Here is a 111,258-nt window from a genome sequence, read left to right on the forward strand (position 1 = left end):
GTTGAAGGAGTTTTCCGCGAGTTCTTCGGTTTCCCCATTCCATAAAAACTTGTTGAGGTTAACGGTAATAGTTCTTGTAGGGAGATGTTGGCTCACATGGCATGAAGGGCTTGCCACCACCCTCCTACGCACTGTAACCCGGCCACCTGTTTAAAGGCATTACAGGTCGCTCAATGACTTGACCCTAAGTTGGTTATTATTATTGTTATTATTTCCCAAATATTTCCGAAATTTCCTAAATATTTTAGGTTTTCCTAAGAAGAAATATTGAAAACATTTCCTATTTCTTAAAGATTTCCGATATTGCTAAGAAGAAATATTTAAAACATTTCTTTTCTGTGAAATATATTCCGATATTGCTAAGAAGAAATATTTAAAACATTTCTTATTTCTCAAATATTTCCGATACTTCTAAAAATAGAAATTTAAAAACGATTCTTATTTTTAAAAATTTTAAATATTTGTCCTTATTTCTAAAATATTTCCGAGATTTCTAAAAATAAATATTGAAAACGTTTCTCATTTTCCGAGATTTTCCATATTTATTCTTCTTTCTCAAATATCCCATATTTCTGGCCGATTTCTAGGTTACCGAAAATAATTACTCGGCGTTCTCGCTATACTTGTACGTCAGATTTGTTTTAAGTGGCAACCGCCCCTGGAAGTTAAGCCCGTCAAATACACACATGAATAAAAACGAAAGTGTAACGAATAATGCGCGTAGAAATTGAATAGGGTTTGGGTACGGGTAGCAAATCTCTTCTCCTCTCTTTTAATGTCTTTTTATATGATTCCCAGCGAGAGCCATTATTGCGAAGGCCGATATTTCTTCTTCAAAGGAGAGAGAGACTTCTTTCCAAAAGATCTGGAGCTCTCCTTTGGGGTTCTCGGTACAAGTATGTCCAGAAATGGGTATGGGAATTTTCGCTTTCCGAAGAGTCTGCTAGCTCGGACTCTCTCCCAGAAATATGCCCTTCTCCGTAGCGGCACAAAAATAATGTCTTTGATCTATTGTACACCGGATTATTATCTAGACCATTAACGCATGGGGACTGTGCGTATCTACAATTCTACAATTGTCCGAGTGTATAGGTAGGTATGGGTAGGCGTGGGAGGGGGAAACGACCTAGTGCCCAATTACAAAAAAAGCGAAGCGTATATAACCTTTCGTTAAAAGCGTACTCATCTATAAAAATCTATTTAAGCCCCTGTAAACCTTTAAAGACTTAAACTTTTCTCGGAGGTTTGCGTTAGAGAGTATACGTAATCCTATTAAAATTTGTCTCGAATTTTATAAGGTACTAGGTTTAATACCCGACTTCGCCCGGGGTCTTTATTTTAATGTATTAGATCTGATTTGTACGTAAGAAAGGTAAACGCTGAAATAAAAGTACGGCACCATAACAAAACCGTCTTCAGAAAACTTCGTATTTTTATTTTCTTCTGACGATTCTTCCTAATAACTTTTGGGAGAGCTAACTTTGAGTTTGTTCTTTAATTAGCCGACTGAAAAGCTAACTAAGATTTAAACCTATGATTACATTTAAAGAGATTTATTTTGTGCTCCATAACCAAATTTTATTTTATTTCTCCATTTGGGAGGGACCTAAATTTTTGAGCCTTTTCACTTGGCCTTTTACAAAAGAACTGCTTTACTTTCGTACCAAAGATGACCCGTGACGGGTTTTTCGGAGGGGTAAGTCACTCTCGGATGACCTGTACACCGACTTCGCGTATTTAGTACTGTTAAAGGTACGGATTTTAAAGAGTTCACGAACTCTTATTAACACAGTCAGAGGTACGACAGTGTACACCGAGTTCGCGGAGTGACCAACCCCTCAGGTTTTTCCCAATCGCCGGGCCTCTTATTTTGAAATGTCCAATACACTCTTTTTTGCGCCTTAATTTTACCCGTCTTACTTGCCTCCCGCTCATCAGCCATTTCCTCCGCCCTCAGCGGGGAGTTTAGCATCCACTCTTTGGGCTCCCGTAATGCCCTTCCCGTCAAAACCTCCGTTACCACTCCTAATTTCGACATGTGTCGGGGAAGCAAAGTGGTGGAAGTCCAAAGTCGAGTAAAATAAAATTGAATTAGATATTTTGGGGCAACACCGGGTAGCCCCATCAGTAGTAGCAATGTTAGCTCTGATCCAATGGTCTTATCTCCACCTCCGATTCGGTCAGGTTTGGGCTGGAAACTGAGCTTCGGTTCAGGCTAACGGAGAGGGTCCAGGCAAACTGGCCACGTCGGAGGATTGGGTTGCCGGCTGTGGGGCGGCGGGTCTTCGTATAAGTCGCAGTGGTCCCGTTTCCCGGCCTTTTGGAGTCCACCGGGATCTGTGCCGATTATGTGGGCCGCTGTGTGCCTGTCGTTTTCTCTTTAGACGCTCTTTCTGAAGGGTATGACTTTCTACCTGGAGTTGCTAGAGCATCCCCTCTTATTCCCACTGCTGTGTGCGAAGTGAGGGGTTGGTCGTCCCATTGTTGCATCTTCTGCTGGGTTGAGTGGCTTGCGTCTAAGGTGAGACCATCAGTAGTAGGGTTCTACTACACATGCTAAATTGGTCACCTGCCCGGGATTGTGGACGCTGGCGTAGGGCATTCTGATGGGACCACCCGCCCGGTGTAGTAGGCTGTTGATACGCTTGGAGCACCGGTATATAAATTTCTGACCACATGACTAACAAAACGAAAATACCACTTTCGATTTTTTTAAAATGGTGATACTAAAAGCTTATGTTAAAAATAACTGCTATAAACCAAACGTTCTCGACCTTCGAAATGTTGAAGTTTTAAAAATAATGTTTATCTCAATAATATACAAAATATTATAATAAAAAACAACTACTATAAACAGACTATTTCGACCTTTAAAATGGTGATCTCGACCTTCAAAATGGCGATCTTTTTAAATGGAAATTCGGTCACGTTTTTAGTAGACTTTAGTTCAGTAGACTTCATACTAAAAAGCGGGAGACATAGACCTAATAAATCGTACAACTGGTAGAACCGTAAGCCTACAAAATCTCCGAGGAGACTCTTTGAAAATCGCCTAGGGAAGAAATTCGATTTCTTGTCTAGATTCAATAAGCTTTCCAATGGACTAGATCGACCAGGTACCTACCCTTCTTAGAAACTTTTATTCTTCGCAACGTTTGCTTAAGCGGATGTAAAATTCTAGGTATTCCGTTTGTTTCGCATTCTGAAGGGCTTTAGATTGCTGACGTCAAGTTTGACAATATTGGCAATAAATCAAAAATAAATTCTTGTATTGTTAAATCGTTACTCAAATTCGGGACTTATTTCCGACACTCGAAATCCGTTGGGATCTCTTACGAGCAAAAGAATTAAATACTCGGACGGCCAATGTACGGTGCGCAATTTTTAATTTTAAATATTTTGTTTTATAATCGTATACATTTGATGTGAATGTCGTATCACAAGATACGAAAAATTTAAAAACAAAAGGTGATATTTTGTTTATTGTTTACAGCGTTTAATTTTTGTTTGTTTTTTTTGTTTGACTTATCACAGACTCGGGGGCTTGTATAACGAATAACAACAAAACGTTGCCTTGTTTTAGTTTTTTTTGACATTCAATAAATTCAGTTTTTTGAGAAGTGATTTACTTTTAAACATTTGTTTCATTTAGGCGTTTTATAATATTTTCTTTTAAATATTTTTAATACATTTATTAACAATTGTCGTGTTTTTGTTTTGTTTTTATAGTTAACACAGAACGAAGACGTTAGTATAAGAAGCTTTAAACGTAAAGAAAATTTTAAAAAATCCCAGGAATGTGAAAAATTTCAGAGTGAACAAAAATATGTATTATAAAATGTAAAAAGAAAAGAGGGGTGCAAATGAGCAAATTGAGAAAGAAATACAATGTGAATTATTATAAGAAATAAGAAAATAATAATAATACATAGAAATATATTATGGGGTATAGTTTTTGCGTAATCTCTCGTCAGATGTCAACACCAACTATCTAGCGTACTGTTGAATTGGAAAGAAATGTGGTTAACCAAGGGTTAAATTAAACCTAAAATGTATTCGGGTTACCAGAGAATGCCTTGATTCCGGCCGCGAAGAAAAGACACGCCCCTCGGCCGCCGGGAAATAATATTTCATATTCTCTGTTAACCCAAATGCAATCTTTATAAAACAAAGCTGAAGCACGTGAAGCAAAAATATAATTTTAAGAAGCGAATCGGATCTATAAAACGCCGATTTAATTATAAATTTGGGAAAATAATATGGGTATTAGGGGTAATATAGCGCGAAAAATTTCGGAGTGAAAATTATCCAACATAAAACTCCGATTATATTTTAATAAGTTTTTTGTATATCACTTCCAAGAATCTTTGGTACGCGGTAGAGCGAGCTAAATACTTTTTTCCGTTCGGTTAGTAAAACGGTATTATCGTCATAAAAAAATCTGAACTATTATAAGTCTGGAACATTTCCCCCAGATTTTATATAATATTTATATATGGTAGGAAAAGTTTCGTCTTCTTAAAAAACGCGTTAAAATTGTCCTTACTCATTTTGAAATTTTATTCTATTTTTTTTTGTTCCTTATATAATTTCTTTTATATTCCGCAAAAACCGATAAATATATCTTCGTCTAATTAAGCTAAAACGTCTTTCTTAGTCCGAATATTAAAAATGTATTTTTTTATCTTTTTCATAAAGCGGAAGCGGAGGCTGCGGCGCCTGGTTCGAGTTTGATATTGATGGGTGATTTCCTTCGTCTGGGGACGCTGCAATTTTCGTGCGTCTTGACGTGTTTGTCGCAGTGGTCCTTCCGGTAGAATTTCCTAGGACAGAAAGTGCACTTGTGTTTCATAATGCCCAAATGAAGTTTACGGTGCCTTTTCCAACTGCAGGGGTTAGTGAAGACCGACTGGCAATCTTCGCACTGCAGCAAGACCTTATTATTGACCTTTAGGTGGTCCTTCAAAGGCGACGGTGACTCACCGTCCGGAATCTCACCTTCTTCCAAATCTTCGTGGACCATACCGGGCGATAAGGCCATCACCATGGATTCCTCCGGCCCCGCGTCTTCGGTGGCGATATTCTCGACGTCTTCTTCTAGAACGCACTCCAGCAACGGCTCGACCGTGATCTCCTCGACGTCCGAGACTTTCGTAATGGTCAACTCCCCGTTCGAGGTGAGATTTTCCAAGGCGTTCGATTGGTAGATATCGATAAGGTTTTCGTCCCGTTTTCCCGCGCTGGTTTTGGCGGCCCTGGAGGCTTCGGGATCTTTGCCGGCGACGGCCATACTGAGCTGAACCAAAGACTGACTAAAAGGCCCGACACCACCCGCGACTAGTCCCTTCCAAGAGTTCCCGAGCAACCATCGATTCCTTTGGTTGTCTTGGTTGCCGTTGGCGTTTCGCGGCGAGGCGGCCGTAGGTTGAGCGACGGAGGATAAGGAAGGCGTCAGCGAGCCTTTATGGAGAGTTTGTAAGTGAGCAACGGCTTCGACTTTGAGCGCGAAACATTTGCCGCAGCCAGGCATGCAACATATATAAGGGTAGGAGACGTTGGGGTCTTGACTAGCGTGTCTATGGCGTTCCAAAGTCGCCAGTGAAGATATGACTTTCTTGCACAGCTGGCAGAACATGGACACGAATTGAGGCGGTTGATTATCTCGATTATTAGCTTGAGGCTGCGGAGGAACTCTGTTATTTCGGCCACCGTAGGTGCGCCGATTGCCGGACGTACGATCCGGAAAGGAAACTTTCCCCAAATCTAACGTATCACCGTCCGAATCTTGATCTTGGTCGCCGAGAGTGGTGACCACGCTGCCAATCTTCAGCATGTGACTGGCCATGTGTTTCAACATGGCCTTCTTGCCTCCCGTCTTCTCGCATAAGGCGCACTGGAACCAATCTACCATGACGTGGGCCTGCTGTTCGTGGGCTTCGGCCACTCTCGGGTCGTCGAAAGCTTTCAAGCAAAGGCTACACGTGAAGGAGCGACTTCTATTCTTGTTGGCGGCGCTTACTCCCGCGGATTTGTTCGCGTAGTTGGCCATCGAGGCTGGAGGACTAGATAGCAGTTGTTTCATAATGCTGGTTCCACTTTCCCCGTTCAATTCCCAATTCTTTCTCGGATCGTCGTCCTTGAGGCCGCCGTGTCCTTTCTGAATATGACTGACGACCGACTGAATGTCGTTGAAGGTATCGCTGCATTTCCCGCATTTGTATTTACCGCCGTTTTTATCGTCGGTTTCTACGAACTTCAACGTACTCTCAATCGGATCCTCTTCGTTCTTGTCCGAGTTCAGACTGTCGGTGCTGTTTCGACGAGCCAGTTCTTCCCTGTCGTTGGAATGAGCCGCTTTGACGTGTTCCCGAAGAGCGCTTCCGTTATCGAACTTAACGTCGCAATTGTAGCAATGGTGCAAACGATTTTCGACCGATCGGGTTTCGTAGCAAGCGCTTTCGTGAGAAGCGACTTCGTTTTTGTCCTTTTGAGGACGTCCGCAATAGCGACAATAACACGAATAAGGCGACTCGCCGCGTTTGTGAGACCTTTGATGCTGAAGAAAGGTTTTCCTATCGGTGAAAGCCAAAGGACAAAGTCTGCAACACATGACGCGCGGGTTGTTGTTGTTCAAGGAGCTGACCTGGCCGCCGAATTCTAAGTTTTCGGCATCGACGGGTTCTTCCTTAATCCGCGCTTCGTCGTCCAATCCGCTATTACCGTGTTTATCCACGAAGTTCCCGAAAAGCTTCAGAACTTCCAACGACGTTGGAATACCGTTTTCAGTGACTAAATTTTCGTCGGTATTGTCTTCCTTGGAATGCCCCAGGACGTGTCCGTCGTATTGCGCTCTGTTGGTGAAAATCTTCCCGCAGAAACTGCAGTTGTACGTTAACTCCATGGGAACGGTACTCGCCATGTTACTATGCAACTTGGCGTGTCGTTGGTAGTTAGTCAAATTGAAGAAAGCCCGGTTGCACAGAGAGCAATAGCCGGCGATATTTCTAGAGGTACCTTCCTCGTCTTTGTTGTCGCCTAGATCTTGTGGTTGGGCCGCCACCCAGTGCGCCTTTTTGGTATTATCCTCCGGTTTCTCCCGGGAGCAAACGCTGTGAAAGTGGTTTCTGAGAGAGGCGCAATTGGCCGCTTTGTAGCCGCAGAGGTAACAGCGGAACTCTTCGAAACTCTCCTTGGCGTGTTTCTTCTTGTGGTTCGTCAGCGACTCGGACCTGAAGAAGCTCATGCAACAGTACTCGCAGGTAAAAGGCTTGACCCCCGTGTGCATCTTCTTGTGGCGCATGTAACTGCTGCGGTTGATGAAGAAACGCCGGCATTTGTCGCAGAAGAAATTACCTCGATGGCTGACATTCTTAGGCATGGTGGCGTTGCTATTACTACTAGTAGCGGCGATATTGGCGTTGTTGTTATGGGGAAGGGCTTGTTGGAGCAATTTACTGAGCTCCGATTCGACCACCGGCCCCTCCTCCTGGCGCTGCTGGGAAGCCTCGCCTTCCTTTTCTACTTGGTTTTCGGTGGTCGATGATTCCGCCTTGGAGACGTCGTTATTATCGGTCAGACGGCGGTTCTCTTCACCATCCCCGATAAAACCGTTACTGTTCGAATTATCCATCGATTTTCTCCTGGCGGGACTAGATAGGGAGGCTCTCTTGAACCTCTTGAGACTAGTGGGATACATGTCCGTGTTGAACAGGACTCGTTGTTTTCGTTTGCGTCCGTATCTCGACGTATTTCGCGGAGACAAGGGATCGTCGCCCTTTTGACCTCCGCCACCGCTACCTTCGTCATCCATATCGACATTGGCAAAAGAATCGTCGTTCTCTTCCGCTTCCTTCAGGTCCGCGCTAAAATTCGATTCGGCCGCCGTTTGTTTATTGAACGCCTCTCGCCTCGTCTCGTCCGGAACAACGACCGGGGTATCTGATAACAGTTCCTCCTTAATTTCTATGGTCGGGGTCGATTTCTTCCGGCGTTTCTCTTTGTTGACCCCGGCGGCTTTGGGGGTTCTTTTCTTCCGCGGTTTCTTCACCGGCGCGGTAGCCACCGCGGGGCTCAACGGGCTTTTGCAAGGAGACCCCTGATCCTTGGTCCAATTCTCCTTGCAACCGTTAGTTCGCTTATGCTGCGTTCTCAAGTGTTCCCTGAGCGCGTCCGGGCTCTGACTCCAATCGCCGCAGTGAGGACATCGGCACGACGACGGGTCGTTGCCGTGAATCTTCTCCTGGTGTTTGACCCACAAGTAGCGCCGAAAAAACTGTCGGCCGCAAAGATGACACGTATACTTTTTCTCGCAATAATGCATTCTCAAGTGTCGCCGGTAACTCCCGTAATTGGTAAAGGTCTTGTTGCATAGATCGCAAAAATAGGGACCCTTCCCCTTTTCGGCTATCTTGGGGATGGTTGGCGAGGTCAAGGGGCTGGCTAAGGAGGTTTCTTCACGAACCGACTCTTCGGCCATGGCTTCGTAGTCAATCGGCGACGACCAATCCAGAACGGACACGTCGTAATTGGTTCCATCTCGCTGGCCATTGTCGCCCCGCTCGTAGTCGTATTCGTACTCGTCTACGGGACTTCCACTCGGCGACCTCTGGTCGAAACCATTCTCTGGTGAAGGATCTCTGATGTCCATGTCCAACCACGCTTTGACATCTGCAAAATTAGCAACAACAAAAAACACGCGTTTTATTAGTACGAAAAACGCAAATAGCTTATTTATAGACTCATTTTCGAGGTGCGAAATAAGGTAGCTCCGAAAGTGGTACGAGTAGAGCGTACCCAACTCGACGCAACACGTTGCGAGATACAGAACTGTACGTGTCGAATATCGACCATCTCGTTAAACATTTTTAAGCCTCGCTTAAATCGCGACAGCGGCTTGGTCAAATAGTTTACCTAATTAAATAGGGATTACGGTGGGACTTGCGAATTTCCTAATTTCGGACATAAATCACGGAATTTAAAAAAAAACTCTCGCAAAATCGAACTTCTTTTATATCGTAATTAAAAATTCGCTATGGTAGCTAAAACCCTACGTATAAGCACTAAAAACGGACAATTAGGGAAATTTTTAAATTAAGCCTTATAATGCGCAAATGTCAAAAAAAAAAGCTTCAATACAAATACACGATCACGACCTCGGTACATTATCAGAATGTCAAATATTTTGACGTACACGCGTGCACTTGAATTATATATTGAAATATGTCGCGCTGGCAATAACAGAGGGCAGCATGTGTTGGGCTCACTCTCTCCTCTCTCTCTCTCTTCGCCACTAAGGGGAAGGCAGTAAAAGGGGGTATCGATATAGGCGTCCTACTTTTGGCTATCATCGCCCGTAAAAACCCCTACGATTAATGCCTAGCGAGAATTTACGCGTTACTAAAAATTTAACAGTACATACGAAATCATACAATGCATTCTAATGTAACATAAGACACGTACGAGAAGGAGATAATTCCATTCGTATTTCTCGGAATATAAATTCTCAAGAAGAAAACATTTTTTGGGTCATCCGAGAGTACTTTGGCGTGGTAAACGTAGTCAACGACGAAATCGAACTTTGAACGCCACTGGCATTACCCAAAGAGATATAAATACAATACGCCATACATCTACACCCCACTCCCGAGTGCCCCTTCTACGTGATCTAAAATAAATACTCGAGTAAATTATACTCCACACTAAGTTAATTTACAACTTCAACCACTTTTCGGTGTAAAATTAACAATATAGTACAATTATCCATTGTTCCTGACAATGATTTATACACCTTTTTTTAACATTACAAAAAATAGCTAAAGTGGCGCTGTCAATACTAGTTGAGATAATTAGATTTAATTTTTTAATTTGAATAAAGCGAAAAGAAATTGCAAAGATGCTAATTAGATTACATAATTTTACATTAATTCGCCGAGAGGCCAAGGTATAACGGGGGGGGGGGGAGATTAATAAATAGGCGGAAATAAATGTTTTCAAGGTCGTATTTTCCTTCTGACGCTAGAAACCGCAAAACTTTCCCTTCCTGCCCAAATTTCACTCATGCGATACAAAATTTCGCCTAAAGCTTCGAAAATTTTATATTTCCAGAGGCCTGGTAGTTTGGGTCCTCCGTGGTTTAAAAAAGCTATATTTTGCCTGTAAATCACTAAATTTTTACAACGCCTGTTTTATTATTTTTAACTAACAACGCGGATACTGGGTTATCTTCTATACAAAACGTTTTCGAGATAGGTGTATATAGAAAGAGAGGGAATACGTGGTCGTGGTAGGCCTAAAAGTTATCTTTTCAAATTGGAGGGGAAAAAAATACCATTATCACATTGGCAACGTCCGCCGTTACATTATTGATAAAAATAAAAAGTAAACGCAGATATGGAGAGAAAGAGAGAGAGCGAGGCTCGCGTGAAAACACTGAAAACAGCCAAAACGATTGATGACCTAAAAACGAGGATAGAAGAGAGAGACGCCAGAGCCATTTTATACGTTTCGCAATTCGAAAAAGGTCACGGGTTTAAAGCTTTTATATTTGATACGTGTAAAACGGCCGTGATTAAGCGTTGTTTCCGACTTAGCTCATCTATAATTATAATCGGAATAACAAAATTTACATACTGTATATTAAGATTTAAGATATCTTACGAAGTATACGTTATATCCCGCCGCGTTCACGTTTATAGCGTTGTAAAGGGGCTATTGTTTTTAACCCTTTACGAGTGACAACTCTGTTATTGGTACGTGGGGGGTTTTAGATAATTTATTTGAAAGTAGTGTTCATGGCGGATATGGTCGCCGCCCTATGGTTCAGCGGGGAGAGAGAGCCAGCCAGCCAGGTCGATTGTCGGAGAGGCCACCATCGGCTTTCGGCGTAGTGGCGAGCCCCGTTTTTGCAGTCCCCCTGGCCGAGATACTCTCTCTTTCCGCGTGCAATTTTTACAACTACGCCAAACGCGCGACTCTCGGAGTGACTACTCACCTCTAGCAGCGTCTAACTTGCTCCTAAATAGATCCACCGTAGAAAATAATTAGCGTCGGATATAAACCGTTAGATTCGCGAGGAGTGAGCCGGAAAAGAATGAACTGGGGCCGCGGATTCGAAGCGACTTTTAAAGAGACCACGATTAGGAAAAACGGGGACTCCTCTCGCGCTAGAAAAATACTTTTCTTCGACGGGGTGTATATTTGCGCGCTATAGAAGGAGGAACTGGCGCTGTATGTTTTTACCGCGATAAGGGCCTTGGAAGGAAGGAGAGAGAGCGAGAGAGAGAGAAAGGGAAGGAGAACGTAGCGGTGAAATGGTCGATATGCCCCCTGCACCAGGCAGCCAGCACCACGGCAACCGGCGGGTACACGACTCGAGATAGCTGCGCCAAAACCGCCAATGGGTGTTCCGGGGGAGGGGATCGCCGCGACATCTGCTGGCCAAGTCCCAGAAACTGTGCGCCACATCGCTCTGGGGGTAAGATTACGGGGGTGGCGTACTGCGCTCGACGAGGCAACGCGGCGCGAGTTTTCGAGGTACGCGAAAATGTATACTACGCCTGTATGTTCGTCTGACTCGTCGATATACGAGCACCTGTCGCGAATACACATGACGCTGTTCCACATTATTACAACAATATTAAGCCGTCGACGACGAAGCCAGCCTTGAGGATCGTATTATAACAACTGCCATTCTACTCTTTCGCGCATCTACCTTTATAATTTAGGCAGAATCAGAACCCGGAAAATGGGATGATATCCAAGCTTTTACGCGCGTCATACGCTGAGCGGGGGAGGATAGTTTCCACGCGTTTATACCGTGGACAGTTGACTTTATCCCATACATCTCGTCGTATCATTAAAATTGCTTTAATTAGAAGTACCAATATATCCACGCTACGTCTACGTAGTTATCTAACGGTGGAAAGTTAGACGAATTACGAAATAAGTTGACTTAAAATACGTTTTGGAGTAGCACATTCGTATAAAATCATAGTACATATTCCTAAATAAACAAGTTACGATAAAAGACCCACGAACACATCCCCAAAACTACAACGAAAACCGCGCCCTTTTTCGAATATATTTCGTCGCGCTATTGGTCGGTTTTCGGCGGGAAATATCAATAAAAAAATGTTCTTACCACAACATTGAACGTCGATCAATCATGGGCTTAAATTATCTTTTTCTATTTGAATTATTAATATTTTATATTAAATGCTTTCAACATTTTATTTAAAATCTTAAATAAGCGACTAACTACAATGAGAACTGTGCACTATTTCAACGCCACCTATTGCAAATTTTAGGTGGCCTTTGAAAATTTCTAAAAAAAAGTAATGGGACGGCGTTGCGTTTAAAATACACGTATATACGTAGTGAGCGCTGCAGATCCTTCGCTAATTTATTTTTTTCAACATACGCGCCTGTATTGGGCCTTTTAATTCCACCATGCGCCAAAACCCAAATAAAGGCAAAGTTGACCAAAATATAAGTAAGGCTCTGGTCTACATGTATTATATTTTTAAGTACACATTTCGGTGCATTTGAAGGGCAAAAAAAAGTTTTAAAATGCTCTTAACAATCTCAAAAACAACAAATCAACATGATATAATTTTTTAAATATATAAAACACAAATATATAGTTATATACCTTATCACGTTTCATAAACAGCTTTGCCACTTAATGGGCTAAGACGAATAAAAAAGTTTAAAAGAAGGCATTGTACCAGGCATTTTATGTAACATTGTATATAAAATATGATAAAAGTTTTTTAAATTCTGGTTGCAAATTAGAATTGGTATTTTATAAATAAAGATGCCGCAGGGAAATTTTGAAGTATATTCACTTTTTTCAAGCAGCTCTGAGTAAATTAAATTAACTGGAATACACTTAAATTTAATTTTTTGTCTTAAAATTCTTAATTAAAAGAGCAATATGGCAAATAATTACTGATCACTACCCTCCAATGAATACCTATAAAATGTGGTTTTTCATTAGTTTAATTACAGAAAATGATTCCTATTTAACGAAAGATAATTACCATTCGGTAATAGCTTTACTGAGGTCCAGATTAGCCAAGGAAATTGTCACTTTGCCTAAAACTCTTCCACGTGCAAAGACAGTTGCTCCACTTTTTGAACCCACAATTACGTCCAGAGAATGACTGCCCATACTAGTTTTAGCTACGTCAAACTCAAATCTATTTGAGATCGATTAATTATTTTTGAAACAAAAAATAAGTCCCTTAAGTAGGGGTGTGCGAGTAATCTTTTTATAGTTTCGAGTCAAATCTCGGGTCCTGGAGAATTGTACTCACGAGTACTCGAGTCCTTAAGAATAAGTTTGAGTCGGTTCTAGTCTTAACCGTACGGAACAACTTCTAACTTCTAAGAGGCTCATAGTAGTTTAAGTAAACTAAAAGTCTTAAATTCTTAAGACAATTGTAAAAAACTAAAGCCAAGTCACCAGCACAAAGGAAAGTCCTCTCTTCACTGCAAAGTGCAATGATCAAAACTAAAATCGGAAAAGATGCCGGCTTGGTAAGTCACACGATCTCCATTAAACCAAAGGGCAAATCAACCATCAAAAATAAAAACAAGTACCACAGCGCGATAACAGGATTTCACCTGGTTGTGAGCCATTGAATGCAACTACACGTTAAAAAAATGAGAGAGAAAAAAAAACCAACTTGGAATCATACAAAAATTAGAGACTTTTAAAAATTGTCAAAAAATAAGGACTCAGTGGAAATTTATTCACTCGAGTCCACTTCAAGTAATTTTTAAGCCTTGGCAAAGGACTAGGGTACTCATACGAGTAATATATTAAGACGTAGCGAGTCACTCAGCCTCGAGATGAGTACTCGCACAGGTCTACTCCCAAGTTTAAAAAAAAAGGTCTTACTGTTCGTCAAAGACAGGGTTGCAACTATTTTTACATATTTGAGTTTTCTGTTTGCCATCTTTTGATTTGTCAGGCAAGAGGTAGAGTTTAACATACGGATCTGGTAAATCATTGTCTTCACGTGGTAAATTACTATACACGAAAGTTAAAAAAATAGGTGTCAACCTCGAAATAAGTTACTTGTAAGAATTTGGAAAATGACACGGTTTTAAATTTTGACAATCAGAACTTACACAGCTTTATGAACCACCACGATTAGCTTATTCCTTTGTGCGCTATGCCTGAGTGTTAGCTGAACTCTTCCAAAATCAGTCTCACCTTCATTCCTGATTAAAATGTATGTACAATTTATTATAAATCAACAGACTTTAGAGGACCAACCTACATTTCGTTTAGGATATTTGGATTTAAATCAGCAGTTTCCATAATAGGAGAGACAGTCCTGTGAACCATTTCCTCTAATGAAGGAATAGTGGGACTGGATGGAAGATCTTTCGGGCTGGATTTACCACTGTTCGTTGTGGAGGAATTGGTCGTTTTGGGTACCTCTTTCAGCTTTTCAGAAAGCTTCGGGCTCTGACTGGCTAAAAGTTTTGTGGTCTCTGAGATATTACTAATTCCACTATCAGGAGTAGGGGTGTGACTGGGTGTAGTGGTTTTAACTTTTTCAACTTCCGGACCATTTGGGATATCTATCGGTTCCGAAGCTACCCCATCAACTTCACTATCTATTAAGTTGGATTTTGATTGAGGAGCTTCAGATGGTTTAAGTATCTACATTGAAATTTTAAACATTAAAAGTCAGTTTTGTGATAAAATATTATTATCAGTGTGCATTGTTACTAGAGGTGTGCGAGTCCTCTTTTTATGGTATCGAGTCTAGTCCCGAGTCCTGGAGAATTGTACTCACGAGTCTCGAGTCCATTTCCTGAGTGCTTAAGAATTAGTTCGTATCTTCACTTTCTGGTCAAGCCCAGTTCGATTCTTAATTTTCTGTTCGAGTCTTAACCGTATGGAACAACTTCTAACTTCTAAGAGTCTCATAGTAGTTTGTAAACTAAAAGTCTCAACTTCTTAAGACTATTGTAAAAAAACTAAAGCTGCGTCACAAGCACAAAGAAAAGTCCTCTCTTAACTGCATAGTGCAGAAATCGAAACTAAAACTAAAATCGGAAAAGATGAGCCACGCAATCTCTGTTAAACCAAAGGGCAAACCAACCATAAAAATAAAAACAACTACCATAGCGCGATTACGGGATTTCACCTGGTGGTGAGTCATTAAAGGCAACTACGCGTTAAAAAAAGGCAACCTTCTTGGACCTGTCAAAAAATAAGGGATCCGGTGGAATATTTATTAACTTGAGTCCACTTCAGAGTAATTTTTAAGCCTTGGCCCAGGACTCGGGTTCTCGTACGAGTAATATACCAAGACGTCGCGAGTTCAAGAAGAGTACTCGCATAGACCTAATTGTTACCTTTAATTGCAAGCTTAGAGTGACTTTGCTCAAGTTACCCGAAGCGCGCAATGAGAATGGCTGCTCAAGACATAAATTGGCTTCCGAGAGAAGCTTAGAAATGGGAATTGTGGACTTTCCCAATGATTTTTCAGTTTTAGTATCCATAACCTAAATATAACTGAATTATAGTGTTGGAAATATGAAATATTGAGATAATAAATTTGGATGTTACATCAAATTGCAGTTCCTTATTCTCCGGGTGCCTCATGAAGAAGTGAAAACTCTCCTCCCATACTGGATTATTAGTATTTTTGCAAAGTTGAGTTTGATGTTTCTGATTTCCAATGTTAAGAACAAGGTATGGGCTAGGTTCCACTATTGATTTTGGCGCTTGCTAAAAAGCATTAGGAAAATGCTATACATTACCATTCTATGGGAAAATTGTTAAATAAAATCACAAGGATAAAAATTTGAAAGAGGGTGTTTTCTGAAAATACAACCTTCAACTATTTCCATGCCCAAAATTGTAAAAATAAAATGCCAATTTGCTATAAATGGTGCAAGAATGAGATTGGTAAAAAGTTCATGAGCAAAATTGTTTATAGAAAGGTTCTGTCAACTGTGCTAAGATTCTAAATATTTCCATAATAAAAAAATTATATTATCTGAAGTATATGATGTCTTTTAGAGAAAAGTATCCTTATCTCAGATGTTTTAAAATACATTTAGATGATAAAATAGTGTAGGGTTATAAAATTATATCTACTTTCTAGTCATATTCCTAGTCATAATTTTTTTTACATTTTAAGCAGTTAGATAGAGTAATATTATTGATAAATATTTGGTGTATGCTTCGATGGTTTTGTGAAAAATTTGAACCTATCTCGAATCTGCGAAAGTAAATGATTTTTAATATTTTTGGACTAGATGAAAATTTCTCTTGTAAGACGTATTATATACTTCTGATATTATACATTGTATATAGAAGTATCGTGAAACAGGCAGAACCCGTGCATTTTATAGTAAATACGCTTTTGGAGTTTTGCGTATTACTTACAAGCATGGAAAGATGTGGGTCTGCTGGTTTATGGCTCCCAGATATATGTAGAAATTTTTTGAAACGAGATGTAGCGGGGGAACCCTAGTTACAATTTCGATAAGCTAATTATGCATGGCGTTTTTGTTGCAACCCAAATAGGATCAAAACCTTGAACGTACGGTAGGGCCTATCGAGGGTGTGTAGAAAACTATTGCTCTTTTAAAAGAAAACAAAATTATAATTACGGGTAAATTTTGGGCTGAGTCAGCGTAAACCAATAGCAAGGCTGTTGACAGGTTAGCCTTCGTGGTGATTTTTTTCACAGCCTCTTCGGCTTCGGTCAAATCATCAGGGTCTTCGGACAAGGCCAGCCATTGTGTGTGGAGATTTAGTTGACCAGTTTCAACTTGTTCCAAAGTTATCCACTATAAATTAATCTCCATTTATTGAAAATCCTTTTAAATATTAAACTAATTAAAACTTGGTATATTACCGTATCAGCTGCGCCACGTACAGCCAATGGGTAGATTGGCACTGTAGCTCTAATAGAAATTGACTACGATTTAAAACCTAAAGCTACGTCTAATGCTTAAGCTAGCTTTCGTGACCTAATTAAATATTTAAAAGCAGCCCAAGCCAGTAGAAATTTAATATTTGCACTAAACAGCGAAAATCCCTATTTGGTAATTCATTAACCTGCCAAGAAAATCATCTTTATTCCCTTGATCATGGTCCATCACTTCTATGGTCATGGACTGACCCTCCAATTGGTCAACCAATGCCTAAATATAATTGTATATATTACAAATTTATTAATATTGATCTTGTAGATTCAAAAATATACCTCGCAATAGTAATGCCATTTTGGATTTACAGTGTTATTTATATATGGCGTTTTAAACTCTTGGGCTCCAACTGAAATTGTGGTAATCAATTGTTTAAAAATAATTTGGTAAAAGAGCTTAGTACTATGAACAAACCAGAAAGGATTGTATATGGATCCGATTTGCCCATTCCCAAAACACCAACATCAGCTTTCGTTAATGCTTTAGCTGCCACAATATCGACTCTCATTACCCCCTGTTACATTAGAAGTTAAATATATTGAAATTTCATCAGCAGTGGAGGGAATGTGGAAAAACTTACACTGGGCACCATAAATTTTAGGTTCTTATAAGAAACATCATCCGAAAGTACTATCGGGAATTTGTTTGGCAAAACAATCCAAGTGCATAGATTGTCAATAACAGCTTTGTGAAGCATATCACTAAAGTATATTAAAGAATATAGTGTTTGAGGTTAAATTATTTAAACGTGTATTTGTACCTGAGGCCAGGTATATCAAAGACATCAGCCATTTTGGTCAAGTTGAAATCAAGTTCCTGAATATATTTAAATAATGTCTAAAATTTCTTGTATGCGGAAATAGTTTGGTTTTATTACCGGGGGGTTTAGGAAAAAGAAGCTCATACCACCGAATAAAGGCATAGTTTTGCAAAGAGGTTTCAATATTACTCGTAGAATCCCATGAAGCTACATAAATATTTCCTTTTAAAAATTAATTCAATAAAAATAAATAATATAAAAATGTTGAACCTGGAGATCCTTAATGCCTGCTCTGACTTGTTTTACACATATTTCAAAATTGCAATCACCAGAATATCTAATTAAAATTTACAATTACACAAAATAAGTTAATTTCTAGCAGGTACAGGTAACCCCCCACATATTTGGATTATGAATCATGACGCAAGTAATAAGAAAAATTTGATGTAAAGGTACTAATTTGCGGAACACTTCAGACTACACCCTCAGAATGGTATGCCAAACACTTATAACCCAGTAGTACCGCTTCTTGCCTTGACAGCTAAGTCCACAATGCAGAATTTGGTGTGGATTTTTATAGATAAGATTACAAAGATACATTTGGATATTGCAGAAACTAATTTTGTATAAAACAAGGTGGAAATTAAGGGGATAGCTGGTACATTTAATACTTAAAGTTGGCTCTTATCTGGATGTGGCACTGGGTGAAAACTCCGAACAACTCCTTCTGCCTTGAGTTTGCAAGTTCTCTGCCTACTGGTTTCAGGGGTTTTCCCCCCGAGCTCTTTCCCCTTCCATAAAAACTTGTTGAGGTTAACGGTAAAAGTGAGTGTAGGGAGGGAACTGTTGGCTCGCGTGGCTTGAAGGGCTTGCCACCACCCTCCTAGGCATTGTAACCCGGCCACCTGAATTAATGGCTTTAAAAGTCTCTTGATGACTTAGGCCTAAGGTAATGCTTTGCGTATTAGCCTAGCTGATAATTATTATTATTATTATTATGTATAAATACTCTAGTAGACATATGGAATTGTTCCAAACATTCAGAAAACCAATAAAAAATAATCAGAACTCACAACAGCTCTAAATCCATCACAACTTCATCTCTGGAAATATTTTGGGTGTACACTTTCACCCCGCCAATCCTAGGAGGCTAATAGAAAGTGAATTAGTATTGTGCTTCAAAATCCTCCATGCATTTTTAATTTTGAAAAAACTTACAAGATCGCCAGTTACAATTTTTCCAAATCGGAAACTTTGCAAATAAGTTGGTAGTGATTCTCGAATTTTCGGTTCTACCACTTCTTTCAACAGATCATGAAGAAAGTCACCAAAATATGGCCAAAACTGTTTAATGGCCTAAAATTACAAATAACCATATATTGAAATAACTGAATGGTTTTAAGTAGACTTAGTTAAACAATCAACCTTATTTAGCCATTCAGCCCTTTCCATATCAGGGAAAAAGACCCAAGAAGGCAAGTCTTGCAGTCGTGCAAGTACAGCTGCTTTCTCATCTCTGGCTAAGGCTCTTCCAATCATTAGACGGTTGCGTCTTTCCTCTGCCCTGTACTGTTGAGCTGCCCAGCCTGAGATGCCCAACAGGAGCCAGGCATAGCTAAAGCCACAAGCCCCCCAAATGTAAGCAGTCCCCATCGCCATTGCTGCTCCAGCAACTTTCTTTATAAGGTTCAACATTGTGAAACGCAAAGTGGTTTTCGGTTGCTTAACAACAGGCTCGGTTTTGGACTTCTTAGTTGATTTCTTAATAGAGTCTATTTTAAAAAGCAAAACAATGAATTTCACATACTTCAGAAATAGATTTATATTAGTATACAAATATTTAATGCACAATACTGCATAAAATGATGTGCATCTAGTGCTACCTTAACATGCCAGTTATTAAAATTATGTGGTATTTTGAAGTGTAAAATGCTTAGTAGGTATTAGTAGCACTACCTGGTTAATTGGGGCAAAGCTTTAACAACTGTCATAAATGCTTAATGACACATTCTGAAATTTACCATAACCATACAGTGCACATTCTAAAAAAAATTATCAACCCAAAGATACTTAAGTTAGCATGTTAACCAAAAGTTACACACCATTAAAAAGTGAAAGTGAAAAATTTATAATATTGATAACAGAATAAAGAAACCCTATGGCAAAGCCTACCTGCCATGCTTATAGCAGTTTCTGATACACCAGAGAAGCCCAATACTATATTTAAGCAAGAGCAATGTAGAGCCAAGTCAATGGTTGGATTACAAACGGGTAATATAAGTCGTGGGGCTCATGGAATCTCTACACAAGATGACAAGCGTCGTACAGTATAGTGTCAAGCTAATCTTAAGTACACTGTCAGTGTATAAAAAACTTTTGGCCCGGTGCCCAATTATGTGAATAAAACCTATAGTAGACAGATTAGATAAATTACTCCCGCTTTATTCTTATATTGAAGTGACAACCCATGAAATATTGCTTGTTGCCTACAAGTCTGAACATTCAAAATACAGAAAATATATCGTAAATTGGTTATGTATGGGTAACCAGCATACCAGTATAACGGTAATCTAATAAGTCATAAACCCCAAAATAAAACTTCTTTCTTTTAGCTTACTGACTGTGAAGGTGTAAAATAATTTATTGGGTCAAAAAAAAACCACACCCCTGAATTTAAAAAAGGTATGTCACGTAAAAAAATGCTATTTTAAAAATAAATCAAAATATAAGTGATAAATTTTACATTATATTTTTATAATGAGCATTTAACGTCAAATTAAGAATAATGAGCTTATATTTTTAAATCTACGGCAATGAATGACCAAGGGATACGGTGATTCGAATATGCCTAAAACTAAGATAAACTATGTTTTCTAATGCTAAATATTTACCACAGTGTAGTTTTGGGCATTCAATCTGTGAATTTTACTCTTTTCGATTTGTAAAATGTAATGTCGTTTGCTTTCATGCTAAATTTCACCGTATTTTCTCATTCAAACTAAACTTTTCCCGGCTGGAATAGGATAATTCGGTCATTTCAAAATTTCATTATCATAAAATTTCATAGCGAGATATCGTCATCGTCTGCAAGGTATGTTAATTTATGTAAAAAGCGGAGGAAAGCAAGTTTGCCAGCTTATAATTTTATTACGAATATGGTGCGCCCAATAAATTAATTAAATTTCAAAATCCGAACATCATAGAACTTATTAATTAAAGACAAAAGTATATAAGATATGTGTAATTTAAAAACAAAGACCGAAGGCATCCGTTTTTCGTTAGTGACATTATTTTCCCATGCCAAAATGTAGAAATTTACGCACAATCTTTGGACCATTCCAATAGCCCCTAAAAATGAAATTTTCAATTATAACACATTAATCACTGATTAGCAAGAAAATTGTCAGAAATACTTAAGCAATGCATTCCAATAGAGGGGAGCCATTAAATCTGTCTTTAACCGGTATGATATCCACCTTTCTTTACTTTGATCCAAAGGAAGAGTCTCCAATGGTTGTAAATTATAATCAAATTCGGCGAGAATGCAACTTTTGAAACTCGTTACAAGTGGACAAGACGTGTAACCGTCGTACTGAAATAGCACAACTTGTTTCAATTGCACCAATAAAATCAATTCAAAAAGCTTTAAAATTTACCACGGCTGTTGGCGGTTTCCCTTTCATAACAGCCGATATATTTTGCTTCAGTATACCGTTTTGGGACGCTAAGGACAAATATTAAACTGTACAATGTACCTAACAGCAGGGTTGCAGTATTATGAACACCTAATTTAAATAGCCTACCTATGGCTGCTGCAGTCTTAGACGTGGGAAGATTGGTACAGTCACCAATTCCAAAAACATTTGGGTACTTTACGTGTTGAAGGGTATTTTTATCGATTGTTAGGAAACCCGATACTTTATCAGCCAGGGGACTTTCTCTGAGCTCCTTGGGAGGTCTCATGGGAGGCGTTATGTGGATGAAATCGTACTGAGGAAAAGGCAGGTAAAGGTCAGCACTAGAAGTAAGAGCTGTAGGCCCCTTTTAGACTTTTACATATTTTGCAGAAGGTAAGTGGCCTGGTTTGGGAGACCCCCTTAAAATCTGTTTTGTGGGCCCCCAAGTAAAATGGAAAGTATGCTATAGCCTATCCCGGGCACCCTGAACAATGATAATACGTTGGAAAAAAACTAACATGTTGGGTAATACGTCTCTTGGGGGTTTCGGTGGAGTTTACAATCTCGAAAACAGCTTCCCGGCTTTTAGAATTAATTTCTATTAAGTTAGTGTTGAGGTTCACTTCAATATCCTTCCGCTTCGTGACTTTGCTCAATTCGGCGGCGTACACGGGAACAGAAAAGATGGCACCCATTCCAGTATTAAATTTGATCTTTGCTTTGTCCCTAGTTCCAGTCTGAAAAACATGTGTTGCTGTAAATGTGATGGTTTGAACCGGACCCGAATCTCCTTAGTCATACATTTCTCATATAGGCATCCGAGAGATACATAACCTTCTGAGGTGCGCCAGCGCATTTGACTGGAGTGTTCGGTTGTGTAAAAATGGCAGTTCCTCCTTTGAAATCCTTTAATGCTTGGAACGTTTTTGGTACAGTTTCATAAGAATAATTGGAGCAAACACCAGGTGTTTGAAAAGCTTCGGGCAATCCCCTAATCTTAAAAACAACAGCCTGGATTTTTACACGTTCGTTGCTATATAGTTAGCTTGGCGGTGTCGCAGTGATTCTTAAATTTAAAGGGCCACACCGTTGTTTGAAATCATATGGGTCAAAATCATGTAGCTCCTCTCCAGTACCTCGTGATAGCGGATCTGCCCAATCGCGTTCTTGGATTTTCCAGTCCTAGTTCCGGACCTCGCGTGGAAACTAGTGAAATTCAAACGTCGGTATGACCCTTTAAATGTCCCTAAAGTTGTATTCCTTGGGGTCAAAGGATCACCGCGGTACCGTTACCAGCTTCGGACGGACTATTTTTCATGTAAAATATATACTTTTTCGAACTCCAGTACAAGCCCCATGGCGACAATAAGATAGTCGTAACTAATCTAAAAGAATATGGAAGTTTGAATGCGAAATAAGTGCGTAGCCGAGCCTTGGTATAGGCAAACCTCTTTTCCACCACTAGTTTCAACTACATTCTTTTCTGGCTTGAACGAAACCGCTGAGTCGCGTATCCACTGCGACCCGGAAGGGATCAAACTGGACATTGGCCTCTTACTATCCTCCAATCGTTTAATTCCTCCACCAACTAAGGTCCATAATGGTTGATAATAATGCACCTGTTATTTATTGATATCATAAGATAAAACACCTATTCAGGCAACCACCACGTAAAACACGACCCACTATTCTCGGTTCAATGATGGCGACATTCCCTCGTCCCAAAATACGTGAAAACTTGGCCGCCATGCTAATTCCGCCCGAGCCACCCCCGACAATCACCAATTTGAACTTCCGCCTGTCCTCCGAGGATGACTTGGTGGAAAAACGTTTGCATCCATTCTTTCCGCACAATAACAATTCAGTGGACGTCAATCGAACGTGAACGGCATTCATTGTCCTATAAATAAAAGACCACCAATATCAAAAAGGGTTGCTCGAGTCAGAGTGGTGAAAAAAGCGTTCTTACTTATAAACAACGTGAAGACAGACGAAGAGACCAACAGCGTGAGTCGAATGTCGAAAGAACAACACAACCGCGAATCTAAATCGCCTTCGCCGTCTTTCGCAGTTATTTTGACACTACCCTAAAATATTTATCGTGTCCTGGACCGTTAACGCTCAAAAAGAGGATTAACATCAATGTAAATATTAAAGTCAAAGTGCTATCGCGGAGATTAAAATATGAGAAGCGATAACTAACGCGTATTTTTTCAGTTAAAACTATTTCAGACGACAATTGTTTAACCTTGAGGCTTCCCTTCACATCCTCCACACCTACATTCGTTTATCACGAAGAAATGTTGTTATAATATGCTCGCTAGTTTTATTATATAGTGCTTATGCTTTTTTTAAACTGCCCGAGGGCTATACAATCTACCATGGCCCCCCATTGACTTAAAACGACTGGTAAAATGGTCTAAGGTCATGCATTCGATGTGCACTGTTTATCATTTATAGAATAAGGTATAAAAAATATCCTGACAATAAAATAATGACACTCGTGACAAGCCACGTGAATTTTTAAGTAGATTTTAGATAGCCCTGTTTTAAAGTACTTTGCAACTTAATCAAGGTCATAGAAACGATTATTTATTTATTAATATTCATGAACATAATTATTATATTAATGGTTTTGAACAACAAATTTACCTAGATATTAATGTTGCCAAGAATGTTAAAATACTATTAAATTGTAGATAATCACATTAATATACTATAAAATTTTATATAAAATGGATTAAATTTAAATAAACACCAACTTTCCGATATTCACATTATTCATTAACATTCCAATGCATTTATGGACACTACTTATACTAAACCAATCAAATTATAATGGAACAAAATTACTTATAATAATACAAAATTTTAAGTATAAGTATAAGCTAAAAAAATAAATATACGGAAATTTGGTATAAAAACTGACTGCTACGTGTTTTGATATTAAATTTCATATATTTCCTGGATCAAACTTTAAGGCTTCCATTCTTGAAAATTCCTCTTAAATCAATACCAATTCCAAACTTGCATCCCGCATATAAATTATCCCATATAATAATACATTTGAAAACAGATGGAGCCAGGGAGCAAAAAAAACAGCGTCTCACATACGTCTTAAAACCAGAATTCCCAGCCATAATAACTAACGAAGCTCCCCGCGAAGATAAATATTTGAATTTTTTGCGCTTAAAACATTAAGAAAAGAGTGGTAAAAACTGATTGAGTAAGAAACCGCGATTGTTTGAAATTGAGGTTTATACTATTCGAACCATAAATTAAAAGACTTAAACCCGTTCGTCTCAAAACTGATTTTCCCGAGAAGGCGTTAAAAATGTGTGTTCGCGATCGACAATCTCGTTCAGCGAGCTTCATTATTGAGGTCGTCCCTAAAGATGTAAATGAAAAAAAACCCTTCTTAAAATTCTTACGTACAGGAGCGAAATCTCAACAGCTAGGAGGTCGTTTAACCAGCAACGCGGTCATCGTCCAGCTAAAATATTTTTGTTCCACTTTCTACCTTTTACTCTTCGTTACCCTCCTTGATAGGATTCCCCCACGTACTACAAAACAAAAAAACGTCCAGTTATTAGCGGTTAAATTGACAACCCAAATTTCGCCAAATTATGCAACGCGCGATAATTCTAGGAACAGGTGAATATTTTCCTCTTACAAATATGATAAAGAAAATCAGACTGATCAATGTCAGTCAATTTCACTTGCCATTCGTTATTTCATAGTCATTAATACTATTCCTTAAAGGGGGTATGAATGTTCATATTGGATCTACAAAATTTAGCATTTCGGCCGCCAGGTTTATAAGAAGCTAGGGAGGATTGGCGCTAGTTAAGTTAAAAACAATGTTATAAGCCATAGGAGGGAGCGGACAAATTTCCAAACGTTTCGGTGCGCTACAGAAATAATAGTGGTTATATTCCCTTTAACTGGAAGTAGCCAACGATCCTCTATTTATATACTTCCTTATTACAATACATTATTTTCCTATTGACAAATTAATTTATTAGTAATAAATTTTAAAATATTTTTATATTTTTTCCAAGTATAACAAAACTACTTATTAAACACAAAGGAATAATTAGTTTACTTTGTTTAGACTTTTTATTAGCATTTCGCGAAATTCCTGTTTTGAATTGCATAATTTCTAATGATAAATTCAAGATTTTATCTAAGTTTCCTTCCTTTTGAACACACGCCAAGCGTGGTGTAACTGTTTATTCACTAACGGCAACAATTTCGACGCCCCTCGTTTTCAACAAGCGTCGAATAGTAGATGTAAATAATCATAATAATGTTATCTCTGATAGTTTATCAGGAAAGGTAAAAATATTTAAGTACTCGAAACCGTGACAAAGTAGGCAAAATATTACAGAATTACCAATGACACCAACGTTTTCGAGCACTTCCGGTTTCTGGTAGTCTTAAAGGCACTATAAACCTCATAAATATTACTGTGCTAATTACGTAGTTCATATATACGCCGCAAACGAACTTGGCGCTGTGTGTAACTTCCAAGTAACAATGGAGAGGAATCTCCATCGTTAGCTAACTTTAGCTTCAAGACAAAGACCTATTGTAAAACGCCACAAAAAGCCATGGTCACACTTTAGATTTAAAGTTTTTTAAACCAGTTTTCATGGCTAATTTATCTCAATTTCATTGATTAAAACTGGTATTCAAATCGACTTAAACTGGGTTTTAAGGTCTAGTGTGCTGGGGCCAAAGCTCTCGTGGGTAAAATACAGTTTTTAGTCTTTGGAGACGAAGTATTGCGGTGGAATCAAGCCTATTCAAGCCTATTTACCACATTATGATAATAATGATCCTACATTGTAAACAACATTACGTGACAAAAATACTACCAGTATTAAACAAGATATAATTAATACAACTGCCCATCCAAAACTTAATAAAACTGAAAGAATATACGTGGGGTTTCATTTAAACGTAATCAGTGTATCATCAAATAGGCTCTATAAATAAACTCATTTTAGTTTAATATTAGTCAGCGCAAAAATAAACGTTATAAACCTCGAGAGTAGTACAACAATCAGCACGCGGTCGCACGTTCCCGCGAATCGAATCGAAAATAAATTTCCTTTTTAGGCATTGTTCAACGAAGCAAGGAAACAAAAAAAAAGGTCTATTTTCATCGTTTTTTAACGTCCCAAAAGACGAGGGCGATGTTCGTACAACTTTCGATTTCCAAACGAATGCAACAGTTATTCTATGGGGGTTTTTTATTGATATTAATCTAAAAATAAAACTCTTATTGAACTATTCAAACGCGAATTCTATTTGAATAACTGGCTTCTCGTTGTTTGTAATATATAAATAGAACATTTCCATAGAGTGTTTTAATACACTAACGAATACTATATTTAAAATTAAATTTTACATACGGAAGAGAAATTGAAAAAACTTCGATTTATTTATTAGGTCGGTTTTGAAAACCTCTAAAAAAAATGTACCTGACAGCTAGGAGCAACAAACACAGCACCGCACACAAGAAGAACGCAACCCGTCAAAAGTCGTGCATTTTCTTGCGTACAGTTTTCATTGGTTAGACGCTTTAGCGCCTGCTGCCGTCGGAAGGGAAAAATTTAAGAATTTGTCTCCCCCTCGCCCGTAAAACGTACAGCGTAAAGGTTCGTCCAATGAAATTTGTACACAACACTGCGTTAGCGTGTTTAAAAGCTAGTTGCGTTCTCCTTGTGTTTGTTGCTCCTAGCTGACAGTAACGCTTTAGAATTTCATTATCGAAGTTTGTATAAATTTAAAGATAGCGTAATTGTTTAGTTCGTTGATGGATGTCATTTCGGACCTTAGGCACTGGTAACTCGTAGAATCAATTAGACTGCTTTATTAGATATTCAGAAATATCACAGCTAAGTCTGAAACGGGAACATTTCTTGAAACACAACCAGTTTTCTGACCCATTAAGTAGTATTAATAAAGCCTAATATTATTATTTCACAAAATACCTCAATTTTTCTAGAAAGAGGTCATTTTAAACCAACCATATATCTTATAAAGATTTTATTATTATTATTATGGGTTTATGGGTTAAGACCCTTTTCATATACGTTCTTAACCGTAGGGATTAGTACCGTATATAATCAAAGAATTTCTTTAAAAAACTCAACTACAAAGGAAACTAACTTAAAGCGGAAGTTTTGAACAAGTTTTACGTAAAATTGAATAATAAAGTTGGTTGGAACTTGCCATTGTACCTCTCCATAAATGGTTTCGTATTCGTATATTGAAACTGATTTAATTGAGCGTATCATTGTGGATTATTTCATTTTCCATAAAAAACTCCATTGGGTCATGGACCAAAACAATAACAAAATGTCTTGAGAATTGGATAATTGATAATTGCAAATTATGAAATTTTGGGAAATTTTCCAATCGAAAACAAAATATTAAGCGCAATTAGCCTTTTCAATTTAGCCAGAGTCACGTGGTGGTCAACGTGAAAACTTCATTAGATGCTTATGTTTCGTTTACTAAGCTGACAATTTGCTAAAACGCAGAGTCTGCTTAAAAGGTCCGAAATTCAAGTAGCTTTCCGACAAGTCAAATCACTTGATTCAGTAGCTACACCCTCAAAATTAAAACCACGTGATTCAGTAACTACATCATCAAAATCCAAATCACGTGATTGAGTAGCTACCCCCTCCAAATTTAAATCACGTGATTCAGTAGCTACACCCTCCAAATTAAAATCACGTGATTCAGTAGCTACACCCTCCAAATTAAAATCACGTGATTGAGTAGCTACCCCCTCCAAATTAAAATCACGTGATTCAGTAGCTACCCCCTCCAAATTAAAATCACGTGATTCAGTAGCTACACCCTCCAAATTAAAATCACGTGATTCAGTAGCTACACCCTCCAAATTAAAATCACGTGATTGAGTAGCTACCCCCTCCAAATTAAAATCACGTGATTCAGTAGCTACCCCCTCCAAATTAAAATCACGTGATTCAGTAGCTACCCCCTCCAAATTAAAATCACGTGATTCAGTAGCTACCCCCTCCAAATTAAAATCACGTGATTCAGTAGCTACACCCTCCAAATTAAAATCACGTGATTCAGTAGCTACACCCTCCAAATTAAAATCACGTGATTCAGTAGCTACATCCTCAAAATTCAAATCGCGTGATTCAGTAGCTACATCCTCAAAATTCAAACGATTCTGTAGCCCTATAAGTTTATAACAGACGAAAATCCAGTATTTTTTTAGCTTATAGCTTTGGCCATTACCTCTGACTGTGCTAATAAGAGTTCGTGAACTCTTTAAAATCCGTACCTTTAACAGTACTAAGTACGCTAACTCGGTGTACAGGTCATCCGAGAGTGACTTACCCATCGGCTACTATATAATTCGCAATATTTGGTAAGAAGGCCCGGTTGAAAGTGAGGGGGAGTCGAGGGGAGTTTACCTTTGTTTACGTAAAAAGTGGCCCACGCGTTGACAATGCTGCCAACGAAAATGACGAAACGGCTCCGAATGACCTCTATTTGCCAATACAAAGCAAGAACGTCTCAGTCCGGACCTGATTTCCCGTCCGGAAATAGGCTAAACAGAGCCGCCGCTTCATTCTAAGGCATCCGGTCTTTCGACAGCCATTTATCAAATATAATTTAGGCGGACCAAATCACCAACAGTCTAAATCGTTCCTAATGTTTATTTATTTTCAAATGAGTAGATGGAGGTCAAAGGAACTCGTGCATGCCAGATAAGAAATGGATATTGTAAGCCATTTAAATGGATTGAATCTCAAATTCCGTGGGAGGGTTAACAAGTACACTGAGTAGGCTTCAGCATAGGTTCCGGAACGTACCAAAAGGTAATGGGATCCGTTAGATTAGAGAAAGGTCAAGAGGGGCTTCTAACACTAAAGTCTAGGAGACCGGAACGTGTCGAAACGTAGTTGGGGCCCGAGGGCCCCCGTCTCATGGGGCCCCCAAATTGCTTATAATAAATTTTTCCTTAAGGGCCTTTAGACCCGTTTGACGTTTTAAATTAACGTTATTTGTTTACCTATAAACAAATAACCATTTAGATTTTTATTCCACCGGTAAGGCGGCCCCTCTTCAGTCTCTAGCCGAGCGCCCCAAAGGAGCCAATCCGGGCCTGGCCCGAGCTAGGCTAGGGTGAGGTCAGGGGGTTCTTATCAGTCCACGTTAGGGGCTCAGGTGGTATTTATTCACCCAATGCACAAACTCAACTCTGAAACTAAGAAATTCCCACCCAATTATGATTTATTCGTTTCTACTAATTTGTAATTTTATTTTTTACTACACCGCCTATGAGGCTTAGTAAACTTTGCGGCTGTTTCGTAGCAAAAGCTAGTTAGCACCGCTTTTTAGTAGTACATTAGTAGTGTACATATGCGAATTGTACACCTACTGGAATTTCTATAAAAAGTTTAATAAAAAAATTCTTAGAGGACTTGTAGCAGTAGATAAAATTATGTTAATCAAAATAATTGTTTCTCAATAATAGTTTAAATAAAAATTATTTCAAAATAAAGTAAAATATTTAAAAAAATAAACAAAATTATGTAATGAAATGCAATGCAATGTAAAGTAATAAAAAATAATAATAAATGCATTAAAAAAGTGTACGAAATTACTTGAGGGTAGATATTTTCGTCCTTAGACAAAGGTCGAAAAAAACGACCGGAATCAAACGGTGTTATAACTTAACTGTCTGGCTCGTCATCGGAAACAATGTTACGAAATACGGAACACACTGGTTACTAACCACAATGATACTGCTAATATCATAAACAACACAATAAACATAAGTATGACACTTCTTATCGAGGGGCTGATCACTCCGCGTAATCGGTGTACAGAGCCGTACCTTTGACTGTACTAATGGGACTACGCGTAATCTTTGAAGTCCCTGCCTTTGGCAGTGGTAATCTTAGCGTAGTCCGGTGTACAGACTTTCTAAGAGTGGTTAGCCCCTCGCTTCTTATTCATCCAATGCAATTTGTTTAATGATAGTCTGTTTCGCCAATGACAACGTAAGCCATTAAGTACCGACGGACTGACAACTCTCCGCGAACTGCTCCTAGTATTTGGAGGATGCCCAAAGCCTATTGAAAATTGAAATGCTTTCAAAAGTGTAAATAACGCTTACTTTTGGAAAATAATGATGAATTATTGAATCGGAAGATAAAAATAACTATTATAAACATTTCAGAAGTTAGTTATTTTCGAATTTCAAACCTAAACGCGTGTACGCTCGTATTTCTCTCCATCAAACTAACCAACTATTTTGCCAACGGAAAGAGTAGGAAGGGACGAGTTTCCGGTTCGGAAACTTCCTATTTCGCAACCGAATTCTATGCCATACTTATGTTTATTTTCTTACTTATGCTAATACATACGAGATTCGTAGCAGGATACTGTACAAGCCCTCGCGTTGAATAGGAGGGAAGGCGCTAGAAAAAGGTAAAACAACAACAATCAGAAAGAGCCAAACGTCCCCCGCACGTGCTGCTTCGATTCAGCTCAGAGAGACGGGGGAGGGGGGGGGGGCGAAGGAGGGGGGAGGGAATTAGTCCTAGTAGCATGCAGCGCGCGTCAATAGACAGAGAGAGACTTCGACAGAGGTGCTGGGTGGAATAGCGCTTTCGCGTAGTGTATCGTTCGTTTTTGGCTTTCGGGAAAACACGCGGATTCGTTATTATTTTTTCCTTTTAATTTTCACTTCAGATCGAGTTCGCGGTTTAGCGAGCGCGGACGGGGAACTGTGGGCTTTTGTCTGACTAATCGCGTCATTGTCATTTCCGCTCACCTCTCATGTATCTCCGCGCTTTGTGCGTGCTGACTTTGGGCGTCGTAGTGGTCAGCGGTCATCCGGGTCACGACCCCACCAAAGAAAAGATGTTGATATTACTAGTCGACGGGGTCAGGTACGATTACCTGAGCAGGGACCCCGAATTGAAGGGCTTCCCCCGTATCGCCCGACACGGATCCAGGGCCGAGTACGTCGAGCCCATCTTTCCGTCCAACTCCTATCCTAATTGGTACAGTATTGTCACAGGTTGGTCTCTATATTACATTTCTAAACATTTATCGTTACTGGTACTTATCCCTACCAGTGGGTGCAAGCTACAGTGGTCAGTTAACTGTATCAAATGATAAATACGTATAGGGAAACTCTTTCTGGCCATCTTGGTACTTATCCCAACCTGTAGGTACAATTATCTCTATATTGGCGGTTTTAGAATTTGTTTTACAAATTGTCAACTAATTTTTAGCAGTTGTTAATTATATTGCTTTAAAAAAATGAGCTTGGGCCTCGGCTTGGGCCCTCTAAATTAGTTCAGTGGGGCCTTGGATAAATAATAGTAGTTCCTACCTGGATATATCACTCTATAGTTCCGCGTGCATTTTCCAAGTGTTTGTTACGGGTTCTAGCTTGTAGAAGGTTAAGTGTTACGGGAGTTTCGGAAATTCACGGCTAACTTCGGCGAAGCGACGCTGCAGTCGCTAAAGCCATTTGCTAGTAAGTTTTTTTTCCAAGTGATATATCCAAGGTGGGACCGAGGGGTAAGACAGTCTCAGATAATCTGTACACCGAGTTCGTGCATTTAGCACTGTTAAAGGTACATAATTTCAAGAGTTCGCGAGTTCCATTTAGCACTGTCAAACCTACGGCAGTGTACACCGAGTTCGCAGAGAATACTACTGTTCTTTACGTAAAGGTTCTAAAAAGTAGTTAATTTTTATGGTATTTACCAAAAACAAAAAGTGACAAAAAGTAGTAAGTTTTGTAACGATAATATATATTTTAATTATTTGGTTACCGAAAACGATCTCGTACTGAGATAATTACAATTTCCAGACTTGTTAGACACCCAAAAGCCAAATATTTAACCTTTCTTAGAAGGGACAAAATATTTGAGGCTCAATTAGGAAAGGGATATTATTCGCCTCCAGGGAAAGTGAGAGATACGCGATTGTTAATTCTGAAGTATTTACGATCGCCTCGGGATTATTGATGTTCGTCCTTGATATATGATAATGAGGAAGATAGGACGCATTTCCACGAAATCCCGAAGGTCGCGCTCGATTGAAACCACTCGATTAAAATTTTCATAAAAACTAACGAAATTTAGATTAAATATTGATACAAATCCTAGTTGACGGCCATGAATTGGCTAAACTTGCTTAAACATTGTAAGACTACTTTCGTGCCGACGAAAAAGCTTGTCTCCTTTAAAATGTAAAGATATTTATAGACGTAACAACCCAAATAACGGAGGCCAGAAATTGCCAATCACATCTGTTAATAATAATGGGACATTCCGAAGTGTCATTCGCACCCTTGTTCGCTAACCTTTCGCGAAATTACGATTCTACAATGAGCCCGAAACTTGGAATAAGGTAAAAAACACTAGCGCTCTGTAAAGCTGGTCGGAGCCACTGTGAGAAAAATATCTCCACTAGCTTTTTAATTCACCGTGAAAGCATTTGGTGAAAGGATCAACAAACTTTTAACTAAATAATAGTCTTTAATTGGGCGTAATGAATCGGTTCGGGGTGGAGTGAATCCCGCACGTTTTTTTATTTCTGTAATTTTAAGATATTTTTCTCGAATATTTTCCCGTTAATTTCTGAAAGTACGAATCCGATACCGTTATGAACAGAGTGAAATGAAATGTTTTTCTGGTTCAATGAATTGCGAAAACTGAGCCAAAAAACAGCTGAAACATCCCATTCGAAGTGGCAGGTGCTATAGGTTTTTTTAGTGTGTATTGAATGTCAAAACCCCACCATCGCGGTATTTAATTTGGTCCTCCCCCCCCCCCCCCGAAAAACAAATCCGGCTTGTATTTTGATATTCATTGTAAAAAATAAAATAACGCGTAAATAAAGCTAGTTCTAAAATTTCGTTATATACAACTTGTCGAAACGTAATTCATTGAGGTTCGAAATCTTTGAGTATTAAAGTGTGCAGACAGGGCTGGCGTTAGGGGGGGAGTAAGCGGAGCAAAAGTACCCCGGGCCCGGGCCTCCTAAAGGGGCCCGCCGGCCCTGATGTGCTATAATTTTGACTATTTCCAAAAAAACAAATATTGGAATAAATCAATTTGGGGGGGGGGGGGGGGTACTGTGTGTAGGTGTAAGCGAATCGTAGATGAAATTTTGTTTAATCAGTGCTTGTCGGGACTAGGTGGGTGTATCTCCGCTTTCAAAAACACAAACGCTCTTAGCGCCATCTTTTTACGATTTAAACCACAAAAATGTTATTTCCACCGCTAAATGTGGTGCCAAAAGCTTTTGCACCCTTATTTCCAGCCGGGGTTGCCAGACGATTATGAAACCGAACTCCACACCAGCTCGCTAATTCCGTATGCTTTATTACTCCAAGTTGAGATTAACTGATTTTCTTGTTTGGAATTCATACATGAACATGGGTTCGTTTATAGACGCGATCCACGTTCGATCCAAAGTTTAAAGTTCAGAGGATAATTTGTTGCGTATACGTATCTAAGCGTGTACATTCGTGTGTTGTAACGAACGGTAGAATCAGATTTGCTTGGAATGCAAAAATAAAAATATTATAAAAAAAATTCTCCTTATCGCGGGAGATTGACTTACACCATTACTTGGCGAAACGCGAAACCGAATAGTTAAAATTGTGTAGAGTTTCGCTAACGAAAATAGATTTCACACATTGGAAGTTAATTTGTAAATTCCTGAATTTTAATTAATATTTACGTTCTTTAAAAATTCTAACATTTTAAGATTTTCCCACGAACATTTTACGCCATTTTGATATTTACAAATTTCATCAAAATAGGCGCTTAAATAAACCTATATCAGGCTGTCTTGCCCCCCTGTTGAAAAATGGTGCGTAGAAAATTCTTAGCTTTGGAAGTATAAAGATAAACCATAGACAAAACAGTTATTTGTCCAGTCGTAGCAGCACAAACTCTATAATAGGCTATGAATGATCTTTTTTTAAGGACTATTAAGAATGTAATATTTATGGTTGATCAACGAGTTTCGTATTTCCGCCACCAGGTTTAACGGTAGATAAAGGTGATTGGCGCTAATTATGTAAAAGACAAGTCGTAGGGCGTGATAGCAGACGATTAGAATGGAAAAACCTAATGATTTGTACTATCTCGTATAAATGCAATTTAATCTCGAATTTTAATGGACGAAATTGGCGGTTGAGATTAACAAACTGGGTAAGGATTCTGTAAATGAAATCTATGGATATCTTCACATGTAACAGTACTCCTATCGCAGTAGCGGCGCTAAGAGTAGTCTGAGTAGCCTAGCTTGAAATAGTGGGAAATAGGCCTCACATCGGCTCTATCATTGCCACCTGTATTATGACAAGGTCCGTGTTATTGGAAATGGCCATGAATCTATCCTAATCTTCGAAAAAAATTACTTTCGTCGAGAGCGTGGAGCCATCTATTAATGGGAACGGAAGCTAAAATTCAAAATAGCGAAACAATAACGTCGCAGAGAGGCATTATAGATTATTATATTTAGACCACTTTTACTCTACTTAGTGAACTTTAACCTAAATTATATATCCCATATAAAATATATCGTAAACAATTACTATAATTGAAGTTATTGACAAATTTAAAAAACTAGCCAATCAACGCGAAGCATACTTTTATGTCCCGCCTTTTGAGTCAAAATGTAGCTTCAGCATCTTGTTTTGATTTCGACGCTAGCGACATCTGTTGAAAAAAGAGCTACCTAACCTAGAGCCGGCACTTGCTTTAAAATACGTTTTTTTAAATATTTATACTCTTCTAAAAGCGATCTAGTCATCCGTACCTTAAATTATTCAAACATAATAAAATGAGATTTGTCGTAAAAATCACGAAAATAAACTGAACTTGAAATAGAGATAAAGCGAAACAAATTTTTCCTTGTTCTCCACGTTAGTGTAAACCAAAGGCAGGGGCCGGGAAATTCGAACAATATTTTTCCTCGATGAATCAACGCCGATCGGTTTCCAAAAAGGAGATACCTCAGGCAAATATAAAATGAATTAAAAAACGTACCCGCTAACATTAAATATTAATGCATTGGTATTTAAATGTTTCGTAATAATGAAATCCTTGGAATATAAATAGGAGACCTTGAATTTTTGTTGTTTTATCAAAAGTAATTTGGCGAAAAAAAATCTTAAAATAACGGTTTAATGAAAGTAGCCATTTTAAAATTTTTAATTACTTTTTTAATGGGTGTCAATTTGCCATATAATGGTTTAATAAAAATATTTCTACCAAAGGGTTAGGCAAAGAACGGAATAAAATTGACTAAACTAACAATTTACTAAATGAAAATTTGATTTTTAAATTATTTCTCAAATACCATTTTAGACGCATTACTTTATATAATTTTATAACCGTATCTCACAAAGCATCCTTATTGTAATCTTTAATAAGTATTGTAGTAAAAGGATTAAATTAAATGGTAACAAAAGATTTGGGAACAATATAGTTTAATTGGAAAGTTTTCATTGTCTCTCGTACATTGAATAGGCTCATCTCAGAGAATCTGACAACACACTCTTTCCAATGGATAAGACGTAAAAGATCTATAAATACCGTCCCTACATCTTTCAAGTGCTAGGACCAAACGGGAGCTCTTGAAAGTTGTTATTTCAGTACCAAGAAAAATATCCAAACATCCAACCGTTCTTTTACGTCAACAGAATATTTTTTCGGCCTTAAAAACGTTTCCAGCATATTTTAAATGTAGAATTGTTTTAAATTGACCTTATTAATGTATACTTTGTTTAGCATTAAAAACATTACTTCCATATTTATTTTGGAGCAACGAATTTTTAATTTCGGCCACCAGGTTTAACGAAAGCTAGGATGATTGGCGCTAAATACGTTAAAAACAAGTTGTAGCACGTGTTTATTAGTTTCTTAATCCAGGAAATTCGACTCAATGAAGCCCACGATGGTATACAATCGATTGTAAAGTATACAGCAAAGAACCCATAGAAATTTAACTTTACCGTAATCTCGTTACGATTGAAATGCTCGGAAGACCGGTTTCCTAACTTCGTAAGTGGATCAAAATGAAACCACCCAAGAAGGTGAAATCCGATTAGGCTGAAAGTTTGGGGACTGCATGAAACCTCAGTGAAATGTCCTAAAAGATATAAAGTATACTAATGAGGTATCCGACTACCCGTTATAATATGGAAATATAGCTTTAGCCTATGGTACCATCCTGACGTAGTTCGTCTGCTGTTTAATCGAAATCCTTAAACAGATGGCCACCGACCCGGATTAAGGGGGTTAAAATTTAACCGGGCGCCAAGCTGGCTATCATGTAGGGGGGCGCCAAAACACTCCTATTTTTAATGTCCAATTGTTAATTCAAAAAGTGATAATACTGATTCTTCGTTCAATAGAATTTTAATTTTTCAGTTGTTCAGATTTCTATCTAAAACAATTTCTGGTTTTTTAAAAGTTGATCACAATATCTCATATCTATGATATACACAGAACAAAATCGAATTTAAGAAGGACGGACTAATGTTGTGGTTCTTAAATTAATCGGTAGGTTATATAAAATACAAAGGTTTTTTTAATTTTTGGTATTTTATGGGCGTCATTTTGAAATTTTTTAACCGAGTGCCATATACCCTCGGTACGCCACTGATCATCTGCAGGGTTGGCTGGCTTACACCAAGTGGTTTTTTTTAACTTTGCTACAATTTATTCCAAATTATTCCCAATTATTTGTAAATTTTCTGACCGAAAAACTATGAAACTAGAACAAAAACGTCTACTTGGCCAAAATATTTGTTCATAATCGAAACTAAAACTTCGTTTCTGGCGGGACTTTTGTAATATTGAAAACCGAAAAAAATCTACAGCTACACATTTGAAAGCGATACTGCTGTGGATTATTGGCTAATAATATTCGACTAGGCACAGATAAAGTATCTAAACTTGTGTGTTTGTTTAACAGAGAAATTAACCGCCAAAACATGGATTAATAATACAAATTTCGGTTAACTGTTTATTTATTAATAATCGCGTCTATAAAACGATTCAATATGCAAAATATATATATATATATATATATTAAAGATAATCAAAGAAGTATAGTCCGAGGGGTAAGACACTGCGAACTCGGTGTACACTGCCGTACCTTTGACAGTGCTAAATGGAACTCGCGAACTCTTGAAAATATGCACGAACTCGATGTACAGATTATCTGAGTCTGTCTTACCCCTCGGTATAGTCCCAGAAAATAAAACGTTATTTTATTAAACTTGCATATAATTTTGGTACTTCAATTTTTCAACTCAAATTAAATTTTAGCTAATTAAAAACAGTATGTACAGTTAAAAAGAATTAACACAAGCGAAAAACAGTTTAAAAGTAATATAAAAACTAAAAAAAACCGGTTATCTGGTTTTTTTTTTCGAAAAACCAGGTTTTTTTTCAACCCTGATCGTCTGCGCGAAAAGAGTACCTTGCAAAAAACGAAAGTATATGATCATGGGATTTAGAATCTACGCATTTCCATATTTTTGAAAACTGAATTCATTCTTGATACTTATATATTTGTAAAAATAGGAACTGAATTTAGATTTTAAAAATTCTGAGTTTGTTTATGACGTCGTATGGTTAATTTAGTTTCCATCTTACGGTAAAGCGCGAAAAACGTGTTTTTCTTCTGCAAAAACCCTCTTTGTTTACGAAAATGTTAGAAAGCGAATCTAAGACAAAAAACTGCCCGTTACGCTGGCGAAGAAATTTGACTTCCGTTTTCCTTCGCGAAAAATCCCCGAATATAAACATTATTTAAGACGAACTCACGCGTAAAAGAAGTAGGTCAACGATATCGCGTGGCCAATACTTTCCCCGTACGTATCTTCATTTTGAGGCCGAATTGGGAAAAATTTTCGGATGGTTTTCATTTTAAGGGCGATAAAAAAATATCGTGTCTCAAAGTTAATTCTGCTTCTAACGGGAGTAATTACTATTTTTCGTCCTCGTCTATTTAATAATAACCACAATAATTAGGAAATTGCAAATAATGTACCATTTTAGCGCTAAGAGTATGCAATCGTGTAAGGACTGGATTTCACTAGGGCAAACCCCCGTGACGACGGAAGTCAACCCAAAAAAATATGTAATAGTCCTAACGGGGATTTTTTTAGGTGAGGTCGACGATGTTGCAATAGAGCGTGTTATTTAAATTTTATCTATCTACGCGTAGTTGTTGTTTAACCGTTTTCTTCTCCATGTTCACGATAAGAATTCGTAGATGCGTCATATATCCCAAGCTATTTCGACGCGTAAAGCTTGTTTTCCACTAGCGCGCGTCATAATGTTATTTTCTTTACGCGCGTAAAAACGTTTGAACGTTTCAAAGCTGAGAAACGCGTCGTTGCGCGCGCTAGTGGAAAACAAGCTTAAAACTCGATAATATCGGCGCCAATTATCAATTCAGCTAATATAACGTGCTTTTTTATAATGAGTATTGAATTTCGGGAAACTCGGATCAAATGATGGAGTACATTCTGGGGCCCCATTGCCTCAACTCGCGGACAGATGTTGGCCTAGATTACCTCACAAAGATATTTTTGAGACAATTTGCCGTTTTGGATTATACAGGGCTCCCAGAGTTCCTATAATTCCTATAAATTCCTATAATTTCAATATGCTCCTATAATATCCTATTTTCACAAAATTGTTCCTATAAATTCCTATATTTTCGAAATTTTCTAGTTTTTCTATAGCTATATCCAGAAGTTCCTATAATTTTAAAAATAATGTATTAGAAAACAGCCTTAACGTTTCGGAAAAATTTGCCATCTAAATAGAGCTTAGCTCTGTCTTAGGTCCGGTGTTCCCGAAACCCTCAACCGTTTGGCTCCCAGAGTTCCTATAAATTCCTATAATTTCAATATACTCCTATAATTTCTTTTTTTTTTTCAAAATTGTTCGTATAAATTCCTATTTTTAGCTAAAATGTTCCTATAAATTCCTATTTTTTGGCTAAAAATGTTCCTATAAATTCCTATATTTTCTATGAAATTTCCTATAATTCCTATAATATTTAAAAAAATCGCTGGGAGCCCTGGATTATATCAAAAGTAAATAGGGGGAGAAAGTCTATCACTGCCTTCAGATTTTACCTTCCACCATGCTTGACACCCTTTTTAAAGAGCTAGTGATCACGTGATATTTCTAACCAATAATGATGGCACATTACGCTCGAAATAGTGCATTTGAATTTTATTCCCTGGCAACCATGTCACCGCCTCGCGATTTCAAATAGTCTCTCTGTCAAATGCTGACCATTATTTCCTTCGATAACGGTTGATTTTAATTAATAATTACTATATCAATTGTAAAATAAACAAAAACAGCTCGTAGCTATATTTATTATTACTTAAACTTGCAAATTGTTAGGCCTTAACATCGTAGATATACCAATTAGTACCGATCTCTGCTCTTAGATGGCGCCACGCTCTCCACGATTTAAGTGATCGTTTTTCTAGTTACGGTTTCTTTCTTTTCAAAAGTCGTGTTATTATTTTTAAAATGTCGCATTTTAGTTTCTAATGTCGCATATCATATATCTACTTTATTTAGGAACTAAATTAATCAAGTTATCGAAAGCAAAAGTGTAATATTCACGTATTTTATAGAGGACTATTTTTCAACATGGCGGAGTACAACCGATACCTTTGTGTCCATGTAAAGAGGCGAGGTGGGAGTCATTTCCGAAGCCCAAAAAGTTTACCCCTCAAATAAGACGTCGTGCGGTTGGACCCAAGTGCCAGACTTTCTCCCCCTATTTACTTTTGATTATATTATACAGTTTAAAGGGACATAACATCGTTGGAATTTAACCAGTTTCGCCGCGCTTTTTTTCCAGAATATGATTGGTCGTATCCGCTACCACGTGGTAAATTTGTTCAAAAGCCGGTGTGGCCGTTTAACCCACTACTCGGGATAACTTGAAGCTAAGATTAGATTGTACAAATTAAAGCTATGACTACACTCTTCTGAGTAACCCGTACATGTTTTGAGGGGTGGTTTAATCCGACTATTTAACCTGCAGAAACATTTCGGGCCCGGGGGAAATTATGTTATCGTGAGCCGTTCGAACTGGAATTTTCAAAGGGGGTGCTTTTTAGAGGTCGGGGATGGTTAACTTTTATTCAATAGATAAAGCTATCAAAATTATTCGTAAAATGTTTTGATCAAGTAATTTATATATCTGTATTATCCGATTAATTTTTTAATAAATTTGTAAAATTAATCGGAAAAATGACGTTTTTTTCGATAAAAAGCTCAAATTTTACGAATAATACATGTTTTTTAATCATTTTCCAAAATATTAACCGGTAAATTTCTTTGTTTACATTTTTTCCCCAAAAAAAATCAATTTAATCATGGACAATGATTAACCGTTACCGACCTCTAGTGCTTTTGAAGGGCCCCTAAAAAGCATGCTTCTCCTACGTATTTTAACCCGGCCATGTGTTTAAGGCATTAAAAGTCGCTAGATTACTGGGTCCTAAGGTGGTGCCAAGGGTATTAGTCTAGCTGATTATTAATAATATTATTATTATTATTATCTTTTTCGTCGGGCCCTTTTTAAAGACCCTGTAAAACTCATTCACACAGACGAAACACTATATATACTTCAGCTACTGAAGACAAGCTACTAGTGACTACCAGGCTACGTTGAGGGTGATAAATACAACTGAAAACGTGTTTTTCTGCTCAAATTCCAAAATATGCATCTTCAGTAAAGAATCGAGCGTTTATAATAGTTAATGTTAAGTTACGATTTAATAATTTGTCATTATTTTATTAAAATAAGGGTTAGTTTTAATTATAGAAGCGTGTTAGTTTTCGGTAGGCCTTAGCTTGAGCTACATAATCCGATAATTGTTGTAAGGACGAACGAGGTTTATAGGGCATTTAAGCAAATGGCGAGGGGTTAACCACTTTTGGTGATGTAATCACTTTAGCACAGACAAAGTACACCAATTACAGGGAATGATCAACCCTTCAGCAAATAGGTTTCAATTGGCTAACTAGGAGCAACAAACACAAGGAGAACGCAGCTAGCCTTTAAACACGCTAACGAAGGGTTGTGTACGAATTTCATTGGACGAGCGTCACGAGCCTTTACGCTGAACGCTTTACGGGCGGGGGGGGGGGGGAGACAATTTCCGAATTTTCCCCTTCCAACGGCAGCAGGCGCTAAAGCGTCTAGCCAATGAAAAACGTACACAAGAAAATCCACGAGTTTTGACGGGTTGCGTTCTCCTTGTGTGGGGTGTTGTGTTTGTTGCTCCTAGTTGGCTAATAGGCCCTCCCCTCTCGTTATTCACCCTTTCCACTATCTTCAATAATTTATTCATAATTTTGTAATCGCCTCGAAGGTATATTCTTCCGAAGTACCGCGTTTCTTATTAAATTTAACGGTCATATTACCATTTTTTAACTTGATTCATAATTTATGAATAATTGATAAGTTTCGTTTACCATTTGCAGGATTATACGCCGAGAATCACGGATTCGTCCAAAACTACATGTACGATAGCCAACTGGACGATATGTTCGTGATGGCCCCCCACGAAAACGCCTCGCACGAGCACTGGTGGAACAAATCGGAACCCTTGTGGGTGACCGCCGAAAAGAACGGCATCAAGACGTCCATGTACTGGTGGGATGGTTGTCAAGTCGCCATTGGAGGAGTCCAACCCACGCAATGTCAAGTGTACGAGAATTTCTGGACTTGGCAAACGCACAACGAAGACACGGAGGAGGCGCTCAGGGACATATTGTCGTGGTTCAAAAACTCGCACGATCATCGCTTGGCGCTCGTCTACTACGAAGGAGTTGACGCCATTGGTACGCGCCTCTAAAATATTCCCATCTAAAATAAATCAAAATTTACTCAATCCAAAATATAGGTCATTACAGGGGACCCGACTCGGATCACGTGAAGAATGTGGTTAAAGAAATAGATGGCATCATAGACCGATTCCAAGACGAAATGGAAAAAGAAGGCTTAGCTAATAGCGTAATTATTCTTTAAACCGTCCCCTCTGACCAACGCTATAATTTGATGCTTTGCCGCTCCATTTCAGCTGAACTTTTTAGTGGTTTCCGATCACGGTATGGCCGACACCGAACCCAAGAGAACGACGTACGTCAATTTGGACGATTACAACGTGACGCAAGACATCCAATGGATGCTGGATAAAGGTTCCGTCACTATGATCCTCCCCATTGAAGGTCGCGAAGACAAAGTAAATCGTGTTCACCAATTACCGTTCTAGAATATAAATCATGACTGGTGTTTTATTTTTGACGTCCCAACTAATAGCTGTTCCACAAGTTAAAGAATGCCAATATAAAGGGAGTTCATATTTATAAGAAAGAGGACATTCCCGAGAAATATCACTTGAAAAACAACGACTTGGTGTTGCCCATTCTTCTAGTGGCCGATGAGGGTGTATTCATTAAAAAAGTAATTGGTACAAACTGTTTGAAAAAACTGAGCAGACGTGATCCGTATTAGCACACTAATTACCAAATCTGCACGCAATATCATAATAATTTCCTCAGACCAAAATCGTAAGGTGACCAGTGCCGCATTTACAGAAGGTGGGGCCCTCGCCACTAACAAGAAGAGTACCCGAGGTGTTTATTGCTGATTTTGTTCAAAGTCGGGCGTAATGCAGACCTATATGATGTATGAAATTCGATTTGCCATGGCAACCGGAAATGTTTTTGACCACTTAAAACAAACAAATCTCCATTTAAAAAAGCACGGGATTTAAAAAAAATTAAAATCACGAAATGGGTAATCTGGACCACATTTAGGTAAATTTCATCAACTTTGGGAAAATGGAAAAATTTTGGTGTCAAATTGAAACACTTTTTGGGTAAAATAAGCAAAAAATCTTATTTTTGTTGTAAGTAGTCCTTAATTCGGCACTGAAGGTGACCTACCAAGTTTATAACCAAAACTACGCGGATTACGCAAATGGTGAATCAAATTTGGTTCCAAAATTATGCTAAAAATTAGGTAGATACAAATTCGGAAATTGAAATCCAAAAGCTGTTATATTGAATACAATAACAATGTATGAAATTCAACTTTATTCGGTCCAAACCGAATTCATGATGAAACTAGTTAAAAAGTCTATCACGTGACAAAAATTTACCGAACAATATCTTCTATAACGAATTAATAAAGTAATCAAGTGCACATCGTTTTAATATACCTTAAACGTTCTCTTGAAGAACGCCCCACCGAAAAATGTGTTCGTAGTATTCATTGCAAAACTTGGAAACTGAATTTGTGTTCACGTACGACAAGGTAGTTTTAAATGTTATTGATATGTATTTGGTATCGGCAAACGCCTAGAAATAAGGCTTTCACGAACTTCTATTTGGAGTATTTAGATGTTTTCTGGTCTTTAGAGGACAATTTTGTTAAGAATTTGTGCCGCTCAATCCTGGCCAGGGTTTCTGCTAAATCTTAGGATAGCTTTTGTCCTAAGTCAATCCCTTACAAACTTGGGTCGATGTTGTGATTAGTCAAACTTTTATTCATAGTTGATCGGGTTTTTTAGACAGCGTTTCTAGTTAAATTTGGTCAGTAATATGTTCCAAGCTGGCCTTTTTGTTGTTCAAATTTGTACAATTGAAATGATGTGCAAATTTTAAGAAATTGTGCAGAGTCGCATCTTTGCTAACGATTTTTGGTAAAATTGCTCAGTTTTTTCTAACTGCATTTACAATATTATACAGATTAAACCAGAGCTAAAAACGTGTAGGAAAAAAGACGTACGTTTATTATGTACAACCTATACTCCTACACGTTTTAATGGGGTAGTTTAACCTGTCTAATAATTATACGAAAATTAATAAGCATTCGTAGATTTCAGACAGCGAAAAAATGAGACCCGTCTACCGAAAACTATTCAAAGGCTTCCACGGCTACGATCCGGAAAAAGCTCACACCATGAGAACCATCTTCTACGCCAGAGGACCATGTAATATTTACGATCTTTAGACCATAAGGTATCTCGAATAAAACGGTTCTAATGCGTATCTGTTTTTACAGCCATAAGGCAAGGCCACGTATCCAAGGGATTGAAGATGGTCGACCACTATAATCTATTTTGTCACTTACTCGGTGTCGAACCATTACCCAACAATGGTTCCTGGGACAGAGTTAGCGAATTCCTCGACGCGCCACAAGCCGCGTCGGTTCGGGATAACGGCGACAACTCTGGACCGTCCCAACACAGCGTGTCATTCGCGTTTATATGGTGGATTTCTCAAACCGTTTTACTCTTAAATTACCTTCGTAAAAAGTCATCGTGATCTTGTCCTTAAGATATCTCCCATTGCAGTATCGCTAATATTTTGGTTCGATATCCAGCTGTTAGTCTAAGAGACTGTTCCTTAGACCCGAGGCACTAGGATATACTCTTCGTCCAAAATTAACAACGTAATCGCGCGGAAATGTTTGGAAAATGAACTTATTTAATGTCCTCCGCTAAAAAAACTATTATAAGAGCTCGAAAGAAAAACATTTAAAATCGCGATGAAAATTCACATAATCCATTATAGCTCTCAACCCGTCAAAACGTCATTGTTATACGAGTGTTAATTTTTTTGTTTTGTTGACGTCTTCTCGTCAAGTTTTGTAATAAATACAGCCACATTGGCTTCATATTTACATTGTTTACGCAAAGACTCGTTCGATTGAAACTTACGAAAACCCAAAATTTTATTATACATAAAGGTACATTGAGATTAAAGCGAGTGTACGATGAGCGACGGTATCTTTCGTTAGAGGTCAAGGTCAAATGACCTCCATCACACTAAATTAGCGATACCGCCACTCACGAAGTGTATTTGCTAAATGAAAAAGATGGCTCTAAACGAGATGACCAATTTCAGCTAGATGTTCAATATACAAAGCGCTGACGATGAAACCGATAACGAGTAATGTCCACGATTGAAATCCGAGCGGCGCATGAGCGGATCCTGCGGGTGCCGATTGAGCTTCTGTCTTTTTGTTGGAACCGAACATGTCCCTGATACTGTCCCACGAGCCATTATAAGTCGCGCTGACGATCAAGCCAATAAGAATTATTGTCCAAGATTGCGCTCCGCGCAGCGCGTTAGCGGATCCTGTGGGTGCCGACTGAGCTTCTGTCTTTTCGGGGGACACGAACATGTCCCTAATTCGGTCCCACGAGCCGTTATTAGGCAGAGGCCCGATTCCCAGCACGTGACAAAACGTGTTGTAATGATCCACCATCTCGATGGGTCTGCTACGGTATCCCTTCTTGAAGGCTTAGGTAAATTACGGGAGATGGAGAGGTTACCCTAAGCTCAATGAAACTCGCAAACTAAAAACACATTTACCAGGTCCAATGGCGTAGAATATCGCTCTCATATCCCTGGTTGAGTACGGGTCCCATCCATGAGCTCCCAAGTCTATGCTTCCAGTGACGCCAGGTGGAGTTGGTTCAAACGTGTACCTCTATATAACCCGACAAAAAGGCCATTCGTTTCAATTTGGTAGGATAAAATGTAAACAAGTTTAACTAGGTGCTAGACACGGATCTACTAATACGTTCCTACCTGTTTTTTTTACTAGACAACCGATATTAGAAATGACCTTACGAATTAGGCAACCACTAAATTCAATTACAATCGAGTGAGCGATAGAACCTCCACCAAACAGCTCAAAAAAGCCAAAAACCAAACCCACCGATAATATGTAATATCCAATACGAGCCACGATCAAAATGGAAAAGGTGCGATTGTTGTTCTTGATGTGGTACATCTCTGGAATGTTGGACTTATTATAGATATCAACTCCTTGAACTTGAGCTCTCATCAAATCGTTCAAAACCTTTAGAAATAAATAACATTTTACACTTGGTCAGAGGCGGTAGCGATACGAGTTAAGCGAGACTTTGAAGGCCCTTGAAAACTTTAAAAAGACGGGCTTCGGCGTTTTACCTAGGGCTCGGCGTTCGGATAAGAAATTTCCCGTTCATTTCTTTTATACCCACATCCGAATATTATCCGAATGAATAGTCGCGAATAATATCCATAAATAATAATACATCGGGAATGGGAAAAGTTGGAGGACAAATATTTCAACGGAAATGGGATGAAAATTGATATTGTTTCAACTGGAAGAGCGGTAATGGTAATACGCTTGAAGCGCAGATCTCTAGCTCAGACACGCCTCGTCAAAGGCCTTCTGAAACCTAGCTTTACTTTAGAACATACTTTGCTCTCCCTGCCCGGTTTAGGTTCGATCATAACGTGCGCCGTCTGTTGGACGACATAAAGGACATCGGCGGGGTCGAAAGTGTTGGTCAAATTCACCATTTGAAACCTGTCAGTCTGAGCCATACCGTGGTCGGACACAATCACTACGTTCACCTAGAGATAAACCCATTAATACCAAATGACGTTCTATATGTTAAAACCAAGGGTGTAATTTAATAGAAAACAGACCTGATTAGTAAGACGATAAGAGTCGATGTTATCCAATAACTTATTAATGATATCGTCCGCGCTACGAACGGCTTCGATCCGCTCTACAGACTCGACCCCTTTCTTATGTCCTATAAGCGCGAAAATGATTTTAATTAAACCGAAAATTCGCGGAATAGAATGAAAACTCACCCACGTAGTCGACCTTCTCGTAATAGACCATTTCCAATTTGGATTCGTTTCTCTGAAACCGTTTCAACGATTCGACTAAAGCGTCAGTCGTGTCCAGGTCCATGGTCTTCCAAGTACTCGGGCTCTTGTAGGCCGTACAAATACGAGGGATGACGTTATGGTGGGGGATCTGGCAACCGTCCCACCACAAGACAGCCGTGTTCATCCCCTTCTTTTGCGTCGTAATCCAAATGGGTTCCGCTTGGTTCCACCAAAAATCCAACGGTGGCGTATTTTCCATAACGAAACGGGAATTACGGGATTGATCAAACATGTAATTACCCACCATACCGTGACTCTCTGGATAGAGCCCTGAAATTGAGCGGCGTTCGAGTCAGATTAGTGATAAAATATTTAAGAAAATTAGAGCACCCGCGAACGAACCTGTCACGATGGTGTACCAATTGGGATAAGACGAAGATGGAAAAATCGGAGTGACGTATTCGGCCCGGACTCCGAGGCGTTCCAGCCTTTGAAAACCCACGAGCGTATTTTTATCCAAATCCTGATAATCCCACCTGAATCCGTCTACTAGCAAGACGAGCAGCTTTTGATCGACGGCGCTTGTCGTGGACTGAGCGTCGGCGAAGGAGTAAAAAGACAGGATCGAAACAACGAGCCTGAGAAGGAAGCACGTTTCTCGGGAGAAAAGACGAAAATGGAGAACTTGGGGAGCTGACATCCTGAGCAATCGAATCCGGGAGGCGAACTGGAGGGTCGCCAAAAGATGGATTTTTTTGGAGATCGAAATTCGGCGCGGAGAGGAAAGGATAGGAAAGATGAAAAGGGTGGTGTCCGCGCCGCCGGATGTAGCGTGCCATGCCGGAGTTATTTGGAAGAGCGCGCCACAGAGTGACCCGAGTAGGCTCACAATGAGAGGATCCTGGAACACCTCTCCAGTATCCGGCGAAAGTTTCGCTCCCTCCAACCACACTCTTTTGTCATGTCCGAAAATATGTTTCAAATTTATTCTTTTTTTTGTCCAAATAGAAATGATAAAATACCGACCGGTATTGGGGATGGCTGCCTTTTGAAACCCGCTCTCAACTCTATCATCGCGGCTGAATTAAAAACATGTACTCTACGCGTCCATGGCGTACGTGTTTTTAAGTCATTAATTACAGTAATTCGTACGTACATTAAAAAACAACGTATTTTATTCATAAACCTCTCTGAGGTTGTGTACATTGTTAAGGTGCCTAATTTGGTATACTTAAATTAATTTCGAAAGTAATAGATTACTATTAACAACACATTTTTTCATACAACATTTGGTATGCGGTTTTCTTTTTATAGTTTGTTTAATTAATGTCTTTCCGAGTCAAGTAAAAAATTGAAGGCGAAATAATTTCCACTTTAAATCAGAATCAACATTCTAATCTTATATTGGTTAATTTTATTTCGCACTCGTAAACTCGATCTAAGCCTCCTCGCAACATTTTCTTTAAAAAAATACTTTTACCGTTTCGGTGTAACCCCGAATTAGAGTCTGACGCCGAAGAAAAATTACCAGCGGCGATGTAACCTATTTTTAGAGCGCTTGGCTGCGGCGCTCCGTCAATTGTCTTCGGCGGCGTCTTAATTTAGGGTATTTTAATCAACGGCGGCGGCGTTTGCCGGCGTAACCATTTAAAATGAGTTTAAGAATATAAAAAATAAAGAATAATTAACAAAAGGACTAGTAACTATAGTGGGCATTCTTTATTCTAAAGAATTAAGTTACCAGTGCTACTGTTTCCATAGTTTACAACTAAAGTTTGAGACAATTTTTAAAACTATGAACTCATTGGGAAAACCGAACATCTGTTAGAAAGAATACTACTAGTCATTGGCCAACTTCGATTCAAAATAATAGCGGCGCGCCGAAAATTTAAACAAAAACTGGCGCGCCGGCGTGTGAACAGCGGTTTCGGGCTCTGCCACGAATTACTATAATGAGATGATTCTTAAAGGGAATATTACCTCAGGTGTTTGGTGTGGAACAGCAATGTTTGCAGTTCTGACCGCTCTTGCCTTTGGATTTAAAGGGAATATAACCTGCAAGAATGTATTTATTTATACTCAGGGGAGAATGAATATGTCGAGATTATTTTTAGCGTTTCTCCAATTCCACCCGTTGGGGCCCCCGGTATGCTCCTCCGCTGTAATAAAATCAAATAATACTGCAATCTCATTGGTTCTTAAAAATTATGATTTTCGACGCGATTAACGCTGCAGCGAGGACGCAAAAAATAAGACCACCTCCTTCCCCCCCCCCCCCTTAGCGTGACGGCATTAGGGCCTCAACGTGTCCGTCGATAGTCTCGACATATTCATTCTCCCTGAGTAGAAATAAATACATTCTTGTAACCTGCAAATCACTCTTTATCGAAGACCCCTTCAATTTTTCAAATTTCCCTGTACAAACATAACCTGCGGTTATATTAACTTTAAAAATGTTTGGCGCCACTGTACCCTATTTAATGCGAGGGAGGTACTGGTTTGGAATCTTCTTTAAAAGTTATTACGCTATGTTCTAAGTATTGTCGTAATATTTTAGGTCCTTCATAATGTAGGTAAATGGTAAACATTCTTTTTAACGTCCACCCACCTATTTTTAAATATTTTTACCCTAACCTTGAGACAATCATTTTTAGAGGTCATATTCGCGGTTCAGTAAAATGTAGAAATAAACCCGTTTCGAATTTCAAACTCAATACGAAGCAGCAATTTTATCTTTTGGGGAGGAGTTATTTTATGAGAGATATTGCAGTTTATAAAAACAAATGATACTCAAATATGATTTGGTCGTTTCTTGTTAAATGGGTTATAAATATTTATTCTACCAAAAGAAATTAAGTACGAATAGCGGCGTCTGTGGCCTACCCTGTTCGATATAGTTGATTTCTAAGTTAAAGGCCTCGTTTCAGATAATTTCATCCCCCAGTATCGAATTAGCGTTGCCAGTTCCTGAAACTCAAATTATCGTACCAGAGCCAAACAATTATCGATTTCAGAAATAAATTATCGTAGCAGAGCCAAACAATTATCGATTTCAGAAATAAATTATCGTAGCAGAGCCAAACAATTATCGATTTCAGAAATAAATTATCGTAGCAGAGCCAAACAATTATCGATTTCAGAAATAAATTATCGTAGCGGAGCCAAACAATTATCTATTTCAGAAATAAATTATCGTAGCAGAGCCAAACAATTATCGATTTCAGAAATAAATTATCGTAGCAGAGCCAAACAATTATCGATTTCAGAAATAAATTATCGTAGCAGAGCCAAACAATTATCGATTTCAGAAATAAATTATCGTAGCGGAGCCAAACAATTATCGATTTCAGAAATAAATTATCGTAGCAGGGCCAAACAATTATCGATTTCAGAAATATATTATTGTAGCAGAGCCAAACAATTATCAATTTCAGAAATAAATTATCGTAGCAGAACTGCAGAGCTAAACAATTATCGATTTCAGAAATAAATTATCGTAGCAGAGCCAAACAATTATCGATTTCAGAAATAAATTATCGTAGCAGGGCCAAACAATTATCGATTTCAGAAATAAATTATTGTAGCAGAGCCAAACAATTATCAATTTCAGAAATAAATTATCGTAGCAGAGCTGCAGAGCTAAACAATTATCGATTTCAGAAATAAATTATCGTAGCAGAGCCAAACAATTATCGATTTCCGAAATAAATTATCGTAGCAGAGCCAAACAATTATCGATTTCAGAAATAAATTAGCGTACCAGAGCCAAACAATTATCGATTTCCGAAATAAATTATCGTAGCAGAGCCAAACAATTATCGATTTCAGAAATAAATTATCGTAGCAGAGCTGCAGAGCCAAACAATTATCGATTTCAGAAATAAATTATCGTAGCAGAGCTGCAGAGCCAAACAATTATCGATTTCAGAAATAAATTATCGTAGCAGAGCTGCACAGCCAAACAATTATCGATTTCAGAAATAAATTATCGTAGCAGAGCCAAACAATTATCGATTTCAGAAATAAATTATCGTAGCAGAGCCAAACAATTATCGATTTCAGAAATAAATTATCGTAGCAGAGCCAAACAATTATCGATTTCAGAAATAAATTATCGTAGCAGAGCCAAACAATTATCAATTTCAGAAATAAATTATCGAAGCTGAGCCAAACAATTATCGATTTCAGAAATAAATTATCGTAGCAGGGCCAAACAATTATCGATTTCAGAAATAAATTATCGTAGCAGAGCTGCAGAGCTAAACAATTATCGATTTCAGAAATAAATTATCGTAGCAGAGCCAAACAATTATCGATTTCAGAAATAAATTATCGTAGCAGAGCCAAACAATTATCAATTTCAGAAATAAATTATCGAAGCTGAGCCAAACAATTATCGATTTCAGAAATAAATTATCGTAGCAGAGCCAAACAATTATCGATTTCAGAAATAAATTATCGTACCAGAGCCAAACAATTATCGATTTCAGAAATAAATTATCGTAGCAGAGCCAAACAATTATCGATTTCAGAAATAAATTAGCGTACCAGAGCCAAACAATTATCGATTTCAGAAATAAATTATCGTAGCAGAGCCAAACAATTATCGATTTCAGAAATAAATTATCGTAGCAGAGCCAAACAATTATCGATTTCAGAAATAAATTATCGTAGCAGAGCCAAACAATTATCGATTTCATAAATAAATTATCGTAGCAGAGCTGCAGAGCTAAACAATTATCGATTTCAGAAATAAATTATCGTAGCAGAGCCAAATAATTATCGATTTCAGAAATAAATTATCGTAGCAGAGCTGCAGACCTAAAAAATTATCGATTTCAGAAATAAACTAGCGTACCAGAGCCAAATAATTATCGATTTCAGAAATAAATTATCGTAGCAGAGCTGCATAGCTAAACAATTATCGATTTCAGAAATAAATTATCGTAGCAGAGCCTAACAATTATCGATATCAGAAATAAATTATCGTAGCAGAGCCAAACAATTATCAATTTCAGAAATAAATTATCGTAGCAGAGCTGCAGAGCTAAACAATTATCGATTTCAGAAATAAATTATCGTAGCAGAGCCAAACAATTATCGATTTCAGAAATAAATTATCGTAACAGAGCCAAACAATTATCGATTTCAGAAATAAATTATCGTAGCAAAGCCAAACAATTATCGCTTTCAAAAATAAATTATCGTTGCAGAGCCAAACAATTATCGATTTCAGAAATAAATTATCGTAGCAGAGAATAACAATTATCGATTTAAGAAATAAATTATCGTAGCAGAGCCAAACAATTATCGATATCAGAAATAAATTATCGTAGCAGAGCCAAACAATTATCGATTTCAGAAATAAATTATCGTACGCCTGAAATTCTGTGTGAAATACTGACGTTAAACTTGTGAAATAATTTGTTTTAATAGTTACCCGTAAAGGGAATATAACCTGCAAAGCAATCTTTATGGAGAATCCCTTAACTTTTTCAAATTTCCCTGTACAGTGGCGCCAAACATTTTTAAAGCCAAAGGCAACAGCGGCCAGAGCTGCAAACTTTGGTGTTCCACATCAAATACCTGAGGTTATATTTACTTTAAAGTTCGATGGATTGAAAACGTATGTCGCAGTTTTTTTTGAATGATTGTACATTATCGTACGTGCAAGCTGAATTACCAAAAATACTATAATAGAACGCCATTGAAAATATCGTACGTCCCAACGTTTTTGATTCAATATTTACACCCAAAATCTGTTCTCAGTAATTTTATGATTTCCATTTCATATATTAATTTGGCCGAAGCCATGATTTTCTGAATTTTTTTACTGATTACCAAAAATTACAAAAATATCTAGTGTTGATAATTTTTCGGAAAATTAAAAGGCGGAAAAATTTCCAGAAAATTTTACGCAAATCGGAAAAATAAAAAATTGAAACATAAATTAAACAAAACGTACGACCTTCAGAATACGCACAATCCTTCTAATGTGTTAAGTTTGTTTGAGCAATTCACAGCAACCTGCAACGCCGGTATCACAACCAAAATATATCTACGGTCACACATATATACATATTTACAGTTATTTGTTACTTCTAGTCATACTTTGAAAGCATCGAACATTCCTTCGATCCCTGTCACTCTTATTTTTTACTTCTGATCACACTTATTAGTAACTTCTGATCACACTCATTAGAAACTTCTGATCACACTTATTTGTTACTCCTGATCACACTTATTTGTTACTCCTGATCACACTTATTTGTTACTCCTGATCACACTTATTAGTTACGTTGAGTGTCACACTTATTAGTTACGTTGAGTGTCACAATTATTAGTTACGTTGAATGTCACACTTATTAGTTACGTTGAGTGTCACACTTATTAGTTACGTTGAGTGTCACACTTATTAGTTACGTTGAGTGTCACACTTATTAGTTACGTTGAGTGTCACACTTATTAGTTACGTTGAGTGTCACACTTATTAGTTACGTTGAGTGTCACACTTATTAGTTACGTTGAGTGTCACTCTTATTAGTTACGTTGAGTGTCACAGTTATTAGTTAAGTTGAGTGTCACACTTATTAGTTACGTTGAGTGTCACACTTATTAGTTACGTTGAGTGTCACAGTTATTAGTTACGTTGAGTGTCACACTTATTAGTTACGTTGAGTGTCACACTTATTAGTTACGTTGAGTGTCACACTTATTAGTTACGTTGAGTGTCACACTTATTAGTTACGTTGAGTGTTACACTTATTAGTTACGTTGAGTGTCACACTTATTAGTTACGTTGAGTGTCACACTTATTAGTTACGTTGAGTGTCACACTTATTAGTTACGTTGAGTGTCACACTTATTAGTTACGTTGAGTGTCACACTTATTACTTCTGGTCATACTACGACGAAGACTAGTTCGATCAGTGTCATACTTAATTGTTACGTCACACTTATTTGTTACTTCAGGTCATATTAGAACGGCCTTGGAAAATGCCAGAGATAAATTCGCGTATAGTCTCTATAACCACGCGTAATTCCAATGTTGGAAGTTGAGGTGGGTACGTATACGCTATCCAAAAAAACTTACTTAGAATTAAAGTTAAGCAACGTAATTGCAATTCTAGGTTATATGGAAACCTCAGCTATTCAAAAATATAACTTTCGTGAAAATCAGACTTAAATTAAGGAACGTTATGTCGACTTTAAGGCGGAAATATAAAACCACGAAAATTGGGGTCCCGTAAATTACCCTGAAAACTGTACTTAAATTTAATATTTACTGATATAACCGAAGTTGTAGTTCAACTGAATCCTAAGCTATCCAATAATAATTTTTTAATGTTATCGGGCTTAATTTTAAATAAAATATCTACCACATAAAGCGAAACCACCGAAAATAGTAAATTGGGCAAATGCCCAAATTCTACGGCTCCGATTTGAAAACTTTATGAAAGGCTATCAATGGCGATGCATGTACACTCGAACGAAATATCATTGACTTTTCTAACCCTAACCGTTGAAGAGATATGCGCGACACGGTGGCATCGGCATCGGCTACACTGTACGTGAGACTAATACACACAAATCCTTAGGTTTGTGTGTAAAAAGGCCTCGGTCATTTTCTGGAAAATTTCCGACTTACAACACTAAAAATGTCCTTTGATTTTTAATATACACTGAAGATTTCCTGATTGTAATGGATTTTTCTGATTATTTTAGATTTTCCAAGGCTATTATCGATTATTTTTAATTTCGCGGTATTGTTAAGGTTTCAAAATCTTTTTGGAAATTTTACTTATCGTAAAACCATCTTTAACCACTAGAGCTACACGCGATTTACCATTTTTCCTTATAGACTGAAACCCTGCGACGTCACCATTGTAATTTGCCTATTGATAAAAATCGGTAACTGTCATGGCGGTCACAATTAACACTACAGCTGTGACGGTACAAGTTTTTAAAATCGTATCAGACGACAACATTCTATAGAGTGCCAGCAGCTTGAAACGCTGCGACGTCACCAATGTTAAACGTCTATTGAGAAAAAACGCGAGTTTTCATGACAACCATTACGGAAGCTACGGCTGTGACGTCACTAACTTTTAAAAACGCATCAACTGCTAACACTCTATAGAGAAAAAAGAAAAATGGTAAAAAACGTAAAGTAAAAACAATATATCGATGTGGTTCCATATCAAGTTTTAAGTAGCACTGTGACCCGAGGTACACGCGATTTACCATTTTTTATTTCTAAAGTTGCAAAGATGCGGTGCAACTTAGAATATAAGTTTTAAAAACATTAGTAAACGAAAATGCGCGCGTCCTCGGCAACAAGCGGGTTTTTTGCTTATAAAGTTTTATCCAGTAGATTTTTTTGAAAATAAAAATTAGGTAGTCGAGAGTATAGTTCAATGCGCGTGTATACCAATTCCAAACAATTTATCACCATGCGCTCTCACTATTAGAAAAGGGCGGTAAAGTTGATTAAAATAAAAGTGGTCTTACCCAACTTGTTAAAATGTTGCTCTTACGTCACAAGACACAGCGTTATTAGTATTTTCTTCGCACGAGCGATTTTCACGCGCTCAGAAAATAACCTACGTTTCCTCGCGACTATAGCACGCGCTCGTAGCCTTGTAAAAGTGAGAAACTCTGACGTAAGAGCCTATTTAAACAAGAAGGCCACGTTACTTTATACATCAATTCTATTGGCTCTTTGAATCACATGTCCTCGAGTACCTTTTAGTTTAAGAAAAGGGCGCGAATTTAAAGCAATTCTATTGGCTCTTTTAGTTAGTTCTCGAGCTCATTTAAAAACATGTAAATGAAAGCTAGAATATGTTAGTTTATATCTAGGAGCAACAAACACAAGGAGAACGCAGCTAGCCTTTAAACACGCTAACGAAGGGTTGTGTACGAATTTCATTGGACGAGCGTCACGAGCCTTTACACTGAACGTTTTACGGGCGGGGGGGGGGGAAGACCATTTCCGAATTTTCCCCTTCCGACGGCAGCAGGCGCTAAAGCGTCTAGCCAATAAAAACTGTACACAAGAAAATCCACGACTTTTGACGGGTTGCGTTCTCCTTATGTTTGTTGCTCCTAGCTGCCAAGTTGAAATTGTCCCGTTCATTCCCCCGTAAAACACAGAACGAAAAATATGAGAACTGACATCGGTGGGTGTTAGAGACGGAGAAACTGACGCTTTGGAACACTTGTATTTTTTGGAAAACAACAAACATGTCGCATGACAGACCAGATGCGACACCTTTACACGCAATACTTTTAATCAAAAGGAGTAGAAAAAAAACCACAGGAGTGTCAGCTAGGAGTATGAATGTTCCAGGAGTATTATATTACTAGGTGTCAGCTTTATGGGGCGCCAAACCGGTAAAAACTAAATAACATTTCTAGAAATATTTTAACATTTCTTGAAATATTTTAACATTTCTTGAAATATTTTAACATTTCTAGAAATATTTTAACATTTCTAGAAATATTTTAACATTTCTAAAATATTTTAACATTTCTAGAAATATTTTAACATTTCTAGAAATATTTTAAAATTTCTAGAAATATTTTAACATTTCTAGAAATATTTTAACATTTCTAGAAATATTTTAACATTTCTGGAAATATTTTAACATTTCTAGAAATATTTTAACATTTCTAGAAATATTTTAACATTTCTAGAAATATTTTAACATTTCTAGAAATATTTTAACATTTCTAGAAATATTTTAACATTTCTAGAAATATTTTAACATTTCTAGAAATATTTTCACATTTCTAGAAATATTTTAACATTTCTAGAAATATTTTAAAATTTCTAGAAATATTTTAACATTTCTAGAAATATTTTAACATTTCTAGAAATATTTTAACATTTCTAGAAATATTTTTACATTTCTAGAAATATTTTAACATTTCTAGAAATATTTTTACATTTCTAGAAATATTTTTACATTTCTAGAAATATTTTAACATTTCTAGAAATATTTTAACATTTCTAGAAATATTTTAACATTTCTAGAAATATTTTAACATTTCTAGAAATATTTTAACATTTCTAGAAATATTTTTACATTTCTAGAAATATTTTAACATTTCTAGAAATATTTTAACATTTCTAGAAATATTTTAACATTTCTAGAAATATTTTTACATTTCTAGAAATATTTTAACATTTCTAGAAATATTTTAACATTTCTAGAAATATTTTAACATTTCTAGAAATATTTTAACATTTCTAGAAATATTTTAACATTTCTAGAAATATTTTAACATTTCTAGAAATATTTTAACATTTCTAGAAATATTTTAACATTTCTAGAAATATTTTAACATTTCTAGAAATATTTTAACATTTCTAGAAATATTTTAACATTTCTAGAAATATTTTAACATTTCTAGAAATATTTTAACATTTCTAGAAATATTTTAACATTTCTAGAAATATTTTAACATTTCTGGAAATATTTTAACATTTCTAGAAATATTTTAACATTTCTAGAAATATTTTAACATTTCTAGAAATATTTTAACATTTCTGGAAATATTTTAACATTTCTAGAAATATTTTAACATTTCTAGAAATATTTTAACATTTCTAGAAATATTTTAACATTTCTAGAAATATTTTAACATTTCTAGAAATATTTTAACATTTCTAGAAATATTTTAACATTTCTAGAAATATTTTAACATTTCTAGAAATATTTTAACATTTCTGGAAATATTTTAACATTTCTAGAAATATTTTAACATTTCTAGAAATATTTTAACATTTCTAGAAACATTTTTACATTTCTAGAAATATTTTAACATTTCTAGAAACATTTTTACATTTCTAGAAATATTTTAACATTTCTAGAAATATTTTAACATTTCTAGAAATATTTTAACATTTCTAGAAATATTTTAACATTTCTAGAAATATTTTAACATTTCTAGAAATATTTTAACATTTCTAGAAATATTTTTACATTTCTAGAAATATTTTAACATTTCTAGAAATATTTTAACATTTCTAGAAATATTTTAACATTTCTAGAAATATTTTAACATTTCTAGAAATATTTTAACATTTCTAGAAATATTTTAACATTTCTGGAAATATTTTAACATTTCTAGAAATATTTTAACATTTCTAGAAATATTTTAACATTTCTAGAAATATTTTAACATTTCTAGAAATATTTTAACATTTCTAGAAATATTTTAACATTTCTAGAAATATTTTAACATTTCTAGAAATATTTTAACATTTCTAGAAATATTTTAACATTTCTAGAAATATTTTAACATTTCTGGAAATATTTTAACATTTCTAGAAATATTTTAACATTTCTAGAAATATTTTTACATTTCTAGAAATATTTTAACATTTCTAGAAATATTTTAACATTTCTAGAAATATTTTAACATTTCTAGAAATATTTTAACATTTCTAGAAATATTTTTACATTTCTAGAAATATTTTAACATTTCTAGAAATATTTTTACATTTCTAGAAATATTTTAACATTTCTAGAAATATTTTAACATTTCTAGAAATATTTTAACATTTCTAGAAATATTTTAACATTTCTAGAAATATTTTTACATTTCTAGAAATATTTTAACATTTCTAGAAATATTTTAACATTTCTGGAAATATTTTAACATTTCTAGAAATATTTTAACATTTCTAGAAATATTTTAACATTTCTAGAAATATTTTAACATTTCTAGAAATATTTTAACATTTCTAGAAATATTTTAACATTTCTAGAAATATTTTAACATTTCTAGAAATATTTTAACATTTCTAGAAATATTTTAACATTTCTAGAAATATTTTAACATTTCTAGAAATATTTTAACATTTCTAGAAATATTTTTACATTTCTAGAAATATTTTAACATTTCTAGAAATATTTTAACATTTCTAGAAATATTTTAACATTTCTAGAAATATTTTAACATTTCTAGAAATATTTTAACATTTCTAGAAATATTTTAACATTTCTAGAAATATTTTAACATTTCTAGAAATATTTTAACATTTCTAGAAATATTTTAACATTTCTAGAAATATTTTAACATTTCTAGAAATATTTTAACATTTCTAGAAATATTTTAACATTTCTAGAAATATTTTAACATTTCTGGAAATATTTTAACATTTCTAGAAATATTTTAACATTTCTAGAAATATTTTTACATTTCTAGAAATATTTTAACATTTCTAGAAATATTTTAACATTTCTAGAAATATTTTAACATTTCTAGAAATATTTTAACATTTCTAGAAATATTTTAACATTTCTAGAAATATTTTAACATTTCTAGAAATATTTTTACATTTCTAGAAATATTTTAACATTTCTAGAAATATTTTAACATTTCTAGAAATATTTTAACATTTCTAGAAATATTTTAACATTTCTAGAAATATTTTAACATTTCTAGAAATATTTTAACATTTCTAGAAATATTTTAACATTTCTGGAAATATTTTAACATTTCTAGAAATATTTTAACATTTCTAGAAATATTTTAACATTTCTAGAAATATTTTAACATTTCTAGAAATATTTTAACATTTCTAGAAATATTTTAACATTTCTAGAAATATTTTAACATTTCTAGAAATATTTTAACATTTCTAGAAATATTTTAACATTTCTAGAAATATTTTAACATTTCTAGAAATATTTTAACATTTCTAGAAATATTTTAACATTTCTAGAAATATTTTAACATTTCTAGAAATATTTTAACATTTCTAGAAATATTTTAACATTTCTAGAAATATTTTAACATTTCTAGAAATATTTTAACATTTCTAGAAATATTTTAACATTTCTAGAAATATTTTAACATTTCTGGAAATATTTTAACATTTCTAGAAATATTTTAACATTTCTAGAAATATTTTAACATTTCTAGAAATATTTTAACATTTCTAGAAATATTTTAACATTTCTAGAAATATTTTAACATTTCTAGAAATATTTTAACATTTCTGGAAATATTTTCACATTTCTAGAAATATTTTAACATTTCTAGAAATATTTTAACATTTCTAGAAATATTTTTACATTTCTAGAAATATTTTCACATTTCTAGAAATATTTTAACATTTCTAGAAATATTTTAACATTTCTAGAAATATTTTAACATTTCTAGAAATATTTTAACATTTCTGGAAATATTTTAACATTTCTAGAAATATTTTAACATTTCTAGAAATATTTTTACATTTCTAGAAATATTTTTACATTTCTAGAAATATTTTCACATTTCTAGAAATATTTTAACATTTCTAGAAATATTTTAACATTTCTAGAAATATTTTAACATTTCTAGAAATATTTTAACATTTCTAGAAATATTTTAACATTTCTAGAAATATTTTAACATTTCTAGAAATATTTTAACATTTCTAGAAATATTTTAACATTTCTAGAAATATTTTAACATTTCTGGAAATATTTTAACATTTCTAGAAATATTTTAACATTTCTAGAAATATTTTAACATTTCTAGAAATATTTTAACATTTCTAGAAATATTTTAACATTTCTAGAAATATTTTAACATTTCTAGAAATATTTTAACATTTCTAGAAATATTTTAACATTTCTAGAAATATTTTAACATTTCTAGAAATATTTTAACATTTCTAGAAATATTTTAACATTTCTAGAAATATTTTAACATTTCTAGAAATATTTTAATATTTCTAGAAATATTTTAACATTTCTAGAAATATTTTAACATTTCTAGAAATATTTTAACATTTCTAGAAATATTTTAACATTTCTAGAAATATTTTAACATTTCTAGAAATATTTTAACATTTCTAGAAATATTTTAACATTTCTAGAAATATTTTAACATTTCTAGAAATATTTTAACATTTCTAGAAATATTTTAACATTTCTAGAAATATTTTAACATTTCTAGAAATATTTTAACATTTCTAGAAATATTTTAACATTTCTAGAAATATTTTAACATTTCTAGAAATATTTTAACATTTCTAGAAATATTTTAACATTTCTAGAAATATTTTAACATTTCTAGAAATATTTTAACATTTCTAGAAATATTTTAACATTTCTAGAAATATTTTAACATTTCTAGAAATATTTTAACATTTCTAGAAATATTTTAACATTTCTAGAAATATTTTAACATTTCTAGAAATATTTTAACATTTCTAGAAATATTTTAACATTTCTAGAAATATTTTAACATTTCTAGAAATATTTTAACATTTCTAGAAATATTTTAACATTTCTAGAAATATTTTAACATTTCTAGAAATATTTTAACATTTCTAGAAATATTTTAACATTTCTGGAAATATTTTAACATTTCTAGAAATATTTTAACATTTCTAGAAATATTTTAACATTTCTAGAAATATTTTAACATTTCTAGAAATATTTTAACATTTCTAGAAATATTTTAACATTTCTAGAAATATTTTAACATTTCTAGAAATATTTTAACATTTCTAGAAATATTTTAACATTTCTAGAAATATTTTAACATTTCTAGAAATATTTTAACATTTCTAGAAATATTTTAACATTTCTAGAAATATTTTAACATTTCTAGAAATATTTTAACATTTCTAGAAATATTTTAACATTTCTAGAAATATTTTAACATTTCTAGAAATATTTTAACATTTCTAGAAATATTTTAACATTTCTAGAAATATTTTAACATTTCTAGAAATATTTTAACATTTCTAGAAATATTTTAACATTTCTAGAAATATTTTAACATTTCTAGAAATATTTTAACATTTCTAGAAATATTTTAACATTTCTAGAAATATTTTAACATTTCTAGAAATATTTTAACATTTCTAGAAATATTTTAACATTTCTAGAAATATTTTAACATTTCTAGAAATATTTTAACATTTCTAGAAATATTTTAACATTTCTAGAAATATTTTAACATTTCTAGAAATATTTTAACATTTCTAGAAATATTTTAACATTTCTAGAAATATTTTAACATTTCTAGAAATATTTTAACATTTCTAGAAATATTTTAACATTTCTAGAAATATTTTAACATTTCTAGAAATATTTTAACATTTCTAGAAATATTTTAACATTTCTAGAAATATTTTAACATTTCTGGAAATATTTTAACATTTCTAGAAATATTTTAACATTTCTAGAAATATTTTAACATTTCTGGAAATATTTTAACATTTCTAGAAATATTTTAAAATTTCTAGAAATATTTTAACATTTCTAGAAATATTTTAACATTTCTAGAAATATTTTAACATTTCTAGAAATATTTTAACATTTCTAGAAATATTTTAACATTTCTGGAAATATTTTAACATTTCTAGAAATATTTTAACATTTCTGGAAATATTTTAACATTTCTAGAAATATTTTAACATTTCTAGAAATATTTTAACATTTCTAGAAATATTTTAACATTTCTAGAAATATTTTAACATTTCTAGAAATATTTTAACATTTCTTTAAATATTTTAACATTTCTAGAAATATTTTAACATTTCTAGAAATATTTTAACATTTCTAGAAATATTTTAACATTTCTAGAAATATTTTAACATTTCTAGAAATATTTTAACATTTCTAGAAATATTTTAACATTTCTAGAAATATTTTAACATTTCTAGAAATATTTTTACATTTCTAGAAATATTTTTACATTTCTAGAAATATTTTAACATTTCTAGAAATATTTTAACATTTCTAGAAATATTTTAACATTTCTAGAAATATTTTAACATTTCTAGAAATATTTTAACATTTCTAGAAATATTTTAACATTTCTTTAAATATTTTAACATTTCTAGAAATATTTTAACATTTCTAGAAATATTTTTACATTTCTAGAAATATTTTAACATTTCTAGAAATATTTTAACATTTCTAGAAATATTTTAACATTTCTAGAAATATTTTAACATTTCTAGAAATATTTTAACATTTCTAGAAATATTTTTACATTTCTAGAAATATTTTTACATTTCTAGAAATATTTTAACATTTCTAGAAATATTTTAACATTTCTAGAAATATTTTAACATTTCTAGAAATATTTTAACATTTCTAGAAATATTTTAACATTTCTAGAAATATTTTAACATTTCTAGAAATATTTTAACATTTCTGGAAATATTTTAACATTTCTAGAAATATTTTAACATTTCTAGAAATATTTTAACATTTCTAGAAATATTTTAACATTTCTAGAAATATTTTAACATTTCTGGAAATATTTTAACATTTCTAGAAATATTTTAACATTTCTGGAAATATTTTAACATTTCTAGAAATATTTTAACATTTCTAGAAATATTTTAACATTTCTAGAAATATTTTTACATTTCTAGAAATATTTTCACATTTCTAGAAATATTTTAACATTTCTAGAAATATTTTAACATTTCTAGAAATATTTTAACATTTCTGGAAATATTTTAACATTTCTAGAAATATTTTAACATTTCTAGAAATATTTTAACATTTCTAGAAATATTTTTACATTTCTAGAAATATTTTCACATTTCTAGAAATATTTTAACATTTCTAGAAATATTTTAACATTTCTAGAAATATTTTAACATTTCTAGAAATATTTTAACATTTCTAGAAATATTTTAACATTTCTAGAAATATTTTAACATTTCTAGAAATATTTTAACATTTCTAGAAATATTTTAACATTTCTGGAAATATTTTAACATTTCTAGAAATATTTTAACATTTCTAGAAATATTTTAACATTTCTAGAAATATTTTAACATTTCTAGAAATATTTTAACATTTCTAGAAATATTTTAACATTTCTAGAAATATTTTAACATTTCTAGAAATATTTTAACATTTCTAGAAATATTTTAACATTTCTAGAAATATTTTAACATTTCTAGAAATATTTTAACATTTCTAGAAATATTTTAACATTTCTAGAAATATTTTAACATTTCTAGAAATATTTTAACATTTCTAGAAATATTTTAACATTTCTAGAAATATTTTAACATTTCTAGAAATATTTTAACATTTCTAGAAATATTTTAACATTTCTAGAAATATTTTAACATTTCTAGAAATATTTTAACATTTCTAGAAATATTTTAACATTTCTAGAAATATTTTAACATTTCTAGAAATATTTTAACATTTCTAGAAATATTTTAACATTTCTAGAAATATTTTAACATTTCTAGAAATATTTTAACATTTCTAGAAATATTTTAACATTTCTAGAAATATTTTAACATTTCTAGAAATATTTTAACATTTCTAGAAATATTTTAACATTTCTAGAAATATTTTAACATTTCTAGAAATATTTTAACATTTCTAGAAATATTTTTAATCTCTAGGAATATTTTACGGACATAGAATATTTTTCGGCAAAACGCGAGAGAGAAAGCAGCACTTGTAGTTTCCAATTGAACGCGTCGTAGAGTTGAGTGTGAACACTGTAATGGCGAACTCTGATGACACTTGTACCGTTGATGATGGTACTTGTACCGTTGATGATGGTACTTGTACCGTTGATGATGGTACTTGTACCGTTGATGATGGTACTTGTACCGTTGATGATGGTACTTGTACCGTTGATGATGGTACTTGTACCGTTGATGATGGTACTTGTACCGTTGATGATGGTACTTGTACCGTTGATGATGGTACTTGTACCGTTGATGATGGTACTTGTACCGTTGATGATGGTACTTGTACCGTTGATGATGGTACTTGTACCGTTGATGATGGTACTTGTACCGTTGATGATGGTACTTGTACCGTTGCTGATGGTACTTGTACCGTTGCTGATGGTACTTGTACCGTTGATGATGGTACTTGTACCGTTGATGATGGTACTTGTACCGTTGATGATGGTACTTGTACCGTTGATGATGGTACTTGTACCGTTGATGATGGTACTTGTACCGTTGATGATATGATAGTTTTTTTTATAATGAACTCTTTATTATGACTTCTGAGGAATACATATGGTGAAATGTAATAAAAATTCAGTTGACAAACAAAATTTGCAAAGTTAGTGCAAACTGGCAGACGATCGAAAAAACGGCTCATGTTATGAGTAAACAAATGGTAAAATGAAGAGAAAAATCACCTAACGCGTAAGGGGTCGCCGTCCTTATCACGAAGGTGTTACATTTTGCGACATTTAGAACGAAAGTGGTGAGGATAACAAATATATATAGACTATTTACAATGATATGATAGTACTTGTACCGTTGATGATGGTACTTGTACCGTTGATGATATGATAGTACTTGTACCGTTGATAATGGTACTTGCACCGTTGATAATCGTACTTGTACCGTTGATGACGGTACTTGTACCGTTGATGATGGTACTTGTACCGTTGATGATGGTACTTGTACCGTTGATGATGGTACTTGTACCGTTGATGATGGTACTTGTACCGTTGATGATGGTACTTGTACCGTTGATGATGGTACTTGTACCGTTGATGATGGTACTTGTACCGTTGATGATGGTACTTGTACCGTTGATGATGGTACTTGTACCGTTGATGATGGTACTTGTACCGTTGATGATGGTACTTGTACCGTTGATGATGGTACTTGTACCGTTGCTGATGGTACTTGTACCGTTGCTGATGGTACTTGTACCGTTGATGATGGTACTTGTACCGTTGATGATGGTACTTGTACCGTTGATGATGGTACTTGTACCGTTGATGATGGTACTTGTACCGTTGATGATGGTACTTGTACCGTTGATGATGGTACTTGTACCGTTGATGATATGATAGTTTTTTTTTATAATGAACTCTTTATTATGACTTCTGAGGAATACATATGGTGAAATGTAATAAAAATTCAGTTGACAAACAAAATTTGCAAAGTTAGTGCAAACTGGCAGACGATCGAAAAAACGGCTCATGTTATGAGTAAACAAATGGTAAAATGAAGAGAAAAATCACCTAACGCGTAAGGGGTCGCCGTCCTTATCACGAAGGTGTTACATTTTGCGACATTTATAACGAAAGTGGTGAGGATAACAAATATATATAGACTATTTACAATGATATGATAGTACTTGTACCGTTGATGATGGTACTTGTACCGTTGATGATATGATAGTACTTGTACCGTTGATAATGGTACTTGCACCGTTGATAATCGTACTTGTACCGTTGATGACGGTACTTGTACCGTTGATGATGGTACTTGTACCGTTGATGATGGTACTTGTACCGTTGATGATGGTACTTGTACCGTTGATGATGGTACTTGTACCGTTGATGATGGTACTTGTTCGGTTGTACACATCGTAATTTTGTATAGTACATGTACCTATATTCGTTTTCAAATGTTTATATAGCGCACGCGCGCGTGAAAGTGAGTTTTTGGTTGCTGTTAAAAAAGGTGTTATTTTGCGCGTGTAAAAATAAATTAACGGCCAGTTCTGTTTTGAAATAAGAAGAAAAAGGTTTACCGGTTTTTATGTCGGAAAAGTTCGCGTCTTTTATTTCGCTGTTCACGACATTTTTTGGTCCGTCGAGCCGGATACATTCGTCAACTTGATTATGTTCCTCAACTAATCATCGAATCGGCTATCTTTCCGTGAGAGACAGTGAAAATTAGCGTGGATTCTCCGTTGGAAACCGTTAAAACCATCGATCATATCCCGATCGTAAACGAATCAACATAAGTCATCATGGATGTTCTGGTGAGAAGAAGAGCAGCTATCAAGGGACAGATCACCAGGATTGAAAATGCGGTGGGTCAAACAGCAACGAATCTATCTGACGTCGCCTTGAAGCTGTATGTAGACAAGGTGGAAAAACTATCGAAAGACTTGGATGAGGTTCACGATGCCGTAGTTGCAAATATCGATCCCGACGACGACGACTTCGCGGATCACGAAGATGAATACAACCCTCTAGTCGCTCGACTCGAAGATCTGACAATCCTACTCGTCACTGAATCAAATGAAAGAGCAGCAAACATTCCAGTGAGACAAGTCAGACCAGCTAGTGATGTACGTTTACCTAAGCTGGAACTTCCATCATTCAGCGGTGGTTACGTCGATTGGCTTCCATTTCATGATCTCTTCACGGCCACCGTACACAACAACGAATTGCTCACCGGAGCTCAGAAGTTTCAGTATTTGAAGTCATCATTACGAAACGAAGCAGCGCTCCTAGTTCAATCTATTCCGGTAACTGACGCTAATTATCTGGAAGCTTGGGATATCTTAAACAATCGGTTCAACAATACCCGGGAAATCATCGATGCACACGTAAAACGTCTCTTCAGTCAAACTAACGTCATCCAAGAATCTTCATCCGCTTTACGAACGCTCATCGATACCACCGCCGAATGCATAAGGGCGCTCAAGGTTCTCAAAGAACCAGTACAACATTGGGACTCCATACTACTTCATCTTGTAAAGGAAAAACTGGATTCAGAATCTCGCCGACAATGGGAACTTTCCCTGAGGGGGACCGAAAGACCAACTTTCGAGGATCTCGTTACATTTCTTGAACAACGGGCCAGAGCCTTAGCAGCAGCTCCGCCTACAACTACTGCAATCAAGTCGAAGCCTCCATTACATCAGAGACCGAGTACAAAGGCTCATCATGGTGCTCTGAGCGAGACGTGTCACTTTTGCAACGAAACACACTCTGTATACAAATGTACCAATTTTCTGAATGCATCTTCGGACGAGCGTTGGAACATGGTCAAGAGGAGTGCCATGTGTTTCAATTGCTTACGAACCGGTCATCAAAGCAATGACTGCAAATCTGGTCATTGTACGAAATGCAACGCACGACATAACACACTTCTACATCAAGAGAAGGAATTAACGAAGACGAAGGCAACCTCCGGTGAAGTTTCATGCCCATCTCGTGAAATAATTGGATCAACCCAAGTTATCTTGGCAACCGCAATGGTCCAAGTCAAGGGACTTGACGAGCAACTTTATCCAGCCCGAGCGCTTCTGGACTCGGGTTCTCAAGCCAGTTTCATCACGGAACAATTCACGAGGAAACTAAGATTGAAGCGAACACGTTTCAACGTCTCGGTTGACGGAATTGGAGCAACCGGAATGAACACCTCTCAAGGCAGTGTCATGGTGAATATTCAGTCAAATATCATTAACACGTCGGAGGTCATCGTCGAGGCAATCGTCCTGAAAAAGGTCACGGATTATTTACCTAACAGTCCGTTCGATCCTGGAAATTGTCTACACTTGAAAGGCTTAACACTTGCTGATCCAACTTTTCATAGCCCTGGACAAGTGGATATTTTACTAGGTGCTGACGTGTATCTAGAGCTCTTACAAGATGGCATTTGCAAGGGGAAAGAAGGTCTTCCAGGTGCCTTTAATACTCTTTTCGGATGGGCAGTTTCCGGTCCATTGCTGATGGCCGGAAGAAGTTCGAAAATAAAGGTCCATCATTGTACATTGGAAGCAGATTTGAAACATCTTTGGGAGCTAGAAGACATCCAGCCTCGAAGAATACTATCTCCAACAGAAATTCAATGTGAAAAGAACTTTGAAGAATCACATACACGTGACTCTACAGGAAGATTCACTGTACGATTACCAAAGATAAACGATGCACCAAAACTTGGAGATTCTAAACAAATGGCAATCCGTCGATTCTCTCACTTAGAACGACGTCTACGTGTTAACCCGAATCTCTATGAGGAGTACCGCAAGTTCATGGGGGAATACATTGCCCTTGGACATATGGAACTCATTCCCTCGAGTGAAATAAAAATCGAAACCAATCCATCTTACTACGTGCCTCATCATGCGGTATTCAAAGAAGACAGTACCACCACGAGAGTTCGTGTAGTGTTCGACGCCTCTGCCAAATCTACAACTGGAGTTTCCCTAAACAATCATCTGCTAGTGGGGCCAAAACTTCAAGATGATTTGGTCAACCTCCTTATTCGCTTTCGTCAACATCGCATTGTAATGAAAGCAGACCTTGCCAAAATGTTTCGTCAAATTAGAGTACATCCAGACGACTCCGATCTTCAAAGAATTGTTTGGCGAAACAACTCACACGAACCCTTGCTCGAATACCGTTTGCTAACGGTTACATATGGAACCGCATCAGCGCCATACCTAGCAACTAAAGTCTTGAAGCAACTCGGCCATGACGTGAAAGAGACACTTCCGTTGGCATCTTCGGCTTTACAAAATGACTTCTACATGGACGATCTAATGACAGGCGACGAAACGATTGAGAACGTTTTAAGACTTCAGTCAGAAATCATTCAAGCTACATCTCAAGCAGGATTTGAAATAAGGAAATGGGCGTCGAATGAAGCTGCATTATTGGATACACTACCAGCCAACATGAAGGATTTACAAAAGCCACTATGCATCGAGAACGACGAATCAGTCAAGACTCTCGGCCTATATTGGACTCCTTCGGCTGATAATTTCTCGTTTATGGTTACTTCTCCAGCGTCAAGAAGTTCAATCACTAAACGTACGATTCTTTCGGATACAGCAAGGATATTCGATCCTCTGGGACTGTTGGCACCAGTAACCGTTCGAGCGAAACTGATGTTACAGGAAATGTGGCAGCTAAAATTGAATTGGGATGAGCAACTTGCCCAACCACTTGAAGCTAAATGGAGGTCGTTTCGAACCGATTTACCAGAAATTGAAAACATTACGGTTCAACGGCACATTTCGCAAGCTAATGCTACAGACATTAGCCTGCATGGATTTTGTGACGCATCGGAGAAAGCGTACGCAGCTGCCGTATAGTTGAAGACGGTGAATAACAACGGACAAATCAAAATACAACTGATCGCTGCGAAAACAAGAGTCGCTCCGCTCAAACAAATCACACTTCCGAGACTGGAATTATCTGGTGCATTACTTTTGGCTTCTCTGATTCAACTGATCAGGGAGTCATTGAGATTGGATATAGCTGATGTTCATTGCTGGTCGGACTCAACAATCGTCCTAGCTTGGTTGAAAGCTCCACCGCAACGTTGGAAAACGTTCGTAGCCAATCGAGTGTCAGAGATCCACGAGAAACTACCGAGAGCGCAATGGCATCACATTTCAGGAGATAGCAACCCTGCAGATTGCGCTTCTCGAGGAATATCCGCTAGCGAACTGGGAAATCATGGTCTCTGGTGGCATGGACCGCAGTGCCTTATTTTCGCCGCAACAACGCAAGAACTACATGAACTCTCAGAGCCAAATGAATGTTTATCCGAGGAAAGACGAATTATTTCGTTAGTAACACATCATCAAATGGATTTCACGCTCTTTTCCAAATTTTCAGGGCTCAAAAAACTCATTCATATCACCGCCTACATTCTACGTTTTGTCTTCAATTCGCGAAATGCGACAGAATTGAGGATTACTGGACCTTTATCGAAGGAAGAGAACAATAAGGCGCTATCCCATTGGATTCGGGTCGTCCAAAGCAACAGTTTTAACGAAGAGATAGCTTGCCTTAAACAAAACAAGGAATTACCACGGAAAAGTAAAATCCTTTCGATGCGTCCGTACATCGATCAAGATGGGATTCTTAGAGTTGGTGGCAGACTTTGCCACTCCAACTTACCATACGAACAAAGGCATCCGGCACTGTTACCGAGACAGAGCAAATTAACAGAACTTCTAATACAACACGAGCACGAAAAACATTTTCACGGAGGTGCTCAACTACTAACTTCTGTCTTACAGAAACGTTATTGGATCGTCGGTCTTCGTGATGCCATACGTTTCCATATCAGAAGATGTGTTTCATGTGTACGACAGCAGGCAGTCACTGTAAAGCAACTTATGGGCGATTTACCACCAGCGAGAGTAAATCCTGCTCGGCCATTTTTGAAGAGTGGAGTCGACTACGCAGGACCATTTACCCTTAAACTAATGAAGGGACGAAGTCACTTCAGGTTTAAGGGAAACATTGCCGTCTTCGCTTGCTTTACCACAAGATCAATTCATCTTGAACTTGTCAGTGACATGACCACCGAAGCATTTCTGGCAGCATTGAAACGCTTTGTTGCTCGACGAGGAAAATGCGCCAACATTTACAGCGACTGCGGAACCAACTTTACAGGAGCCGATCGAGAGATGAAAACATTCATCAAATTCATAGTCTCTACAAACAACAACGATCAAGTATCACGATGGCTCGCAGACGAAGGAATTAATTGGCACTTCAACCCGCCTGCAGCGCCACATTTTGGAGGCCTCTGGGAAGCCGGGGTGAAGTCCGTCAAGTATCATCTGAAACGAGTTCTTGGCACCATGGTTCTAAACTTTGAAGAAATGCAAACGCTTCTTTGCCAAATCGAAGCTTGCTTAAATTCACGTCCTTTAACGGCGTTAAGCTCGGATCCAAACGACTTCAATGCGTTGACACCTGGACATTTCCTAATCGGAGATGCACTCACCGCAATACCCGAACCCGATCTCACTTCTGAAAACGTCAACCGCCTGTCACGTTGGCAATTGGGCCAACAAGTACTGCAGCACTTTTGGAACCGTTGTCGAAATGAATTCCTCTCTCGCCTTCTACAACGTCCAAAGTGGACTACACCAAAACCGAATCTACGAGTTGGCGACTTGGTCTTGCTCAAAGATGAAGATTTACCTCCAACCAAGTGGAGAATGGCAAGAATCACTGAACTTCATCCAGGACAAGACAATCAAGTTCGCGTCGTAACTGTCAGAACCTCTGACAAATCACTGAAAAGACCCGTAGTTAAATTATGCCAGTTACCACTAGACTGATTTTAATTGTATTCAAACTGTTTACTAAGGGTTATTTATGTATGCAAATGTAACTTTTCGGACTTTTACTATCTCATTTGAAATTCGTTATTTCAAGGCGGGCGGAATGTTCGGTTGTACACATCGTAATTTTGTATAGTACATGTACCTATATTCGTTTTCAAATGTTTATATAGCGCACGCGCGCGTGAAAGTGAGTTTTTGGTTGCTGTTAAAAAAGGTGTTATTTTGCGCGTGTAAAAATAAATTAACGGCCAGTTCTGTTTTGAAATAAGAGGAAAAAGGTTTACCGGTTTTTATGTCGGAAAAGTTCGCGTCTTTTATTTCGCTGTTCACGACAGTACTTGTACCGTTGCTGATGGTACTTGTACCGTTGATGATGGTACTTGTACCGTTGATGATGGTACTTGTACCGTTGATGATGGTACTTGTACCGTTGATGATGGTACTTGTACCGTTGATGATGGTACTTGTACCGTTGATGATATGATAGTTTTTTTTTTATAATGAACTCTTTATTATGACTTCTGAGGAATACATATGGTGAAATGTAATAAAAATTCAGTTGACAAACAAAATTTGCAAAGTTAGTGCAAACTGGCAGACGATCGAAAAAACGGCTCATGTTATGAGTAAACAAATGGTAAAATGAAGAGAAAAATCACCTAACGCGTAAGCGGTCGACGTCCTTATCACGAAGGTGTTACATTTTGCGACATTTAGAACGAAAGTGGTGAGGATAACAAATATATATAGACTATTTACAATGATATGATAGTACTTGTACCGTTGATGATGGTACTTGTACCGTTGATGATATGATAGTACTTGTACCGTTGATAATGGTACTTGTACCGTTGATAATCGTACTTGTACCGTTGATGACGGTACTTGTACCGTTGATGACGGTACTTGTACCGTTGATGATGGTACTTGTACCGTTGATGATGGTACTTGTACCGTTGATGATGGTACTTGTACCGTTGATGATGGTACTTGTACCGTTGATGATGGTACTTGTACCGTTGATGATGGTACTTGTACCGTTGATGATGGTACTTGTAGAAATATTTTAACATTTCTAGAAATATTTTAACATTTCTAGAAATATTTTAACATTTCTAGAAATATTTTAACATTTCTAGAAATATTTTAACATTTCTAGAAATATTTTAACATTTCTAGAAATATTTTAACATTTCTAGAAATATTTTAACATTTCTAGAAATATTTTAACATTTCTAGAAATATTTTAACATTTCTAGAAATATTTTAACATTTCTAGAAATATTTTAACATTTCTAGAAATATTTTAACATTTCTAGAAATATTTTAACATTTCTAGAAATATTTTAACATTTCTAGAAATATTTTAACATTTCTAGAAATATTTTAACATTTCTAGAAATATTTTAACATTTCTAGAAATATTTTAACATTTCTAGAAATATTTTAACATTTCTAGAAATATTTTAACATTTCTAGAAATATTTTAACATTTCTAGAAATATTTTAACATTTCTAGAAATATTTTAACATTTCTAGAAATATTTTAACATTTCTAGAAATATTTTAACATTTCTAGAAATATTTTAACATTTCTAGAAATATTTTAACATTTCTAGAAATATTTTAACATTTCTAGAAATATTTTAACATTTCTAGAAATATTTTAACATTTCTAGAAATATTTTAACATTTCTAGAAATATTTTAACATTTCTAGAAATATTTTAACATTTCTAGAAATATTTTAACATTTCTAGAAATATTTTAACATTTCTAGAAATATTTTAACATTTCTAGAAATATTTTAACATTTCTAGAAATATTTTAACATTTCTAGAAATATTTTAACATTTCTAGAAATATTTTAACATTTCTAGAAATATTTTAACATTTCTAGAAATATTTTAACATTTCTAGAAATATTTTAACATTTCTAGAAATATTTTAACATTTCTAGAAATATTTTAACATTTCTAGAAATATTTTAACATTTCTAGAAATATTTTAACATTTCTAGAAATATTTTAACATTTCTAGAAATATTTTAACATTTCTAGAAATATTTTAACATTTCTAGAAATATTTTAACATTTCTAGAAATATTTTAACATTTCTAGAAATATTTTAACATTTCTAGAAATATTTTAACATTTCTAGAAATATTTTAACATTTCTAGAAATATTTTAACATTTCTAGAAATATTTTAACATTTGTAGAAATATTTTAACATTTCTAGAAATATTTTAACATTTCTAGAAATATTTTAACATTTCTAGAAATATTTTTAATATCTAGGAATATTTTTAATCTCTAGGAATATTTTTAAGCTCTAGGAATATTTTTAATCTCTAGGAATATTTTTAATCTCTAGGAATATTTTTAAGCTCTAGGAATATTTTTAATCTCTAGGAATATTTTTAATCTCTAGGAATATTTTTAAGCTCTAGGAATATTTTTAATCTCTAGGAATATTTTACGGCAAAACGCGAGAGAGAAAGCAGCAGCGCTTGTAGTTTCCAATTGAACGCGTCGTAGAGTTGAGTGTGAACACTGTAATGGCGAACTCTGATGACACTTGTACCGTTGATGATGGTACTTGTACCGTTGATGATATGATACCATCAATGGTATTAGTATCATCATCAACGGTACAAGTTCCACCATCAACGGTACAAGTACCATTATCAACGGTACAAGTACTATCATATCATCAACGGTACAAGTACCATCATCAACGGTACAAGTACCATCATCAACGGTACAAGTACCATCATCAACGGTACAAGTACCATCATCAACGGTACAAGTACCATCATCAACGGTACAAGTACCATCAGCAACGGTACAAGTACCATCATCAACGGTACAAGTACCATCATCAACGGTACAAGTACCATCATCAACGGTACAAGTACCATCATCAACGGTACAAGTACCATCATCAACGGTACAAGTACCATCATCAACGGTACAAGTACCATCATCAACGGTACAAGTACCATCATCAACGGTACAAGTGTCATCAGAGTTCGCCATTACAGTGTTCACACTCAACTCTACGACGCGTTCCATTGGAAACTACAAGTGCTGCTTTCTCTCTCGCGTTTTGCCGAAAAATATTCTATGTCCGTAAAATATTCCTAGAGATTAAAAATATTCCTAGAAATGTTAAAATATTCCTAGAAATGTTAAAATAGTTCTAGAAATGTTAAAATATTTCTAGAAATGTTAAAATATTTCTAGAAATGTTAAAATATTTCTAGAAATGTTAAAATATTTCTAGAAATGTTAAAATATTTCTAGAAATGTTAAAATATTTCTAGAAATGTTAAAATATTTCTAGAAATGTTAAAATATTTCTAGAAATGTTAAAATATTTCTAGAAATGTTAAAATATTTCTAGAAATGTTAAAATATTTCTAGAAATGTTAAAATATTTCTAGAAATGTTAAAATATTTCTAGAAATGTTAAAATATTTCTAGAAATGTTAAAATATTTCTAGAAATGTTAAAATATTTCTAGAAATGTTAAAATATTTCTAGAAATGTTAAAATATTTCTAGAAATGTTAAAATATTTCTAGAAATGTTAAAATATTTCTAGAAATGTTAAAATATTTCTAGAAATGTTAAAATATTTCTAGAAATGTTAAAATATTTCTAGAAATGTTAAAATATTTCTAGAAATGTTAAAATATTTCTAGAAATGTTAAAATATTTCTAGAAATGTTAAAATATTTCTAGAAATTTTAAAATATTTCTAGAAATTTTAAAATATTTCTAGAAATGTTATTTAGTTTTTTCCGGTTTGGCGCCCCATACAGCTTCGAATATCTCCTTTAAGGGTTGAGAGGGCAGACCTCTGTTATTGATCTGTTTCTCTTTTATCATTGGTGGTTTTGTAAGTTTTTACTTCGTACCGCTCTTTGGAGAAGTTACGAAAAAATCATCAGTTTTTCAGTCTTCTTATTTCTAAGCCTTTATTGGACATTTTTGGGAATTTTTTCTAAGCTGTTTTGGACACAGAACAATTTTTATCGTTTATAATTTTTTCCAAATTATGCAAACGTCTTACTGCATATAAAAATTACCCTTTGTAACAAACTTCAAATTCGTCTGAAAAATATTTAAATCAACACATGCAACTTCAAGCTGCTTTTGGAGTGACTTTGGATCTTTAATTTTTGACTGCCTACCTCCTTTTAAGATTCGGCTTCGTTGAAAATATTTCCTTTTACTCAATTCTAAATCATTTGCTAACGATATATCTAGCGAGTCCATTACATCAAAAGTTGCATGATGACTTAGGCCTAAGGGGTGCTTTGGGTATTAGCCTAGCTGATTATTATTATTATTCTTCACTTAATAATAAAAACATTCCTATTTACTTTTGATAAAATTTTAATTATTTGAAAGCTAACTTAATAGTATTGCACAACACCCGAAAAAAAATACAGAAATGCATGGATCCTGACGTCATACAAACCAATCTCCTCATTGGCTAATATTTGAATTTGAATAGGACAAATAAGGTCGCATTTTGTAAAGCTGACACACCTGTGGTGGGGGATGCGTATTTGCTACTCCTAGCTTTAACGTAGTTGAATGACCAGGGTTCCGAAGCGGTACTTAACATGTGGTAAATTATGTGGTATATAATGGTAATAATGTTATGCCATGAAATGAAAAGGTGGTTAATAATGGTAGCTATTGGTAAAGAATATATTTCCATGGATTATTTACAGTATTTACGGACTTGTAGAGAAATCAAAATAAAGTTAAAGATCTTCTAAAGTCGATATATTCCTTTTTGAATGATTTTCTTGACGTCACATATTATTATACTATAATATTAATCAATATTTAAAATAATTTACATTTATTTACTAGTGGTATTCACAATATTGGAAAAAAGTGGTATTTTTGGAACACTGTTTTCTGATGTTAGATTAATTTATCTGCAAATTTTTTGGACTGTAAAAAAGTTGAGAAAAAACAGATTGAAATAACTGTTGTTTTCAGTTTTACTAATTTTAAGACATTTAAAGGTTCACCGAATAATTTTAAAAATTCGTGCCGGATTTGACGTAGCCCTACCCTCAAAATCCCTTTAAGGATTGTTGTTTCTACTCTTATTATTACGAAAATATTTTTTTTATATTTCCATAGATTAATTAAAGTACACCAGTTAAAAGAATAGATAGATTAGCCTAACGGCCTCGATTTCTCAGACACAGTTACCTGGTACTTCCAAAGACTAGTTAGTAAAACCTTGAGAAAGGTTCCAGTCCTTAGCCACGCTATGATTAATTTCGTCATTTTCGAAACAGACTATTACTAAAATAAATTGCGTTGGGAAGTGTGTTACTTTTGCTATTACCTATTTTCAGCAATTTAATGGCGTCGCATATTAGATCAACGTCCAAGCAGACAATAGGCGCTTAAATAAATCATCCTCCCAGGAAATCGCCAAGAAGTAATATTTCCCGCAAGGTATTGTTGACATAGTGCTTGTTGAAATAATGGAAACTTTTCACCTGTAAACAGAACGTTTTGTTTTGGCTAAGCCTTAATATGTCGAAAAAGCTACCTGGTAAACGCTTGTTGCTGCCGTAAAAGTGAAAATTTTCCATTATTTTAACAGTGACTTGCTGGTCCTAGGTCCCGGAAATATTACTTCTTGGCGATTTCCTTGATGATGATAGTAGGGTCCTCGTGCCGGTCCCAGGGAGTATACAGTGGAAGGCCGCCACCCGGGTGGTGAACGTACAAAGGCAGGGTGGTGCTGGGTGGTGAACTAGCAACGCTAGACCACCATGGTGGTGAATTGTAGAAGGCAGCTGCCTTTCTGTGTATTAATGGTTGACCGTCAACTCATTACCCACCTCCAGAAAAGAAGGGCTATAATCCTGATTGACAGTCCCCGCTTTCCGTTGGGTGGAGAACTAGTAAAGCTAGGACATCACTGGTGGTGAACGTGTAAAGCTATAGAGAGTGGTGAACATGAAAAGGTACAGACTGTACCTCGATAAAATGAAAGCGTTATAGAAGGTAGCAGCGTTTCTCTGTATTATTGATAGAAGGTCCCCACCTGCAGAAAGAAGAGTTTTAATCCTGATTGACGTTCTCCGCTTTTTCACCGTCTGTATGAAGCGCGTACGTTTCTCCGATACTATTGTACACGTTCTACCGTACGAAGACCGTGTAAACTACGAATTGAGAAATAAACATCATTTTAATATGCAAATTAGATTAAAATTTGAACCGCTAATTTCCCCGGTATTATTTAAGTTGCGAATGAGTGGTGGTAAATGTTACAACGGTGGTGCCCAAAACCCTGCCGTACGAAGACCGTGTAAACTACGAATTGATAAATAAACAATATTTTATTATGCAACTTAGACTTAAATTTGAACCACTGATCTCCCCGGTATTATTAAAGAGGCGAATGAGTGGTGGTGAATCTTTCAGCGGTGGTACCCAAAACCCTGCGTTTTCTCACAGTGGCGACGTAAAATACCATGACGCAATATATTAATATACATATAAAGTCGAACGTCTAGAGTGGATGACCATTCAAACTCGAAGAAGTTTCAAGTCAAGAAGAATAAATCGACAAGAACTATGTAAGTATAATCCAGTATTTTAGTCCTCTTTTTATGGGGACAATATATTTACTTATCAATTACAGGTATAAAAAATCGATAGTCGTTGATTTTGAATTCTTTGACGGGCGGACCAGAGATGAAAAGCCGGAGAAAATAGTGAAAGAAGCGTCAGCATGTTCGGCCGAAACTACACCCCGGGTCGCATCGTGGACTTTCCTCCCGCCGTACCCCCGAGCTGACCTCCCTTCCCGCACTCAACGACAGAACACTTGGGTAGAAAAGAACATACACGGCCTCGCTTGGGACTATGGTTTCACCCCGTACAACAAATTGGAAGAATGCATGCGAATGGCTACTCACGGCTATGACCGCGTATTTTGTAAAGGCGAGGAGAAATGCGTATTTTTATTAGAACTAATACACCGCGAAGTGATAGACTTAAATGGTGTAGGGTGTCCGAAGGTTACTGAATTAGACGAAGACGGACCCATGTTTGCGTGTCTTACTCGTCACAAAACGAACTTTTTAAGTAGGAAATATTCCTGCGCTCTTGAAAAGAGTACATTATTTTCCGAGTGGCTATATAAAAATATCAATCTTGTAACTGAACAATTATCAGATGAATAAAAAGCAATTTTATTTAGCTCAAAAGTTTTATTTTTATCTTAAAAATATTTTAAAAAAGAATAAAAAAGTACATTTTAAAGAATTAAAAAACATTTTAAAGAATTAAACAACATTTTAAAGAATTGAAAAATATTTTAAAGAATTAAAAAAAATATTTTCAAATTCTAATTGAGTTTGGAAAGTTTTCCAAGGTGGCCCTTGTAATGAATGCACCTAGATGTTGCAATACGGATGCATCTAGAGTGACCAGCATGTTCATCCGCCCTTCCGTCATAAGATGGCGTACATCCCGCCTCCGGATGAGGAACGCCGTTATAGATGTTTGGACGCTAGTTAAGGGAAGTTAAGTTAAGTTAAATATATATATAAACATTATTAGAATAAATACATACGCAAATCCATGGGTGTTTAGCTCTAAATACCCCTCTGGAGGAGGGATATAAAGGCCATCCGCGTTTCGGGAAGGGCTAATATATGAAAGTAATATATATTAAAGAAAATGTATAAATATATGTATATATTAATTATACGTACACAGGGATCATGTTAACGGCGATAATTTCCTCAACTAAATCAAGGATCGCTCTAACATAACATTCGGTTCCTTGGAGACTTGGGGTTAATAGGGATCTGATTAGCAGCATGATTCTAATTAGATATAATTATTGATAATTAAAAAAATGTATATATATATATTTTTTTTTTCCCATAAATTTTAAATAATTTATATATTTACCCAAAACCATCAATATTTAGAATATTCGCGGGGAATTCCTCAATTAACGAACTGTGTTGGTATGGTTCAGGTTCAGGTTCATTTAATAATACCCTAATTATTTAAAATTACGAATATGTTATTTACAAGTAACTTCCATGTCATAATAGTACAAATAAATAAATTACTTACATGTCGTCCTCCTGTAAAATCGTCTTCAATTTCATCCTCCGACTCATCAATACCTTCCTCCAAGTATTCGCTCGTTAATGGAATCCTTCCAACAACCATTTTTATATTGGGTTTGGAACGGAAAGTGAACTTTTGAGCATCCTGGAGCCCCTTTTAAAGAAACCAATTGGATATGCCGGGTTTTGCCTATAGTTGTAAAAATAACGTTCGCAAAGGTTAAGTAGTAAGAAATACCCTAATGACACTATGTATTTTTCGTGTTTTACGATCCATAGATACTAAATATAGGGATAAACTTAAATACCCTAGAGTAAAACTACTGTTGCGGAAAAACCATCAGATATTCGCTAGTTTTCAATGGACAATGAAAGGTTATCTTAATATATTTGCGGTAATCCGTAGTAGTAACCACTCTCCTCGCACTTCCCCAACCTTTTCTCCTTTATGTCAATCATTGACGCGCGTGAAAATTGGAGAAAATTACAAAATGTCCTGAAGAAACCCAGTAACCCAACTAGGCCTCTTAACTTTGGATACGTTACTTTCAACGCATAGTTAAAGAGAGAGAGAGAGAGAGACATACATCGCAAAATTGCACAATATTGTGTTTGGACGACAAAGTTTATTTTAATATAATTTATTCATAAATATTTTTTGAAGTACAAACAAGAATAGTAACCTAAGCCTACACACAAGAAACATCTTTACTCTACTTTAAATCCAATCAAATCTATTTCCGATATGTAAATAGATGGAAACATATTGCAAAAAAAATCTCTTTTTCTACTTTTAATTGGTAAAATACAATTCCAATATGTAAATATAAGTATAAAAATACGACAAAAACAACTTGCCTATATTTAAAATATGGTAAAATACAATTCTTATACACAAATATAGTCAGAAAGATACTATAAAAACAAAAAAAAATGAAAATAAAATAAAATAAAATTAGTGTGGATAAGATTTGCAAATATCATTTTGAAACTAATAATTTTCACGCTTTATTTAAGTCAAGCAATTACATTAATAAAAATGAAAGACGTTAAACAAAATAATAATTTGTAAATATTGTAAATATTTTAAGACAATAAAGAAATTAAGATATGTTTTAATTAAAACCTCTTTTATTTTCTACAATAGTTACTTTTTATTACTATAAATATTCCAATATTAAATGGGAACCGCTGCCCTAGAAAAAGTGCATTCAGAAAAATTTTATAGACAGAATATTTCACCCGGTGGGGAATTGTACACTAACTCACATACAAACTAAGACGTTAAACAAAATAATATTTTAAGCCAATAAAGAAATTAAGAAATGTTTTAAATAAGATCTCTTTTTTCTACAATAGTCACCTTTTATTTCTATAAATTTTTCAATATTGATATATTATTATTATTATTATGTTAATATTAAATCGCACAATTATCCGGAGTTAAGCCACTCAATGGTAAACAACATTACAAAAAGTTCTAATGGTACTGATTCACGATGTCAATTATTCTAGATTTCGTTTCGAACTGAGAGACTGTTTAAACTAGTTCGCGTGTTTCACTTTTTCTTTTTAGTTTTCTGCTCTCTTCCAACTATCTTGCATTGTTTTTATATCTTTAACTTCATTTCTCAGTACCATTTCTCTTTGACTAGCTTAAATCTCCACTCTTCAATATGCTTTTCCATTTCTGCCAAATGCTTTCTTATTTCTAGCTCATCTAGAAACGTCACATTATACTCTTCCACTATTTTACTCGCTTCTTCAAATGTATTGAAATCCATATGGTTATAACTAACAAAACATAATTAATATAAAAAGTTCAGAAATGCTAAATTTAGGTCGTCTGAAAGACCCTTCTCTCTACTACGTCACAAATGTTTTGTTAAAAATAATGAAATTAATTATGAACTCCATTTAATATCATTAAGTGTCTATATACCAAAGTGGCTCTTTAGCCAACATCACAAGCATTTTGATAAAATAAATATATCAAGTTTTAGTATGAGAAACTTATATTTCTCAAGTATTGTAATTGTACATGTGATTCCGTATGAGGACCTGGTAAATTTATATATACGTAACGCTACTCATTTCAAATGGGTATACGAATACGTTAAATTACATTCCGATATACAAATATATATATACTTGACGTTCAATACGTTTAAATAGACTTCCAAAATACAAATATAGATAGTAAAATACTAAAAAAAAAAACCTCTTTCTCTACGTTAAAATAGATTTCATTACGCAAATATAGGTAGAAAAATACTACAAAATCCCCTTAACTTGGCGTTCAATATGTTAAAATACTTTTCCGATACGTAAATATAGGTAAAACATATAAACTCTACTTTTAATACAACAAAATACAATTCTGATATTCAAATATTTAAAAATACTTAATGTACCTTTTGTAATCACGAATTCATCCAATTGTTAATCATAAATTCCATATTAGATGGTGTATGTATGATTGGTAAGACTCTTGTCAGTAAAATACATTTCCAATGTGAAAATATAGATAGAAAAATACTAAAATCCCATTTTAAATTTGATAAAATACATTTCAGATATGTAAATAGGTAGAATAATACTATAAAATTCCTTTTTTCTACTTTTAATACGGCAAAACACAACTCCGATACGCAAATATATACAGAAAATACTAAAAAACCTCTATACTCTACGTTCAGTACGTTAAAATAGATTTCATTACGCAAATATAGTTAGAAAAATACTACAAAATCCCCTTAACTTGGCGTTCAATATGTTAAAATACTTTTCCGATACGTAAATATAGGTGGAAAGATACTATTAAAACATCTAAACTCTACTTTTAATACAACAAAATACAATTCTGATATTCAAATATTTAAAAATACTTATTGTACTGAGTTACGTTTAAAAGAACCTTTTGTAATCACGAATTCATCCAATTGTTAATCATAAATTCCATATTAGATGGTGTATGTATATTTGGTAAGACTCTTGTCAGTTAAATGACACGAATCAGCGTTGATTCGTGTCATTTAACGTATTAAAGGTAAAATATAGAGATTTTGTAGTATTTTTCTACCTATATTAGCATTTTGTAAATATATTTTAACGTATTGAATGTAGAGTATAGAGATTGTTGTAATCTTACCAATCATACATACACCATCTAATATGGAATTTATGATTAACAATTGGATGAATTCGTGTTTACAAAAGGTTCTTTTAAACGTAACTCAGTACATTAAGTATTTTTAAATATTTGAATATCAGAATTGTATTTTGTTGTATTAAAAGTAGAGTTTAGATGTTTTAATAGTATCTTTCCACCTATATTTACGTATCGGAAAAGTATTTTAACATATTGAACGCCAAGTTAAGGGGATTTTGTAGTATTTTTCTAACTATATTTGCGTAATGAAATCTATTTTAACGTACTGAACGTAGAGTATAGAGGTTTTTAGTATTTTCTGTATATATTTGCGTATCGGAGTTGTGTTTTGCCGTATTAAAAGTAGAAAAAAATGAATTTTATAGTATTATTCTACCTATTTACATATCTGAAATGTATTATATCAAATTTAAAATGGGATTTTAGTATTTTTCTATCTATATTTTCACATTGGAAATGTATTTTACTGACAAGAGTCTTACCAAATATACATACACCATCTAATATGGAATTTATGATTAACAATTGGATGAATTCGTGATTACAAAAGGTTCTTTTAAACGTAACTCAGTACAATAAGTATTTTTAAATATTTGAATATCAGAATTGTATTTTGTTGTATTAAAAGTAGAGTTTAGATGTTTTAATAGTATCTTTCCACCTATATTTACGTATCGGAAAAGTATTTTAACATATTGAACGCCAAGTTAAGGGGATTTTGTAGTATTTTTCTAACTATATTTGCGTAATGAAATCTATTTTAACGTACTGAACGTAGAGTATAGAGGTTTTTTAGTATTTTCTGTATATATTTGCGTATCGGAGTTGTGTTTTGCCGTATTAAAAGTAGAAAAAAGGAATTTTATAGTATTATTCTACCTATTTACATATCTGAAATGTATTTTATCAAATTTAAAATGGGATTTTAGTATTTTTCTATCTATATTTTCACATTGGAAATGTATTTTACTGACAAGAGTCTTACCAATCATACATACACCATCTAATATGGAATTTATGATTAACAATTGGATGAATTCGTGATTACAAAAGGTTCTTTTAAACGTAACTCAGTACATTAAGTATTTTTAAATATTTGAATATCAGAATTGTATTTTGTTGTATTAAAAGTAGAGTTTATATGTTTTACCTATATTTACGTATCGGAAAAGTATTTTAACATATTGAACGCCAAGTTAAGGGGATTTTGTAGTATTTTTCTACCTATATTTGCGTAATGAAATCTATTTTAACGTAGAGAAAGAGGTTTTTTTTTTTAGTATTTTACTATCTATATTTGTATTTTGGAAGTCTATTTAAACGTATTGAACGTCAAGTATATATATATTTGTATATCGGAATGTAATTTAACGTATTCGTATACCCATTTGAAATGAGTAGCGTTACGTATATATAAATTTACCAGGTCCTCATACGGAATCACATGTACAATTACAATACTTGAGAAATATAAGTTTCTCATACTAAAACTTGATATATTTATTTTATCAAAATGCTTGTGATGTTGGCTAAAGAGCCACTTTGGTATATAGACACTTAATGATATTAAATGGAGTTCATAATTAATTTCATTATTTTTAACAAAACATTTGTGACGTAGTAGAGAGAAGGGTCTTTCAGACGACCTAAATTTAGCATTTCTGAACTTTTTATATTAATTATGTTTTGTTAGTTATAACCATATGGATTTCAATACATTTGAAGAAGCGAGTAAAATAGTGGAAGAGTATAATGTGACGTTTCTAGATGAGCTAGAAATAAGAAAGCATTTGGCAGAAATGGAAAAGCATATTGAAGAGTGGAGATTTAAGCTAGTCAAAGAGAAATGGTACTGAGAAATGAAGTTAAAGATATAAAAACAATGCAAGATAGTTGGAAGAGAGCAGAAAACTAAAAAGAAAAAGTGAAACACGCGAACTAGTTTAAACAGTCTCTCAGTTCGAAACGAAATCTAGAATAATTGACATCGTGAATCAGTACCATTAGAACTTTTTGTAATGTTGTTTACCATTGAGTGGCTTAACTCCGGATAATTGTGCGATTTAATATTAACATAATAATAATAATAATATATCAATATTGAAAAATTTATAGAAATAAAAGGTGACTATTGTAGAAAAAAGAGATCTTATTTAAAACATTTCTTAATTTCTTTATTGGCTTAAAATATTATTTTGTTTAACGTCTTAGTTTGTATGTGAGTTAGTGTACAATTCCCCACCGGGTGAAATATTCTGTCTATAAAATTTTTCTGAATGCACTTTTTCTAGGGCAGCGGTTCCCATTTAATATTGGAATATTTATAGTAATAAAAAGTAACTATTGTAGAAAATAAAAGAGGTTTTAATTAAAACATATCTTAATTTCTTTATTGTCTTAAAATATTTACAATATTTACAAATTATTATTTTGTTTAACGTCTTTCATTTTTATTAATGTAATTGCTTGACTTAAATAAAGCGTGAAAATTATTAGTTTCAAAATGATATTTGCAAATCTTATCCACACTAATTTTATTTTATTTTATTTTCATTTTTTTTTGTTTTTATAGTATCTTTCTGACTATATTTGTGTATAAGAATTGTATTTTACCATATTTTAAATATAGGCAAGTTGTTTTTGTCGTATTTTTATACTTATATTTACATATTGGAATTGTATTTTACCAATTAAAAGTAGAAAAAGAGATTTTTTTTGCAATATGTTTCCATCTATTTACATATCGGAAATAGATTTGATTGGATTTAAAGTAGAGTAAAGATGTTTCTTGTGTGTAGGCTTAGGTTACTATTCTTGTTTGTACTTCAAAAAATATTTATGAATAAATTATATTAAAATAAACTTTGTCGTCCAAACACAATATTGTGCAATTTTGCGATGTATGTCTCTCTCTCTCTCTCTCTTTAACTATGCGTTGAAAGTAACGTATCCAAAGTTAAGAGGCCTAGTTGGGTTACTGGGTTTCTTCAGGACATTTTGTAATTTTCTCCAATTTTCACGCGCGTCAATGATTGACATAAAGGAGAAAAGGTTGGGGAAGTGCGAGGAGAGTGGTTACTACTACGGATTACCGCAAATATATTAAGATAACCTTTCATTGTCCATTGAAAACTAGCGAATATCTGATGGTTTTTCCGCAACAGTAGTTTTACTCTAGGGTATTTAAGTTTATCCCTATATTTAGTATCTATGGATCGTAAAACACGAAAAATACATAGTGTCATTAGGGTATTTCTTACTACTTAACCTTTGCGAACGTTATTTTTACAACTATAGGCAAAACCCGGCATATCCAATTGGTTTCTTTAAAAGGGGCTCCAGGATGCTCAAAAGTTCACTTTCCGTTCCAAACCCAATATAAAAATGGTTGTTGGAAGGATTCCATTAACGAGCGAATACTTGGAGGAAGGTATTGATGAGTCGGAGGATGAAATTGAAGACGATTTTACAGGAGGACGACATGTAAGTAATTTATTTATTTGTACTATTATGACATGGAAGTTACTTGTAAATAACATATTCGTAATTTTAAATAATTAGGGTATTATTAAATGAACCTGAACCTGAACCATATCAACACAGTTCGTTAATTGAGGAATTCCCCGCGAATATTCTAAATATTGATGGTTTTGGGTAAATATATAAATTATTTAAAATTTATGGGAAAAAAAAATATATATATATACATTTTTTTAATTATCAATAATTATATCTAATTAGAATCATGCTGCTAATCAGATCCCTATTAACCCCAAGTCTCCAAGGAACCGAATGTTATGTTAGAGCGATCCTTGATTTAGTTGAGGAAATTATCGCCGTTAACATGATCCCTGTGTACGTATAATTAATATATACATATATTTATACATTTTCTTTAATATATATTACTTTCATATATTAGCCCTTCCCGAAACGCGGATGGCCTTTATATCCCTCCTCCAGAGGGGTATTTAGAGCTAAACACCCATGGATTTGCGTATGTATTTATTCTAATAATGTTTATATATATATTTAACTTAACTTAACTTCCCTTAACTAGCGTCCAAACATCTATAACGGCGTTCCTCATCCGGAGGCGGGATGTACGCCATCTTATGACGGAAGGGCGGATGAACATGCTGGTCACTCTAGATGCATCCGTATTGCAACATCTAGGTGCATTCATTACAAGGGCCACCTTGGAAAACTTTCCAAACTCAATTAGAATTTGAAAATATTTTTTTTAATTCTTTAAAATATTTTTCAATTCTTTAAAATGTTGTTTAATTCTTTAAAATGTTTTTTAATTCTTTAAAATGTACTTTTTTATTCTTTTTTAAAATATTTTTAAGATAAAAATAAAACTTTTGAGCTAAATAAAATTGCTTTTTATTCATCTGATAATTGTTCAGTTACAAGATTGATATTTTTATATAGCCACTCGGAAAATAATGTACTCTTTTCAAGAGCGCAGGAATATTTCCTACTTAAAAAGTTCGTTTTGTGACGAGTAAGACACGCAAACATGGGTCCGTCTTCGTCTAATTCAGTAACCTTCGGACACCCTACACCATTTAAGTCTATCACTTCGCGGTGTATTAGTTCTAATAAAAATACGCATTTCTCCTCGCCTTTACAAAATACGCGGTCATAGCCGTGAGTAGCCATTCGCATGCATTCTTCCAATTTGTTGTACGGGGTGAAACCATAGTCCCAAGCGAGGCCGTGTATGTTCTTTTCTACCCAAGTGTTCTGTCGTTGAGTGCGGGAAGGGAGGTCAGCTCGGGGGTACGGCGGGAGGAAAGTCCACGATGCGACCCGGGGTGTAGTTTCGGCCGAACATGCTGACGCTTCTTTCACTATTTTCTCCGGCTTTTCATCTCTGGTCCGCCCGTCAAAGAATTCAAAATCAACGACTATCGATTTTTTATACCTGTAATTGATAAGTAAATATATTGTCCCCATAAAAAGAGGACTAAAATACTGGATTATACTTACATAGTTCTTGTCGATTTATTCTTCTTGACTTGAAACTTCTTCGAGTTTGAATGGTCATCCACTCTAGACGTTCGACTTTATATGTATATTAATATATTGCGTCATGGTATTTTACGTCGCCACTGTGAGAAAACGCAGGGTTTTGGGTACCACCGCTGAAAGATTCACCACCACTCATTCGCCTCTTTAATAATACCGGGGAGATCAGTGGTTCAAATTTAAGTCTAAGTTGCATAATAAAATATTGTTTATTTATCAATTCGTAGTTTACACGGTCTTCGTACGGCAGGGTTTTGGGCACCACCGTTGTAACATTTACCACCACTCATTCGCAACTTAAATAATACCGGGGAAATTAGCGGTTCAAATTTTAATCTAATTTGCATATTAAAATGATGTTTATTTCTCAATTCGTAGTTTACACGGTCTTCGTACGGTAGAACGTGTACAATAGTATCGGAGAAACGTACGCGCTTCATACAGACGGTGAAAAAGCGGAGAACGTCAATCAGGATTAAAACTCTTCTTTCTGCAGGTGGGGACCTTCTATCAATAATACAGAGAAACGCTGCTACCTTCTATAACGCTTTCATTTTATCGAGGTACAGTCTGTACCTTTTCATGTTCACCACTCTCTATAGCTTTACACGTTCACCACCAGTGATGTCCTAGCTTTACTAGTTCTCCACCCAACGGAAAGCGGGGACTGTCAATTAGGATTATAGCCCTTCTTTTCTGGAGGTGGGTAATGAGTTGACGGTCAACCATTAATACACAGAAAGGCAGCTGCCTTCTACAATTCACCACCATGGTGGTCTAGCGTTGCTAGTTCACCACCCAGCACCACCCTGCCTTTGTACGTTCACCTCCAGCGCCACCCTGCCTTTGTACGTTCACCACCCGGGTGGCGGCCTTCCACTGTATACTCCCTGGGACCGGCACGAGGACCCTACTGATGATTTATTGAAGCGTCTATTAGCTGTTGGTTAAATCGAAGGTACAAATTGAAGCAGTTGGTGTTCTAAAATTCATAACTAGTTATCACGTCACTCGCATTGGAGGAAAAACTCTATAAGGTTAATAAGCATGTGCTAGAAAACAGATATATCCATGTGCTAGAAAACAGATATATGCATGACAAGCGAAAAATAACATTCGGAAACACGTGAATCAGAAAATCGTGGACTTGAAAACAGCTTCTTCTTTTACATTAGGCCTTTATATTATATAGACAATTATCTATAATAACAGTGCAGCCAGGCCCGGACTGGCCCGGGTGGCTAACCGGCGATCGCCGGTCAGATCGGGGCAAACTCAAATTGGGGGCCAAAGAGGAAAAATTTAGCATTAATGGGAAATGGGGCCCAGACGATTGCATAGCCGGTGGGGCCAACTTCTAGCCAGTCCTGCCCTGAGTGCGGCCATAGGAAATTGATGTCTTTAAATTAACAACTTTCAAATTGGATTTTACTTAAATTTAAATATTCATTTTAACCAAAACATATAAATTAAGTATTCTAGTGCTATATTGTAAATGAAATTACCCTACATTTAGTATTAACGATTTTCGTATAAATGTATTTTACCATGGTTAATAATTAGATAATAATTATTAATTACGATTATTTAAAATACACATTTGAGTAATAGGAAACGCGATTTAAGTCACGGTAATAAAAACAAACGAGTGCGCGGTTTCCGGTAGTAGCGAACGTCAAACACGTCAGTCAACATCTCTATAACGAATTCAGATTAAAAATTAATAGCCGACGACAGCGTCAACGTGAAGAAATGTTTGGTCAGTGTGCGACGGGCTTGAATATACATAAATCTCATAAACATTTAAAGTCGGGCAATGCTTAAGTAACCCCTTATAGATTATTAGCCAGGTTAAGCCGCTTAACCCGGTTTATAATTAGAGGTCGGGGACGGGTAATCATTATCCATGTTTAAATTGATTTTTTTCGGGGGAAAAATGTAAACAAAGAAATTTACCGGTTAATATTTCGGAAAATGATTAAAAAACATGTATTATTCGTAAAATTTGAGCTTTTTATAGAAAAAAACGTCGTTTTTCCGATTAATTTTACAGATTTATCAAAAAATTAATCGGATAATACAGAAATATAAATTACTTGATCAAAACGTTTTACGAATAATTTTGTGAGCTTTATCTATTGAATAAAGGTTAACCATCCCCGACCTCTACTTATAATCTATCTAATGGTGTCTGATTTAACGGTTGCCATAGAACACTGTTCATTTATGAAGGTACCATCTGTGTCGTTTGTCGATGGAAACTACGCAAGTGTACTTAAAAAATACTTGCCATAAGTGCCGGTTAACACACCCGTATTTCATACATAGCAAAGATTCGTCATGAGAGGAAAAGTACATTATAGGCGAAAACTTTTCGCTAGTTTTGGAGTAATTTTTAGGAAACAGAGAGCAGCTTCAAAGTACAGTTTGGGTGTTATTATATGGAAGAAGTTGGTAGTTTGGGGTAAAAGCAGGGCCGTGCAGAGGGGGGTCAGGGGGGCAAATCCCCGGGGCCCGGGTTAAAAGGGCCCACGAGGGGGGCCCGTAGCTGTAGGGCCCATCGAAGAAGCTCAAGGGGGGGGGGGGTGCAAATCAAGATAACTTGGGAGAAGTTTTCAGGGCTCAAGGGGGGGTGCAAATCGAAGGGGCCCGCGAGTAAGTTTGCCCCGGGCCTCAGGATACCTCTGCACGGCCCTGGGTAAAAGTTGTACTCTTTTCGTCCCAAAGTGAGCGAATAGTTTTGGCCTCAAATCTCTTATTTTTGGGGTATTGCAGTGGCGGCACTAGGTTTGGGACTCCAAATCCTACCAAGGTGGCCCAAAAAATTGGTTGGTAAGAGTTCCTTACCAACTTTCAATTTTACTGAAACTTATTAGTTGGGGCATAGAAATACAAATTTTAAGGATAAATCACCATATTTGGTGCGATGGTACCATAGGAGTGCTTTCTATAGTTCCAATCAAACATATTTTTATCTCCCGTTTATACCGACAAATATAAATGTTTTCTATTTATAGACCCAACATTCCATTAGTGCTAAACAACAGCGTTGTTCAATCTTAGGGGATTAGTTAATTAGATACAATGCCACGACTCAAGGCTATTTTGCGTGTATCCTTGAACCATAATTAAATAAGGTCTTTTTCCCCAAAAATTTACAGTCCGTGAAACAATCAATATATTTAGGACCTCAGTCATCAAGAAGTACGAGAAGATTATAACATGTCTTTTTAGCATGGTTAAAAAAAATGCAAATATCGAAATGATTTGGTGCACATGGATTTTCTTGTTCATTTTGATGAGAACATGACTTACGAAACATTTTAAGTAAATTCATTAATATAAATAACGAGGTAATGTTTTACCATTATAAACTAACCCATTTAAAACCAGGTCATAACTGCTGAAAATCAACAGTTAGTGTACCGGTACTTATTACTATAATAAACCCCGTGTAAACTTAAATAAGTAATAAATATTAAATATTTCTTTCAATTAAAGTATTTGAGTGACATAATTATTTTTTGCTTATAAATGGGTTGCGGCAGTCCTAAATATTAATGAATTTACGTACAATTTTTCATTGGTCATTTTCCCACCAAAATGAACAATAAAATCAATGTGCACCAAAATAATTACGATATTTGCATTTTTTTTAAACACCCTAATATCTTTTACACTTCTTGAAGCATGAGCCCGAGCATTCTCCTGTTGTCTTTTCAAAATACGTTTTTGGAAGAAAATATTGTGGAGCGAATTACATCACATAACAAGCTAAGCTACTTCCCAAGGAACCACATATGCCAGACATCTAGTTAATGGTGGCCAGGTTACAACGAGTAGGAGCATAGATAAAATAACTTCGTATATAGATGGGGCAAACTGACTCTCACGAGATTGTCCTGACATCTAGTGACTGTGCCAGTTGGCTGTGTTCTCGAGAGCGTAGAACGTATTGAGGAATTTGAGGTCGGAATTTTGTGAATAAACGTATTTTGCAACGTCAATGTCTTCAAATATACCAGAAATAGCGTTTAAAACAAACTTGAAATCATTACTGAATGCTATTTCTTTAGTGCTATTTTTTTAAATTTGCTCTCAGTTCAAGAAAAAAGTACTTTGAAAGTTTGAATACATATAGCTCCCTTAAGCCTTTGCAATTGGGATTGCGTTACACCAAGGTTCTAATACGGACTTCGTGTTGTGCGAACTTCACCAAATAATATTATTCGGGTGCCGCCACCAGATGTCGGCCAAAATACTGGCGTCACTTCTACAACATGAAGTTTCCTATCTATATACGAAGTTATTTTATCTATGAGTAGGAGGGTGGCGGCAAGCCCTTCATGCCACGCGAGCCAACAGGTCCCTACACTAACAGCGTGACATTAGGTTAAATATTACAACTCATTAATATTTAAATTGGCTTTGCAAAAAAGCGCAATTTGAATATTAAAATATGTGCGAAAATCGATTTGATAGTGATTGAAATTAAGCGAGAGTTTGAAAGGGGTACTTTTAACAGCGTCACTTAACATCGTATTTCCGGTTGCTATTAACATGAAGCCGCAGTTTCAGAGGGTACGTACGCCTATGCAGCAAGCGGCCAGAGATTAATTTATTTTCTATAGAAAAGAGAAGCCTTTTGTGGCGCATCGCTCACCTGTATCGAACAGGGTCATCCGACAGTGAACAAACCAAATAAGAAGTCGCGCGCAACGTTTCAAACCCGAACCCACCCTGTAATACAGTGAAAAAATAAACATTAAATGGCGAAATCAAAATAGCGCCGAAAATAGCTGTGGCATAAACGTTACCAGAAAGTGTATACGATTTATTAGCTTATGACTTTGAAACTGCGGGTAATCGTCAGACTGAGTTAGAATAGCGTACGCCTAATAATATCGCTGTATCGAAAAGGAGCAGGTGTGTTGAATTAACGGACGGAGCCGGCTTCCGGTTGAAGACCGATAAAGCGTTACCTAGACCTTAAGCGAGCGGAAATGACGTCACATTCATTTCCGTTATAACGTATTCGATTTCGAAGCGGGCCGCGACACTGAACCTCGCCAATCAAGGTGATATTCGAGATTTTTGTGTAACCTCAATTAATGATCAATAGTATCGTTATCTAACCTTCATTGTTTGGTATACTAAAGCTTTAATTGAGATTATAAATAGTTATTGTTATGATACTGCGCTGTTTGTGAGAAATAGTTTGTGGACCCCCTATTGAAGGTCAAACTATATACCACAAATTCGATGAAAAATTACAGTTATATTTTATAGTAGCTCTAGTATCAGTTAACAGGTTTTATTACCCGTTTCAAAAGCTCGCCCGTTATCAGGTAAGATAAGCCGCTATCTTATAATTACGGTTAGTCAAGCACCATTTTTTTTTCATTTTCATTTCTTAGAAGCCATTGTACGCGGTAACGGTTTTTGGGTCGAAATATTCCAAAAATTTGGGTGAGAAGTTAAAAGATTACAGCTGAATCTGCGAAAGTGAGTCTCGTCAATATCAGGCTGAGTATACAAAAATTTAGTTTTTCCTGTTTATTTAGTAGTAATCCCTCTACAGACGAACCTATACCGGCCCTAAATGTTCGAATAACTAAGCCTAAATTGTACGAAGTAGTGATTATATCTGTATCGGAAGGTAGATTAAACCTAAGCCTAAGCCTCGAAGAATCCATACGCCGATTTCTTTAGTAGTTTAAACAACAACTGAAATGGAATACATTATTTTTTACATTAACAATACGTAATGGGAAAAGGGGCCCCACAATTCTAGAGGGCCCGGAGCCGTCTTAAGGTTTTTGCGGGCCTTGGACACTTTTTAATTTGGGACTCTTTTAGGAATTTACTTAATTGTGGCAACAGTAATCGTAATTGGACATTAATTTTAATTATTTTTATTGATTGAATAATATGTAGGTTTTTTTGTAGTAAAAGTACAGTACTTCGCGAGAAAAGGTGAAGATATTTTACGAAATAAATAGTGCCCGTGCCAACTTTTCCGTGCCTTAAATGCAGGGCCGGATTAACCAATAGGCCGAATAGGCCTGGGCCTAGGGTACCAAACCTACAAGGGGCACCAAGAGGGTTCGAACAAAAATAAAAGTACAGAACTTTAATCATTTGCTTTTCACAAAATATTTTCCGGAGTAATTTTAGTAAATGCGTCCACCCCTATGAACCAAAAACGTTTGATTGTCACATTCATTGACGAACTGCCGTCTAGCCCCTGACGTCTGACGACATACTAAATCTGGCAGCAAAATGAATTTTCCTTCCATTTCTTAATTATAAATTGAGGAAGCGCCTAGCTCACTTCGCTCGCTATTGAAAGGGGGGCACCAAAATTAACTTGGGCCTAGGGCCCCATAAAGTCTTAATCCGGCCCTGCTTAAATGCCGTTTAAGATGGCACTCATTTTGGTTGGGTGCAGCAATGCGCAGGTCCAACACGTTGCTTTGTCCAGGGCCCTTCAACTCTGTAAAGACATGCCTGAAAATGCGTCTCGTACTTTAAAGTATGGCAATTGCGCAACGTTCGTTTGCGTAGCGCTCCAAATTTGTTTCGAATTTTTTTTGTTAAAAACGTGTTAAGCTTAGTTTCCACTAAGCATAAATCCACCGAAAAACGGACGAAAACCTGTCGTGCCGAAATGTTTTACGGCGGCCGTCAACGAAAACGGATTTTCGGCGGACGAAAGTCAATTTCTATTTGTTAAGTAAAGTTTTACGTAGCCAATAAGGGCTCTCACCAAACCGCATTTCGAGAACTAAATCATTAAAATATCCCTGATCTTCGCGTTTTCGAAGAATTTCTCGAATCCAACATCTTTTCTTATATTTTAGTTTCTTCTTCAAAATATTGGTCGCTAACAAAATAGTAGCTAAATTACAAATTATGAGAGTAGCTCGAATCGAGTCATTTCTTATACCAAATCGTCACGAAACCGAAAACGAAATATTTTTGTTACGAAAAACGAAAAATTCCGGACGAAAAATATGCCCAGTACGTCTCTTTCGACGAAACATACGCTAAAAACATTTGGAAATAATTGGAATGACAACGAGCTTACGTTATAACTTAACGTATAGGAGAAGAGTTCCTTGAAAGGACTTCCTTATTTTTAAATATTTTTGTATACATTTAAGGTCACTATACCCTAAAAACGGTGATTCTCCTTTTATTCGTAAAGATTCAATTTTTTTTCATTTAAAAGTTTAATAGAGGGGGCGCAATCTTATTCAAAGTATCTGTTGTTAAATTAGCCCCGAATAGGGTCACGCTAGAGTGACTAGCGAAGATAATGACCGACTAAAAATTATTCTCTTAGGAAGCAAAAACGAGTTAAACGAAGCGCCGTTTTAAAATGGAAAAGGGAAGAATAGAAAGTTGTATAAACACTTTTCTTTGGTCTTAGGAGGCGGCATGTCTGACCCCAGGTTAACTCAGGACGTGGATGGCGGCTGCCTCTTCGGAAGTCAAACTGACGATCTCTCCAGTCGCGAACAGTCGACCAACGCGAGCGGTGTAGCGAAACAAACGGCGTCGGATTTTGGAAGTAACAATGAGCTGAAAAAATCTAACGAAGTCCTCGCTAATAACATCTGCGTCGGTAAACTAGCATCGGAGACGGAGGGTGGCAAAGGTGAGGGGAGGAATAACAGCAGTTTCAAAGAGAAGCCCGCTTGCGACGAAAAGACTTCGCACAACCAAGCGAACGACGCGACGGAGGACATGGCGGATTACGGACACGAGGTAATGATCAAGATTTCTTAAGTACGATCGTATCACGTTCACTTATTCGATATTCGCTTTTCAAAAAGTGGTAACTATAAGGTATAATACTAATGAACGAATTACCATCAATTATTTACAAATTAAATTATAAGTCGATAATAGAGAATAAGTCCAGGATTTTAATGTAAATATGGAAAGTTTTCGGTTTTTGTTAGCAATTTCCACCTTTATTGTATGATGTACTTGATTTCCTTACGTATAATTTACCGTTTAATATTATTAACCATTATTTTATGGTTAATATTTTTTGAAGAAGAAAAGTCGTATTTTTTAATACCGATAATATTTTTTTCAAATTTGAACGCATTATGTCCATATTTGAATAGCATTACTGATGATAGTTAATTAAACAGCCATATGGTTATCATGATCGTATCTGCAATTTTCGATATCTTATTTATGAATAGTAAATAGAATCAAATTTAATGTCTGCGAGCGGATTTCAATCTAACCAAGTCGCAGCTGTTATTATAGGGTTTACTCGACGCCAATTTTTGTGTTACAGAAATATAATTGTGTGGTCTCGAAACGCTTGTATTAATTTGTAAATGTAACCTGAGCTTAAAGTAACGAAGAAAGATTATCCCTCTAGTCTTTGGTAGTGGTAATCGGTAAAGTGTATGCAAAAAATTTAATTATAATAGCTATGAGTATTCCATTCATCGACGTAAAAGTATTTCAATTGTAGATTTTGGTATTTTTAAAACAATCTGGTTCGTCTACTCTATAAATAAAACCACAGTACATTGTCTCAGATGTTTCCGGCGAATGTACGTACTAGCCAGGAATTTGTTTAGTTACTCCCAAGGGATGTTAACGTGAGAGCCCCGCTGTCTACGCCACTATACGTAGGATAAACGTATGATCCTAACACAATCGAGATTTACAAATGTTTATTTTACAGATTGTGACGTTACCAAAAACGTTCGTGGTGAAGTACTTGGGTCAAGAAGACGCCAGTGGTCTATGGGGCATCAAATACACCCGAAAACCAGTCGACGAGATGGTGGGCAAGGCCAAAACCCTGAAGCCGCCGGCGTCCCTTCCCGTGGTCAAGCTAGAGGTCTCTTTGGACGGGATCAAAATCAACAACAGCGGCGTCGCCATTGGAGGTAAGGGCAAAACCGTCGTCATCAACGAAGACTTCCCCATCGACACCATCTCGTACGGGGTTCAAGATCTGGTCTACACGCGGGTCTTTGCCGTCATTATCGTCAGGGAAAGCGACAACGTGGTTGAAAAACATCCCTTCAGGTAAATATTATTCATTCTAGCCTACCCGACAAAAACACCCACACCTAACATATGGTTAGAAATGTTTTTCGCTGATTTGTCTAAATTTTTTTCGGGAAAAAAATAGTGTGGAGGGAAATACTCGGGAAATTCGACTGATATAGTTATTGACTCAAACTATTACATCGGGGAAATATGGTTTATCAATAAGTAAATATTAGTTCGCAGTTTAATTCCTTCATTTCACACGTCCTATTATAGAAAAATACTTTCTCGAAGTAGATTATATACTTCTGATACGACCAATAAAGATTGCCAGGCGGACGAAAGTAGTCAGGATACTCATACGGAGAAAATGACATATTAGAGGTTATCCATGTCATCAATTTCGTTTGCAACGTCGTCTGAACGCTCCAAAGACAATTATACGTCTAACAAGGAGAGTACACGAGGTGTTTATTGCCGATTTTGTTCAAAGTCGGCTGTAATGTAGATCTATATGAGAAATTAAATTTCTCAAAAGGAGACGTTGCAATACCCATTCGATTTGCCATGGCAACCGAAAATGTTTCTGACCACTTAACAAAAATAAGATTTTTTGCTTATTTTACCGAAACTTGTTGAAATTTACCTAAATGTGGTCCAAATTACCCATTTTGTGATTTTCAATTTTTTTAAAAATTTTCATAGTGAAACCGAGAAAATCCCAAAATTTTTTAAATGGAGATTTTGTGTTTCAAGTGGTCAAAACATTTTCGGAGGCAAATCGAATGGGTAGTGCAAAGTTTCCTTTTGGGAAATTTCATCTCATATAGGTCTACATTACGCCCGACTTAGATAATATACCGGGCGGGGAAAAGGCCAACAATCATGCTTACAGGTCCACCGAGAGAGGGCCCGGGCCCCGGTAAAATAATAATTTCGGGCCCCAAGATAGTCGTGACTACTATAGATAGCTTTACTTTTTGTGGGAGAAACCCGGGGCAGTGTACCTCGTTTGATCAAAACAGGGCCCCTAGGCTGCACGGGCTTTGTATTCCTGCTTCTCCCCCTCTCTTGTCGGGCCGGCGTTCTTATTAGGGGCCCGCTATGCTAAGGGCCCACTGCCTTGTTCTTCCCCATCACCCCCTTTAGAAATTCCAATTTGTATTCCACGGGTCCGTGTTTACATAATTTGCCCTGGGCCCGAAAAAAGTGTTTGTAGGGTCTTGAAGACCTAACATTTTAGAAATTTCGTTTACTAGCTCTTGGAAATGCTAACAACTCTTTTGAAGTGATATTCGATAACTACTACATGTAGCTAGAGCATAAATTTAAAAATATATAATAATAGCTCAACGAGATACTTCATGACTAAATGTTTTTTTTATTAAAATAACAAAATTAAATAATTTCATTTAATTTCAAAAAATAAAATAAAATTATGATGTTATAATTTTGTTATTTTAATTAAAAAAAAAATTAGTCGTGAAGTATCTCGTCTCTATTATTATATTTTTAAATTTAACTTTAGCCGTGACTTTAAACAATGTTAATATTTATGATTAGCTAGAGCATAGCACCGATTTGATTTGATCGGCGGCTGCATTTCGCGAAAATCAGCCGGCGGCGGCGCGGCGCACCAATTTACATATAGCTACGTTATAAGTTAATTTTTATTAACTGAAGGTCACATAAAGTAAACAACGCTATATTACAAAAATTGTAGCGTTGATCAATTTCAATAAAAATTTCATATTAAATACGCCCTAAAAATATAATATTAATGTGTAATTGCAAAATTCGGACACCCAGTTTTGATGTCATAATAATAATTTTTGTAAATTATATTTTAAACAACCTCAAACCACGCGTTATTCAAAACGATAGACTGTTTAAAATCTTGACAGCGTCTTTGAGCTGGTTATGTAGGGCATGATTTCAACTTTTAATTAACCCAGTTCCAAACAAACAGAGGTTACACCCAATAAACGCGATTTTACGAACTACCCAAACACGCTTAGGCAATTTACAAAACCGAAAATAATAAGCAAAACTTCTTAATATTAAGATCTAGAAGCGAGGTTATGGCTTAAATTGTGTACACTGTACTTTCTTTAAAAAAATGACCGCAAAAGGTTGTTCTTGGGTGAGGCAAATTTGCGTAATTTTCTTAAAAGCTCTTTTAAAAAAATATCGACCTGATTAGGAAGTTCATAGATACACCGCAAACTAGCTTGGCGCTGCGCGTTACTACTTCGTCAGTTAATTTTCACTTTGGACCGATAAAGCCAACTATCGGCTTTAAAAATAACTATCAGGATGGTATTTTTCACAACAAATAGAAGCCTTAACTGACGTCATAGGTCACCGAGGTCACACTGAGTTATATCTTTTGTCAGATATTATTGAAACCCACTTATTAAAAGGCTTTCCTTATTAAAAATGGCTTTAGTTTGAAAAATACAAAAATCTGAACATCAAATTGGCTATTATATACACGTATATTTTCGCGTTTTTAGTTTAAAAACATGATATAAACAACTAGCATATGTGAAGTATAACGTTTCGCCAATGTATGGAGTACGCGTAAATACCCAGATTGTAAAAGCTACCGAATTTAAATGAACGCGAAATAGCCCGTGATTAAAACACCTATAGGCTGAACATCCCACTGTTTTTAACTGACAGAAAAGGGGGAAAACCAGCTCGTCGACATATTCCTATTTTACATAATGTACAATTTTGCGTTGCTTCCATCAATGTCGAATAAATAAATCTTAGACAGGTGCGGTTGTGAGGTGACACAAGCGTACAAAAAACGCTACATTTTCCGAAGGACGGGGTCACAATTACCGGTGAAACAATGCCAAAAAGTGACCGTAACAGATGTCCATGCAAACACATTGTTTATTGACTCAAGGCAGAAAGGGTTATTTCTTGTTTAAAATGTGACACGGGGTAGAGGAATTCTTTCCTTGGAGATGATTAGGCGAATATAGAAAGTTATAATTACTTTCTCCCCCTCACGCGTTATTAAATATAATTTTGATGACTGATTTCCTGCCGTTCAACATTAAAACAATGAAAACCTACTTTAGTACATAACGTTATTTCGTAACCACGGATTTCACTACTTAAAATATATCGGGCTCGATAAAAATAAAAGGTCGTGCGTTTACAAAGCCTACTTAACACTAAATCCATTAAGAGCAGGATTATACAAACGAATACAATTGAGAGTTTCGATATTCGCGTTTGCTTGAGTAAGCATCTATGCCACCGAAACTCTTTCGCTTCTTATCGAAACTGACTTCTAACTTTAGATCATCCATTGTTAAATTGAATGTAAACCAGATAGTTTTTATCTAGCCTCGCGATAGAGTATCTTTAAATACTAGATCTACTATAAATTTAATTAATAAAAAAACTCATACAGAGTAACTAAGACATGGTTTCCAAGATTGATCTATACGTTATCCTGTCGCTTACCCAAAGAAAGATTATTCTATAAGCTGACTGCTGGATAACAGAGCGTGATATCCTTTTATCAAGAATGCATTCAGGAAGTGGCGTTGTGACAAATCTTGCCCCACCCAGAATATTGCCCAAGGCTATTTCTGAAAAGTTTTGAAATTGTTTCGCGAATGTTACCCTTACCAGACCCTTACTTGGATCATGGACTAATTAACACATGGACTAGCTTTATGTTCATTCCCCCCTTTTCTCATCCCCGTTTGACCCTAGTTTTCCGTTAGTTCTTAACAATACCGCCAGAGCGCACATTTAACAATCGCCCGAAGCAAATATTCGGGAACGGGGTGTCCCTGTGTTAATTAATCCATGCTTGGATCGTATCATTCACCTTTCGCGGATAACGAAGTTTTAATGAAACTTACATTAGAGGTTTTGATTGTAAAATTAGATTTTAAATACGTTTGTGTCTGCTTTTGTCTTAGTAAGATTTTCTTCCTGATGGCTAACACTAAACTTGTCGCAGTTACTGGCCATTTCATTGAGCTCTATTGTGAATAGCGTCGGGAAGTAGAAGGATGTTTTTAGCTATTGCTAAGAATGAACCGTATGCACCGGGAACCAGCTGCGCACGTTGCCTTCGAGGTCTAAGTCTTAAAATAAGATACGGATGGCTTGATCCAGGGACAGGGCCGGCTCAAGACATTTTTCTCACCCGGGCAAGGGGGATTTTTGGCTCCCCTCTTATTTTGAGACTAAATAAAACTACCCCCCCCCCCCCCGGTAAAAACATTACCATTTCCATGTTCTAAATTTACCGTTTTCATAACAATAAATAATCCCTATAATCACTTTCTAAATACTTTGTGTAAACATATTTAATACCTTCTTTCTGGTACATGGTCATTTTACATGGAGCTTGAAACACTAGGTAAGGTGGCAAGACTAGTAAACCTTAAGTTCATTAATAATAATGTCCATACTGAATAGTATCACGGTTAATATATGTGAAATAAAAGAATTAAGTTAAAGATAAAAATAATTGATATTTTTATTTTTAACTCACGGGTTGTTCTTACAAGGGAGTACCCGAGGTGTTTATTGCTGATTTTGTTCAAAGTCGGGCGTTATGTAGACCTATATGAGATATGAAATTTCCCAAAAGGAGACGTTGCACTACTTATTCGATTTGCTACGGCAACCGAAAATGTTTTGACCGCTTATAACAAAAATAAGATTTTTTTCTTTATTTTACCCAAAAAGTGTTACAAATTTACCACACAAATGTTCAAATTTACCCAACCTTGATGAAAATTTACCTAAAAGTGGTCCATATTACCCATTTCGTGATTTTCAAGTTTTTAAATTTTTCGTAGGAAGTACCCTGTGAAACCGAGAAAAACCGAAGCTTTTTTAAATGGAGATTTTTTGTTTCAAGTGGTCAAAAACAATTTCGGTTGCCTTGGCAAATCGAATGGGTAGTGCAACGTCTTTTATTCCTTACATTAATTGCTTTAACAACTTAATTAAAACACTTTTTGCCTGATTTTTTAAGGCCTACACCATATTTAACAAAATAACTAATAAGTATGCCCCAAAAGCATTTTCGTTAATAAAACCTTGTTCACGGGATATGACGTTAATTACGTCACTTGCAATTCCGTGATGAAATAAGCGTCATCAACTTTACTGATTGGAAACGGAATTTAGTGAGAATTCCCCGCACTTTTCTGACTTTACCCATGTCAAGTTTAGTTCGTGCCTCGCGATCACATGATTTCATTTCCATGGTAACCTTTTCAATAGCGCAAGGATTATAAGCATTTTTGCATTTTAGGGTTCGCTTTATGTATGTTCCGCGTGAAACCAGGTCTCATTGAATTTTTTTCAATGGAAATGTTATACAGAGGCATACTTATGAGTAATTATGTTACATATGCCTACACTTATGAACATTTTTAAAGCTGTCGCTTGCTTTTCTGCTTCAATGACTTCTCTTCATTTCCTTTTTTTATATAAAGAACCAGAATGCTTCTTTTTCTCGGACATCTTAATTCAATTCAACGTGACTTTAATTAATATCTATTTAACTGAAACTAATAAATGGCTTTCTGCGCGTGCGCGTAAAATAGAAGAGACTATCTGTAACCACGGACACACGACAGATTAAATCGTACCGATAGACTGCTTTGGAACTAGCCATCGAAAACGATTTTAATGCATTTTAGAATATTAAATGCAGGTTCATAATAGCCTGAGAAACAAATAGAATTCTTGAAGATGGCTAGTTTATTTATCATAAAGCTGGATATACGACAACGAAATAGCAAGCAAGTACATTGAAATACTGTATTACTTTGGGCTTCCTTCTACTCTTGTGGCCCTAAATGGGTGTGCAATAACTGGTGACTTTACCGGGGAGTTGGGGTCCGGCTCTCGTAATCCATGAGGGTGGTGGCGCACTGGGAGATGTTAGCTCTGATCAAATGGTCCTACCTCCGCCTCGGACTTCGGTCAGGTTTGGGCTGGAAACTGAGTTTCGGCTCAGGCCAACGGAGACAGTCCGTGAAAACTGTCCACCTCGGCGGATTGGGTAGCCTGCTGTGGGGTGGCGGGCCTCCGTATGAGGGCACGGGAGTCCTGTTTCCCGGCTTTTTGGAGCACACCGGGATCTACGGTGCTAGCTGTGCCGGGTTATGTGGACCGCGCGGCTGTGTTCCCATCGTTCCACTTTAGGAGCTTTCTCCAAAGGGTATGACTCTTTACCTACGTAGGTAGGGTGTCGGCTGGAGTTGCTATAGCATCCATTCTTAATCCCAGCACTGTGTGCGAAGTGAGAATTGCTGGATTTGTCACCTGTCCGGGCTTGGGGACGCTGGTGTAGGGCACTATGATGATAGGTCCCCGGTGGTATGGCCCCTGTTGCTAGGTACACCGGGCTAAAAATTCTGGCACACTTCTATTCTTGTAGTATCGCCCAACTACTTTTTCTTCTTAATATTATATACCCTGGTTTATAATGAAAATACCAGGATAATGCTTCATCTGTCAGAACTATATGCACCTTATTTTTATGGTTTATTTACTATTGTAAAATAAATAGTCGCAAAAAAACGTTCATTGACGTTGTGGGACATTTTGGTTGGGAAAACGATTTGTATGTCTAATTAGCTAAAGCTTTTCAAATTATGTTATGCTTTCATTAAAATTTTTATAAACAAATCCAATTCTTGGTAAACCAAAAAGGCGCACAACTCAATTTCGGCGCCCCTCTCGAACCGGCGCCCTGGGCAGTTGCCCGCGTTGCCCGGCCCTTGAGCCGCCCCTGTCCAGGGAAAGTGGTTGTGAGTAAACACCGTGTAGTGGTTTCAACGGACTTTACTCACTCGGCCGAATAGTTGCATCCTAAATTCAACAGAATCAAAGTCTGGAAACCAAATTGAAGCTAAATTTACTGCTCTATATTCCTAAACATTTAATACTTAAGTCTGGAATAAATAATCCCATCCCCTTAAGTAAACAATTAAAACACTTTCTACATTATGCTATTTTTTATTTATCCAGGAAGTAGCTTATAAAATAAGTTTCTTTGTTATTTTCAAAATCATTAGATAAAAATAAACAATAAGCTTTTATGCTCTTATCGAATTATATAACAACTAATCGGAAAACATCAAACTAATGGGGTCTGCTTGGCCATCTCTACGATACATTTTTAGCGCTGCTTAGTGGTTTGTTGCTGAGGTAATAGCTAATATTGTCAGGGCCTTCCGCAAATAACACCTTTATAGGCGCTTAAATGAAACATCTTCAAGAAAATCGCCAAGAAGTATGTAATCCGGCCACCTGTTTAAAGGCATAATAAGTCACTAGATGACTTGGGCCTAAGGTGGTGCCTTGGGTATTAGCCTAGCTGATTATTATTATGATTATGATATCCGAGAGCCAGGACCTGCAAGTTACTGGAAATTTTTCACCTGTAAACAGAACGTCGTGTTTTTGATAAGGATTAAAAAGTCAAAAAAAAAGCTACCTGATTTAAAGGAAACACTTCCTGCATACCTATCAATGAAAAGTGTCCATTATTTCAACAAGCACTATATAATTAGGAACTTTCAGGTCCTGGTTCTCGGAAATATTACTTCTTGGCGATTTCATTGAAGATGTTTTATTGAAGCGTCTATTTGTTTAAATCTAAACAAATGGTTTTCTAATATATTATAATAACCGAGTATTTATCATTAATTTAGGTGCTACGGATTCGTCTGCGACAGTAGAGGTAATGCCCGCCGACTAACCTTGGCGTTGGCCAAAGCATTTCAAGAATTCAGCAAGGCCTTAAAAAGTTGCGACGGCGACCCGACGAGAAAAGCGCCGATTTTGCGTCCTAAGAAATTAGCCATAGACTTAAGAAGCGCCGAAGAGCTTAAGAAAGACATGACGGAGGAGGATTCGGAAGCCTGATAGAAGAGTGCCTTCCAGAAACATTTCAACATAATCTTCCGTTTGAAACGGTCGATATAATTTTAGATACGCGAGTTATGGTAGTTAGTTACGACGATAAAAAAAGGAGACAAAAATAAGCTCAATTATTTCACGAAGCCCCGGGTAGGCTTCGGCATCGTTGGTGACTTTTGATTCTTAAGATTTTGCGAAAAATATAAAAAGTCCTATATTAACGTTTCTAAGTCAGATATCACTGTTTATATTGCAAGTTTTACCCGCCACGAATTGTTGTTTTATAGTTGTATATTTTGAAAGTATAAAGAAATGTGAAAAAAATAAATTCCTTTTTGTAATTTTATGTGACCCTGAAACAATTTTTTTTTTTTTTTTTTTTTTTTTAGAAGCTCGTTATGAGCGATTGCAACGGGTGGGACAATTTAGTCCGCTCGTCCATTTGATTAATCAGGTGCGAGATATGTGTTACGGTCACGCCAACGGGGGGATACTTGGGGATAGGGTTGGGACACCCGTGGCGGAAGTATGACAACCACCCGTTGGGGGATTAGTGGTCGTCCTCACACGGCCTTCCACAAACTCTGCCTCCCGGACGCCTGGGATTACAGGAGTGAGCCACTACTCCCGGCACCTTGAAACAATTTGTCGAATTTAAGATAAATACAGATTTTGGAAGTTGATATCTGCGAAAATTTTGCGAAGTAGCTATCCACGGATATTTTAGAAATTAGTGATATACGCCAATTTTAGAAAGTACAACTCTATGCATATTTTGAAAAGTGACCATCTACACGAATTTTAGTCAGTAGTGATGTTCCCAAATTTTTGGGAAATGAATATTTACGCAAATTTTGGGAAATTCATATCTACGCAAATTTTAGGAAATGAATATTTACGCAAATTTTAGGAAATGAATATCTACGCAAATTTTGAGAAATTAAAATTTACGCAAATTTTGGGAAATTAATATCTACGCAAATTTTGGGAAATTAATATCTACTAAAATTTTGGGAAATTAATATCTACGCAAATTTTAGGAATTACATACGCAGATTTTGGGAAATTAATATCTACGCAAATTTTGGGATATTAATATCTACGCAAGTTTTGGGAAATTAATATCTACGCAAATTTTGGAAAATAAATGTCTACGCAAATTTTGGGAAATGAATATCTACACAAATTTTGAGAAATGAATATTTATGCAAATTTTGAGAAATGAATATTTATGCAAATTTTGGGAAATTAATATCTACGCAAATTTGGGGAAATTAATATCTACGAAAATTTTGGGAAATGAATATCTACGCAAATTTTGAGAAATGAATATCTACGCTAATTTTGGGAAATTAATATCTACGCAGATTTTGGGAAATTAATATCTACGCAAATTTTGGGAAATTAATATCTACGCTAATTTTGGGAAATTATATACGCAGATTTTAGGAAATGAATATCTACGCAAACTTTGGGAAATTAATATCTACGCAAGTTTTGGGAAATTAATATCTACGCAAATTTTGGAAAATAAATATCTACGCAAATTTTGGGAAATGAATATCTACACAAATTTTGAGAAATGAATATTTACGCAAATTTTGGGAAATTAATATTAACGCAAATTTTGGAAAATGAATATTTACGCAATTTTGGGAAATGAATATCTACCGACAAATTTTGAAAAATTAATATCTACGCAAATTTTAGGAAATAAATATTTACGCGAATTTTGGGAAATTAATATTTACGCAATTTTTGGGAAATTAATATTTACGCAAATTTTGGAAAATGAATATTTACGCAAATTTTGGGAAATGAATATCTACCGACAAATTTTGAAAAATTAATATATATGCAAATTTTAGGAGATAAATATTTACGTGAATTTTGAGAAATGAATATTTACGCAAATTTTGGGAAATTAATATCTACGCAAATTTTGGGAAATTAATATCTACGCAAATTTTGGGAAATTAATATTTACGCAAATTTTGGGAAATTAATATCTACGCAAATTTTGGGAAATTAATATCTACGCAAATTTTAGGAAATTAATATTTACGCAAATTTTGGGAAATGAATATCTACCGACAAATTTTGAAAAATTAATATCTACGCAAATTTTGGGAAATTAATATCTACGCAAATTTTAGGAAATTAATATTTACGCAAATTTTGGGAAATGAATATCTACCGACAAATTTTGAAAAATTAATATTACGCAAATTTTAGGAGATAAATATTTACGTGAATTTTGAGAAATGAATATTTACGCAAATTTTGGGAAATGAATATCTACCGACAAATTTTGAAAAATTAATATCTACGCAAATTTTAGGAGATAAATATTTACGTGAATTTTGAGAAATGAATATTTATGCAAATTTTGAGAAATGAATATTTATGCAAATTTTGGGAAATTAATATCTACGCAAATTTGGGGAAATTAATATCTACGAAAATTTTGGGAAATGAATATCTACGCAAATTTTGAGAAATGAATATCTACGCTAATTTTGGGAAATTAATATCTACGCAGATTTTGGGAAATGAATATCTACGCAAATTTTGAGAAATGAATATCTACGCTAATTTTGGGAAATTAATATCTACGCAGATTTTGGGAAATTAATATCTACGCAAACTTTGGGAAATTAATATCTACGCAAGTTTTGGGAAATTAATATCTACGCAAATTTTGGAAAATAAATATCTACGCAAATTTTGGGAAATGAATATCTACACAAATTTTGAGAAATGAATATTTACGCAAATTTTGGGAAATTAATATTAACGCAAATTTTGGAAAATGAATATTTACGCAATTTTGGGAAATGAATATCTACCGACAAATTTTGAAAAATTAATATCTACGCAAATTTTAGGAAATAAATATTTACGCGAATTTTGGGAAATTAATATTTACGCAATTTTTGGGAAATTAATATTTACGCAAATTTTGGAAAATGAATATTTACGCAAATTTTGGGAAATGAATATCTACCGACAAATTTTGGGAAATTAATATCTACGCAAATTTTGGGAAATTAATATCTACGCAAATTTTGAGAAATGAATATTTACGCAAATTTTGGGAAATTAATATTAACGCAAATTTTGGAAAATGAATATTTACGCAATTTTGGGAAATGAATATCTACCGACAAATTTTGAAAAATTAATATCTACCCAAATTTTGGGAAATTAATATTTACGCAAATTTTGGAAAATGAATATTTACGCAAATTTTGGGAAATGAATATCTACCGACAAATTTTGAAAAATTAATATCTATGCAAATTTTAGGAGATAAATATTTACGTGAATTTTGAGAAATGAATATTTACGCAAATTTTGGGAAATTAATATCTACGCAAATTTTGGGAAATTAATATCTACGCAAATTTTGGGAAATTAATATTTACGCAAATTTTGGGAAATTAATATCTACGCAAATTTTGGGAAATTAATATCTACGCAAATTTTAGGAAATTAATATTTACGCAAATTTTGGGAAATGAATATCTACCGACAAATTTTGAAAAATTAATATCTACGCAAATTTTGGGAAATTAATATCTACGCAAATTTTAGGAAATTAATATTTACGCAAATTTTGGGAAATGAATATCTACCGACAAATTTTGAAAAATTAATATTACGCAAATTTTAGGAGATAAATATTTACGTGAATTTTGAGAAATGAATATTTACGCAAATTTTGGGAAATGAATATCTACCGACAAATTTTGAAAAATTAATATCTACGCAAATTTTAGGAGATAAATATTTACGTGAATTTTGAGAAATGAATATTTACGCAAATTTTGGGAAATTAATATCTACGCAAATTTTGGGAAATTAATATCTACGCAAATTTTGAGAAATGAATATTTACGCAAATTTTGGGAAATTAATATTAACGCAAATTTTGGAAAATGAATATTTACGCAATTTTGGGAAATGAATATCTACCGACAAATTTTGAAAAATTAATATCTACGCAAATTTTAGGAAATAAATATTTACGCTAATTTTGGGAAATTATATACGCAGATTTTAGGAAATGAATATCTACGCAAACTTTGGGAAATTAATATCTACGCAAGTTTTGGGAAATTAATATCTACGCAAATTTTGGAAAATAAATATCTACGCAAATTTTGGGAAATGAATATCTACACAAATTTTGAGAAATGAATATTTACGCAAATTTTGGGAAATTAATATTAACGCAAATTTTGGAAAATGAATATTTACGCAATTTTGGGAAATGAATATCTACCGACAAATTTTGAAAAATTAATATCTACGCAAATTTTAGGAAATAAATATTTACGCGAATTTTTGGAAATTAATATTTACGCAATTTTTGGGAAATTAATATTTACGCAAATTTTGGAAAATGAATATTTACGCAAATTTTGGGAAATGAATATCTACCGACAAATTTTGGGAAATTAATATCTACGCAAATTTTGGGAAATTAATATCTACGCAAATTTTGAGAAATGAATATTTACGCAAATTTTGGGAAATTAATATTAACGCAAATTTTGGAAAATGAATATTTACGCAATTTTGGGAAATGAATATCTACCGACAAATTTTGAAAAATTAATATCTACCCAAATTTTGGGAAATTAATATTTACGCAATTTTTGGGAAATTAATATTTACGCAAATTTTGGAAAATGAATATTTACGCAAATTTTGGGAAATGAATATCTACCGACAAATTTTGAAAAATTAATATCTACGCAAATTTTAGGAGATAAATATTTACGTGAATTTTGAGAAATGAATATTTACGCAAATTTTGGGAAATTAATATCTACGCAAATTTTGGGAAATTAATATCTACGCAAATTTTGGGAAATTAATATTTACGCAAATTTTGGGAAATTAATATCTACGCAAATTTTGGGAAATTAATATCTACGCAAATTTTAGGAAATTAATATTTACGCAAATTTTGGGAAATGAATATCTACCGACAAATTTTGAAAAATTAATATCTACGCAAATTTTGGGAAATTAATATCTACGCAAATTTTAGGAAATTAATATTTACGCAAATTTTGGGAAATGAATATCTACCGACAAATTTTGAAAAATTAATATTACGCAAATTTTAGGAGATAAATATTTACGTGAATTTTGAGAAATGAATATTTACGCAAATTTTGGGAAATGAATATCTACCGACAAATTTTGAAAAATTAATATCTACGCAAATTTTAGGAGATAAATATTTACGTGAATTTTGAGAAATGAATATTTACGCAAATTTTGGGAAATTAATATCTACGCAAATTTTGGGAAATTAATATCTACGCAAATTTTGAGAAATGAATATTTACGCAAATTTTGGGAAATTAATATTAACGCAAATTTTGGAAAATGAATATTTACGCAATTTTGGGAAATGAATATCTACCGACAAATTTTGAAAAATTAATATCTACGCAAATTTTAGGAAATAAATATTTACGCGAATTTTGGGAAATTAATATTTACGCAATTTTTGGGAAATTAATATTTACGCAATTTTTGGGAAATTAATATTTACGCAAATTTTGGAAAATGAATATTTACGCAAATTTTGGGAAATGAATATCTACCGACAAATTTTGGGAAATTAATATCTACGCAAATTTTGGGAAATTAATATCTACGCAAATTTTGGGAAATTAATATTTACGCAAATTTTGGGAAATTAATATCTACGCAAATTTTGGGAAATTAATATCTACGCAAATTTTAGGAAATTAATATTTACGCAAATTTTGGGAAATGAATATCTACCGACAAATTTTGAAAAATTAATATCTACGCAAATTTTGGGAAATTAATATCTACGCAAATTTTAGGAAATTAATATTTACGCAAATTTTGGGAAATGAATATCTACCGACAAATTTTGAAAAATTAATATTACGCAAA

At 35.1% G+C, this 111,258-nt stretch overlaps 6 protein-coding genes across 10 annotated transcripts; 2 read left to right on the plus strand and 4 right to left on the minus strand.

Annotated features, from left to right (window-relative positions):
• Positions 1-3,380: 3,380 nt before the first annotated feature.
• LOC149923060 (uncharacterized) lies at positions 3,381-11,677 on the minus strand. 2 transcript variants are annotated; one of them, XM_090164277.1, is made up of 2 exons: positions 10,991-11,677; positions 3,381-8,667 (listed from the first exon to the last, which is right to left on the minus strand). In XM_090164277.1, exon 2 carries the CDS (start codon positions 8,645-8,647, stop codon positions 4,691-4,693), a length of 3,957 nt encoding a protein of 1,318 aa, XP_090020403.1. In that variant the 5' UTR covers positions 8,648-8,667; positions 10,991-11,677; the 3' UTR covers positions 3,381-4,690. The 2 variants fall into 2 exon arrangements, with proteins under 2 accessions (XP_090020403.1, XP_090020404.1); XM_090164278.1 differs by lacking the exon at positions 10,991-11,677 and adding an exon at positions 9,136-9,157.
• A 525-nt stretch (positions 11,678-12,202) lies between these two features.
• Esyt2 (extended synaptotagmin-like protein 2) lies at positions 12,203-20,786 on the minus strand. Of its 2 annotated transcripts, XM_090164206.1 has the most exons (21): positions 20,617-20,786; positions 19,898-20,026; positions 19,151-19,497; positions 18,944-19,081; positions 18,799-18,875; positions 17,996-18,062; positions 17,843-17,932; positions 17,726-17,781; positions 17,546-17,666; positions 17,380-17,479; positions 17,244-17,314; positions 17,096-17,181; positions 16,893-16,941; positions 16,645-16,824; positions 15,593-15,754; positions 15,379-15,528; positions 14,289-14,677; positions 14,137-14,229; positions 13,904-14,035; positions 13,041-13,199; positions 12,203-12,973 (listed from the first exon to the last, which is right to left on the minus strand). In XM_090164206.1, exons 2-21 carry the CDS (start codon positions 19,902-19,904, stop codon positions 12,946-12,948), a joined length of 2,502 nt encoding a protein of 833 aa, XP_090020332.1. In that variant the 5' UTR covers positions 19,905-20,026; positions 20,617-20,786; the 3' UTR covers positions 12,203-12,945. The 2 variants fall into 2 exon arrangements, with proteins under 2 accessions (XP_090020332.1, XP_090020333.1); XM_090164207.1 differs by lacking the exon at positions 19,898-20,026 and having other exon boundaries at positions 20,617-20,785.
• An 81-nt stretch (positions 20,787-20,867) lies between these two features.
• Sqor (Sulfide quinone oxidoreductase) lies at positions 20,868-23,856 on the minus strand. Its single transcript, XM_090164208.1, has 10 exons — positions 23,372-23,856; positions 23,089-23,302; positions 22,851-23,021; positions 22,734-22,787; positions 22,204-22,398; positions 21,921-22,139; positions 21,529-21,715; positions 21,382-21,449; positions 21,139-21,317; positions 20,868-21,073 (listed from the first exon to the last, which is right to left on the minus strand). The coding sequence occupies exons 2-10, from the start codon at positions 23,296-23,298 to the stop codon at positions 21,013-21,015; spliced, it is 1,344 nt and encodes a 447-aa protein (XP_090020334.1). The 5' UTR covers positions 23,299-23,302; positions 23,372-23,856; the 3' UTR covers positions 20,868-21,012.
• Positions 23,857-31,050: 7,194 nt separating this feature from the next.
• Positions 31,051-45,201, plus strand: LOC149923063 (glycerophosphocholine cholinephosphodiesterase ENPP6-like). The gene is made up of 7 exons (XM_090162830.1): positions 31,051-31,489; positions 41,985-42,344; positions 42,407-42,516; positions 42,584-42,745; positions 42,823-42,966; positions 44,386-44,500; positions 44,572-45,201. Exons 1-7 carry the CDS (start codon positions 31,246-31,248, stop codon positions 44,832-44,834), a joined length of 1,398 nt encoding a protein of 465 aa, XP_090018956.1. The 5' UTR covers positions 31,051-31,245; the 3' UTR covers positions 44,835-45,201.
• A 17-nt stretch (positions 45,202-45,218) lies between these two features.
• Positions 45,219-48,242, minus strand: LOC149923064 (glycerophosphocholine cholinephosphodiesterase ENPP6-like). Its single transcript, XM_090162831.1, has 8 exons — positions 48,216-48,242; positions 47,592-48,142; positions 47,169-47,519; positions 46,998-47,107; positions 46,767-46,922; positions 46,237-46,380; positions 45,888-46,005; positions 45,219-45,815 (listed from the first exon to the last, which is right to left on the minus strand). Exons 2-8 carry the CDS (start codon positions 47,887-47,889, stop codon positions 45,394-45,396), a joined length of 1,599 nt encoding a protein of 532 aa, XP_090018957.1. The 5' UTR covers positions 47,890-48,142; positions 48,216-48,242; the 3' UTR covers positions 45,219-45,393.
• A 45,525-nt stretch (positions 48,243-93,767) lies between these two features.
• On the plus strand, positions 93,768-105,653 carry LOC149923065 (uncharacterized). Of its 3 annotated transcripts, XM_090163839.1 has the most exons (5): positions 93,768-93,855; positions 95,786-95,926; positions 95,990-96,123; positions 97,070-97,419; positions 105,102-105,653. In XM_090163839.1, the coding sequence occupies exons 2-5, from the start codon at positions 95,794-95,796 to the stop codon at positions 105,313-105,315; spliced, it is 831 nt and encodes a 276-aa protein (XP_090019965.1). In that variant the 5' UTR covers positions 93,768-93,855; positions 95,786-95,793; the 3' UTR covers positions 105,316-105,653. The 3 variants fall into 3 exon arrangements, with proteins under 3 accessions (XP_090019965.1, XP_090019963.1, XP_090019964.1); XM_090163837.1 differs by having other exon boundaries at positions 95,786-96,123; XM_090163838.1 differs by lacking the exon at positions 93,768-93,855 and adding an exon at positions 93,863-93,880 and having other exon boundaries at positions 95,786-96,123.
• The last annotated feature ends 5,605 nt before the right edge of the window (positions 105,654-111,258 follow it).

The sequence above is a fragment of the Leiobunum rupestre genome, chromosome 11 (genome assembly GCF_980474605.1).
Source record: "Leiobunum rupestre chromosome 11, qqLeiRupe1.1.hap1, whole genome shotgun sequence".
NCBI lineage: Eukaryota > Metazoa > Arthropoda > Arachnida > Opiliones > Sclerosomatidae > Leiobunum > Leiobunum rupestre.

What these genes read in the sequence shown, in the direction of transcription:
- LOC149923065 (XM_090163837.1), top strand. Translation starts at nt 95,794, where the DNA reads ATGTCTGACCCCAGGTTAACTCAGGACGTGGATGGCGGCTGCCTCTTC. An exon ending in TGGCGGATTACGGACACGAG is followed by an intron (nt 96,124 to 97,069) that starts GTAATGATCAAG and finishes TTTATTTTACAG; the next exon opens with ATTGTGACGTTACCAAAAAC. An exon ending in GTTGAAAAACATCCCTTCAG is followed by an intron (nt 97,420 to 105,101) that starts GTAAATATTATT and finishes TCATTAATTTAG; the next exon opens with GTGCTACGGATTCGTCTGCG.
- Sqor (XM_090164208.1), bottom strand. Translation starts at nt 23,298, where the DNA reads ATGAATGCCGTTCACGTTCGATTGACGTCCACTGAATTGTTATTGTGC. An exon ending in TTGTACTGGAGTTCGAAAAA is followed by an intron (nt 22,399 to 22,733) that starts GTATATATTTTA and finishes GTTGTTTTTAAG; the next exon opens with ATTAGGGGATTGCCCGAAGC. An exon ending in CGGATGCCTATATGAGAAAT is followed by an intron (nt 22,140 to 22,203) that starts GTATGACTAAGG and finishes CATGTTTTTCAG; the next exon opens with ACTGGAACTAGGGACAAAGC.
- LOC149923064 (XM_090162831.1), bottom strand. Translation starts at nt 47,889, where the DNA reads ATGTCAGCTCCCCAAGTTCTCCATTTTCGTCTTTTCTCCCGAGAAACG. An exon ending in TTGGTACACCATCGTGACAG is followed by an intron (nt 47,520 to 47,591) that starts GTTCGTTCGCGG and finishes GCTCAATTTCAG; the next exon opens with GGCTCTATCCAGAGAGTCAC. An exon ending in TTGGATATTACATATTATCG is followed by an intron (nt 46,006 to 46,236) that starts GTGGGTTTGGTT and finishes CGGGTTATATAG; the next exon opens with AGGTACACGTTTGAACCAAC.
- LOC149923063 (XM_090162830.1), top strand. Translation starts at nt 31,246, where the DNA reads ATGTATCTCCGCGCTTTGTGCGTGCTGACTTTGGGCGTCGTAGTGGTC. An exon ending in CGAAGGAGTTGACGCCATTG is followed by an intron (nt 42,345 to 42,406) that starts GTACGCGCCTCT and finishes TCCAAAATATAG; the next exon opens with GTCATTACAGGGGACCCGAC. An exon ending in TTGAAGGTCGCGAAGACAAA is followed by an intron (nt 42,746 to 42,822) that starts GTAAATCGTGTT and finishes CCCAACTAATAG; the next exon opens with CTGTTCCACAAGTTAAAGAA.
- Esyt2 (XM_090164206.1), bottom strand. An exon ending in GGGCTGAATGGCTAAATAAG is followed by an intron (nt 19,082 to 19,150) that starts GTTGATTGTTTA and finishes TTGTAATTTTAG; the next exon opens with GCCATTAAACAGTTTTGGCC. An exon ending in CCAAATATCCTAAACGAAAT is followed by an intron (nt 14,230 to 14,288) that starts GTAGGTTGGTCC and finishes CATTTTAATCAG; the next exon opens with GAATGAAGGTGAGACTGATT.
- LOC149923060 (XM_090164277.1), bottom strand. Translation starts at nt 8,647, where the DNA reads ATGGACATCAGAGATCCTTCACCAGAGAATGGTTTCGACCAGAGGTCG.